The 123,704-nt window shown below is 31.5% G+C and overlaps 12 protein-coding genes, 1 long non-coding RNA gene and 2 pseudogenes across 28 annotated transcripts; 3 read left to right on the forward strand and 12 right to left on the reverse strand.

The window, feature by feature from the left end:
- Nucleotides 1–1,814: 1,814 nt before the first annotated feature.
- On the reverse strand, nt 1,815–5,321 carry LOC114380427 (ubiquitin-conjugating enzyme E2 36-like). 2 transcript variants are annotated; one of them, XM_028339477.1, is made up of 8 exons: nt 5,116–5,321; nt 4,727–4,754; nt 4,430–4,516; nt 3,105–3,163; nt 2,947–2,988; nt 2,802–2,875; nt 2,253–2,350; nt 1,815–2,140 (listed from the first exon to the last, which is right to left on the reverse strand). In XM_028339477.1, exons 1-8 carry the CDS (start codon nt 5,149–5,151, stop codon nt 2,103–2,105), a joined length of 462 nt encoding a protein of 153 aa, XP_028195278.1. In that variant the 5' UTR covers nt 5,152–5,321; the 3' UTR covers nt 1,815–2,102. The 2 variants fall into 2 exon arrangements, with proteins under 2 accessions (XP_028195278.1, XP_028195279.1); XM_028339478.1 differs by having other exon boundaries at nt 4,952–5,317.
- A 1,903-nt stretch (nt 5,322–7,224) lies between these two features.
- On the reverse strand, nt 7,225–8,578 carry LOC114380318 (annotated as a pseudogene).
- A 177-nt stretch (nt 8,579–8,755) lies between these two features.
- LOC114380317 (AAA-ATPase At3g50940-like) lies at nt 8,756–11,027 on the reverse strand. Its single transcript, XM_028339322.1, has 2 exons — nt 9,819–11,027; nt 8,756–9,405 (listed from the first exon to the last, which is right to left on the reverse strand). Exons 1-2 carry the CDS (start codon nt 10,794–10,796, stop codon nt 9,025–9,027), a joined length of 1,359 nt encoding a protein of 452 aa, XP_028195123.1. The 5' UTR covers nt 10,797–11,027; the 3' UTR covers nt 8,756–9,024.
- A 4,208-nt stretch (nt 11,028–15,235) lies between these two features.
- LOC114380524 (14-3-3-like protein D) lies at nt 15,236–19,367 on the reverse strand. 2 transcript variants are annotated; one of them, XM_028339624.1, is made up of 6 exons: nt 19,166–19,367; nt 18,137–18,443; nt 17,935–18,022; nt 16,347–16,456; nt 16,126–16,274; nt 15,236–15,546 (listed from the first exon to the last, which is right to left on the reverse strand). In XM_028339624.1, the coding sequence occupies exons 1-6, from the start codon at nt 19,254–19,256 to the stop codon at nt 15,494–15,496; spliced, it is 798 nt and encodes a 265-aa protein (XP_028195425.1). In that variant the 5' UTR covers nt 19,257–19,367; the 3' UTR covers nt 15,236–15,493. The 2 variants fall into 2 exon arrangements, with proteins under 2 accessions (XP_028195425.1, XP_028195426.1); XM_028339625.1 differs by having other exon boundaries at nt 18,137–18,472; nt 19,166–19,310.
- A 7,523-nt stretch (nt 19,368–26,890) lies between these two features.
- Nucleotides 26,891–32,659, reverse strand: LOC114378108 (dol-P-Man:Man(6)GlcNAc(2)-PP-Dol alpha-1,2-mannosyltransferase-like). Its single transcript, XM_028336652.1, has 10 exons — nt 32,209–32,659; nt 31,324–31,411; nt 31,072–31,231; nt 30,666–30,883; nt 30,220–30,515; nt 29,203–29,317; nt 28,972–29,107; nt 27,607–27,803; nt 27,411–27,500; nt 26,891–27,332 (listed from the first exon to the last, which is right to left on the reverse strand). Exons 1-10 carry the CDS (start codon nt 32,469–32,471, stop codon nt 27,201–27,203), a joined length of 1,695 nt encoding a protein of 564 aa, XP_028192453.1. The 5' UTR covers nt 32,472–32,659; the 3' UTR covers nt 26,891–27,200.
- Nucleotides 32,660–34,337: 1,678 nt separating this feature from the next.
- On the reverse strand, nt 34,338–40,553 carry LOC114380578 (phosphoenolpyruvate carboxylase). 2 transcript variants are annotated; one of them, XM_028339699.1, is made up of 11 exons: nt 40,444–40,553; nt 39,912–40,100; nt 38,519–38,910; nt 38,312–38,396; nt 37,881–38,103; nt 37,686–37,789; nt 37,498–37,591; nt 37,149–37,303; nt 35,957–36,955; nt 35,131–35,517; nt 34,338–34,655 (listed from the first exon to the last, which is right to left on the reverse strand). In XM_028339699.1, exons 2-11 carry the CDS (start codon nt 40,077–40,079, stop codon nt 34,359–34,361), a joined length of 2,904 nt encoding a protein of 967 aa, XP_028195500.1. In that variant the 5' UTR covers nt 40,080–40,100; nt 40,444–40,553; the 3' UTR covers nt 34,338–34,358. The 2 variants fall into 2 exon arrangements, with proteins under 2 accessions (XP_028195500.1, XP_028195501.1); XM_028339700.1 differs by lacking the exon at nt 40,444–40,553 and adding an exon at nt 40,193–40,336.
- Nucleotides 40,554–56,602: 16,049 nt separating this feature from the next.
- Nucleotides 56,603–59,068, reverse strand: LOC114379118 (protein LIGHT-DEPENDENT SHORT HYPOCOTYLS 10-like). Of its 2 annotated transcripts, none has more exons than XM_028337701.1 (2): nt 58,399–59,068; nt 56,603–56,894 (listed from the first exon to the last, which is right to left on the reverse strand). In XM_028337701.1, exon 1 carries the CDS (start codon nt 58,972–58,974, stop codon nt 58,417–58,419), a length of 558 nt encoding a protein of 185 aa, XP_028193502.1. In that variant the 5' UTR covers nt 58,975–59,068; the 3' UTR covers nt 56,603–56,894; nt 58,399–58,416. The 2 variants fall into 2 exon arrangements, with proteins under 2 accessions (XP_028193502.1, XP_028193503.1); XM_028337702.1 differs by lacking the exon at nt 56,603–56,894 and adding an exon at nt 57,389–57,935.
- A 10,679-nt stretch (nt 59,069–69,747) lies between these two features.
- Nucleotides 69,748–72,984, reverse strand: LOC114379427 (transcription factor bHLH130-like). 9 transcript variants are annotated; one of them, XR_003659488.1, is made up of 7 exons: nt 72,729–72,984; nt 72,441–72,609; nt 72,094–72,145; nt 71,821–71,895; nt 70,296–70,521; nt 70,033–70,209; nt 69,748–69,928 (listed from the first exon to the last, which is right to left on the reverse strand). XR_003659488.1 is itself a non-coding variant. In XM_028338078.1 (3 exons), exons 1-3 carry the CDS (start codon nt 70,365–70,367, stop codon nt 69,833–69,835), a joined length of 345 nt encoding a protein of 114 aa, XP_028193879.1. In that variant the 5' UTR covers nt 70,368–70,678; the 3' UTR covers nt 69,748–69,832. The 9 variants fall into 9 exon arrangements, 1 of the variants encoding a protein (XP_028193879.1); XR_003659489.1 differs by having other exon boundaries at nt 72,069–72,145; XR_003659487.1 differs by having other exon boundaries at nt 72,094–72,213.
- Nucleotides 72,985–75,798: 2,814 nt separating this feature from the next.
- On the forward strand, nt 75,799–76,909 carry LOC114379050 (annotated as a pseudogene).
- Nucleotides 76,910–80,120: 3,211 nt separating this feature from the next.
- On the forward strand, nt 80,121–83,690 carry LOC114379051 (GEM-like protein 2). The gene is made up of 5 exons (XM_028337604.1): nt 80,121–80,180; nt 81,138–81,306; nt 81,384–81,491; nt 82,407–82,684; nt 83,302–83,690. Exons 1-5 carry the CDS (start codon nt 80,121–80,123, stop codon nt 83,470–83,472), a joined length of 786 nt encoding a protein of 261 aa, XP_028193405.1. The 3' UTR covers nt 83,473–83,690.
- A 957-nt stretch (nt 83,691–84,647) lies between these two features.
- LOC114380514 (uroporphyrinogen decarboxylase 1, chloroplastic-like) lies at nt 84,648–88,239 on the reverse strand. 4 transcript variants are annotated; one of them, XM_028339609.1, is made up of 6 exons: nt 88,099–88,239; nt 87,875–88,014; nt 86,758–87,140; nt 86,392–86,676; nt 85,574–85,809; nt 84,648–85,068 (listed from the first exon to the last, which is right to left on the reverse strand). In XM_028339609.1, exons 1-6 carry the CDS (start codon nt 88,116–88,118, stop codon nt 84,900–84,902), a joined length of 1,233 nt encoding a protein of 410 aa, XP_028195410.1. In that variant the 5' UTR covers nt 88,119–88,239; the 3' UTR covers nt 84,648–84,899. The 4 variants fall into 4 exon arrangements, with proteins under 4 accessions (XP_028195410.1, XP_028195411.1, XP_028195409.1 ...); XM_028339610.1 differs by having other exon boundaries at nt 87,875–88,011; nt 88,099–88,221; XM_028339608.1 differs by having other exon boundaries at nt 87,875–88,017; nt 88,099–88,220.
- A 929-nt stretch (nt 88,240–89,168) lies between these two features.
- On the forward strand, nt 89,169–93,452 carry LOC114378579. Its single transcript, XM_028337213.1, has 7 exons — nt 89,169–89,249; nt 89,734–89,811; nt 90,480–91,085; nt 91,494–91,571; nt 92,247–92,888; nt 92,976–93,020; nt 93,122–93,452. Exons 1-7 carry the CDS (start codon nt 89,229–89,231, stop codon nt 93,149–93,151), a joined length of 1,500 nt encoding a protein of 499 aa, XP_028193014.1. The 5' UTR covers nt 89,169–89,228; the 3' UTR covers nt 93,152–93,452.
- Nucleotides 93,453–95,023: 1,571 nt separating this feature from the next.
- On the reverse strand, nt 95,024–97,227 carry LOC114378653 (cytochrome c oxidase assembly factor 5-like). Its single transcript, XM_028337299.1, has 3 exons — nt 97,055–97,227; nt 96,811–96,915; nt 95,024–95,443 (listed from the first exon to the last, which is right to left on the reverse strand). Exons 1-3 carry the CDS (start codon nt 97,121–97,123, stop codon nt 95,402–95,404), a joined length of 216 nt encoding a protein of 71 aa, XP_028193100.1. The 5' UTR covers nt 97,124–97,227; the 3' UTR covers nt 95,024–95,401.
- Nucleotides 97,228–108,319: 11,092 nt separating this feature from the next.
- On the reverse strand, nt 108,320–109,418 carry LOC114379332. The gene is made up of 3 exons (XR_003659457.1): nt 108,812–109,418; nt 108,496–108,647; nt 108,320–108,414 (listed from the first exon to the last, which is right to left on the reverse strand). It is a non-coding gene; the product is annotated as an uncharacterized LOC114379332 (long non-coding RNA).
- A 5,421-nt stretch (nt 109,419–114,839) lies between these two features.
- Nucleotides 114,840–119,614, reverse strand: LOC114379953 (tubby-like F-box protein 7). Its single transcript, XM_028338805.1, has 4 exons — nt 119,083–119,614; nt 117,886–117,973; nt 116,757–116,886; nt 114,840–115,617 (listed from the first exon to the last, which is right to left on the reverse strand). The coding sequence occupies exons 1-4, from the start codon at nt 119,407–119,409 to the stop codon at nt 115,026–115,028; spliced, it is 1,137 nt and encodes a 378-aa protein (XP_028194606.1). The 5' UTR covers nt 119,410–119,614; the 3' UTR covers nt 114,840–115,025.
- Between the last annotated feature and the right edge of the window lie 4,090 nt (nt 119,615–123,704).

The following is a 123,704-nucleotide window of genomic DNA, read 5'->3' on the forward strand; positions in this document are numbered from 1 at the left end:
AGTACGAGACGTAAAACCATGCTTGTTAAACACTAATCCAAAAAAGACAAGCAAACGATTCAAATACAATTTTGAAGAAAATAACATGTAACTGAACCAACGATTGGTAATCAAAGGGTTTAGAAGACTTGAATCAGTATATTAATTTGATACGTAACAGATCCTATAAAATCCTTTTTTTTTTCTATAATTGGACCAGAACTATAAATGAGTGTTTTTTAAGGCATAAATAAGTTTTTTTTTAACTCAGATTACTCCGATTTTAAATATAAGAAAAAAATTATATTTTCTTGATCTCAAATAAAAAAAAATTCAACTAATTTTATCTCATATGTTATCATCTCTAAAGTATTTTTCATTTAATTGAGATTTTAAATCCTATGACTTCTTTTTATTTCTAAACCAAATTTCAATGAATGGTAAGTTGGACAAAAAATTTAATTGAGATTGATATAATTAAATGTGATTAACTATTTTTTTTTGTTATTGTGAATAAGTTTTTTTCTTATATTTAAGACAAAAGCCGTATGAATGAAAAAACACAAACACAATGATATTTTTTGTGATTGGTAGAAATCAAAGACATATTATATTTATAATAACTCACATAGGTTACTTAATCAATTGGAATACACAAAATTACAATACTCATAATTTTTTATGCTCTTTTACGATCTACACCATAAATACTTTATTCTTTTAAGTTTTTATTCAATAAGCTAAGGCCGCTAATTAATCAGACCCACACTAAATAAGAATCTACCTACGTTTCTTGGAAACCCTTTTAACCAATTCATATTTTTTAAAAAAAAACTGAACATCAAATTTCTTTTTTAAAAAAATCAAATTTATACTATTTTTCTAAAAGTAGTCTTAAAACAATTAAAATTAGTGAAAATTTTATCATATTAATTTTATGACTAACCATCTTTCCAATCCTCACATGATAAAAGCAATTTCATCAAGTTAAATTTGTCACGTTGACTAAAAATTATAAGGCATTTAAAAATATTTTGATGAAAGAACAATTACTGCAAGGGACCAAATAAATTTCTGAAAACTTCCTAAGTGAAAGTTGTATCACTTAGAATAAGGTTTTATGTCGGAAAGATCCTAATTTTTTTCTGTATATTTATAATCAGGTCCCTAATCTAAAAAGATTTGTATTTGTTTAGGTGCTAAATCTACTACATTTTTATTACTAGTATTTACTTTATATTTTACTAGTTGAAAAAGAGATCCTTCCTGCCTCTATCTTTAGTTTTTTTTTTTAAAAAAAGTAATTAAATATAATAATAATAATTTTTTTAGAAGAAATGACAGTAATTATATCTTAAAAGTTCATGAAAGAAATAAAAATAATTATATTTATTAAAAAGTAATTTAAAAATAAGAAATATAAACACCAAAAGAGAATAATTTCCTTTATTAATAGTTATAGATTAATTTTTTTTATTACTATTATTAATTAGTTTCTTATGTCACAATTAAAAAAGGAGATGCTACGTCAGACTCAAAATAGAGTCCAAACAAATATAAATAAAAAGGTGAATACATAAAAAGACATTTGGGTCCATATGCTCAAGTCTACTAACCCTAACCTTTATTTACCAAACCCTAGGATATATCAAAACTTTGCAGTGACAAAGAGAGACCCCGACATACCTAACACTAATTAAACCCAAAACTAATGTATTTTTCTATTTTCATGAGAAGATCTATTCCTGGTTGGACAAATGCCTGCATTAAGCTCTTGATTTTACACAACCAAACATATCTATGGATTCATGGAAAAGGACACAAACCAACAGAGGCTTATTCGAAATTTTTTACTATTAAGTTTGAGGATCCCAAATTACTCAGGAGTTGGGAGATGAAGCATGTTTAAATTTGTCACAGAAAAGATCACATGTTTTTCATACAAGTTCCAAGATCAGGCTTCCAGGAGAAAGAAAGTAATTAACAGGTACCCCCGGAAGCTACGGGGAATATTTACTCCAAAATAGTTTAGACAATTCCTCCAAATTTCCATTTCAATTTGACAGTTATACAGCATACACTTCCACTATAGATATTTGAAGCCAAAAGTTTCCCCCAAAGCATCAAGCGCCACTAGCATATAACCGGGTCCATTCCTTGGCTGCAGGATTTCAACACCATTTTCACAAGAGTATGCATATGACATGTTTGATGCCATCATTAACAAATAACAACTAACATTTTATATTATCATACAAGCAAAAAAGACATACCTGTTTCAACAGCCTCGGCCTCATTAGATTTCCAATGCTTGGCAATGTTCTCAGAAAGTGGATCATCTGGGTTAGGTGCACTTAGAAGAGCTTGAATACTGGAAAAGGATCCACAAAAAAATCCCATTATAACAATAATCTTCACAGTCAAGAGCAGGTTAATATTTTTCACTGATTTACAATACAGCGTTGTGGCCACACCAGGGGGCAGGTAACTCTAGTAATCAAAATTAAGATCCAGATAGACTAGCATATACAGACTGAGTCAGCGTCCACAAATAATTTTCATGTTTATTCTCGGTAAAACATAATTACTTTCACTATTTGTGACCACTTGAACAACATCCTTTTCTCCAACCTTGCTAACAAAATATTCCAGCAAAGTGATTAAGATGCATAAAAATTAAATTTAAAAACTATTACATCTTATAGAAGCCATGCACGGGTTGATACTGGAAAGCTGATTGATGTTTACTACATTTCTTTAGGAAATGAATAGGTCTCTTTAAATATACATCCACTAGAGTAAAAGATGAAAGACAAATATACCTCAAAAGTACAGTGCGAATCCCAAGGGCAGGACTCCACTTATCTTTCAGAATGTCAAGACATATCCTGCCAAGCTGCAATAAACTTCATGTAAGATAAATCATTATAGAAGAAAAAATGAAAATATAAGGGGAGCAAAGTGTACCTTATCAATGTTCGGATGATATATTTTTGTCAGAAACCTAACCTGAAAGAAGCAATGCATGATTGAATTAGGAATAATTGGAGAATTATTTTCTTAAAAAAATGCACAGACGAAATCAATCAGTTTCAGTTATAGGTGTATTATCATCATTAAAGTACCTTTGGAGCAGCCATTGGATATTCTTCTGGCAAAAATAATTCCAACTTGAAAACTCCCCCTAGTAATACAAATAAGAAAGTCACATATTAGCAAAGACATGAGACACTTGATTCTGATATAGGAGCAATAAAAATAGTATCATCAAACTAGCCCATAGGATATCATCACACCCACAAGTAAGGAGGGCCAGGACTACAAACAGGAGTTTCAAATATCACCCAGCTGACACGAGAAGTCATGAAAGACTTCTGCATTATGTTCCAGCAGGGGATACTACTGTACTTTATAGTAAAGTGCAGAGTATCTATAACTATATATAAAGGTAATAGGATGTTTTGGTGTACACATTTTTATGCCCAATTTATCCCTATAACTACCTTCACAAACTACCCACCAACTTCAATTATCTTTCTTTTTTATTTAAAAAAATTAATTAGGCACAGAGCGACAGAGTGTCTGTTTTCCCTTAGTTAACTGATAATGGTATAATGAAAGTTGTCCTATCATAATGATTAGTTATACAAGTTTGTATTCTATAAGAAAAAAATACAAGCAGATGATTTTCAATTCCAGTATCTAATTGTAAGCATCCAAAGAAGTATCTAAGTATGTGACTATTATAGCAACCATAAAGCACTGCCAATAAAGTGAATGAAATTGAATTTAGTTTGGTCATCAAAAAATGTTTTTGTAAAAAGGTAACTGTTTTTAGTTATTCTAGCAGAAAGTGAACCTATGCAGGCAGCTAGTAATGAGACATAAAGAAGTTTCTAGATGAACAAGGGTGACAACCTATAGAAATTGATTATATATGTAAAATATAATGTCAATAGTTAAAAGAATTCTTAGGTCAGTGATAAACATAACGAAAAAACAGGGGACCAAGATAATGCACTTAATAGAAAATTGCCCGAGATTCAGGAGTAGAATGGGGCTTGAATTCATCATAACAAGACAATACAACTTCAAGAAGCTGAAATTTTTTACTTATTACCGATTATAACAATATGAATTAATATTTCAATTTCCACCTCATCATTCGGATTGCGACAAAGAAGTAACTAATAGGCCAACTTTTTATATAGCCAAGCCATATGTATGTAGTGTAAGATTGCTGGTATATCACGACAGGTAAAAATGGGATTTTCGTGGTAAAATAATGACAGTTATCCTTTCAGAAAGGTTCGCAAAATACATTCAATTGTCCAATTGTAACGCATAATTGTTTGGAGAAAACGTCAAAATTAATTCCTCATTTCTCGTGGATGCAACAAATCATCAAGCATTTCAAGATACAAAACCAAACAGTTAAGTTTGTTACTACCTTCATATGGCGACTGAGTCGGGCCAAGGATCATCACATTGAAATACCGCATATTGTCCTCCGAAGGGGACGCACTAATTCCAGGCGCTGCGTCATCAGATCATCACACAAGACACAAACAATTAACTCAGTACAACAAAACACAACAAGGATGGAATTCCCGCATAAATCCCCAAGGCAACACTCAAGGTATCTTACAAATTTTACAAAAAAAAAAAGGAGGCACGAAAAACACTACCCATTTAACTTAGCTTGAGCTTCTAAAGCACTAAACAATTGTTGGAAATTTCAACTTACCTGGCTCACTGAGCAAACGCTGCGTTTCCTGTTAAGATCAAACATAGCAGAGTCACCAAAATATTCATAACTATTAAATTCAAACACAGAACGAAGGAAATTCCAGAACTACAATTCGATGCCAAGAAAGATCAAAACCAAAAAATAGAGGGATTCGAAACCCCCGATTCAGCATCACTGAAATTAAAGAATGTAAAGTGAAAAAGAAACCGTTTTGGAATCGACCTTAAACGGAAATAGCAGTAATTTGTTCAGTCAAGCTCTTGGGTCACGCGATACTAAAAAAATCAACAAAGCAAGGCAGCACGAGCGGATTTCGAGTTCCTTTGGTTTTTGGCATCGATCAATGAAATTGAAATTGGGATCTTAACGAGGAAATGGGTACGAACCTTGATGATTCTTCGAGGGAGGTTACTGTTGGCCATAAGCGGGGTCGATTGCAAAGCACGCAATAGGGTTGTGAGTCAAAGAGAGAGAACTTTCTCTCACTAACACAAAAAGAAAGCTCAATGAAAATCCATTATCTCTCGCCGTTGTTTATATAATTTTTGCTTGCTGAAAAAAAATAAAATTAAGACTAAATATCACATAACTTGTGATACAACCACAAATCATACCAACAAGAATTTCTTTATATTTATATTGCCGCGAAAAAGGGTGAAACAAAATAAATTATTATTTTTTTGTTTTTAAGGTAATCTTATTATATTGCCGGCGATTTGACAATCGTCAGAGACAACTTGTCCTACCCCTCCAATCCTACAGAAGGTCATATATGATTTACATAAGTAAAATGGTAATAAATAAGAAATGAATATGATTTTCCTAAAAAGGATGTCAGACATTGTTTTTACTCATAGTCTATACTATGTTAGATAACAAAATATTGAATTAATTAATTATGTGAAAAGTAGATAGTAAGCAAGAACAATATATATTTTATTATTATAATAGTAAATTAAATATTAATTTAATCCAAATAATTAAGATTTTAACGTGGTTTCAATTAAGTTATTCGATTCTGTTAGTTAAACGTAAATTTGTCTACTTGATTTTGCCAAAGAAAAATGTCATTCTTCATTAATTTTATATTAGTAAATTTACAGGAAAATGTCATCGTATAAAAGAAACTTAAATTTATATAGACAAACAAAAATCAATAATAATTTACATAACTGAAAAGGGGAACAATGATTTACCTTAAAAATTGATTTTAGATATTAATTTTATTCATGCATACTTTCTATGTTGGATAAAATAACACATTCAATAAATTAGTTAAGTCACTTTATGATAAGCAATAAAAAAGCACATTTATATTAAACTTATAATAAAAATAAATTATATTTTATATTAATAAATATGCATATTTTATATTGATATTAATGTATAAAAGGAAAATTTAAATTTAAATTTGGTCACATAAAAGAAAAACAACCAATAATTTAGTTAAGTAAAAATATAATAAAAAAATATTAAATGATTTATTAAAAAATTGTGTGCTTTATTTTATTTGTGTTTTCTTATATTGTTTCATATTAATCAATTTAGGATGTATTAATGCGTAAAAATAGTAAATAAATAAATTTTTGTCTACAAACTTTTAAAATATCAAAATTTTAAATATAATGTAAAATGTTAAAGTAAACATTTGAATCGAATTTGATTTTCTATAATTTAGTTAAATCTATAATTAAAAGTACATACTTTAATAACACACTATTTGAATTGGTTAAAATTAAATTTATTAAAAGTTACTAAATCAAAAGAAAAAAAATCATTAAATATAATGTGAGATTTACAAAAATTTTGTCCAATAAATTTCAACCATGTTCTTGGCATTTCTCACTCATTTTATGGTTAGAGGTCTAAGAATTTATGGTATGTTGATCGGCTCATAAGTGTCATTTCTTGAATTGTAACTCATGAGTTCACGATGTTTCATGTTTGTGATACCCAATGTTATTCAAGTTCAGGTTATCTGCATTGTATGAATGTCAAGTTTTGTGCTTTTGCATTGAACATGGTTGTATCCTAGTTTGACTTATTTTTTCATTGCATAATCATTCAAATTATAAATATCAAAATAACAATAGTATGTAGATTAATACAATATATTGTGAGAACATTGAAGGTGAGACATAAAGGGTTCCTGAAATGAGTAATAAAACTTTCTAAGCTACTGGATTGCTTATTTCGGATATGAGAAAGCTGTTTTATTTGCTTTGGAGCCTTTTATTGACCGAGATGCCTATTTTTTCACATGGAGGGAATTATCTTGTTTCATCAGTTGAAGTGTCTTTGGTTTAGATTGTTTACTTCAAAGGGTTCTCCTCAATTGTTGAGCATAAGCCATTTCACCATCTCACGTTGCATTTTTAACTTCTCTATCAATGCCTTTGTTTTGTCTTTTCCTAGAAAAACTTGTTTGCTGCTTCTGACAATGATCCTCCAATTAGTCATCAGACATCTAATATTCCCGTACTAGACAATTGGTCTAATGTATAAACAAAAATGACTAATTTCACATTAATTAAGAAAGTTAATTGACATCATTTGACCTCATATATAAACAAAATCATTTACAGTACCAGGAAAAACATGCATAGCTGTTTCTTTCCACTCTATTGGAAAACTTTTATCTCTCATTTTGACAAACATTAGCTCACTCCCTAACGGATCAAATATGGTGCATCTCATGTCTTCAAATTTTAAGGTATAGTTTTTTTCAAGCATTTGTCCAACACTCAAAAGGCTTTGATTTATCTCAGGCACATATAAAACATCTGAAATATATTTTAGTACCTGAGGGAGTCTCTCAGCAACAATTCTTTAGACTTTCACATCATTGCCAATGGTGACTTTCGAGAAGTAGGACTGATTCAACTACTCGAAAATACTTGCATTATGAGTCATGTGATTTGTGCATCCACTATATACGAGCCATGCCTCTTTGCAGCTGCTTGTTGAATAACAAGAAGTAAGAAATAACTGCTGCTCTTTCTTTTTTTTTTTTTTTTTTTTCATGTTCAATAACTTGGGCATGTTGTCCTTGTTGCTTTGCTTTGTTTTTGCACATTTCTCCACATGACCAAGCTGGTTACAAGCTCTAAATTTGACTCCTGGTACAGTGTATGATTCTTCTTCTTACAGTGAGGACAAGGTGGATACTTGTCTTTCCAACCTCCTTCTTTGTTGCTTTCTTCTTCCTTCTTCCTTTCTTCCCACCAAATGACTTTTTTCTCATAGCTGATGCTGCCCTGAGCTTTGCCTTTTGTGTTAGCCACACAAGCACCTTCAACATTTTCTTGCATCCGCAAGGACCTTCTATGTTCAGTGGCTTGCAAAGCATTCACAAGCTCTGCAACTGTTATTTGAGAGAAATTCTTGTTTTCTTCAAGAGAGGAGATTTTTTACTCAAACCTCTCCGGAAGACACAAGAAGATTTTCTCCACAACCCGCTGATCACTAAGTTCTTCACCTAACAATCTGATATTTGTAACCACTTTAGATAGCCTATCAGCAAAATCCTTCACTGTTTCAGCTTCTTTCATTTTAATTGCTTCAAACTCTCTTCTTAGATTTAACACCTTCATCCTCTTTGTTCTTTCACTGCCTTGGAACGCTGCCTTGAGTTTGTCCCAAGCCTCTTTTGCAGTCTCAAGATTCACAATCTTGATAAAAACATCATCATGTAGTGCCGCTTGTATGATGGCAAGTGCTCTGCCCTCCTTAGCCACTTCTTCAATGTGAAATCTTACTTGATTTACTGTTGGGTTGTCGGGTAAAGGAGATGGATTCCACTGTTTCCCACAAACTTCGAGCTCTCAAATAAGTTCTCATCTTGGCAGCCCACAAATCATAATGTTATCCTGCAAACACTGGAGGTGGAGGTAAGGAACCATTGCTGGAACCCATTGGTTGAAGGTTTTTTGAGAGAGGTTTTCTTGCTGGTTTTCTCTCACACGCTTAAAGTGTTTTTCAGATTATCTTTCTCTCTCTGAATGAGTGAAGTGGGAGAAGAAAGAATAAGAGAAAGATCACCACCAACAGAAAATGGTGGAAGATAGAATTGTATTTTTGTTCTGGTTTTTCCAGCATACATAAGTGACTAGTAGTTGGTGAAAATACTAAGTTACAAGCAACACAACACACCCCATACTGACTTAGCTTAATCACTCCCTTAAAACAAGGTCTTTCATTCAATTTCACCTACTACATGTTGACTAATACTAACTTATATCAGAAACATAACAACAACATATTTTAATACCAAAATAACAAGAAAAGTCTCAATTCTAACATTGGTCAATTATAGTGTCGCTCTCCACCATTTTCTTGCTGTGGAGGAAATTGACGAGGTCTTGGAGGGGATCTCTAGTACCAGAGCTCTTTGTTAGCTCTCCCGCAACTTCTGCAGGTGTCACATTCACTTCTCCTAGAAGCCCCTCAATTTGTTCAAAGAGTTTGTGTTGTGAAATGCCAAGGTAGTTGAGGACCAATTGTTTGAAAGCAGAAAAGGTGCAGTATGACAAGTGGATGTGCATGTCCATCCTCCCTGGCCTCAGCAGAGCAGGATCCAGCCTTTCTTTGTGATTGGTTGTGAAAATAATAATCCGTTCCTCTCCACAGCATGACCAAAGGCCATCTATTACATTCAAGAGCCCTGAAAGTGTCACCTGTTGAAAAATTATAAAACAAACACAAGAAATATGTAAAAAGAAAAAAAATTAGTTTTGTTGAAAGTCGTGCTTGCCACAGTTCTTGACATGCAACTTCTATATATGCTGGATATCTTACTTAATATCAATTGATTTAAGACGAAATTTAACATGGTATTTGAATCTACAGCCCAACTCTGTGAATTGTCTGTTCTAGTAGGCATCGCCTGTTTTGACAGGCATACGTCGAATACCAAGTGACAACCTTAGAGTCATTGTTAATATGGACAAACATGGATAAGATGCATACATTGAAATATGTCAGATCTGCTAAATATTTTCTACTTTAGTGTATCCCTTGTCTGTTTGGCATGAAAATTGAGACTGAACTTCTAAGATGGATGATATATTTAAATAGAAATAATACATACCTTACTCTCTTTATTATTATCTCCTTTCTTTTGTTCTTCTTCTTCTTCTTCTCGGTTCTGCAGCTTTATGGAGCAGTCAATGTCCTCAAACACAAGTATGGAACGGTTGGACATGCCTAGGAGCAAATTCTTTAAGTCATTGTTATTAGTGACAATGGTGAGATCCAAATCATAGATATCATAGTTGAGATAATTGGCCATGGCTGCAATAAGACTAGACTTGCCAGTGCCTGGAGGGCCATACAAGAGGTAACCACGTTTCCAAGCTTTCCCAGTTCTTTTATAGAACTCTTTCCCTTTCACAAACTTGTCCAAATCACTCACCACTTCCCTCTTGAGCTCTGCATCAATTGCCAGAGTTTTGAAAGTCATGGGGTGGCTAAATTTGACACTATTTCCATTCCAATAGCAATCATATTCAATTGTGTGGAGCTTCACTTCCATGTTCTCCTGCTTGATATCCTTGGCTCTCTCCAACACATATGGCAAATATGAATTGAATATCTTCTCCTTGTGTTTCTTGTGAAAGCTTAGCTCATAGGATCTCACTTCTGACTTAAAATTGGCATTCCTATCATTAGAATGTCTACTGCCATAAGGCTCAAGAATCTCACAGCTAAGTTTCCACTTCACCTGAACTCCTTCATAATCATCACTAATGTCTTCATCTCTATCTACACTGAATGCAAGCTTTTTGTCATCCTCGGATTTGCTTGCTTTAACTCTTAGAGCTGAGAGAGTGGCTTTAGTGCCTAGATAGACTTCTGCAGCCTCATACACTTGATTTCTAGACACCCCTTGAAATTCTTCAATGATAATGGTAAGTTGGGAGGAAAATTGACGAGAAAGATAATAAATTTTGGAGTAAAAGAAGTCTAGGATTTCAAGAGGAATGAAATCGTTGGTAATGCTTCGGATTAGCATAGCTGAGGCTGCAAGAGATGCCACTGCAGATATAAGTGTAGTGCTATTTGACATGGTTTTTTTGATTAAATGGAAGATGGGATGGCACAAGAATATAGGCAAATTGTTTCACAAGTGTATCTTGATTGGAGGGTGCCTGAGAATAATGAGTATCTTATATCTACTTAGATTAGCTTAGTATTTATAATTACACTTTATAGCAAAAGAGCATGACCTATATTCACCTTTGTTGGGTTGGTGACATCTTACCAAGACATTTTTAGGAAACCTCGTTCCTTTTTCCTTGCCTACCGCGTATGATGACTTTTTGACTTCGGGAAATTCCAGATCTATTAGTTCCCTCAGTGCAAAGGTCGGCTTTATGAACAGAAAACCAAAGCAAGGGCTTTGATTAAAATATTTTGGAGTATCATTTAATTATATTAAAAATAGAAAAATATTATTATAAATTATTTTTTAAACTACATGCATTTTTCACAAAAACAATCTTATACGAACTGATGAGAACTACTTTGGATAATAAATCTTTTTCTTTTGAATTTAAGTAGTTGCATGCTTAGAACTTAATTAACTGATCCACATGCTTAGTAATATATTATTATTAACTTCATATTTTCATACTATTTCACTTTAAAATTAAGTATCTCCCTTTTTACATTTTTGTTAATTCTTTATTTTTCATTAAAAATATATAAAAACCAAGTTCTACAAATGAATGGGATTTCCTCACTTCTCTCATTGAGTATCTATTAGATCCTTATTTTCTATTACTTTCAATTTCCATTGATTCTCAATTATTTTTCCCCTTGGCCGTATGCTTGAGAGAGATCGATGTGTGTTGGAATCAAAGACATGTGAATTGGAATCAAAGACATGTGAAGCATTTGACTTCTAAGAATATTTTGATGATAATAAAGAGGATTAAATTTGTTAAGCATTAACGTTTGTTAGTTGTGCATATTTTATGTGTTTTTGGACTCTAAACGTCTACAAAACACATGCATATAGATTTGTGCTTATCTTAGATATCCTTCAAGCTATGTATGAAAGCTTTCAACATCAGAGTTAACAAAGTTGTCCAATATTATTTCTAGATAAGCGTCCAATTTAATTGAAATTGGGTTCTCCAGAAGATTAATTCCTCGTTAATAGCTGAGCCGTAGGTCATTTCATTTTGCGGGCACCATAGGGTCAAATCATAAATTTTCCTAAAACAAATGCACTATGATAGGTTAGTGATGTTCAATAATTTCAACACTTTATCATATCATAAATTATCTCTACCTAATTCATGAATATATTCCTGTAACTCCAATCAATTTACGGCACATTTTCTTGCTGTGGAGAAATTAATGTCTTGTATGCCTTCTCCAATCACTTTGACTTCTCTCAGAAGACCTTCAATCTGTTCAAAGAGTTTGTGCTGAGAAATGCCAAGGTAATTGAAGGCCAATTGCTCAAAAGCAGAAAAACTGCAATATGACAAGTGAATGTGCATGTCCATTCGACCAGGATCCAGCCTTTCTTTGTGATGGGTGGTTGAAAATAATAATGCGTTCCTCACCACAGCATGACCAAAGACCATCTATGACATTCAAAAGTCCTGAAAGTGTCACCTGTTGAAAAATGATAAATAATGTCATTTTTCACAAAGTCATGGCAACTAATTACCTTGTTTATTTTTAATGTAAATTTGACATAAATAAAATAATATGGAGTTGCAAGCATGTGGATATTGTTAACATGGATAGAGATAGACGCACACATTAATGTTCATATTTGTTATCATGTTATATTACTATCTATACTCATATTTGTTGGAAATCTCACAATATAATAAAAAATAATGTATATAATCCGCGACAACGTAAACTATCTCTTTGGGTTGAATTGAACCTAAATAGAAATTCTAAGAATATTTGTTATCATGTCATAAGTCTTTTATACCTTAATGCAGGGACGAAACTACTCATATTTAAACAGGGACAGTCACCCCCCTAGATTCATGAAATGTCATGAGCATATACACTAATATATTAATTTAGTATATTTTATTTCTTCTAAAGTTTTATCTACCCCCGCCCCCTGTTACTAACATATTAATATAATATACTTTCTTCTAAATTTTTTATCTAGCACCCTCAGCCCCGTTTTATTAATTGCAATTCTCTTCTAGATTTTAGTTGTATATGTATAGAAAAGTTGTCCATAGTATTTATATTTTTATATATTTCATATTTAATCAAAACTCAAAATGCATAAAATGTGTAACAAATTTCATCTACTAAAAATGTTTTCACATAAATAGGAAGCCATCTTAGTGTATCATATATGGTATTCTTTTTTTTTTTTTTCCTTCAATCTCAAGTCATGAATATTGGTTTTTTTTTTCTATCTTCAAAGACATTAGGAGGCCAAAAACAAATCAAGTTAATTAACATGTTTTTTTTTTTAGTTGGTATTTGTAATGAGTCTTTTTCTTCTTTTAAATATGTATTACATTATTTTTCTTATATTAATAGAAAGAACAAAAATATGTCTTTATTCTTTAGAAAAAAAAGGATTGATTTCGATCTATTTCATCTTATTCTTATGTCACACACTTTAAATATTTCATCACAGGCTTATAAACTTGATGAAGAACAATTTAAGAAAAAAGAAGTCAATTATTCTGATGTATTATTATATTTACTTTCATAAGATATATGATATTTATTTCTTATTGAACTGATTTTGGAAAATTATTAATAATAAAAACTAGTCATTATTAACTTTTTTTGAGTTAAATATTGGCCCCCCTAAAAAATATTCCTGGTTCCATCCCTGCCTCAATGATAGCCTTTTGTCATTCTCAAATTTGCTTGTTTTAACTCTTTGAGATGAGAGAGTGGCTTTGGTGCCCAAATACGCCTCTGCAGCTTCAAACACTTGGTTTTTGGACATCCCTTGAAATTCTTCAATGAATTCATTGGTAATGCTTCGGATCAGCATAGCTGAGGCTGCAAGAGAGGCCACAGCAGATAAAAGTGACTTGCTATTTGACATGGTTTTGGTCAATGGAAAACGGAATGACACAAAGGATAGGCAAATTCTTCAATGCTTCAACTCAAGATCAATTTCGGACCAGAATCAATTCCTCTAAGTGAAATTAAACTTGTGAATATTTACTTAAAATCATGTTAACTGGTATTTCAACGTGATCAAAGATGATCCAACATGAATCTAAAATGGCACTAAAACTCACTTTTGTTTGGACCCTTGTATGAGATGATCTTAAGATGCTTATCTAAGGATGGGAATTAATGTTCACTTTATGTAGTACTGAACAGGACCAATTTACTCTTGACTCTTCTGGGTTGTTGAAGGTGGACCTTGACGTGTTTACCACGCATATAAGTTTCCAGGTGAAGGGTAAACCACAGCTTCAATTGTCTCATTAGCAATTTTTTTGTGCTTTGAAAATTAAGAATGTGTGTATATACTTAATATATTTGGTCTAGTTTAGCCAAAATAAATTTACGTATGATAATTTGTTCATTCCAGTTCAAAGGTTGGTCAGACAAATTGTGTGGACAACGAGAGATGAAGATCTTCTTGAATGGGTCGCGTGCCAATTATGCAAATCCCCCACCCTTTAGGAAAATTCAGAGAAAAAGGAAGGTATGGGGAAACCAGCAATGTAACACGGAAACTGGGAATTTTCATACAGCATCAGGTATATCTTCTAAGGTGATTTACAGGGTGAGCCTTTCTGGTGGAATATTATAATGGACCATTCTGATGGTGTACTTTTACAATGAGAACTAGTTCCTTATAAACTAGCTTAAAGTCGTAATTTTTACTGCAATAATAGACCATTTTGAAGATAAATAGCATGATCATTGATCAAATGTCTTAGGGAAGGAAGAACATGTGGTTATAGAATTAGGGAAACAAAATTTTACAATAGTTTTTGTAATTGAGAATATGGATGAGTGGGGACCATTAGTGATCAACACTTAGTAGGCACTATCTACAAAAGAATAAATAAACTAAATATCACATTGAAATTCAAAATAATAAATGAATATGTGAAAAGTTAATAAAAAAAGAGATAAGCACAATAGCAAAAAAATAATAATAATCAGATAAATTTCCAAGGCGCGTATATTAAATATACTTCGAAATTGATAATTTTTATTAAATTGTAGAAGGGATATATTTTTAATGAGAAATCGACACATGTCATAGACTTTCCTTATAATGGCTTTTGCTTAATAAATTGTATAGATAAATTCCAGGAAAATGAAAGTAAAAAATGATTTTTTAAAATGATTTTATACTTAAAATTTCTTATATTATTCTTTTTATTATTAGTAGTAGACTATAGTAGTAGAGGATTAACCTAATTTGACTGTCTTAACAAAATGAGACTTAACAAAAGTCTAAATATTGCAATATTAGAGTTGGCTCATATATGATCAGTTCTTGAAATGCTAACCCACAAACTGATCTTAACCATAACAGGATACAAACAGTGAAATTATGCATTGCAAGCCAATGTTGTTTTTGTCACAAACACATGAATAAAACTACTCAACAATAACATAAAAATGAAGATGATTCAAATAGGCCATCACTCAAAAATAACAATGAGTCGAAGTTGACGAGGTGCAGTGCACCATTCAAATAGAGGTTTCACCACAATGGGGCAAATATACTTGTGAGAAAAATTAATGCATCAAATCTTAGATATACGACAAAACGATGGGCTAGCGGCCTAACTCATCTTCTCCCCTGGTTGTGCTTTCCATTTTTTGGTCCTCTGAAATGGAAAATTAGATCCTTAATCAGTTAAACCAAAGAGTATGGACATATATATGTGTGATCTGTGTGTTAACTAAAACCAAACTCATAAAAGTTTGAGCTACAATCCCCAACAAAGAGTTAACATTGGAACTGGATTTAGCTTCTTGAAAGTAAGCAAAGATAAAGTAAGTAACCCAGTTGTTGATAAGAAAATCAACAGTTGATATTCCAAACACATTCACGATTTATTATGAATGTGCATGTAATATCAACCATTGATTTTTTTAATCAACAACTGAGATTACTTTACCCTCTAAGATGAGTTGTTCACTTTAGAGAAGTGGATCCAATTGGAACCTCAACTAAAAACTAAGATATTTGGTTTGGGCAGCTTCACTCTATTTTGCTCCAACAAATATCATATACACATGAGGATCAAACTGAATCTTGGGAAAAGAGATGATGAAAACTGAAGGAAAGATTTCCAGATGTGAAGAGGAATAGGCATACAAGTCAGATACATCAGCTATTATTGGAATCTAAAGATTCTATGAATCTTAAATAGAAATTGTATTATGTGATCTCTATATCTTACCACCCTCTTCGGGGATATCAGAAGTCCATAAAGTAAGGTTATCCCTCAACAGCTGCATAATCAAGGTACTGTCCTTGTAAGAATCCTCATTCAGGGTATCCAGGTCTGAGACAGCATCATCAAAGGCTTGCTTTGCAAGATGGCAGGCCCTGAAAATAAGTTACACGAAGTAAGGATCTATCCCAACCCTTTCTCTCATTAGCACAAATATTTCCACATACCTTTCAGGTGAATTCATTATCTCATAATAAAACACAGAGAAATTTAGAGCCAGACCCAAACGAATAGGATGTGTAGGTTGTAGTTCACTCTCAGCAGTGGTAGAAGCTGTCTGTAAATAATCATAACAGTTTTAATCTAAGCTGGAAATTTGAGGTTTTCTCTATAGCACAAATAACTTAAAATACCACAATATTGAGGAATAACAAAATAAACAGTAGGAGAGCAACATAACATGAAAACATGGTGCAAACTCCAATGACATATTATTGGTCATAACTCATAAGGAACAGCCGTCTCCGTACTTTAAAAGCAAGAAAGGCAATTCCTTAAATTCAGAAAAACAAAAGGCAACAATGCAGAATTGGGCCATCTAATGGTATCCCTCTGATCATGTTGCCATTTGCCATGAAATTGAGATCATAATACTCAGCATACTGCAGAGGAAAAGGCCTTGTCACAGAAATTTAAGGATGAATACTCCCTTGTGCACATTACAGACATACTCACTCTTAGAAAAGCTTTTTCCTAACACAATAAGCTACAACATTTTCCAATTAATACAGATTTAACAACATGGACCCTATAACAGTTTAGAACTTTTAACTTCCAGTCCCCAAATAATGAACATATATTTTAAGTGTGCACTAAAAACTAAATATATGAGTGAACGTGAAACTGTGCGACTATCTAAGAATTTGGAAGTGCACCAATAATAATGTATACTAACTCCATATCCCAAATTATCCTATATATATTACTACTCTGCCATCCAGAAATCCTCTAATGGGTCTTCTCCTCACTTATATAGTGCTCAACTTTTTCACTTCTACTTGATGTGAGACTTCACCTCACACTTGTATTCCAACACTTTGTGCATTATGCTTATGCTTATTCCTATTCCAAGACACTAGATGTCAGCTGACCATCTAAGTTTTCATATTACAGAACGTAAGCATCTAATGAAGAATATTGCACTTCATGGAGCATAGAAGTATTTGTGCAGTTACAGTGTCCTCATAAAGCATAAAGAAAATTGAAAATTTCACATTCTCACAGAAGCCTTGGAATTCATCCAATTTGTGTTCTGTTGAACATATAAAATAGATATAAATCACTGGCCAAAAAAATAGTATAAAACCTGATTAAGTTCCCCTACGGAGGCAAGAATCATACACTAATAAAAGGTTCAACATAACTTCTAATGCAGTAATGTAGAGAAAAGGACTAACTCACAAGACAGTTTATTAACATAAGACCTAATCCTATAAAAAAAATACAATGTTTAGATAAACTTCTAAGGCCCTAATGAAAGTCACAGTGAAAATGTTATTCCTATGTAGCAGCATCCAAAATGGGCCAGAATTTGGATGAAAAGTGAAAGCTTCTCTACCTAACCTACCAACACATAGTTATTGAAGGATGACAATTATCCTGTTAAATTATTATTATTATTAGCAGGTGCTGTCCTTCAACTAATAAATATTATCTACACTTTCTGCTAACATTGAAAGCAGAAAGTCTGGCATATACATAATATAAGACAAACTTAATTATACAGAGGTAATCCTTGTTACCTCCAGCAAATACCTCATATGCTTTAAGTGACTGATCTGCCACCTCTTTCTTTTCATTACCAGCCTTGAATTCTGCCAAATACCGGTAATAGTCTCCTTTCCTGCATCCAAGTCAAAACTCAAAAAAAAAAAAAGGCTTAAAAAGCCAAAAAAGCATGCACATCACACACAAAAACACTTCAAACCCCCACAAAGAAGAAAACAACAAAGCATACATCTTATAATAAAACACCGTGGACTCCGCAATATTAGTGGATGGAATAAGATGCTCATCTAAAACTATCATAATGTCACTGCAAATGTTGGACAGCTCCAACTCCACCTTGTTCCTGTAATCCCTGATACGCTTAACATGCAACTCATTCCCTTTTGACTCCTCTTTCTGCTCTATCGATGACAAGATCCTCCATGAAGCTCTCCGTGACCCCACCACATTCTTGTACCCAACAGAGAACAGGTTCCTCTCTTCCACACTCAATTCAACGTCCAGCTTCGCCACCTTCTTCATGGCATCCACCATTTCTGCACACCGCACCACTCCACTCAACACTCTTGAATCAAATTCCAAAACACATAAAAAATAAACATAGAGTTTAGTTTTCGCACACTCATCCTCTCAGAAATCATGCCAGGTATGAATTTTAATGTAATTATTATATTATTATTATACTCCACCACTTAACACTCTTGAATCAAATTCCAAAACACATAACAAATAAACATAGAGTTTAATTTTCACAGCCTCATCTACTCAGAAATCATGTCATGTATGACTTTTAAAGTAATTATATATGATACTCCACAACTCAACACTCTTGAATCAAATTCCAAAACACATAACAAATAAATAGAGTTTAATTTTCACACTCTTGACAACACTAAAATCATGTCTGTATAACTTTTAAAGTAATTATTATAAAAATTAACAAACTTAGCATACAATGGCAATACACTACTACAAATCCAAATTTTACTGTTTTCTTTCCTGATAATTGAGATGGTGATTTGGGCATGTAAAATAAAGTAGCAGTTCCATGCAGAAGTGAAAGAGTAGTGGGCTTTTATGGAAAAATTGAAACTTTATCAGAACATATGCTGTTATAAGGAAAAAGAGAAAATGGGTTGCTGAAGAAGATGCTGGAACGTGATTGAAAGTGGAATACAGCTAAAATAAAGGAACCATAACGAGTGTTCACTTCACAGTTCACAGTGAAAATCAAGAGAGAGAGAGAGAGAGAGAGAACCATCATAGCGTTCAGCTTGTTCAGCTAACTTGGCAACATAGACAAAGTTCTCGCGTTCCTTGGAGAAGGTAGCCATGGCTGGTTGAGTCATTTGAGTGTTCCTTCCACTATCTCCCTCCTCAGTGTGGTGTGGTGAGAGACAGAGAGAGTGAAAAACCACAAGTGAAGTGAAAGGTAGATGCGGCTTTTTTTTGTTTTTTTTGGTAAGATTCGGAGAATTTATAGGTAACCTGGAATTGCCGGTGACAGGTTTTTCTTTTTTGGACAGTGATTGGGAAGTGGGACCCATGGGCGTAGTTGTGCCCGTGTGGACTCAACTGCCATCGTTAAGGAATAGACTATGCCATGCCATGCACCCATGCCTAGTTGCCTACTATCAATTAAATATCAGTTTAATGACCATAAATTAATAACGTAAAATATTTTTTATATTATGGTTTAATTTCATTATTAATATGATTTTTAAAATAATTATTATTATAAAAATTAATAAATTTATTATATGCAGTAAATTGTAGTTGGGCAATGCTATCAAACATAACAAACTACTAATTTTAGTAAATTACACGGATATTTTTAAAGATTCTTAAAATTACATAAATATTTTTTGCCTTTATAATACTTATAGTAACTTCTTTTATTAGGGAGTAAAATATAATATTTTTTAAATAATTAAGAAGGAAGAGTTTTGTTATTTACAATGATGTTACCTGACTCGAATAAAATAATATCAAGTGAAAAATACTTGTGGTTTAGATAATTTTTTTTTAAAATATAATATGTAAGAAATATCAACCTGTATTTTCCAAAAATTAAAAAAATTAGCTTAAAAGTAGATAAAAATAAGTAAAGTTTGTATAATTTTACAAAATTTTAAGATTAATTAGTGTAATTTACTCATTAATGATTGCTATTTTTTATTTTTATTTAATAGAAAAATATTTCTAATTAAATAAAGAATTAATATTAATTTACAAAAGCCCATTTCTCTTATTATTTTTTATTTTATAAAATATAATTGTTTTACATTAATTTAAAATTTTATTTCACTTATCTTTTCATAATTTTATATTAACTAATTTTTAAAATATTATATTATATTAAAATAGAATTATTAAGCATTCAAAACTAACATCGAATGTATTTTACTTAATTATTTAATCAGAATTCATCATTACCATAATTTTATTGACTTTTAAAATAAGAGAAAAAAGTTTATACTTATGCACTGATAGTATAAATTTTTTAAAATGGTCATTCAATCATAATTTATCATGCAAATTTATAGACTTTTAAAATAATTTTTTTAAAGTAATTTAAATGCTGATTTGTAATTAAATAATAATATAAAATTATTTTACAGTATTAATATATAAACATTAAATTCTTATTATCTTAAAATAATTTAAACGATTATTTATAATTAAATAATGATATAAAATATCATTACATAGTTATTAAACTGGTATTATAAAGTATAAACTAGTGTTTTGATAGCTATTCAGGATTTTGTTTTTATCTGCTAGTGTAAAACAAGTTACGCTCACTCCCTTTGAATTTTTTATAATTAATATTTCTTTCATTTCTTAACATTACTTTAATCTTCATTCATTTATAAGATTATACTATAATAAGAAATTAGAATAAGTTTGTATTAAACAAATTTTGATTCTTTTATTTTTAAAATTTTAGATTCTTTATTTTAATATAAAGACATTTTATTTTTATTTTTTTAAAATTCACAACTTTGATCCTCCTAAACAAAAACATTTAATATTTCACTGTAAAAGTTGTGATTTTGATTTCTTGAAGAGGTTAATATTAACTATAACATATGTTAAATAAATAATTTTATTTCACATCATTAAATTTAAGTCATATCAGATTAATTTTTTAATGATAATAAATTTTTGAATTTGATGAAAGAATTAAAATTATGAAGTTTATAAAATTAGGTGATTAAATTTTTCTATTTTAAAATAAGAGAACTAAAATTACATATTTAAAAAATAAGGAGATTAAATATTTTTATTTTAAATTAGGGATCAAAATTGTAGATTTTTTAAAAAAATTGGACCAAAATTGCAGTTAAGATATCAAGGAAAAGAATACAAATCTTAAAATGTTATATAAATTAATATAAAAGAATGTGTGGAACAAAAAAATAAAGAAGAATTTCTAATCAAATTTTATTATTTAAAAATATTAATTGAAACGTAAGGATGAAATCAAATTACATCATGGTTAAGCGTTGAACGGTAGTTAGATCAAGCCAATCAAGTAGAGCCACGCGGGGGATATCTATCTGTCTATTCAATGAGTGTGATATTTCTCGAGATATTTGGAGGTTGCAATTGGACTTATTTGGTTGGTATCAAAACTATTTTTTATTTTGAGGTAGTATTAAAACTATCCTTGAACTATTTATTTTTGTAAAGTCCCTTCCATAGTGTTTCTTTTTGGAGATTTTCTACCCAAACAATATAACTAAGTTAAATATTTATCAAAACTCAAAATCACCTTTTAATTGTTCGCTACAATTTTGTCATGGGTGTGTGTGTGTGACATCTATTGGCTGTGGGGTTTTTTTTTTCTTCTCAAAAAAGTGAAATTACGTCAACCGTGTAACATCACAATCCAATAAAATTCTCCTAATCATGTAACACATAATATCATTGCATTTGGTATATTTTGTCGTATAGTAATGAATAGATTAAGGTTGTTTTGTAGGAAAAAAAATTAAGGTATGTTTGGTAGAGAAAAAAAATAAGGAGGAGGAAATATAAGAGATAACAAGTGGAGTGTCCGGAAGAATGAAAATAGAAACAAACAAAAATTGTTTAGCTGAGGACATTTTTTTTTTACAGTTTTTAGCATTTTCTGCTATTTTAAAACTGCCAAAAATGAATATCACCAAAAAAAATTGATTGTTCATAGATTTTTTTTCTCCTACTTCACCCTTTCTTACATTTTTTTCCTATTTCATTCAAATTAAACATTCCTAAAATTTATTCAATTTCCGATCTATTTTGGTACTCCCTAATTTTCTCTTCTCTATTTTTGTCCACCCAATTTCTTTTTGTTAGTATTTGTTTTTTTGTAGTAAACAGTTTTTAAAGTTGCATTATTTGAATAAAAATCCCATCTTATTTTAATATTTTTGAACCAAAACCAGAAGTAAATTTGAAAGGATTAATGATCATGATTGATCCCCAAGATTCTTTCCCAAATAAAGGAGAAAAAGAGCAAAGTGGTTGGTATCATTTTTACTTTTTAGACGCCCTGTCACCATCATTATTTTTTTTTGGGGACATAAATCGGTTGTCCACCATGTCACTAAAATTGGTTGTCCAGACACTCTAGGGCACCTGTTAGTTAGTCATATAGTATCGGGTAAAGTTGAAAAGATATATATTTTTTCATATAATATTAAAATGCGTGGCTGATGAAGATTTAGCCTTAATTTTATAACACATTAATTAGAAAATTCCAGCCATCTTTTCTTATATGTTGTCTATGATAGCTCTGCAGTTCTTCTATTTGATGTTACTTTTTTTGAAAATCAGTTAAATGTTTATTAACCAACATTAACATGAAATTGACTTTGTAACTTGAAAGAAGAACAGCATATACGTACGGATAATTATATTTTAAAATTCACATATCAAATTAATCATTTCTAAGATTCAATATTCAATTTAAGTTCAGTTAATTATTGCTTATTGGAGAAGAAAATTAAATTTTGCAAGAAACCGCTATGATGCTATTTATTGTAGAATATTGTGACTTACCGGCGAGAAACTAAGAACTAGAAGGTGTTATTAAGAAAAGGTTATGCTTCTAAATCTAAAGAAGACCCGAATCTGAATTTACTTTGGAGTTGATGAGTCGACATGCAAGGCCCAATAGTGAAGCTGAATTCACTTCACAGACTCAAGACGTACATGTGAAGAACAATTTGCTTAATTTCATGGTGAAGCAAGAAAGAAATAGTTTTTTATTTTTATTTTTTGGAGAAAGAAAGAAATAGTTAGGATTTATACAAGTGGTTAATTTCATGAATCATATATAGCCAAAATAATGCAAATCATGGCGACAGAGGTTGATTGCGTTTTCGGCAAGGCAAACCAATTTGCACATTTTTTATGTTGATTGATCCAATTAATCGATTGATTTCTTATTCTTCTTGCTCAATTACAAATGTAGCGAAGTTACTGTTTATATACTACTACTATATTTTATGCATTTTGTTCCAACCTCAAGTTAGTTGCATTGTTAATACTTAATAGGCTTATTGCAATTTAGGTATGGTCTGTTTTAACTTGCATGTGCCTCACAGTTTATCTTTAAAAAGCTCATCGATGGGTTAAGAGAAGATAGTGTTTGTAAACTCTGCCAGCTTCAATTCTTAAGTAGCGTGCGTCTTTTTGGTGTACCAGAATATATTTCATGATGATTTTTCAAGGCTGATAAGCCTCAACTTGTAAGTGGATTCTATGATAAACATTTCAAGCGTCTCATGGTTTTGGATGTAATCGATGGAACTTTGATTTGTTACATTGATAATTTAACCTTCATTCTTTAATGATCTTAAGAATCCTCTCACAATATTAAATCTTAGTGCTCAGTAAAATTCATTTGATCAATGAAATAAAAAAGGTATTACATGAATGCAGTGTCAACTGCTCTCCAGATTAAATTGTATTTTTTTTTTTACTGTTTCGTAATATGCTTCAAACAACATAACTTTAATTTGGCAATCATAGATCTTATAGCACCAATTTCAGACAACAACTACACATCTGCTTTGTTTGTCTTAATTGCATAGGTGTATTGATGTACACAATGAGGCAGCTTATGCAAAATGGAATGTCTTAGAGTGGTGGTCTTTAATCATTGTTCGATATAAGAGGTGATGTTTCTACCTACCATATATTCCAAACATTTCACAATCAATAATATTGTACCTTTCTTTCTTCTTTTATCAGTAGTTTTTGAACAAAGGACGTGAGTTGGAGACAAAACGATCAAGTGAGATGTTAACTTGGGATCAAGCAATCCCCCAAAATCCTTGATAACACAAGAACAAAAACTCTCTTGGGTATGAACCTAAGTTTTCGCGTGAATGAAAATTTATTTCATATCACCTTTATTTTTACACTTCCTACTTACACTTTTATGACGAGTGATGAAATGATAGGTGATGTAAAAGAGAGAAAAAGAGTAAACAACAACGAAGAGGTCTTTTTCAAGGACTGTAAAGAAAGGTGTTAAAAAATGTAAAATAATCATGATTTATATTTTTGTGACTCTGATTATGGAAGACACATAGGATAGAATAATCAATCCAAGCTTTACTCAATATGGTAAAAGTGTAATCAGTACTAGTGTGTCCAAAATCAGAAGATGAGAGGGAGGTTTCCTGAAGCTTCAATTGAACAGAAGCCATACTTTACTTTATGCTCTTTGACAGTTCATTATTGAATGTTTGGACTAATGGCCAACCCAGTAATTTTTATCATAACCCAATAAATTTTGCATTAATACACTCTAGGTTATTAGTAGGAGTAAAAATAAGTTAAGTCGTTCCACAAACATTTATAACTCAACCTACATCAGTTTCTGGTTAGATTAAGCCTTTTTCAAAAAATAAATTAGGCCAAGGTTTTTAATAAAGTCTATTTAGTTAAGCAGGTTAAGCTTTAGGTTATTTAAAAAGCTTTTTAGACCTAACAAGATCATCTATTTAAAAAATCATAAATAAATATTCATTATTAGTGTTATTATTAAATTAAATTTGATATAATACATTAAAATCTTACATGTATTTATTTTTTAAAATGTTAATCATGTTGATCTATATAAAGCGGTAGACTAAAGCTTATAGTTAAGTTTATTAAAAAATAAGCTTATGTCTTATTTAAATGTATTATTTCAAAATATATTTTTAAATAGGTTATTATGAATATTATATCAAACCTTAAAAATATGTTTATATCATATAATGTTAGATTTCATTCTTATAAAATTTAACATGCATATATTTTAATCTTATAATGTTAAATTATCACAAACTACGTTTTGAAATAAATAAGCTTGTAAATTAAAATTTTATGTAAATCAAGCTTTAAGCTCCTAAAAAAATCTTTAATTAATAAACATATCAAACTCAAATTATATTAGTTCAGGCCCCACTTAAGCCTTAAAAATAAAATCTAGTTTAACTTGAACTATTTTTTCCTAGTGATGAGAATTAATTGCCATTTTTTATGGCATGTTTTGGTTCGTTTCACGAGAAGTGCTGCTTGGACGAGTATTTAAATAGTATAACAAATGACTTTACTTAAAAGAACAAAATTTAGAAAGTCTTTTTATTCTCTAATCAAAATTAGAGGTTCACCTAAGTAATATATGCTTACATTTGATGCAAACTTTTATCATGTAGGTTATAAAGTGAAATTTTAACTTTGATCGAAAAATAATATTTAAAAGCACCTAGGAAACTGTATCTAAATTTTGTCATTTCACAAATATATTTGTGTACTGCTGCTGATAGGCATAGACTGAAGTGGCAACATAATTGAAATTATAGCTAATGTTGTGACGCCTTAGCATGCCAACTTTTATCTATATATATATATTACAAGCTTTAAAAGGGTAGAAAATTAACATTAAAAAGCTCATATATATTAAACTGAAATCAAATATAATGTATATTTATCTTTCAAAAGTGGAGAGTTCATATTTTAAAACAAAATGAGAGGAACGTGTAATTTAACTATCTTTTAAGAAAGGAAAATGCCTGGTTCAGTATTTTTAACCACAGATCCACATTAATATATGCACTCTCATTTTGTTATAGATGCGGCCATTTTAAGATTCACATAATGGCTGCATGCACTTCCTGGTTAAATATAGATGCACACAATGCTCTTTTTAAGATTCATAGGATATGTGGAATGGTTGCATGCATGTCTGGTTCAGTACTTTTAACCACAGATCCACATTCAATTTGAAGCAAGCTTTTATGTTTTAATATGAATTTGATGTGAAAATTAAAAAATAAGCATGTTGAAAACTTGAATCCAAACACATTTTTCATCTACTTTGCTGGCCTAGGGATAGGCGTAGGAAATTGCAAACATTCATAACAAGTCTGTAGAAACACGTTTGCATAGTGCAAACGAGGGCTTGTAAATCAGCTGATTTGTATTTATCATGATGTTTCTAATTTTTTTTAAAATAATATAAAATTTATATATACTAGGAATGTTTAGAAACCCGTTTGCAATGAGAGAAGTTCATACTTTCCAAAGCATAAAAAGTGGAATTAAATTTGTATCTTTTCCATTGAACTTCCCTTTGCAAGTCCCTTTGTAGGTTTGTAATACAAACCAAACACACATTAATATTAATTTAAAATTGATTTTAACAATTGAAACATTACCCTTTTATAATACCAAACTTTTTACCAGAATCAATTTTACAAAATCAAGCTTATTCAAAATCAAGTTTTTAAACATCAATTTGCTGCAATTGCAGCACCTATACACACTTCTAGAAGCTCCATAAGGGTGTATTCGAGATATTTTCACATGTTTGGAAAATGTTAGGCCAATGTTTCACACAGGAGAAGTTTGTAAAATGTAATTCTATCAGAAGCAACTTTTATATAGCATTTGTTCTGGATTGAAAACTACACACTAAGCTTCACTACAAGTTTTCTTTTGAAATAAAAGTTTTTAAACATAAATCACTTCAAACTCAATTTTAACCAAAACAATTTTGCAAAATCAAGATTATCCAAATCCAGTTTGCAAATACTCACCCCAACACACACTTAATAGGTAGATGATTAATAAACTGAATGCTTCCGTGGACAAAAGACATCTGACAACACTCGAGGAACTAAATCAAATATTCAACAACAGATGAGGGATATCCTAAAAGCTTACTGTCTGACAAAAATGGTTTTGTTGTTAATCCACCATAATCTAGGACATTTTACTGCCCTGCCCCCCACCCAAATAGAAAATCAGGTGGTTCTTCTTTTAAGCAGCTTATACATGCCAAAAACATTCTTCTCTTGCCAAAGGTAAGGAATGAAAAAGGACCTATACAGTGCTGGCGAAAGCTCCCTGTCCAGATAAGGCAATGCAGCAATAGGCTGAAATACAAACAATATCCAAACAATTAAAAGCAAATATTAGAATTCAAATTGAGAAACTTCAAGCACTACTTTTACCTCCCATGTTGACAAGTCACTTCCACGAGTCAGGTAAGGCCGCTTTAGCTGCAGCTCGACAAGGAAAGTGCAAGCAACAACATCATGGAGCTGTCAAATCAATGTTAGTCACTAGTCAGTTGCCTTCCAACAAAAATTTGTAAGAGCAAAAGTACTAGCAGTCTAGCACCTATATATGTAATTAAAGAGGACATACATATTGCTTGTCTGATGCCATGTTTTTGTCGTTGAAATATGGTGGTGCTGCTGCAGTCCCCCCTAGGGTAGAATTAAATGGGAAGGGAAGAAGACCTCGGAATCCATCGTCAATCCATTGAACTTGTCCTACATAATCTGGGATGAAAAATGATGATGGAAAGCGATGCCATTCACTTCCAATGCAAAGTACAGAATCTGAAATACAAAGGAACAAAATGGTACATAATTCTGATGTTTTTATCTCAAAATACCAAATAAATCTGGCCAACGAAACTAGTTTCTCTGACTGCTGTCCTCCCCACCCCACAAAAAAAATAGAGGGAATATCATGGAAGTGCTATTTTGATGGATATTTGATACAGAAGCTTGCAATAAACAGCGAAAATTTAGTCCAGACTATAAGATAATGGCAAAATATAGCATCTAGAGAGAGAGAGAGAGAGAGAGAGAGATCAACAACAGAACCACACCGATTAGGAGGAATGTAAAGAAAGCTGTAGCAAAATTTTGCAAATAGAAAACTTCACTACAGAAAGTACAGGAAATGAGTTTGCTATAGTCCAAGTTAATTACAACACTTCAGTTTCATGAACATAATTTAACAACAATTCAGTTTCCAGACATATAAAAAATGTAAAATTCTCACAAAGGAATAAGCAAATTTAAGCAGCACAGCAGCCTTAGTTTCTTTAAGTACCTTATGACACATTGTCAGGAACCCAGAAACAGCATCTCAGTTTTCAGAGATAGTTGCAAAAAACAGAGAAAGAAAAGGAGAGCATGCTTTGGCAGTGTATACTAAGTTACAAATGAAGAAGTAGAACCTGAGGAGAGCATTCTCCTTTCTAGTGTTTCCCCTTTTACAACAGGTCTTTAACCTTTCTACAACAGAGAGAATGCTCAGTTTCCAAACAGAATGCTCACTCTTCTACCCCCATATCCTATTTAGGGCCTGCTTGGGTAAGCTTCTCTAGAAGCACTTCTAGGAGAAAGAAATAAGAAGAAAAATATGAAATGAGCTTCTCCATAAGCTAAAATGAGTCATCCATTAGCTAATTTGTAGATGTCCTCTCATCTTTTAGAGAAGCTGTACGAGAGACCTTCTACAAATTAGCTAATGGATAGCTCATTTTAACTTATGAAGAAGTCCGTCTCATTTTTTCTTATTTTTTTTTTTAATCTTAGAAATGCTTCTAAAGAAGCTTACCCAAACAGGCCCTTAACTATTCCAAATAATTAATAACTATCCTAACTAACTACTCTCTGGCTCTATCACACATGATCCAATTACTCCATTCAATCACATTTAGAAAAGGGGCCATTCATAAAATATAGAAACAAAGCCACCAGATGTTTGACTCACTGTTTTCTGCGTCATGGTGTTCCAAGATCTTGTAAACCTCCAAGGGAGCTGAGTAACCATTAATCAGAGAAAATGTACGGGCATGAGAGGCATATAGTATAAGGCTAAGAACCACTGGTCTCATAACTTTGGCAACCTGCATTTAGCACAAGTGGAATCCAGAATATATTTATTGCTTCCATATTGGATCTATAAAGATCTATCCAAATCTCAAGTAAATTGGTATCTTACCGTCACTATTATAGAACGATCGTATGGATTATATTTGCTACGGAAAAAATCAGGGAAGCTCTCAATGACAGCTGAAGCAGCTACACAAATAAGTGGATATATTGGATAAAGGAACCTGCATGCACAGATGGAGGAAAAACAAATTATCCATGTCAATGCAACTATAGATTTTATAGTAACACAATGAAAAACAAAAATCATAATTCACTCAACTGCACAAGCTGAAGGAATAATACTAAACAATTACCCCGTCCACTATTATTTATCTTCTGAAGCTCACAATTATCAATGTAGAGGATAACTAAATCACAATCATTAAATCCAATTTACAGTGTCTAGCTAAGACTTATCCAAAGGGGGAGCAAAAATCACATCCCTTCAGAAGTGAAGAACTGATTGTGAATTCACTTAATGAACAGCTAAATCCAGAGTTCCAGAAAATACACACATACAAAAGGGCTTAACTTAGAGAAACTGATTTTTAATTAATAGCAGGCCCAATAATATAATCAAGATCAACATGCTTTCAATAAATTGGAGATACAACTGATACTAAACTGAAGTTTTTCTTATTCCAAATTTCTTCCCTTAGTTGCTGAATGCACAAAAGAAAATTTGCAAAAGTGTAAATATTATGGAAATAAACTCCACCGCAACTTAAAAAAGAGTGCCTTGTTTACTACAAGCTAGCCCAATTAACAAGGTTCCATGTTCTTAACTATAGGTGAGTGCACCAATTCACAGGCAATACCTGACTTTCTAAATCTAAACAAAACCATCTAAGCACCCACTTATAAATACGAGCCTATATTGGAGATTACCAAAAATAGAAGGTCTGTAGACTTGTATAAACCAAAAGTGGAGCAAATAAGAGATTGATATCCATTTCAATCTCATAACATAAAACATAATAATGTACATTGTGTGTGCATTGTGCAAGTGAATAAAAGTGTTTGTCTCAAATAGCATCATATGATTAAATTTGTAACAGAAGACCAGGTAAAAATTTAGCCAGACCTTTCTTCTTTGTGTGGCTGCAAAGACATAAACCCCAGCCAAATATATATAGGAGATATCACAATCAGTAGGTCTGGTGCATATTTCTTCTTTGCAATAGGCAAAATCCCCAAGAACAGCAGAGCAAGAACAAAACAAAAGTTGAAATTGTTAAATCCATTCCTCAGATAATACAGAGGCCCTTCTGTCCCATACAGATGGCTTTCACCACCTCCAGCTACGTTGTATATCAAAAGATTCAAGACAGATGAAGTCCATTTTCCATAGTAGTAAAAGTCCGTAACTATTGACAATGCCTGTAAAAAAATTTAAATATGCTTCCATTGTAAAGAATATGAATATGAAATATGACACAGGAAATTTAATAACATAATAGGATGCAAGCAAAACTATATATTATATACAACATTAGATGGTATAAACATAATTTAGATGGTCTGACTTACAAGAAGAATAATCGATGTGACAGCCGCAGAAATAAATGCCTCTTTGAATTTTCTAGATAGAGAATATAGTGTCACTGGAAGGAAAGCCAAGATTGAGAATGGCCAGCCGAGTATTACACCAATAACAGCAACAGAAATTGACGCAGCAGGCTTATCCAGAAGAAATAAACCTGATGCCAGAGATATTGCATACATAGAAAACGAACTCGGCAAGAAACCTAGAGATAATAAAAGTTTGATAAAGAACATTAGCAAAACTGAGTCCCACGTCTTAGACTGGAATACAGAATCATGGAATACATAATACTTGGTCACCCATTATTATTCCTCAAAGGTAAGTATGCATAATGACAAGATGATGGCAAGAAATCATTTTGAAAAAATAAAAAGCCAAAGGATCACTTACTAGTGCTAGCAAAGAAACAGCCACTGGTTAAGCACAGCATAGCAAGTGCATACGTAGCAAGTCGTTTTCCATACTTTCTTGAAAGAGCTACCACAAGAACAGTATCAGTTAAAACAGAGAGAAGACCGAGAAAGAATCTCACAGCATAGAACACTCTCACCTACAACAGGAAAAGACAACAGTAACATGAAAAGCATAAACATTTTCATCTAATCTGTAACAATTCAAAAGTAAGCACAGCAGGAACCTTACTTTGTCCTCACTAAACAACCATGAAGCTGGTCGACCCACTATTTCGTGAAATAAAAGGTACAAATATGACCGAAGAGCAAACTGTGAACTGCAACCAAGCACGCACCACTTGTCATTTGTCAATACCATGACCTGAACTGAAACTAATGAATTTTTCTTCTTAGTTTTAATTCATTTCTTGCAAGCTATGAACCTAATAAAGGCATCATCAAAATAATCTTTTTTCCTCTCATCTACAAGCTATTAAAGGTGCATTTGGAAGAACTTCTTTACAACTAATTTGGGCTTATCTTACAACATAAATAAGCACTTACGTAAATATTTGAGAGCTTACCAGACTAACTTATGACATGTCTATAAAGTATAAACTGTTTTCAGCTTATTTCAATATATTTCCCGCCATAGCTTACAAAAACTTTTTAAAACTTAAATGAAAACAGTTTAACTCCATTTCCTCTAGAAACAATTTATACATTGGCTTTGTTGGGATAAACCTCTCCATAAGCACTTATATGAGGAAAAAAAAGGTAAAACGAATTTAACTTCTTTCATAAGTTAATATATCAACTTAAACATTTAACTTTTACAGATATTCTTTCATTTAACTTCTCCCATAACTGACCTGCATGAGTTGATTTTAGCTTATTAAAGAAGCTCAATTCATTTTACATACTTATTTTCTTTTCTTATAAGTGCTTATACAGAAGTTTATGCAAACATATAATAGTTAATAACTTATTCGATAAGCATTTAACTAAACTGTTTACTCAAACACACCCCAAATAATAAAAATCAAAACTTTTTCTCTTCTCCCTTGACCCATCTTCCCCAAACTGAACCCCAACAACAACAAAAAACAAAAAAGAGAGAAAAACAGAACAGAACCTGTATTCCCATGTCTGGAAGCCAGTTTTGTAGAGAAGGAAATGAAGGGGCTCCCAGTAATTGAAGACCTCGTCGCAATCGTGGATGATGTTGGAGGTGGCACTCATGTACCTCAATAATCCAAGAGCCACAAACGGAAAAACCCACCCCAAGCCTTCGTCTTTCTCCTCCGCTTGCTCGGGCTTGTCCAGCTTCGTGTACGGTTCTGATGGTGACGGATCCGACGGCTCCGAGCGCCGCTGCCTCACGGCGGAGAGCGCCATTGCGATCACGATCTTTCAAAATGAAAATGGATTGGCTTTAGAACGTTCTTCTTCTTCTCTTTCCAGGGATTGAAGAAATTTGAAAGTTCAGAGCATCTCCTACTTACTTCCTCGCAAAGCAAACTCTTCACTTTTGTCTCTGCTGCTGCTTCCTTCTTTTCTCTTTTCTCTCTTACTTTTATTAATTTAATTAATAATTTCATAACTATTAACTAATAATATCGTTTTTCCAACCTATGAACAATGGGCGTCTGAATCAAAGGTTTCATCTTCTAGTTGTGAGTATCCTTATTTCCTAGAATAGGATTTTTCCCTGTTAAAAATACATATAATTTAAACAAAAAAAACCCTATGAATAAAGGACATTCATCGATTAGATAGCAATTAAGGAATGTTTTAATTTGTTATTTTAAATTTTACTTTTTATGAATTTATTTATATATATTAGACTTGAATGACAAGTTTTCTAATTTGGTTTGGGTTCAACTAGTGTATAAGTTGTTCTAGAGTGTATGAATTGTTGTAAAATCTTATATTATTTTTAATTCTCACCAATAAAAAAACTGTATTAATATTAACTAATTAAAAACCATTCTAAATAAATAGGTGATCAAATAATGGTAGAGCTTAGAAAAAAATATGCAAAATATTATATAGTATTGGGAATAACGTAAGTCCTATAAGAAAATGAAGAAAAAAAAGGAATTAACTTTTTATGGGTTTATTTTAATAATTTTTTTATGAGTTTGATTATCTTTTGAACTCGTGTTTTTACAGTTTGATTTGAAGAAATTTTATTTCTATAAGATAAACTTTTATCAGTTTATGTGATGTAATTAATCATGAATTTTATTAAAATATAAGTTATAAGAGATGGAATAATTTTAAGGACAATATTATTATAATTTTGATTTCATGAAAATATTATTAACTTATGTGTTGCGAAGGTGACTTTATTTCACACTTAAAAAATGGAGCAGACAAAAACCAAGTAAAAATGTTAAAAGATGAAAGCAATAAGAAATTGTTTTCATATGAACATGAAAATTTGAGCAAGTTTTTTTTTTACCGCGCCACAAAACTAAATACTTTGTTGGTTAAGTATTTCTACAATTGATTTTGGATAAAAAAATTTATAAATTTTGTTAAAATTAATTTTTAAGTGATGTAAAAGTTAATAATAAATTTTAATATAATTTTTTATTCAGCACAAAAGTTAGGTGAGATTGTTACAACACAAAATCAATTATGAATTTACGATCAAATTATTAATATGAAGCAAAATATTTATTTGAAATTAGCTAATATTTCAACTTGATTCTAGATGGACCAAAGGTGTGTTTGATTCACCGTTTATCATGTTAAAAGCCAGTCATAAGAGGAGGATTGACATTCAATGTGCTTATGAGCATTGGAAGGTGGAATTTTATTTTTCCAAGCACGCTCTAAGTAAATTTAAACATGCATTAAGAGAAGAAAAAAGTTAAAGCGGAAGAAATTGATTTTAACTTTTAAAAGAAATTTAATTCATTTTACTTTATTGTTTTTTTCTCCTTATTATTTCTCCCCTCATGTCATGAGACTACAAACCCTCTATTAGTAATACATATAGATAGTACTAAACACATCCTTGATTTAATGATGTCAAACAAAACAAGACCTTATGGAACCAAGATACAAAGAAGTATAGAAGGGTGTAGTAACGGTACTAAGCATAAGAAACATAACAGATCAATGTCATTGATTCATTTGTGTGGTAGCTAGCTCTTCTGGAATTCTAGAGCAGCATACCAAATTGTACAGAAAGGTGGGGCAACATAATAACAAAACAAAAAAAGTGTATCTGAGAACAAAACTAGAGCACTCACTTTCAGTATTCAAACAAACTTAACCAGTGTTCTGCATGCCAGCAGCAATACCCTTCATAGTGAGAATGAGTGTGTCTTCCAAACCAGGGGCATATTCACTTGTTGGGTTCAATTTGACAAGTTCATCAGCTGATTTGCTTGCCTCTGCAGATTCCTTTGATATGCGGGGGCGCACCTTCACATTGTAGTTAGGATCACGGATACGTTTCAATGTGTAAGCTTGGACAATATTGAGGGTGGTAATGGGAGCATGACGAAGCCTGAGTCTTTGCTTCAAGTAAGGGTCCCCTTCAAGAATTTCCTTGTGTCCAGCCACCTACAAGTACACCAGAATACAAAAAATCATCTAGTGAAATAACCAATCATCAGTCTTGTTTTGGGGTGTTTAAAGTTCAATATTGGCCAAAGAAATTGACTGTAGGTTATGGACACATGTTAAGAAACATTAATAGTGTGTTTGGATTTCCGATCAGACAACCTAAATGCAGGGCCATGTTAGGTATTTGGGGGCCTAATGCCAATTTTTTAAAGAAATTAAAAATAATATTATCAATTTTATATTACTTTTCTAGATTTATAATCATGTTGTTCTAATATGTGCATATGCATGCATGTGCCTATGTGTTTGTGCAATCCATAGTCCTACTCCTACACCTTCCAATTATTTATTTCTCTCACCAGTTCATGGAGAAGATCAATGCATTTATCTTCTTATTGCCTTTAATGAAAGCCCTTTTGAAATGAGTTCAAAACTATAACATGTAATGTTTACATGGTTGAAGTGGCATTACCTGAAGTAGGAGTTTCCTAGTTTCTTCATATTTGTTCCTCAATTGATCCCCAAACGGCCACAGATCCTTTGAAACAAGGAGTCTATCATTCAGAGCGGCAATTTTCGGATCTCCTTTGGCAAACACCATTTCCACCAAATCAAGTGTGACCCTAAAGAAAGGCCATTGATTGTACATCTCTTGCAGCATATTGAGATTCTTAACATTTTCCTCAATGACTTTTTTAAATGCTGCTCCAAAGCCTAGCCACACTGGAAGATGAAACCTTGTCTGAGTCCATGCAAAAATCCAAGGTATTGCACGCAGTGTTTCAATGCCTCCACTAGGTCTTCTCTTTGCTGGTCGACTTCCAATATTCATCCTTCCATACTCCAACTCTGGTGTAGCCTACATGAAACAAAGTTGACAGTGATTGTCATCATTTAAATGTCATTTTACTTAAATGAGAAGTTGATGATAAAATTAGATCTTGGGACCTTTTAAGGACTTATTTGAGCTCATGCAGGTGGCTTACAAATTTTATTTAGAGTTTAATTTTTATGCAATGTTGGTGTAAAAAGTTTTACATTGTCGATGAATCAGAAATCATGGTAGGGTATGACTTTGAAAGTAGTTATTGTAAAAATTAATAAATTTATCATATTGTGTTAATTTGTGATTGGATGATAATATATAAACTCTTTACACTATAAATGCATGGACTATTCCTTCTATAACTTATTTCCGCATGTTTCACAATCAAGTTTATTAACAAGCTCATATGTCATCTGATAAGAACTCAATGAATAAGTACTTGATTAAGTTGTTTACTAAATGTGGTCCTTACCAGGCGGAAATACTCAACAAAGCGTGGTTCCTTGAATACAATGGAACGGTATTCCTCAGTAGCAATGACAGCCATCTGATCCATCAAAGCACGCCATTCTGGTTTTGGCGAAATTGGGGGGTGCATGCCATGTTCTAGAGTGGCGGCAGTGAAACGTTGTAGTGTTCTAAAGCACAAGTGTTGTTCTCCAAATGATTGCTCAATGACTTCACCTTGGACTGTCACACGAAGTGATCCATGGATTGTGTCTGGAGGTTGAGACAGAATAGCAAGATGAGTAGGTCCACCTCCTCTTCCAACAGTTCCACCACGACCATGGAACATGGTTAGCTTAACACCAAATTTCTTGGCAACATTTATAAGTTCCTCCTGAGCCTTATATAGCTGCCATGCTGCAGAGAACCTCCCAGCATCTTTCCCTGAATCTGAGTATCCAATCATCACTTCTTGCTTCCCATTGATCCTATTTCTGTACCAGTCTATCGAGAACAACCGTGCCAGAGCAGCAGGAGCAGCCTCTAGATCAGCTAGCTTCTCAAACAATGGCACAACTCTTAAGGGATGCTTGATGTGACATTCACGTTGTAGAAGCTCAACTGCAAGCACATCAGATGGTGCAGTTGCCATTGATATGATATAGGCTCCAAAGTTGTCTGGTGGTAGTTCTGCTATGACATGAAATGTGTCCAAAACATCTCTAATTTCTTCAGTTTGAGGAAGGTCAGGTCCAAATAGAGGCCTTTTGCCACTTAACTCAGACAACAACCATTCCTGTCTTTTCTCTTCAGACCATTCCTGGTACGAGCCAATTTCCAAGTGTTTGGTAATGGCATCCAGCACATCAGTGTGACGATCTGACTCTTGCCTGATATCAAGCCTCACTAGTGACAGTCCAAAAGTGGAGACTTGTCTCATGAAATCAAGAAGGCTTCCATCAGCAATTGCTCTATCACCACAAGCACATAGTGATCTGTAACATAGTTCAAGAGATTCCAGGAACTACACAAATTAACTTTAGTTAGTGTCTGTCAAATAAAGATATCCAAGGAAAACATAAATTCATCCATGATCCATCCAAAAACTAATATGTTAAATAACTAAAAGTTAACAAAAAAACATAGCTAGCAACAGTATAATAAAACCCCAACTGTGTTAATGGAAAAGTACACGAAAGCAAAAGCAATGGATGTACCTCCTCAACATTGGTGAAAGTGGCTTCCTCTGGAATGTCAGAGTACCCATTAGAAAGCAAATGGCGAGAACGCTCACGAGTCTGATAGAGCCTATCCCTTACTTCACCGAGTACCACACGATATGGTTCATTTGGGGGAACCTTTTTCCAAAATTCTGCATCATGAAGAAAGAAAAATATTATCACATGAGTAAACAATCCAACATATTTTCACCATTTAGATAATTGACACAAGTAAACAACAGCTTGTTCCATTGTGATGTGACCTTGTTTAGATATCATTGTTTACAGCTTCATACAAAATAAAGTAAAACACATATCCCCCGAGTTTAAAGAGTTTGGTAAACACCTATATAGTGTTTTGCAACTTCATCTTTCTTGGAAGACCTGTGAAGTTCTTCTGCACGAACGCGTAGTTCATCATTGCAGCGCCACATAGAGAGCTACAGAAACAAGAAGGGAAATCAGCAAAATGATTCAAGAGTAATAAACCATCCACAATGATCATTTTATGAACATGCCAGAGCTATGGATTACCTCAAACATAAGATCTTCTATCTGGGAATAATACAAATTAGCAGCCATCATTCTAGCCAATAAGCAAACATCCCTTGTCACTTCAGGAGTTACTCTTGGATTACCTGTACCATATTTAATTTGCATATCATTCCATATGTCCAGTGTACTATGATAATATACACTATTTTTTTTAATCACAAATAAGACTAATACCATCCCGATCACCCCCCATCCAAGAAGAAAATTGAATAAGGGGAGCATTATAAGGAACACGCTCTTTAATCCCGATATTGTTCAAAGCTGTGTCTACACGGCGCAGAAATCTGGGAACACCGTTCCAAATTGTTTCATGGAAGTAGCTCATCCCTGCTCTCATCTCATCTTGTGGTGTTGGAGGGGTCCTCCTGATTTCATCTGTACGGAAGGCAGCTTGAATCTACATATAAAAAAGCAACAAAAGAAAATTGTTAACGATTCCATTGACAAAATTGTGCATTGGTTTCTTTTCACACTTGAACAATTTTTCTTCTGCAGAATCAACTCCAAGCAAAGGCATTGATGTGATAAAAAAAAAAAAAAAGTAATGGTTACTTGTTGCAGTTTGGCAAAACATCAAACTAAATCCTAAAGGTTTTGATAATCACCTCCCTTTGTAGAGCCTCATCAAGCTCCTGCTTATCATCAGGAGTAATGTCTTTGGCATACAATTGAGATAAACAATTCCTTATCCTGCAATGCAGATGAAAACCATAAAGCTCAATTTTGTTAACTATGTGACTATGCAAAAACTTAAAAAAAGAAAATACAAAAGTGAATACTGAAGCTGAAAAATACTATATTTTGTAACAAACCTTCCATGCTTTTGAAGCAAAGATCTACGAATTGATTGAGTAGGATGAGCAGTAAGAACCAAATCAACAGTCTGGTTTTTCAGTGCATCAAAAACTTCCTGAGGAGACTTCTTCAAGTCAAATACAAGTTTCTTGAGAGTTTCTTCAATGTCTGATTCTGTAGTTGCATTGTTCTCATCTGCAAAATCCCCTTTCTTCAACTTGTTTCTTCGGCGGCGAGAAATCTGGACCTCTTCAGCCAAGTTGGCCAAATTAAGCATGTGGGAAAAGGACTTGGCAACAAGAATAGAGTCCCCAGCATCCAAACTGGTTATCAAATTTCCAAGTTCTTCCAGTTTCTTAGGGTCATGCTTTCCTTCATACTCAGCTGAAAGTTCATACACTTCTTGAACCTGCACAAGAACATTTAAGTTCTTAACCATCACTGCGAAACAGTTTTCCAGCTCATAAAAGTCAAAGAGAAATGCAAGAACACATAATATCCAGTATATTATTAAATCAAGGTAGAGTATAAAATCTGCCAAACTTAAGATTTAAGAATATATCCCATGATTGCTCCTTTTATTTTACTGATTACATATCTACCTTCTACATAGTACTTGACATTCAATCTGCAAGACATAAAGTGCAGCCGAGTCAAATTCTAGTAGGTCATGTTTTGTATTTTTGTATCCTTAGAGGTAAGTCAAATACATATTCAAACTTGTTGGAGATCTACATTCAAAAGTGATATGGCTAAATGAGTATATACTCATCAGATAGCCTTTAGGTTGAGTTAGAACCAAATTCAAATTTTAAGATAGTATCATAGTCTATCTTACGGGTTGTTGTTGGGACTATTGGACCACCCATTATCGGATCATTATCAAACCACTCCTAAATGTATAATCCTGCAAATTTTACACTCAAGATGTTCAGTCCCAGGGTGGGAGGGTGTATTAATGATCTTACATTGAATAGTAATATGTCTAAAAATGTTTATATAAGTGGGGACAACAACTCTCATTCTAAGAACTAACTTTTGATATTAAGTGAGCCCGATCCCAAATTCTAAGAAAACTATTTAAAATTTAAAATAGATAAACAAATATTGTTCACATGATTTGGATCAATCAATATCTCCCTTCTAGAATCCCATATGCAAAGGCCTTTGTCTTGCCTACAACCACATATCAAAAGTTATTTTCCCTTAAAACTCTCCAAACCCACACGGGCCACACCCCTGACCCAGTAATCAAAATCTGTCAATCCAAATCCCATGTTTTTTTCTCACCAAACCAGTATTAGACTTTCACAGCAAAATTGAGACATGAGAGACCAAACAATGAGTAACCAAATCAAAATCTAACAACAAAGACATCAAATTAGGAGAGCCAAAAAAAGAAAAACTCACTGTTTCCTTCAGATCCTCCCCATGTAAATCTTGAAGGATATCAAGGAACCGATCCAGCAGAAGAGCATCATACTCAATCAGTTTGTCATCCTCACTCACTTTGGCAGGAGCCAATTGCCTAAGCTGTGCATCAATGGATGCCATCTTTTCCAAGTTCCTGGTCGCCATTGCTACCTTTCAGTCCCTCACCTGTGATCAACCGATCATAGAAAAATAACCAATAACCCCACATGAACAAATAAAATAAATAAAAAGACACAAAATGAATGAAAACTATGAACCTAAAACAAAGGGGCCAAATCAAAACAGCATCCATAAATTATTTCTACAGCCCGCAAATATTGATGACATTGACTTCCATGATATGGTGAGTGGATGACACGTGCAGAGTGATATTAAAACAGCTTACAACAAGTGGAAAAAAGTGCCGATTGAAAACACGACACGTATGGAACCAAAAATCATGAAACATATGAGTTTTTGTTTTGCATGACCCATGAAATGAACTAGTTATTGGAATACAATATGGTACCTGTGTACGAGGAAGAGGAAGATCACAACGAATGAAAAATGGATCAAAAAGAGAGATGGTGTTGTGATCTTAAAGTGTGCATAAGGGTGTCTTTATATAGAAAAGTAGAGACATTTTTACTTGCCTAAAATTTTCTTTTTTTGTTACCTTGTATTGTTTTGGTCGAACCTAATTAATTACTGCACATGATGGAATATGCTTTTAATTTCCCAAGACTCTCCTTAAGTGCAGTTGGTATAGTGTATAGTACATTTTTCTGATCTCCAATGCGAACTAATTAGGGGCCAGATGGAATCTTCACTTTTTTCTTTTTATGTTAAGAGAAATTACACTAAGATATTCTCTAAATAAAGACCTTCAACATCTAACTATTATTGAAATAAACTTTATATCTTTTTAACATGATTCAACTACAGGCTTTTATCTGTATTGGACAAAACAAAATTATATGGACAACTTAAAGTACCAGGTTAATGTCATTAAAATCCTTTAAATTAATGTTTTCATCTTTGCTGGTGTATATTAATGAAATGTCGGTTGTTATTTTTTTAATAAATATTTGGATTTACACAACTACCACGGGTTCCCATAAAACGTATATTACCATATGTAAAAAAAAAAAAACTCATTTTATATAAGCTAAATTACAATTTTATTCCTTTAGTTTTCCCATGATTTTGGTCCATTTCTAATTTTATAAAATTAACAATTTTAATTCATCTGTTAAATTATTAACTCATCATTATGATTAATAAAGTTATTAAATTAATTATAAATTAAGTTTCTTAATTCATTTATAATTGATTTTTGTAAAAAAATTATAATTAACCTATTAACTCTATTAGGATAATTCTTTGATTTCTTGCTCTGACAAAAAATAAGTAATTTTCTGTTGTTGTAGTGTTCAACACACCAACAACAAATAGGAAGCTCTTTGCATGAAAAAGAATATGGCATTGCAAACAATAATACTCCAACGACACATTCAGACCAAGTGAAGAATTTTATCGGTCCTGAGATGATGCATGTGTTTTTGCGATGCACAAGAAAAACTATGCCTGGGAGTATAAGTTTCTATTATTTTACATTTAAAACTTTAAAAAATAATAAGAAATATATTTATATAAAAATTAGCATGACATTAATACATAAATTTATGAATAAATAATCATTTTTATTTTTAAATAAATTATTTTTGACAAGATAAAAATATAAAATTTAATTTAAAAAAATATATAAAATACTATAAATATATTCGAACGTTAAACAAACATTAATGGGCCTTACCCAATCAAAAGATAAAGTATGTTATTCATCAGAAATATTATGACAAACATAGTACATACTTAGTAAGAAGATACATTACACGAAGATATACAAGATCTCTGTCACAGATCTGAAAACATTCTAACTAAACGCAAAAGCTGCATGTTATCCAGCCAAATTCAAAAGTAATAAGCCATAGTAATAATATCACAAGCCCAAACTCCCAATTTTCTAGCCATATATGTTGTACCTGTTGTTGTCCTGTGGTCCAAGTAAAAGGGTCTGATCTCTTTATATCTATCTTGGGTATTTATGTGCAAATCTCTTTTTCAATTCTTTACTTGTTATTTAGAAAGAGATATTTTCAGCTACGATAAACCTCTATGGTCAAGTCTTTTTAATTGGATTGCAGCGTTTAATAGAATTAAAACCAAATGACATGTTACAGGTTCATTTCGAAGGCCATCAAAGGTGGTTTCCTTGATATGTGTGGTGCAAGCACTAAATCAGCTCCTCACTTGTACTTACATTGTTTAGTTGATCTTTCTTCACAGAATTCTTTGTTTGGCCTTTTGGAGAGTGTTTGATGTGACATAGGTCCTTGGACCAGATTTTGTGGAGTAGCCTTACTGAAAAGAAGCCAAATTTTTGTGGCAATATTATGGAGTTTTAACTCTCGGATCTTTAAGGAGATTTCTTATAGGCTTATAGGCTTCAATTGGGTGTTAAGCACATGACCTCTTCAAAGAGGTTTTCCCTTGCAGATATGTTGAGGGATCAAGCAGCTTTGCCTCATTGATGTTTTCTTTCTTTTTTGTTAATATTGTCATCTAATGAATCATGTAATTCAAACAAAGTCCACGAGAGGCTGAAGTAAATTACTCTGAAACTTAGGAAATTATCATGTGTGCTCCAAATGTTCACTCAATGCAGCACACTTGAGAGGAAAGAGAAGTTGTATAAGCTAAGGAGTGAGAGGGTACGTAACAGTGTGAAGCATGACTTGTTCCCAAGATGCGGACTTGAGAGGGCTGGCAGCTCCGTTGCCAACCACAGCCACCATCCTCACCGGCGGCGTAGCGGACTGCTCCGCTGTCAGGGCGGAGAAGACGGTTGTCGGAGGGCGAAAGCGAGTTTGTGGTAGTGAGGGAAGAGAGAGAGGCATGGGCATGATATTGATGGTGTTAGGATAAGTGAAAGAGAAAGCCTTATTATATGATAGTTATTATATGACAAATATGCTCTAATGTTACTAACTAGAAATTAATAATATGATATATTTGTTGAATTCTTTTACATAAAAATATTGACATTGATAAAATAATTCTTAATTTTGATTAGTTTTACAATTTTTTTGCACAAATTGTAATCCAATGTTATTCTTTTAAATTTTATCTTTAATATATTATTTATATTTATGTATGCTGCTTTATTATACTAAAAATATTGACATTGACAAAATAATTCTTAATTTTAATTAATTTTACAATTTCTTTCTATTAATATGATGGATTAAATTATCATCTAATTTAATCTTTGTAATTAATCAGACTTCATGATAAAACATTAGGAGTTTAATTCAATTAAGAAAACATATTGTTAAAAAAATTCAAATTCAAATCAATTACAAATATTAGTTATATTCTATATCAAAATGCCATCGAGTTTACAATTTTTCAAAATCCACATTTAAATTAATTTATATTTAACTGGCACAATTCAAAAAGAATATTTTATATACACAGGTCTTTAAGTAGATTTTAGGTGTCATATATTTGCCCGCAATTTGATTAGGGATTTTTTTTTTCATCAGTGTATATTACTCTAAAGTAATAAAGAATATATCACATCACATTTAATCATCAATTTTTTTTTTTATAAAAATTGATAATAGAAAAAGATATATCACATTTTATATAATTTTGATACAATTTCATGTAATACCTATCAACGTACGTATGATTAGAAAATTGACTTTCACAATAGGAAAAGAAGGTTGATGGAATAAAACACGTACTCATTCCATTACCACCGCAAATATGAAACCCTTTTTCCTAAAAACAAATATATCCATTCAAGAATCAAAATTGGAGATGCTTTTTTGGAGGTGCTAACGTTGTTTGATGATATATATTCGGATGTAAGCTAAAGGCATATTTATAGGGAGAGGTTAATGCGCTTTTCTAAGTCCTTTGCTGTTTGTTGATGTTATAGGGGTTATTACTACTCGTTTAATTTTCTTGTAATTCGTTTCTTTTGGACTTTAGCCTCCCATTAAATACCAATAACTAAATAAATTGGATGACCATTTATATTTTTTTATGCAATGACCATTTACACTTGATTTTTTCTTCATTCCCATTTCACACCATTCGCATGGAAAATGAAAACATTTATAATTTTGTATTGGTACTTATGAACAAAAGTAAAACAAAATAATTAAAGTTGTTGGCACAAATTATTTGATAATTGAATTTCTAAATCAAAGTTTGAGATTTGATTTTCGTCTTAGACTTAGACATAGAGTCAAATAAAAAGTCTCAGAACAAATACTTTCAATTACAAAAGAAGTAAAATAAAATAAAGTCACTCTATGTACTTGTATTATTTATAATTTTGTTTTTGTCTGTTTAAATTTTTACATTTAACGTTATGTATGGCAAAACAGAGGAAGGAAGCACACAGTTTCACAAATCATATAGACTAATATATAGGCACGGTGTGCATGTTTATGCATCATGAGTCAACATACATTAACCTGCATTGCGTTTTCTATTTTATTTTTAATTACTATGATTACGTTGGAACTGACAAGAACTAACTCACTATGAGTCACAAAGCATGTGAGGGCAGATTAAAAAACTTGATTAATCAATAATATGGTACCGATCGCGCTTGCTTTTATGACGATCACCCACTTGTAATTTAATGATGATCAGCAGCAAGGAGAGGAGCATGTTTCCATGCGATTTTGGTTAAAAAAAATGTTTTTTCGAAAACAGAAAATTCCCTTTTTTTACAAATGAGACTCAAGTTTGTTGCGAATTTTGTTTGAAATTTTATCTCCAAGACTAAAAGAAAGTGAATAATTTTAAGAATATATCTATAAAAAATTCCATTTTTTTTTCAAAGGGAAATCGAATTCAAACTTCAATTAAATCTTTTCCACAGTTCACATGGAACTGTCTATGTGTTCATGAATGAGTTGTGAAATTGATATATAATAGGCTTAATTGCTTAATTTTACTGGAGTAGACTTATTTCATTAGTAAAATCATTTCTATAGAAATAGAAAAAACAATACAAGTGGGAATTCAATGAGAAATATGGGGATTAGGTAAAGTACTAGTAGCTCGAATTAGCTTGTGAGCAACTACATTTCTTTGTTACTTTAGAAACTCAATTTTTAAGTTTGGCCAAGTATGAAGGAGTCCTTTAGGGTGAAAAATATTTAACTTTGAAAATACAATATCAAAGCATTAGGGTTAAAAATAAATTTTAAACTTTGTTTCACCATCATGGCTAATAAACCCTTGGCGGCTATGAAAGCACATACTTCTATGTTCTTTACTTACTTTTAGTTTTGTTGCATGATAGCCAATTTATTTCTCTTAACCCTACTCATTTAAAAAAAAAAAACTTTATATTTTGAATTGACATGTATTTTCAAAACTAGTTCAAGGACGGAGGATTCTCCCTCACTTGTATATTTTAGTGTGGGATTATTTTTAGTCGATGTAAAACTTGAATTATTTCCAATAAATAATGGAAACGGTAAACAAAATAAAGGAGAGATAAAAGCGTTGAGTGTTTGTATTGGTTCGCCTTAATCAAACACTGCTTTCAGTCCTTAGCACACGTCCAAGAATTTTATTAACATGTAAGTTACAAGTATTCTTTAATCCAAGCATTTGCACTCTTAACATGAGTATTCTTTGACTTACTTCTTCGAGCTTAACATGAGTATTCTTTGACTTACTTCTTCGAGCATCAATTCAAATATTGTTTGCACACAAGTCTCTCTAGGCCCAAGTTACAATATTCTTTGAATAGAAAACCTTTTCAGCCTCTAACCATTTTCACCGAGAAAATGTTAAGGGTAAAGGTCACTGACTATTTCGTCTTAGCAAGATGGAAATTTAGTTAGAGACTTTTCTTTTGATGCTCAATATTTTTAGTAAGCAAAACAAGACAAGAGATGAAGTGTTAAATAGCAATTTTTTGTGTGTGTAAAAGTTATCTTCTTGTTCTTTATTCTTTGATTCTCTAGTATTTATAGGCAAGCTGGAAGTGACCAAGTTTCTACTTTTATTTTTATTTTCTTATATTATTATTTCTTTAATAAACTAATTTCCTCGAATCTGACTCAAAGCTAAAGCATAAACCTTTTTCAATAACATTTTTGCTCATATATATAATCTGAAGCTATTGAAATCAGAATTGCATCTTCAGAAGAAAAAAAATCTAAGGAATCTAAATATAGAGTTTAGACAATTTTTTGCCTTTCTTGATTCATCGATCTCAACTAAACAAATCGCAAAAAAATCTTAACTGAAGAATGACTTCTTTTACTATTTTAGATAAAAGAAGTTTATTCTTAATCATCAACAGCTTTATCATTTTATTTAAAATAAAAGTCATTGTCATTGTTAATTAAAAAAAAAAGTGATTTATTTTGGTTTTATTGCTAGCTTGGCACTTGAAAAAAGTCTCGCACTCTAGGGGCCTTCACTCCCTAAAATTCTCTTTGCCCTTATATTCGGTTCACATCTAGACAAGTGAACTTCTCCACTTTGTTTTTATTTCACTCTTTCCATACTTCTATCCTTCTTAATTCATCCCAACTAAACCAAAAAATGACTCCTAATTGGAAAATAACATTTTTTTTCTTTCTATTTTCAATAAAAAAAAAAAGCTAATTATTTTACATAATCAACATCATGATCATTGTATACTTTGTATATTAATCAGGTCGACCCAACACTAAATACCTAAGTAAAATTTGAGAGCTAAACATTGTTTTTCCTTAAATAAAAAGATTATATATATGCGGGATCAATGGGAGTGTATGTGGTTTTGCAAGAAAAATTGGTAGAACCAACGCGGAATTGTGGGGGGGTGTATGAAGGTTTGTGGTTAGCTTTGCAAAATGGTTTTACTGAAGTAGAGCTCCAGGTACATTTTGAATCTGTGGTGAAGAATCTATCTGGCAACAAACAAGGTTGTGCTGCCAGGTGGGCTCTTATTAGAGAAATTTGTGCTCTTCTTAGTGATAATTGGAGAGTGCCGATTTCTAATACATATGGGGAAGGAAATATTTGTGCTAATGTTTTAGCCAGTTTAGCATGTAGCATAGAGTCTGAGTTTTTGATGTTCTGAGGTTGCTTTAGTTAATTAGCTGATTTTGTCAAGGTTGTTTCAACCCATCAACCCGTCTAATCTTGCTGTAATCTTTTTTTTCGGGCTTTTAGCCTCGTTCAATGATAAAAAAAAAAGATTATATGCGAGACTTTTTTAGTTACATATGTGATTTTTTTCACTTAAAAAATGAATATCAAATATTGTTTTTTTATTGGCCTAATAAAATTTGAACTTTTATTACTTTACCTTTGAGCCCGCCTTAATATTTATTATCTGGTTATATTTCAAATAAGTTTGTCTTCAAATAAAGACATTCGTGAAAAATATCTAAAAACTTCCTTATCATTGTTTTCAGAAAAGAAAAAAAAAATAAAGAGATCATTGTCAATCTTAATTAAAAAGGGTGGCATGTTTTGATGTGCTCGTCTTGCTCGAATGAAGCTTGAAGCTGTTGACTTTCTGACATGTATACTTTTTTAAGGTTTCAAACTTGTTAGCAACTCTTGTGATTATTCAAATCTCAATAATGATGCTCTTTTTTTTTTCAACAGGCATGGCGCACGGTTGATAAGCCAAAATAGTTATAACTTATAAGATAATAGCCTTGTCAATTATGTGAATATGTACATTATTTCAATAGCTTATCAGACCAGATATATAATCAATTGGTGTCCTATCATGTGGGGCGCTTTATTTTCAACGCATAATTAGAGGAGCCCCACCGCCACATGGGAGCATGTTGCATAACAAGTTCACAATTTTTATATATATAATAAAAAACAAGTCCATAATTGTGAACCAATATTTTTGTTATTTATTATTCTCTCCCCACACCCTCCCCTCAAATACGATTCTATTGAATACATGCATATAAAAAAGGAATTTGTTATTATGTGTACATTGATGCAATAGTATAAGTGCGTCAAAGACATTATATTATAGGTGATGATTATGGTGAGTTACGTTTGCATATGGTGTATATATCAGTAAAATGACCGATAATAGAAAGTTTCTAGAAATGAATTTTTGAGGAATTAATTGAAAGTGCATGTCGTATTAAAAAATGAGCTCCTGTTCTTAATTTAGATTGTATTTTTAACCTCATTTCTTTATTTTCCCTATAAAAAATCCAACGACTTTTTTTTTACTAATTTAATATAATTTGTTTTTAAAATTATTAAACTAGTGTAATTTTTTTTTTTTAAAAAAATAGTTCTATAATACAGAACTTAAATGAAATGGTCTCATAGTGAAAATAGTGTCTTCCAATTATCAATTATCAATTATCATATATATAAAAATTGTTTATTCATGTAAATCATTTTTTAAAGTCATGTTTAAAATAAGTTTTAATTATTTGATAATATAGAAATTATTATATAAATACTATATAGCCAAATTAAAATTATTAAGTAAATCCTTATAAAAACAAGTTATAACAAAGTAAATCATACTCATAGACTAGGACTTGTTTTTTTTTTTTAATGTAAACAATTATTGCCATAAACATTTTGAGGCATTTAAAAACTGTCAAAAATAACTCTTGTTAACAGTAAAAAAATTCCTATATAAAAAAATAATGAGATAATTCGTGTTTATCAGCAGTTTTTTAAAACACTAGTAAGTTCTTTAAAATGTAATAAAACATAATATTTCAATAGCTTATAGACCAGATATATAATCAGCATGTGCCCTATCATGTGGGGGGCACTTATTATAGTTTTCAAAGCATAATCAAATAGAACCCCCACCACATTTGAAGCATGATGTAAAACATGTTCCAAAAATTATACATCATATATTGAAATCATACTTTTACTATATAGGTGGGAGTGTAAAAAATAAAATTACAGAGTAAAAATACGATCTCGTTATATATTATACAACAGAATGATACTTTTGTTATACAATTTTTTCACACAAAAAAATAAAATAAAAACAATTTTGTTTTGTTGAATATTAAATCAGAATCATATTTTCGTTAAGAACCTGTGTCACCTCGACCTAAACAATACCGCACACCAACAACACCTCTGCAACACCCCGAAGGCGATGCACCACCACCACCACCGTGCCGCTGTACGGGGGGGGGGGAACGTGCGGGATTCCATGGCCTCATCGAAAAGAAGAAGTGCCGCCAATGTTGTAGCATCAAACTCATTGAGAAGGAGAAGCATCACTCAACAAAACCTCTGAGACGCGACAAAGCTTTGTTGTGAGTGGAATGGGCGTAGCAGATTTGGTCGTGGGTGGGGTGTGTGCACGACAAATCTATACATAGATGGGGTGTGCAGGGCCTGGTGATGCTCGGACAGCATGGAAAGTGAAGCGACAATGGTGGGGTGAGAAGAAGGTGAAGGGTAAAATAATCTTTTGTCATATTTGTAGGGGTCAATAGCAATGAGGTGGTGGGAGCTAGCCAAAATCAACTCCCCTTTGCTCCAGATTAATTCGTCAACAACTAGGTCCTTGTGGACTATCCAACATTTTTGGGTCATTACTTTCTGTACTTCAGAAATGCTTCTTGCACCTCCATAATTTTTAATATTTCCAAATTACCCTTCCTTTTTTATAATTTCCTCCCTCGCCTCCTTTCCCCTAAGTGGAGCCACTCCTTCACCAGTGCATATCTTTAGACTCCAATTCGTGATTCCTCAAAAGAGTCCATTAAAACCACAAATGCAATGCACCAACAACACTGCATCAACAATTTGAGGTATCAGCAACCAGCATAAGAAAGCTAGATAAGTACACCTAGACTAACCAATGTATGGTATAAGATTGAAGGTAGGATAGTTAAACTAATTGATAATCCAACACTTGTTATGCTTCACTAACTGACCACCATCATTATTTTTGCTTCAAATTGGAATTGCCTAATAAGAAAGTGTTATTTGCAATTATTCCAAATTAGGTGATCCAGGACGTATATATTTTCTATACTCCGGATTGACAATTTAGGAATAAAAAATAAGTTAAATTGTAATCCTATAATTTTCGTGATATAATCCTCTATTTTTAAATAAAAATATTTAGTCTCTTTTATTTTTAAAAATAAACAATTTTAATTTTTTTAATGTGACATATTAATATTAATGTGACATTTAAACAAACCTTTGATATGATGTTTATGTAACAAAAATTTAAATAAAATAAAAAATAAAAAAAATTGATTAGAATTGAACTCATGATTTCTTATTTAAATATAAACAATAAATCATATTTTGAATATTTTACATATTTTTATTTTTATTTTATTAATTTATAATTAAATTTCATAAATTATTTACATAAATCATTTTTTACTCTAATTATACAAATTAATATAACTGTATCAATTAGTATGTAAATTATATAAATTTATTTTTAATGTGTAAACCAATTTTATTCTAATTATATAAATTAGTAACATTTTAATATTTAATTTTTTTTAGGAAACGTAAATGTAAATATTTTCATTTTAACTATAAAAAATTATTTAGTACATAATTTTTAATATTAATTATATGAATCAATAAAATTACATAAATTAATATGCAAATCATTTTATGTAATTTATCAAAATTATGTACGTTTATTTTTATATACAAATAATAATTTTTTATTTTAATTATAAAAAAATAATAAGTTTTTAATTTTAATTTTTTAGATCATTTAAATATTATTTTAAATTTACATAATTTGTACAAGTTACATAAAATAATTTTTTAAATAATATGTATATCAGTTTGTGTATTTTTTTAAAATTATACTAAAATAAGAGCAATTTCTCATCAATTTGTATTAAAATAAAAATAAATACATGTAAAATTAAATATTAAATATATTTAAATATTAAATATTTTATTTTAATTTTAAAAAATTTATAATCCCAAATAAATTAATAGCTCTTGACTAATAACACATATAAAATAATATTAATAATATTAACTAAACAAAATAAATATTTTAGGTGTTTATTATTTTGTCTAGAAATAAAAAATCATAAGTCTTACTCTTACTAATATTCTTTTGACTTTCACTTTCTTTAATCATTTGCTACATAGAAGCTATGATGTTAACATCATACATAAATTTAAGTATTAAAATGTTTTAAATGTTATATGTTAACGGTTGATTTTAGATGGTCAATAGATAAAAATATCAAAATTACTTATTCTAAAAAACATGAGGATCAAAATCATGAATTAAAAATTATAAGAGACTAAAATTGTAATTTTAAAAAAATGTTTTCAACTGGTTCAAGACCATTAAAAAGCACTTATGCATTAAACAATCCAAATTGTGCTATGAGATTCCATAAATCATTTTGATCCCCTAATCCGGAATATTATCAACAACAGTTAAGAATAAGACAATTCAGAATTGTCAAAAAACAAAACACATCGCAGATTAAGCAATCTGTAACTCAAATTCGACTGTAGAATAACCAAATTCAAAAACAAATATTCAACAGAAAAAGAAAATGCAAAGCAAACTTGTGCTTCAAATGTTAATGTTTGTTGTTGGTCGTCGACGTGTGTGGTATCACAAATGTCATCGTACGTGTGTCCTAGTGGTTGTCGTCGAAGAGCTCTTCTCTGTTATAGCAGTAATCGTTGAATGGGAGGAGGCGCACAAGAAGACCAAACAAATTTAGGGTAACCAATGAGGTGGAAGAGAGGAAAAAGGGCACAGTGGGGTATTTTTGGGAATTCAATTTTGTTTTAAAATGATATGGGTTGCAGGAGGCAATTCGTGGGATCCAGGAAGCAATGACCCTTTTTGGTTGATTGTTGAAGGATTGACAAGTGTACAAATTTGTCCCAAGTAGTAAAGTTAACGAAAGTTTGAGTATCTTATCCACAAGGATTTTATTTATACTTAAATAGATGAATATTTGATTAAGAAAAAGATTTGAAAAGTTGTAGAAAAACATTAATTTAAATTGACAGAAAATTAAATCAAGCAAGAAAAAGAATTAAACATGAATTTAAAATAATTAATTAAAGACATAAAAGATGAGAAAATACAATAGTATTGTAGAAGAAAATTCATAAGATAAGAATGTTGGAAACTTAGCCTACCAAAGCTATTTCTTGATGTAATGTTAATGATTTTTCTCTATTTATAATTATTCTAATTTATACCTGCATCTACTAGTATACTCTAACTTTAGTCCCCCGCACGAAAGCACCTAATTTATCTATTTTCTCTCCTAAATCCCTTTGTAGAGCTAAAATAGTAAATTGCATTAAGAATAGAAATGTATAATAGGCTAAACAAATATCAACATATCCATAGTGATGACTTTATTTAGATACAATTTCCTAGTTTTATTAAAAAATAATATTTCCCAACGCTACCTCTAAAACTTACCATGCAAATGGGTGATCAAGTCACAAGCAATAATATTAAGCACAAGAAAGGATAATGCAAAAGTAATATTTATAAATAGATAGGAAGATAAATTATATCAAGAGTAGTTGGTTGTCAAGTTTAATTCATGTTTGAGCTGGAGATTAGTGAGCTTCTGAATTAGTACTCTTCTCTTTTCTTCTTTTATAGTTGGAGATTAGTGAGTTTCTGAATTAGTTTGATGTCCTTAATTAGTCTTTTTTTTTTTAATTATTCTGCTTTCCTCAATTAGTCTTCTTTTCTTAATTAGCCTTACTTTTCTCAATTACCTTGCTTTTCTTAATTAGTCATTCTTTTCTCAATTAGCTTGTTTTTCTTAATTATTCATGTATTAGGTTTTATTTTACCCACTAAACTTCATAAATCCATCATTTTTAATATTTTTTACACAAAAACTTAAATGATGTTAATTTAATAATTATTTACTCAAAAATAAAAAATTAAAATAGAAAAATTACACATTCCTCTATAATTTAACCTCAAATATACTCATAATTAGCAATTATCACTAATCCATATCCTACATAGGCCATGCACCCTTTAGGCCCAACATGTTGCCACCTATTTGAAGCATCGTTAGCAACACTTTTTTTTAATATCATTTGTCTAACATTCTTATTCATTGAAATTTGTTAAAATTATAAAATTTGGTATATTTCACTTTTCATTTAACCAGTTAGATGGAGTGTTGCTGACACATATGATATAGTTTTCTCAATTTTACTTTTTTTTATTAAATATGATATTGATAATGATATATAATAAGTTTATGTAATTTTTTTGGATACTTTATAAATAAAACTTTACAAGAGTTAGAAATTAATTTAATATTAAAATTATAAATACTACAAAATATATCGTTATCAAGAAAGTCAAATTAAAATTTGCATAAAAGTATTACATAAATATATCCATTTACGTAATTTTATATTTTTTGGTTACTTCAACAAATAATTTTATTAAATACTCATGATCTAATAAGATAACTTTTAGCTACTAGTTAACTTATTAATTTTTAACTAACTTTTCAACTAATTTTATAAAACATAATCTAAGTCTAACACAAATTGACAAAATCTTTATAATATATAAGCAAGTATTAATATCCTTAATAATTCATTGACAAAAAGTTATATCACTATTATGTATCATATGTGATTGTTTCTTAATAAGTTAGGCCAATCAAGTTGGTTGATCTCTAATGTATATTAGAAAAGTCATCTAAATTATAGTCACCCTAGTCATCCCTTGATAAAAAAATATTTTGAAAGTCTTGTAGCAGTGAACAAAAAAAGAACATATTAAAGTTTTACATAGACTAAAGTCTTCTTTTTCCCTTTTTCTCAAAATCCTTACTGCCAAACATATCCTAAAGCAACAAAAATCTCATTAACAAAAAAAACAACAAAAATCTAATTTCTGACACGATTGTAATATAGAAGTAGAAAAATCTGAACACGTGTGAGGGCTTTGCACGTAAACAAGAGCATTGGATGCATGATATAAGTAATTAAACTCCTTGTTTTGTATAATATGGAGGCATTCTCCTAAAGAAATATTTTGTTTCAAATATCAAATTAAATTATTATAGAGTACTTGTGCCTAAGAGCAACTGATCTGAAATCACGAAGAGAAAGCTTGAGTTCTTGCTGCATCGATCTTAAGAGCAATCTAACTCATGGCTTTTTTTTAAGCTTACTTTGGTTAATAGAGGTTCATACAGTAAGCTTCTAATTGTAGACGTATTTACTTGCATTTTTTTTTTTTTGTAATTTTTAACTTTTAAAAAATCTTTTCAACTGTTATTAATTTTAAATCTTGATCATCAACTACATATATTGCAGTTGTTTTTTTTATATATATATAAATCGCGATGCATATATAACCTAGCTAATTGGCCCATTAACCTATATGAATGTAATATAATTTGAAATTAAGCTCTCTAAGGATGAAGGCTGATTTCTCTAAAACTCTTCTCTTCTATAAACAGATTTGTAAAAGCTGCAATCAGGACAAATTGTTTAGCAATTACTACATAAGGAGACAGCTAGATCACCATTTTGATCAACCCCTAGTGATGAGGACCAGCATTTCTTTCTATTTTTAATATAAACATACAACATTGTCTTGCATTTGCTATAAAAGAACTATATATTAAAAGTAAAACATCTCAATAAACCAAGGGGCGTTTTTTTTCTATAATTCTTTTTTGATTTTTTTGTGGTTCTATCGGCCAAGGTTTTTAATTAAGTAAATATTGTGGTTTTAGGACCCACTCTAACTGCATTTTTCGAAATTGCCGAACCACAACGGCACAACACCTAATGGACCTACTTTAATATTATTAGAATTCCAAATAATGCAGTAAATCATGGATCAAATCTTCCAACAGAAACTCAAGCTTAAGGTCCCATCAACAACTAATTCGCTGGTGCCAATTGTAAAATTCTTATCCTCACAAATTAGCTTTCTATTATTATATGAATAAATTGCTCCTAAGTAGCCTTACTGTTCATCCAACATATAGAAAATCCTAATTAATTAACTCAACCACAGAAATAAAGGTTATTGGAAATTAAACTTTTTCTAAAATTTTAGATTCTCGATATTTAATATCTTCCAAATTCCCAATATAATATAAATATCATTCACGTACCTTTAAGTAAAGGTTTAAGTTTTTAGGATAATATCAAAGTCTTTATAACCAAATGATCTAGAGTTTATTTTTTACTATCTCTATTTTTCTAATAAATTTTTTTTAATTTCACCATAAGGTAAGTGAGTCCATTATTCATACTTAAATATTTAATTTAAGTCCAAAAACTCTTTTTAAGTTTTAAAAATATAATATGTAAACAATATGCATCTTCGTTTAATAGCTTAAACTTTTGAAATACATAACCATCAATAAGCTGATGTGTATTTAAGTGTAACACTAAAATGTCAACTATAAATAAAACCCTCACTCAAAGATTACAAATAAATAGCAAGAGATTAGAAATCGTGACGCATTTAGAAATTTTAAATTATGAGAGTAATATTTCTTGGTATAAATTAGTGAGGATAATATTTATATTATACATTGTTTTTCCAATTATATTTCAAATTATAAGAACAATTTATAACTATGCATATATTTTATACTAAGAAGAAACAAAATTACTCCAAAAACTCATAAGCTAGATTCGTTTCTGAGTAGAAACCATAGAAATGGCAAAGCGAAACAACTAATTACAGTCATATCACAATTCTAGCTCTCCTATCATTGCAACACAATGCATAATATGTCATACATACTAAATCTAGATATAATGTGCGTAAGGATTGAGCTAGCCTAATGCCTCATATCCCCACCATTAAAGCTACATGTCATATAGCAATATTTCAATATCGAAAATATAATGGTAAGATAAATAATCAAGCATATTTAGGATGTATATATTTAATTCTTCATGACTAGATCCCATTTATATAGCATATTGATGTATAGTTTTCTAGGGAGTATTTAGTTTAGTTCCAATCTAGCTAGTTCTAATGAGAGTTGAGACCTATAGATAGGATCCTTATTAATTGGACATATTTCCTCATAACATTCAAGGGATGGTAATAGTCATTTTAAAGTATAATTAATTGGTGATTTCCATCGGATGGAATACCAAGAGATATGCCTAATATAGATATTAGGAGCATAACAATATTTAGTATCAAATAGATCTACATGATTAATCATTCACTGAAAATGAAAGGAAAAAAAAAAAAGGTGAGGGATATCAAGTCAAAGATATCGATTAAACTGAGGACTGCAGAGGTATCCGATGTTTTTCAAGGGTTAATTGACTTTCATTATATCTATGTATATGTGGGACATCATCTTACATATTTGTGGGGATAGCATCATGGATTGTGCGAAAAAGATTAGTCTCTATCTTCTCGATTTCCTTTTACTATCAATGTTTGTGTCACTTCTAACTAACTTATTGGAGGTCTATCTCATTATTCAAATATATATCTTCTATGCGTACATGTCAGTTGTATATATATATAAGAATAATGTATGCATGTGGTCATGTATATGTATGAAAAGTAAAAACAAAAAAATTGTTAGAAATTAAAAAAGGATAACTAATCCTTCACATTTTAATCAGTCTTTCTTGTAGTTGCATATATATATATATATAAGTAAATATCATACAGGGACTTAACCCCAATGTTAATTAAACTCTTCGCCAACTTCATTCTAAACTCTCATTCAAAATAACAAAATTAATACACTCCTTGACACATAAAGACCACGCGGAAAGGGTTAAAGTTGACCCAGGGATATGTCTAGCATAGTCGATTGTAACTAGAATTCCAAGACTCCAGCTGAAGTTATAATATCCAAGGCCTAGCAACAGATTCATGACTTTGAAACAATTTAGGGATATCTGAAATCAATTAAATAGTAAACCCAAAATTAAATTAATGCAAAGGAGATATATTATGTACTATAATGCCAAATATGTATAGATCAATTACACATTGTGATTGTGGTGCCAACCCGTTGTTGGGATACAATGTATATATATCCAAGACACAATATATTTCCCTTAATTATCATTACCGAAGATAAAAAAGAAAAATGTAGAAATGCTAGAAGATCATATAGTACGGTCATGCTGATTATATTGTCAAATGAGTTTGTAGTGTGGAAAGATAATAGAATAATAGTGTATACAAATTATTATTTATTTTAAATATTCTATTAATATTTTTATTTTTTATTTTTTTTCTTATCATATCATAAATCTTATTATATATATTTTTATATTTCCTCTTTAAGTATATGATAACTAAGTATATGATAACATATCAAGTATTTATCAAATATTTTTCAAGAAAATATATGTAAGTTATGTCCGAATGTCAGATATACTTATATAATAACAGCACGAAAGAAAAGGACATTCATATGATGGGAAATGTGAAAAAAAAAAACATAATTCGTTAGAATAAGACAAAACTTTATGAAAGCAAGAGATCATTTTTGGTTCTAGCAAGCTATTGTACACCAATGAAATTTATAAACCCCAAGAAACCATGAGCAGACAAGACTCTAGAAACAGCATCTAATTTTCCCACAACCATGGATCTTGAACCTTTTCCCCCCCGATATTTTTTATAATATAGTTAACAACATAATCTATTCATAACTCTAATTTTAAATTCTCAAATTTTATATCATTGCAGTGGTTACATCGTTTGTGGAAGCCACAGCAAGGGAGTACCAATAACACTAAATAAGAAGCAAGATATTGTGCGGAAAAGCAAACTATATATAGGCAAAATATATATTATATTATATTATATAGGCACAAAAGACATAAATACGAAATGTAGAAACCATGATAACATTGTCTTCTTGCATGCGACTTGTGAGAATGACAGGTAGACAATGGATGAGAGTGCATTTACCCAATATCCCTCTACTGTATATCCTCATTCAGTGCAATGTTAAAAAGAAACAAGAAACTGATCAGTAAAGTACGTATTTACTATTAGTACACCATTTGTATCATGTATAACTACATGTAAAATACATATAATTTAGGGTTTTGAAGTCCATGAATTAGGGTTTTATTATAGAATGAAATGCAAAAGAACTTATTATATATGCTTGAAATAGTACTGTCTGCTGATGGGATATATATGACTGATGATGAATTTTCATTTCTCAGTGCTGAAAATTCAACCAGCAAACATTCAACTACAGAGTATATAATTGTCCAAAAACTATAGCAACCAATTACTTGTTCAATATGTCATTATTTATAAAACACTGTCAAAGCTTCAAATAGAATAATCATCCTTAATTTCCCATGTCAAAATTAAACAGCAGCAAGCAAAATCCACAAATTAAACAGTAGTACTAATTATGAAAGAAAATTTTACCACATGAATACTTCATTATTACTGCATAGGCAAGTTTGAGTAGGAGGTGTCTCCGTTGGGCTTGATAACATTCCTCTTCTTCTTTTTCTTCTTATAAGGGATTCCTCTAGCCTTAGATTGAGAATCTCTCACCTCTCTAAGATAGACTCTTATGGCGCCACTTGCAAAGGGATTGGTCTCAGGAAGGCCTCCATTTTCTTCATATGCAGCTCTCAACCTTCCAATGAGAGCATCAAGGCTCCCCCAAGCTTGTCTGAGAGGGCAAGTGCAGGGTCCTGGTGGCTCAGTTTGCCCAAAGAACAAACACCCTTGTGAGTGCACTTTGGTCTTCCCAAACTGGTCCAAGTAGCGAAGGAACTCAAGAACATGGTTGGAGCTGCACTGTGAGAGTGCCACTGGAGGCCTTTGGTTCCTCAGGTACTGTCCAAAAGTGTTCCAATCTCTTCTCTTCTGAGACTCATATCGACTCAGTGGTAACTGTTGTTGTTGATTGTGATGATGATCATCATCACCACCATGAGAGGGTCTTGTTGTTGTTGATGATCCTTCTGCTACCTCCTTTCCCTTGCTGGACATGTTTGCTACTACTGACAAATCATTTAGTATTTCTTTTTTGTGAAGTGTGAAAGGGAAATTTTGGTGGTGGAAGGAAGAGATAGACAAATAGACAAAATATACAATAGCAGTGGAAGAAGTTATATATATATATATAATAACCGATGGATTTGTCCGGTGTTATAAGATTCTTCTTATGTGTATGAAAAAATAATTTAGATTTCATTACATTGTATTGTATGAAAAAACAATTTATTTAATAGAAAAATAGTATTTTATTCTCATTATGTATAAAAAAAATTCATATAAAAAAATTTCATGTAAACGATTATTACATATCACTAGTAAAAATCTTTGATTTAATGGTTGAAAAACATTCTTAATTTTTTACCTAGAATAAAAAAACAAATTATTAGACATAAAAGAAAATTTGGAGATCACATCAAAGGGGAAGTGAGGGGACATGGGATGGGACCAATGAAAGTGCTTTAGCCCTTCTTTTTCTTCGTTGCCTACATTATTTCTTGCTTTAATGGTGTACTATTAGTATTAATCATGCTTTATTTTATATATATTTTTTATTATTTGTGCTTCCATCATCAAAGCAATTATTATTGGGTGATTTTAGCGTAATCAGCATTACGGTTAATAACTTGGTGTGACCATTTAGTAACACGCTAGGTCGTCTACACTTAGGGCCTTGTTTGCCACGCATTAGCAATTTTTGGAGATAAAAAGTTAAACTTGATACATGGCTTCCGTAACCTATTCTATAACACTTTGACATGCTAGGGAGCAGTATGGTATCACATCTCTTTCACATTCACACGGTCACAAAATGCGTACAATTTTTTTTTTTTTTTATCAGATTTGCCTCGTGCATTTTACTAATATAAGGAAATTAATGGAGCTGATTCAAGAGTAAACTAAAGGATATTAAGTATTTTATTAGGATATAATTTACAGAATCGAATTTTTGTTAGACTGTGTATAGGGGTGTACTTTATCCTATCATTTCCCCCCTACAATAATAATCTAATAGCTTTTTCTATATTAAAAAAGAGCAGAAATTAGAATCAGAAAAATTAAAGAGAAAATTTAAAACTTTTTCATTCTATTTTTATATATGGCTTTCTTTATAAGAATAAAACTTGCATGTTTCTCCAACTGATAGCTTGGGGGGGAGTAAACAATCGTTTTAAGTGGAAGAATGGGAGTAACTTGCACAATTGTTCATAGTAATCCACTAATCCCCAACCACGCGCTGGCACTTAATTACGTGCACGCGTAGTAAGAAGAATTTGTATACTATTTTTCACTTTTTTAATTAGAAAGAGGCTAATTTTGGAATTATCAAAATATTTTTAAAAAATGTATGTTACTAAAATACTTTTAAAAATGACGTAAAAATTACTCTTAAAAGCAAATGAGAGTACTTTGATATTTAAGATTATTTCAGTATGTTATATTTTAATTTATAATTGGTTTTTATCCAAAGTACCACATATATATCTTGTTTAAGAAAATAAAAATATTTTTTTAAAAATACTTCTTATATATAATGAACTCAAAAGTCAATGTTAAATGCACTTAAGAGCCATCTTGTTGTTCTGTAAAAAAAAGAGCCATATTGTTGTATTTCAACAATTAATGCATGATATAATCTTAAGTCCGGAGATTAATTTGCTTAAAATGAAACTATAATATTGTTGATTAAAAAATTAATGGTCAAGATTGTAACAAAATTTATACACATATATAACAAGATACAAATTAAGTTGTTAAAAATAAAATATTAATCCTGGAATTTTTTAACCAACAGTTATAATTATATATTTTTTCTTTTTGAAGTGCCTCCTAAAATATCAATTGTTAAAATTAGTTTTCCTATATTAAGTTTACAAAACTTTATATCATAAAAAAATTGTTGCTATTTTGTCAATTAACTTTATTTAATGTGTTTTTCATTATATCAAAAGTAATTTAACTCAATTAATTAAGCTAGGTGTATGAGTTATTGTAAACTCTTTAATATTTTTTTTATGGATAAAAAATTAATGTATATTTATTTGTTATAATATAAGTAAATATTTGTTGTAGGATTACAATCTTATAAATGTTTTATTTATCTAAAATTTAATATTCATATAATTATTAAGATACTATTATATAATTCAATACTCAAATTCATATTTATACTTTCATTTATTTTTTTATAAAATTCAATAAAGTAAAATGAATTTAGCAACACTTATAAGACTTCATTTACCTTTCTACTTTCAACATAACATAAATAACTAATATGTTGAAGTTAAGGTTAAATAATTTAAATAATATTCGAGTTTGATCTTTGACGAAAATAATTCTAATTATTGATAAGATTTTATTTACCTTTCTGACAAACTTTAGATTATTCAAAATTTGTTTTTCCTTATGACTGGAGGGGTAAAAAAAAGAGTAATTAGCAACTCCCCATACCTATACATTTCATATTTATTTTAATTGCATGTCTTGTTTTAAGTTTTTAATAATTAATTCACTTTTTAGTTTGATTAATGGTAAGTCATTTTTGTAACAAAAAATAAAAGGCAAGTCATTGATGTTGGGATTAAAATATTTACAAAAATAATCCTTGCAGTTTGCCAAATAATGGTTTCAGACAATGCAGTTAAGGATTTATTTTTTCCTTTACTAAGTTCGGTGTGTTACTGCCTTTATTTACTAATTAATCTTCACATGTTAAATCAGAAGTTATTATTTTGAAATTAACATATAACCCCTTTATTATCCTTTAAAAACGATAATATTATTGTTAACCTTTAGTTAATTGTCAATTTAATTAAGTTAAAATCCTTTTAAACAAATTATATATTTATATTTTCTTTTGAATATAATTTATTATAATTTATTTAAGCTTATATATATGTTTGGTTCAGTTTATTTTTAGAGAAATAATCACTTATTTCTTTCAGCTTCTTGAAAGAATTTTTGAAAAAAAAATAGTTTTTAAAAAAATTAACTTGAATTTAGCATGCTAGTAATGATTTATATTAGATAATTTATTTTATAAATAATTGTAAGATTTAATCTACCATGAGCGAAATATTTTCGAAATGCAAGGTTTCAAATTATCAACCAATGCAAGCAACTAATATTATTGAGTAATTACTTGGGCTTCAACTTCATTACCACAAAATTATTTAATTTTGACTATTATAGGAGAGAGGATGTCGACATATAATATTTTTAAATTACTCAGCTGACCCAAAAGCATTTTTCACAAGAATAAGCTAGCCAACAATAATTAATTAAAAAGTTGGTGGAAGTTAAGAATTCTAATGCCCACTAACAACTGCTAGAGATTAATCTAATATCCTAATATAAATTATATCTGTTTCCACCAGCATCACCAAATTGTCCGTTTTGTGTCTTAACGATAGCTCCTCTACTGAGGAATTTTATTGCTATATGATTTGTCGCACTTCACTAGCACTACGACCCAACATAGCTAATTCACCTCTCTAATAAATCTCCCCAATACTAAATAATATCCATAAGATTGGATGGTGCTTTTGTTGTTTCCCTCAAGTTTCCAGCATCTTTCCTATACTTGGACTTTACATGGAAACGTGTAAACCAACCATAGCGTTTTGGAAATACACTTTTGCAACTTGTTTCCATAATTCTAGCAACAAGTCAAATTGTCCAGAGTCTAGTATATATGGTACATACAAGTCCAGCTTGCCTGTGACCATCAGGAACCTTCAAGTTTATAAATATTTATTCCTTTCCTTTTTTTAATTTCCTTTATATATATATATGAACTTAGTAATTAGATAAAATTCCCTTTCATTAGGACGGGAGAAAATATCAATAGGAGAAAAATGTTTGGTTAATTAGTGTGTAGCCATATCTATTTAATAAGGTTGTTAAGAAAGAGGATAAAACGTATTTATATGGTGTAATGTGATGAAGTGCTAAACAAGTTCACCTGACAAGCTAGTTTTTTTTTTTTTTTTTTAAGGAACTAGCTAGTTAGTAATTAGGTCCAATGATATACACACATATGGGGAGAGTTTAATCTAATAGCTAGTTTATTTAATAATTTCATATAAAACTCACTATTAGATTAAAAAAGTTTCCTTTCATATAAATTATACATGTTTACAAAATGTTATATTAATATAAAATTATTTAATTCCTCGTTTACAAAATTTTGTATTAATATAAATTATATAAAAATATTAACTATTTGATGGTCTTTTTTATTATTGATATTTAATTTTGACAGAATTTAGCCCAAGAAATAATATAACATTCAATTTTTGCTAGTTATTCTTCAGTAATTAATCATTTATAAATATTATTAATTATTATCCTTTACAGAGAATTGTAATATATATTCCTTAGTAATAAAAGGCTTAAACATTATGGAAAAAAAAGAGGCTAGATTAAACATTTTTTTATGTAGTCGTTTTGTAAATATAATTAAATTTTGTGGTGAAGAGGCATGCACTTAGATAAATATTATGTCTGCAACTATGTTGGGGTGATACATTTAAATATATGTCACGTAACAATAAATGATAAAAAAGAGATTGTTTTCAAAAGTTTTAAATTTTACAAAAACTAAATTTAACTAAAAAAATTGAAATGCTAAACCTAGATTTAACTATATCTAAAGATTAGAAATATATTTTAACCATAATAAAACATGACAATATTCTTTATTTTCATAATTAAAAAAAAGCAACTACAATATAAATTGTGCTAATTAACAATGTTGATTTAAGTGATACAAGAAAATTAATTAGCTAAAATTTTTCAGATTTGACTTTTGTATATGGAAAGATATACATTAAAAAAACCTTAATTTACTTTCTTAGCTTGATCTATTCGAGTTGATTCATTTCACATTAGTCAAATCCTAAATTGACTTTCAGATACTATTTTTTTTTCAAAAAAATCTTCATTACAAAGGAACTATTCCTTTTTTTTTATCAACTAACCAAAATATATAAAATAAAAGGGATGTTTCAAATGAAAAAAAAAAACTCAAAATGAGAACTATGAATTTGGATCACAGTTAATAAAAACCAAACGGATGAGACGGAAAATCCAATGAAAATAAGTCATGTATGTGCTCTTCTTTTCAATTTGACGATCACGCCAACGCACAAGCAGCAACCCTTGTTCTGGTTTACGAGGATCTTCCATGGGAAGAGCACGAAGTTTGGCCGCACGCGCGAGACTACGATGAAGATACCACCATGGATGCTCAATGATCTGAAATCAAATATGATCTTCAATGGATTGTGTCGTAGGTTGTCACCGTTACAGAGCAAGATAAAAGAGACTCATCTATCACTCATTCAGTCGCTAATAAGACACCAATTTTTATTTACTATTTTATCGATTGATTTAATTATAGCGTGCTTGTGGATTTGATTTGGCTTCCTACTTTTCACAATATGCAATTTGAAGATTGAAAATTTTGATTTTGACTCTTCAATTGCATTTGCTATCTCCGTTTTGTAATTTAGTTGTCAAGACATGTGCTTCTGATTGACGTGTAGTTTTCAAACGTGAATGGGTTCAGAACGAGTGTACGTGAAGGAGAAGGGGGAAGAAAGCAAGAGCACGTGACTTTTTTTCTCTTTAGTAATTAAATATAGGAATGCAATTCTATTTTATCTATTTTATTCTCATTATAATTTTCATCACTTTATTTTAAAATTAAAACATTTTGTTTTCTTATTTTAAAAAATTTAAAAATTTAGATTTTCTATTTCAGAAAACAAATACTTGATTTTATATTTTAAAAAATATGTAATTTTTTTCCGTATTTTAGAAAATCCATAATTTTAGTTTAATATTTAATTTTATCTATTTAATTTTTTTATTTTTTACTTTGAAATTAAGTAAATCATTTTCTTGAGAATATATTAAATAAATATGTTAGGTTTAAGGATCAATTAGAATAAAATAAAAGAATTAAAATATGATCAAAATTAAAATAGGAAAATTAAAGATCTCTATTTTAAAATATAAGAATCAAAATCATAATTTTTTTAAATAATGTTTTAATTTTAAAATAGAGAGAGTACATATTAAACAAAATAGAAGAATTATAAATACATTTAAGCCTAAAATATACACATATGTTATAAATCTAAATTAATAGTCAAAATGAGTATTACGAGTCAAAATATATTTTAACATAATAAATTGACAAAAGAATAAAAAAGAAAATATACAAAATAAGGTATGCAATATTCTAACTGATTAATGTGTCCAGGATATTAATCCCATTAATTTTGGATTTTAACAAGGTTGGAAATATTCAAACTAATTAATGTTGAAGTCAAAATGAATAATGAAGAATGTAATGTAATAAAATAAATAAATAAAAATGAAATTCTCAGTTATTCATCATTGGATAATTTTACAAAAGATTGAAATAAAATAAATTTATCATTATATTTTTTATGCAAAGATCATAATTTTTTTTCACACCTGACCATCCTACTCTAACAAAGCAAGACATAAATAATTAATGCATGCAAACTAGATTTATCTTCTTAAAAAAAATTGCATCAATCTCTTCCAATATTTTGTGTCATTGTCAAATTAATTAATTTTCTTTTAATAATATATATATATATATATATATATATATATATATATATATATATATATATATATATATATATATATATATATATATATTATTAGTAATGACAACCGCATGACTATTAATTCACACGCTCTCAATGATAATTTATCATCATAATAATTTAAATAAATTAAATTTATCTCATAAAACAAGTAATTACAAAAATAGATAACTGAATAAATAAAAACGCTGACAATGATAAAAACATAAAAATAAATATGAATTGATTGCTTACAAACCAATAAAGTTAAACAAAAATATAATATTTACATGTCATGAAAAATTTAATAAATATAAAGAATTAATTTATTATATTTACAAGTTCGATATTGTATAGAATAATGTTTCCCTTTTGGTTCTTTATTTATGATTTTTTTAATTTGATTCTTTTTCTTTTAAAAGTTTAATGAAAAATATTAGTGACATTGTCTCTAATATTTTTTCTCAAAGACTCTTTCTATAATTGGTTAGAATTTATTAAAAATAATCAATTTTGACAATTTTTGTTTCTCATTTAATACAAATTATGTTTTCCAATAAATGAGACCAAAACCTAAAAAAAATTATATTTTTCAATAAATTCTAACCAATCATAAAAAAGTATTAAAAAGAGAGTGTCAGAGAAAATGTCAATAGCATTTCTCAAGTTGAATTTAGTCTTTTAGGTCTTGTGAAAAATTTTAGATCTTTGGTTAACACTCTATTCAAATCTCTTTCTAGTGTGTTCTTTGATATTTCAAGTGGTAGTCTCGATGATAATAATGGTATCGATAGCATTGGCGTTGGTTGTGGTGCCAACAATGATGACATTGGTGGTGTTGATGGTTTTGGTGGTGGCAACAAAGATGGTGGTAGTGGTGGTGGCATTGGCGACGACGAGGATTGTGATGGCGATGACAATAACAATGGTGGAAGTGGTATTAGTGGTGGTGGTTATAACAGTGCGGTTGCAATGATAATAATAATGATAGTAATGGTGGTGGTGGTGGCGGAAATGACCATTATCAAATATGAGGAATTTGTATTTTTTTAAAACTAAAAATTAAATTCACTAAACTTTTTTCTTGATTTTAAAAATTAATGTAAAAATATTTTTAAAATGAGTTAAGAACCTTTTCAACTTAATTTTTGTCAAACAAGTTTTTCTTTGGAAAAATGCATTAATTTGAAAACTAAAAACTCACAACCACCTCAAATAGACCGTTATGTTTTAAAGTGATTCAAAATGATCATTTCATCAAGCTAAAGTTAGTTATGGTGATAATAATAAGAACAATAGTAGTGGTGATGGTAGTAATGATCTTAAGTAAATTTTTTAATGTTTGTCTTCCATTTAATTTTATTAGTTTACATTAATCATTTTCAATATTATTTGTCATACTCATATGATACATCCCTATTTTATATATATATATATATATATATATATATATATATATATATATAATACAACTCATTTGAGAATAATTAATAACAATCATTAAATCATGATTAAAAATAATAGATGATTGGAATTAAAATATTTAACAAATCAAATTAAAATCTGATATAACCATTAAATCTCTAAAAGATTCACAAAACAAATTATATCCTAAAATGTCTTATTTATTGTTTATCCATCATCACTACCTCCACTGTCATGATGATCATCATCATTGTTGCTATTACTATTATCGTTGCTTTGGTGACAACAACGATGACAATGATGGTCATGATGATAATTGACAACAGTGGTGGTAACAACAATAATTATGATAATGATCTTAGCGGTGGAATGACAGTCATAGTAATGATGATGATGATGAGTTATCTAAGATATGTTAAGAAGTAATAATTGAGATTTTTATAAATTTGTTTTTACTTTGATTATTTTTAGAGATTTAATAATACATTAGATTTTAATTTAAAATTTTAAATATTTTAATTTGAACTATTTATTATTTCTAATGTTGATTTGATGGTTATTATTATTATAATCTTGTTTTTTATATAAGAATATTCTCACACAAGTTAATATATATATATATATATATATATATATATAGACACTGTAGTAAAGGCCAAAGGCCCAAAACTGTACAGTAAAGGTAAATCGTGCAAATCACACTTATTTGGAATTACTTTTTACAGGTTGGAAAAGTAAGAAACACCCACAACCACAAACTTATCTATACGATACCGACTGAATCAGATAGACTAAGGGGAGATTGGCCAAAGCAACACCTGAAAACTGTAGGAGTTGTATTCAAGATAACATATGAGGAATGGCTACTCTCATTTTCTTAATTAATATACAGTTTTTCCCTGCTTTTCACTAATGTCTTTGAGGTCTTTTTGAGGAGAGACTAGCTAGCCATCCCAATAATTGAGAGAAAACGATGACACCTCTCAACTTATTGGCCTTTTTGGCTATTTGATTATTGTAGTGCAAGTGTTGCAAAATGTTTTAGAATATATGAACAAAGAGATATTATCAACATCATGATCCAGTAGACTTAATTAATCACACTGATTATAAATTATTATTCCATTTAACATGGTGAAATCTTTGTTTCACATCTGCTCCTAGTCAGGGAGGGTAATCAAGGTTTACCCTTATCACCCATATCTTGGAGAGATTGTGTAATTGTAATGGGCCAAAATAATAATAAATGTACCAAAAGTTTGAAACAAGAAAATATTTGGGATTTGCAAACTAGCTGGGACAATTATCATCTTTAGCAAGTAATGGGAGAGACAATCTTAAATGGCTTCCAACTCGTAAATTTGCCTATGTTCTATTCCTTTATTTTATTTACATTATGAACTTTTATTCTCGTACTTTTTGCTTTGTTATAATGATGCAAGATCATGCATCAACATCAGTATCTTTTTTATTTTGGGCCATTAAGAATCAATTAATTAAACATTGATAAGGAAAGGGCACTCTTTTCCTTGGTGTTTTAATTTACGTTAATCTTTTTTCCCTTTAGGCCTACAAGAATCAAGGTTATTTATCTTCTTTAATTTACCTTGGAATAAGTTGTTTCAAATGATGCCTCTCTTATGCCATTTGTCTTAATTGAATGCTTTCCGCGAAAGATTATGAAGAACTATTTATGCCAATCATCATATCAATGAAATATTTCTCCAAAGGACAAAAGTCATCATTATCTATCTTTTCTTTAAGAATAAAATATTTAGGGGAGAAGATGTCGTCCCTTAATTTTGTCAAAGCAATTCCACAAACTCTCAACAAATACTTGCATCTTTTTTATTACTAAAACAAATACTAAGAATCTTTTGATTAATGCTGTTTGATCTTATTAAATAATTATTTAAGCAACTCTTATTGGCTGGCTTAATTACCCACTACTAGAAAAGGCAGTTTCAACATCGGTGGAAAAGCACATTTTACATCGGTGGTCAACCGATGTTGAATAAGATGTTGTTGAAAGTTAAAAATTTCAACATCGATTCTCCTACCACTGTTGTAGAAAGACAACATTTTTCCACATCGGTGCTTACTTAAGAAACGATGTAGAAGTTAGACCTTCTACATCGGTGTTATCATTGAAAACGATGTAAAATAGTGTTTTTCCACATCGGTGCTGAGTTAAGAAACGATGTAGAAGTTAGACCTTCTACATCGGTGGTCAGTTAAGAAATGATGTAGAAGTTAGACCTTCTACATCAGTGTTATCATAAGAAACGATGTAAAATAGCGATTTTCACATCGGTGCTCAGTTAAGAAACGATGTTAATTTACAATAGGCCTATGGAGTGCATAGTGACCTACACCACCTAATGTAACATTGATCAAAATGTTTTTCTTAGCAACAGCAAACTCGACCAATCCTCCACCACTCTACCATATTAAAATTTCACACGTCATTAAGTAGTTTTATTTCAAAAGAGAAGAGAAAAACATGTATTTTTTATATAAAAAAGTAGGTGAAGATTTTAAGAAAATTATCTCTCTTCTTTGTCTACTCACTCTCTTTTTTCTCTTTTGGGTCATATCTTTTGAGATTAAAAATATTTAAAAAGAGTATAAGGAATATAATCTTTCTAACACATTTTTCTATTCGATAAAATTTATTAAAAATAAAAAATAATTAGAGCTTATAAAAGCAAAATGATACTATTGCCGCTCCAACTATACTCCAATGAACCTTTTATGTACAAAATTGAATATATTGCATATGTCTGAATGTTTCGAGCTTATAAAAGCTTAGAAAGGTATCTTACAGTGCAAACAATAGAGATTAATGAAATATTTGGTCCTACTTTCCAAGCATGTGCCAGCAATGACCCAATCTGCATCCCCAGAGAAATAATAGTTTTTTTTTTTTAAAATAAGCAATAATATCTCCAAAAACAATCCCAATGAAACATGCATAACATGAGAGAACAAATCATACCCTCTCTGCAATGCTTCTAGGGTGAGTGGCACAGCCCCGCTTGGCACGAATTTTGCTAGGAACAAAATCCGAGAGTTGAAGAAACTTCTCAATGGCTGTCATTTCTGTAGAAGTGTTTGGCAAACTCAATTGATGAGCCAAAGCAGAAGAAGAAGGTTGTTGGCCTCTAATTTCATTCTGAACAATGCAACAAAAGCATGTCACTGACATTGCAGTTCAAAATTACACACCAAATATATTACCTTGGTCCAGTGGTACTCTACCTGACTTTCAGGTGCATTTAAACCAGAAAATGGTTTCACATCTTCATCTCTAAATCTCTTCAGACCTGTCATATATTGTCAGATATGATTGCAGAATCATCCCACGGACCAACGGGGAAACCTGCAGGGATAACTTCATTGCCCTGGCTTTCAGCAAACCCTTCATTTTCTGCATTGTTCTGTGTTTTGCTCTTGTTTCCAATTTCAGGCCTTGATGACATTAGTCCTGAAGAAAAGTTTGGTTAAAACTACATGAAATTTAGTTAAAACTACATGATCCTGAGAGAATGTGTCTTGGGCTACCTATGAGAAAATTGTCATCACAATGGCATTTAGGAAATATAAAATGAATTAAAGTATAAGGCATCTTATTTAAATTAATTTAAATTAAAAAAAGAGATGAAGAAATCAAGAAAGATCTAAATAAATTTAAAATTATAAGGAATGAGTATAGTTGGATGTAACAAAAATAATATTTGTGGTATATAATGATCATTTTTCTCTTTAAATTTAATCTTGAATGCAGAATAATTTATCAACAACAATATTTGTCTTTCTAAGTTATAGATATAAGTTAATTTTTTTAAAAAACTAATTCCATTAATAGTAATACAAATCATATATTTTAAAATTAAAATTAAATTAATTAAGATACAATTTACCTTTTAATGGTAATATCATATAATTACATTTTTAAATTAAATTTACCGTATGAATTATCTTTATTAATAATAATCAAATTAATTTGGTTACAATTAAAAAGAATAACTTGTGTTGTCATTAATTTAAATTCAAAAGATAATTCTATCACAATTAATTCTATTACTATTAAAAAGGTAATGTGTGTGTCATTAAGATGATGATTTTTATAATAATTAATTTAAGAATAATTTAAAAGGTAACTTTTTAAAATTAATAACAATTTTTTTCAAAAAATTTAATAAAATGAAAACGTATATATTTTCATTGAATACAAGAGGAAGTGAAAAAGAAATAAAAATAATAGTAGTTTCCCACTCCCTTCAATTTTCTCCAACTCTGCATCATATATGCGTGTCACCACACCACACAAAACAAGTTGTTGACTGCAATAAAACCAGTAGTCTGATTTTGAACCCGTGGCTTCCCTAGAATCAACATAAATTTTCACTGCCAAGCCTCAAGAAAGATCTAAATAAATTTAAAATTATAAGGAATGAGTATAGTTGGATGTAACAAAAATAATATTTGTGGTATATAATGATCATTTTTCTCTTTAAATTTAATCCTGAATGCAGAATAATTTATCAACAACAATATTTGCCTTTCTAAGTTATATATTTATAGTATATTATCAAAAGATAAGGGCGCATTTTCTCACAAACTAAGCATTCCAGAACAATAAATAAAAATCAATGCTACAAGAAAAATGAAAATGGAACTACTACTATAATAAAAAAGAGAATGCTTTCTGAATTGTATGTGAATAAAAGATCACCAGATTCTTGTTTTATGCAAGCATCATAAGACTAAGTTCACAACAAACCTGAACCAGATATTTTCTCCTAAACCCAAGCTCTTTGATATCCTTGGTTACACAACTTGCTGCAGTGAGCCAAACCTGCAAAAGCTGTGTAATCAGATAATTTCTCCTAAACCCCAAGTTCCTAATTTCTCAAAAATAAAAACAGTACAACAACAACCAAATATATAGTAGTGAAGTAGTGTTGGCTAATCAATGTTTAGTCCAGAAAGCAAAGAATTCCAGAGAGGTTAACTTGTAAGATTCAATACCTTCATAGTGCTATAGATTCAATACCTTCATAGTGCAGCAAACGCAGAGTTGCTATGGGCTCTCCAAGCATTTCTAGCTGATAAAAAAAATAGCATCCAAATCAAGTGCAAGGTGGATGTAGTTGAGGGCAGAGAATTGTGTGCTCTGTTTTCCCATGTTTTCAAGAGCACCGAAGGAGAGCCTCAGGTAAGGTTCGTGAACCACTTTAATTTGCAAAATGAATATCTTATTGAAAGAAAATGAATGAATATTTTACCCAATGCTGAGTACAAAAACTTCTAAAAGTTATAATTAATATACAAAAGGTATGTTGCGGAATGAATAATATCCATATGAATGTCGCAATTGAGTAGAGAGAAAGAACTACTTACATGGCCTCCATAGTAAGTAGTGACCCAATGACGGCGAGGTGAGACAAATCGAAAAGAGATTAAAATGCAAGATCGAACCATTGGCTTACTGTGATGTTGACAAATCGAAGAAGAGGAGACAAACCAAATAGGAACGCTCACAGGATACTACGATTAGGGTTCACCATCACTAAATTCACAAAATATGGAATAAATCAACAATTTCAGTTAAAACATGAGACTACAAACGAAAGAAAGAAAAAAAAACATAAAATAAGAATGGAACTTGATTGAGGACGAGGAACAAACCTTGATCGAAGACGAGGAGTGAAGACGGTAGTCAACCACGCGCGAGAACCACAGAGGTGCTGGAAAGCCCTCACGATGATCGATTATGACGAAGAGGGAGAAAAGGTAGTACAAAGAGGTGCTGGAAAGCCTATGGAGACAATCGACTAAGACGAAGAGGGACAAAGGAAGCAACTCAGACGAGGGCTAGGGTATACGACTTCATGAGGGAAAAAGAAATTAATTAAATTGCTTCAATTTCAAAGACGGTGTTTATAACCACTGTCTTTGAATAATAGAATACAACGACGTGCCTATTGACCCGTTTTTGTAAAGCGAATTCAACATCGTTTTTAACCAAAACGTTGTTGAAATAAAAGTTATATTTACTAAAATGCCATTGCCTTGTAAACTAAGACGTTTTCTGCACCACCGATGTTAAAAACGTGTTGTAGAATATCAATTTTGTAGCAGTGACCTATCGTGTCCTTGGAGAAAAATAAAATTATGCATATCCCTTTTTCCAAATTCGTAGTAAGATTTCCAAATATGATGGATACTATCATGTACATCACTGTATATTTTAAGCAACACCAACTGAGTTTTTTTATTTTCTTCTAAAAAGTAAAAGCATACCAAAATAAAGTTTATGCTTTGACAATTGTACATTGTAATGAGCTAGTAACTAATTAAGGACATTGCCTATATATAGTTTTTACTTTTGTTTGAAGTTGTATTTGACTCAGTCCTTATTAATCACGTTTCCTTCATTTACTACAAAATTAGTAAGATATCCTATATAATGAAAATCAAACAGAAAAAAAGGCAAACTAAGATACGCCTATGAAACAATTTTTTGCATATAAATTGAGAAAATAAAATGAAGTGTGCAAACGAGAAAGTAAGATAATGTTTATAATAAATAATTTAAAATAAATTAAACTTATATGTAAGCTATTATACCAAGAAAATTTAACTCAATTGATTCAACAAAGTGTGTGAATCATTATAAATTTTTTAGTCTTCTATTCCTATTCATAAAAAACACTTATAAACTATTAATTCAAATCAATAGTTACTGATGCACCTTTGTTTTCTTACCAACATTTTTTTTTTCATTTTAGAAGAGTTCAAATCAATTTAGATAGATGATCTGCATTGATTTAATTATTCTTATAACTCAAATGCATTTCCGTTCCTACAATAGAGGATATCCACAAACACAACCTTCTTCCAATTTAGAAGTTTTGGCTGCATGCAGGTCGGTTTGTTTGTTTGTGTTTGGGGATATGCTATAATTTGCTGGTTTATGTTATGCTTTAATTTGTCTTTTGCGTCGGTTTAGATCAAGTGGTTTGTGTAAAGCAGTGATCATCATTTTGTTGTTTGTGTTCTGTATGAACATCAATATGTTACCTAGGAAATGTTTCTTTTTCGTTTCTAATAATAATTGACTGGTAGGTTTGCTTATTTGTTCTATAAATATTGCGTGTACGTGAGCTCGGTAGTTGACACAACGGAGACCAATAAACTATGGTTCTGAGAATATGAAGTCTTTATATTATATGATTTTCTTTTTATTGAAAACAAACCATGCATAAATATTTGGAGGAAGAATACCGCTATTGTCATCTGTTTTAAATAATTGATAATGTTAAATTTGTTAATGAAGAATTAAAAAATATAGCTTATCAAAAAATCAAACAAAAAATAGATAAATAACTCATTTTGATCTCTGAAAATGAAACAATAACAATTTAATCCCTGAAATTAAAGATAGAAAATTAAAATTGAATATCCAAATATATAATAAGTGCAATAAATTCATTCTACCATTAAGTCTCATTTTTTAACCCGAACATCTATACCTAGAGACACTTGTAAACTCAAATGTTAAGGGAAAAAAGTCACATGTATTGCTTACTGAAGGGAACTAATTTGTCAATACATTGTGGATAGACTAAGTTCAAAATCTAAATTAAAGAAAAATAATTTCTATATCAGTTCATTAACAAATTTCAAACAATATCTCAAGCAAAAAAAAACAAAAACAAAAACAAATATCCCAAACTCATTGAGTGATGTACTGCACATAGGAACATCAATGCAACAAGACTTTTGGACGTGGCAATCCATTTGCACATACACATGGACGTTTGGGTTAACAAAGTAACCTTAATAATATGATGAATTTGTGGCACATTTTATACATTTAAAAATTAAATTTTAATTTTCTATTTTTAGAAAATAAACTCTCATTGTCTCACACTTCATAGACCAAAAAATATTTAGTCAAAAATAATTATACATGACTATCATTTCTTAACACTGTGACTTAACATTAATGGGAACTAAAAATAAATAAATATAGAGACTAAAACAAGATTATAAAAAAATCTTTAAAATAGACTAAAAAAACATACCCTATTTTATAGGGACCAACGGTTATTTAATCCATAAAACAAATTTAGTAGCTCCACAATGTCACAACATATACTTAAGCAACTCATGCATAAATTTTGCTCCAACAATTAAAAAAAGTTAAACAATTTACATATTTATATTTTTTTATTTCTACTTGTTTCAAATTAAAATAATTATTTGGGGCTCAAATATTATTTTTATTATCCTTAAGAAACCTTGAAACAATGAATCTTATCATATATCTTATATAAGAGCAAATCTTAATTTAAAGAAAATTATTGGTGCCACAGGCATGATCCAATAAAAAAACAAAAATAAGCATAGAGTTTCTATGATATCCTACTAATTTTAGGGTTTTGATATTATTGATATATTAGCCAATAATTATCAAGTTAGATAGTGATCTCATTATTTTAATATTTAGTGATAATTTTATTATATATTTCAATTTAATTCTTGTTTAATAAAATCTATATTTTTTTAAAATGAACTTTCTAACCCCCCCAAAGTTAAATCTCAACAAACAAACATTGCAATTCGAACAAAATCCTCAGCAAACACGTCTAGCAAACAGATCCAGCAATCACTATTGATGAGCAAGCTATGAAAAATTGTGTAGCCCAGTAGTATAGCAGCCAAATAAGTGAAAAAGGATGGCAGCTCCAGTATGCGATGTGTAACGGATGTTATATTCACAACACTGATCACAAATCAGCTTTTTCTCCAAGAGGTCATATGCGCAACCGTTAGAGTTGCAGTTACTGACTTACTGGATGTAGTTTTGGGTTTCAACACATTCACAATAGTGTTTTCGGGTTTTAGGAGAAAGAGAACAGAGACGATTATTGTGCTTGTTAAGGTTAATTTGAGTCTGTGATGTTTTAATTTGGTATGTTTGCTGAAGATTTTGTTGAATCGGAATTTTTGTTTGTTGAGATTTGATTTTGTGGGATTAAAAAGTTCATTTAAAAAAATATTTTATTTAAAAATGATTAAATTGAAATATATAATGAAGTTATTATCAAATATATCAAAATAATGAGATAACAATGTAATTTGATAACTATTGATAAACAAACTCACAGTACCATAACCCTCAAAATCAGTTTGGGTACCATAAAAACTCTCAAATAAGCAATTATATTTTAGAACTAGAGTATTGTGATCCGTGTAATATATGGGTTAATTTATTTTTAGAATATTTTTAAACCAATTCTCTATTGGTATAGGCTCTTCACTCAACAAGGCTCTGATCTGTGGAAAGCATCACCCTCATATCTGATCCAGACACTTTTGAAAATGAATTTGATTCCTATGTTGTGGCCAGTTCTTCTTCCAGCAATGGCTTTAGAACCATGGCGACTGTATTCAGCAACATTCCCGTTGGAGTGATGGGAATGCCAGTGAACAACAGCACCTTGACATACCTCAGACTTGGAATTGATGGCAACATTAGGCTGCACACTTACTTCCTAGGTGTGCCTCTCATGACGAGTTTTAGTGTCAATGGCCTGAGAAGTGTGGAAAATTGGGGCTATGTGAAAAATGTGTGGCTTGCCCTTTGGAAAATGGACTATTTGGTTGGAGCAACAATTGCACTGCCAAGCCTGTGAAATATAAAGTGATTTCCCCTACTACAAAGTTGAAGGTGTTAGGCATTACATGAGCAGATACACTTGGGGGGGGGGCGTAAAGTGTGTTGGATAGCTTTTGATCTACAAACACTAACTAGAGTGGCTAATTCCAAACAAGTGGGATACATTAAGGTGCCTAATTAGTATATAATAAAGCCTTGGTTTTGTAGTTTGTACTTTGTATACTTCAATTAACTCCTAATTAATTGGAGTATCTGATTGCAATGAGGTTTGGTTTGTTTATGTCCTCAGTGTAGAGGAGAATATCGCTGTATAATGAATTCAGAAGTTTGCAATAAATTTATGATTGGTTTGGCTTATAGTACAATTCATATTCTTCTCCTCCAGTCTCCTTTGCAAATTGTTTAACTTGGTAAAGGGGTAGCTAAAAATTATTTTTTACAATTTGTTCCAAGTAGGACTCATGAATTCTATTCAAATAATATATCTTTCATGGTTTGAACTTTGAACTTTATCTGTGATTATAATACTGGTGAGGGTCTGAGGGAAAACTATGTAGTACACATATAGCAGATGATCGAATGGCAGAATATTTATGTTTCTAGGTTAAGATGGTTTCACAGATCGAGAAGGAGCTAGCAACTTCTTCATCGGATTTTTGCAAAGATTACAATTTTTTCATAGAATTTCTGTTTCAGAACTAGCTTGCAACGTGATACAGCAATACCACGAAAAGAAAAGAAAAATAGAAATGTCAATTTCATTTAGGGAGGGAGCATAATATCATTATGTATATATTTTTCATTAAATTAATTTATTGTCTTTTTCTCTTATAATATAACATTATATTTGTCGATAACAGAACAGCATCTTTTCTGTTGAGGTCGTCACCATTCGCTTAGCAGTAATAATAATAATAATAATAATAAAACAACGTTTTACTAAAATTTAACCCCCAAAGTTTTTTTTAGATGCATAATGTAATGTAACAAGTTTTTTATACGTCTTATTTTTTGTTAGAAGGAGGGTCTGAGGCCCATCTTTTTTTATACGTACGTTTATGGACTAGATATGGCATATAAAAATCTTCCATGTATTATGAAGTGTGAGTTGGACGTATAACCTTGATTCAAGTTGTCAATTTATGCTATCTTGTCCTTCATACATGATACTAAATAACCTAGAAAACGGTTCGTTTTTATTTAATATTTAGCCAACCAATAAATAACGTTAATTTCAACTAATTAATATTTTACGCATTTATTATAAATAGATGAAAATAATGGTTGAAATTATATTAAAAAAATTAAATATAAATAAGAAAAATCATTATATTTTAAATCTTTATATATTATCTTTCAAAGTGAAAAAAATAAATAAAAATTGGAAAAATATCTTGAAATAATTCCAAGTCAAAAGCGACAACTGAGACGACATAGGCGAATGCATTATAAAATTACTGCCTTTGCTGTATTGAAACATTGAAACCAAGGTGTATATGGCCATTACAGTATAAACAGCCATTGTTGAGTCATTGGTTTCATTTGAGTAAATCTAGCGACACAAACAAAAGGCAACCATAGCAGCTGGCTGTCACCACCCAAATGTTCGTGTTCTTTTTTTGGTGGATAATAATAACACTAAGATTTGAATCTATCACGTCATGAATATTATTCTAAACCTCATTACTAGGCTGATCTTAGTGGTTCAAAATGTTCATGTTCTAATGTCCCCGTGTGTTGGCTAGCTATAATTTTATATGCAGAAATAAAATTGAATTATTTAAACTAGATTGCGGTTCTTCTTTCTGGTCTAAAGAGACAGGTCCTTTTTTTCTCAGGAAATAATAAACTCAAAAGGTTTAATTGTTTGTTCCATCATAAACGGTGATCGAACCATGCCAACATGCTTAAAGATTCCAATTAGTAACTTTCAATATGATCCATCATAAATGGTGATCGGAACGTTGCTCTTATTTATTTATTTATTTTTTGCTGGATGATATTGTTCTTTATTATAGGCGTCAATTAGATCAAAAAATTATAGGTGTGTATTTTTGGCTAAATTATTTCATTGGTCCCTTATTCTTACTTTAGGTCTTGGTCTCTTAGTTTTGAGAAATTATAAAATGATTCCTTATTTATTAAAAGTCATAAAATGGTTCTTGAGTAATTTTTTTTATAGCATGTTGATACATGAAGTAATGTCTTTTTCAGTTTTTCTTTGGACTAACATGCTATAAAAAATTACTTAAATAAGGAATATTTTGTAACTTTTAAAAAATAAGCTGAACAAAAATAAAACTTAAAATAAAGATAAAGGATCAACCGAATAATTTAGTCTCTATTTTTTAAACAAATAGCGAAGCCACAAAGGGTTAAAAGCTCTGATACATGAAGAACTGCGGATATTTAGAGTTCCTAAAGAACAAAATGGTTTTTTGACTGAAGAATGGCCCATTCAACAGGATACTAACTAAAACCATGAGCTACTGTTATAGGGTAACACAATTGCAGTACTGATCAGCGGAATACCTCGTTGTCATACACTAATATTTTGAATTCTAACAGTTCATTTCAACCTTTTCTCATGTTAAGAATTTAAGTTGTCCATATATTATGTGGGTTTATATTATTATTTAGTATAGTTTCTATTTTCTATCACCATATTTTATTCATCTAGCAAATCTCCACAAAATTTCAAGTTGCATGACTGTTGCAATTTAATTTAGATATAGTATAAAAAATTTTAAAATGATATTTAATCATAAACTATTATGCATGGTAAGATGTTATTTTAAAAGTCACACTTAAAGTGATTTTTAATTGGTTGTAAGGGCAAAAATCTACATATATGCTTTATAATTTTGTTTTCAAACTGCTTTTTAGCATCATATTCTGAAGAGGCAGCATCTCTCTTTTGGCGTTGTTCCTTTATATCTTGAATCTATTCGCCATCACATTTCTAGCAATACTTAATTCCCAGTTACTCAAAACCACTCACATACCATTTCGAATATAGTTCAGAATATTTTCTTTTGTAGAATACACATAGTTCAACATTCATAAAATCAAACAGAGGCTTGCACATAAATTCTTTCAAGCTTTGACATTATTCTTGCAGACACTGCAAACCAACAGCATATGAAATCATTTTTGTACACCATGGGCAACAAATTTGAACTTAGCTCTTAAATGAAACCCAACTCCAACTTCATAAACATGATGAATTGAAATATTACTCAACATCTGCATTGCCGTGTTTCACAAGTGTAACTCGTCTGATTGGTTCACTTTTACACTATAATTACTTTTTTATGAAAAAAGAAAGAAAGAAATGGTACTATTGGATATTTTGTTTTTGGGTAAATCCACAATAATCATGGTTATTGATGATGACTGATGAGTCATTGATTCCAATTGATCCGATAAACATATACCCAACCATGCAAGCAGTAAGTCACTACTATTTATTCAGGTGCAATAGAAATGGTTTGTTATTCAGAATTTGGCAACAAAGGTTTCACTTAACTAGGAGGAAGATAGAGCATTGCAATTTTAGGAAGAGACGAGAGTAACATGTCTTGATCTAAAATAGATATGACATACCACAGTTTAGAAGTTTAAATATTTGGGATTAGTAATATAAAATGATGAGAAAATTAATGAGAATGTCACATAAGATAGATTGCAAGATACTAAAATAGAAAAAGGCATCGGGAGATAACAAAGTATCTAACGAACTCTAAGATAATTTTTGTCGTATTACATTGTATATTATATGGTAGTGAATCAAAAAGAAAAACACAAAAATATTAAGATAAATGTGAGGCCGCATAAAAAAGTATAGGATACAAAAATGATTGTATGGAAGGAGAAGGCCGCCAATTAAAGAAAAGATGACAAAAGATCAATTAAAATGATTTTGAACATATAAAAAGAAGGTCACTAGAAGAATAGATCTCATGATTTTTATCATATGAAAAAGAGATAAGTGGAGATCAAGAAAGAAATTGAAGGAAGTCATAAAAAAAAACTCATAAATAATATCCGTGAAGCCTTGATCTTAAGTTAAATGAAATTGTGCAATCCATGTAGTTGATCACACTTAGAGAGACGAGGCTTTGCTGTTAGTATATACTCATTAATGTCGTGGCATGCAAATGAGTGCATACAATAAGTTACTTAAATCATTCTATTCTTTTTCTGCAACATTTTCTTAATATTCATTTATTCTCTTTATCTCTCATTCATATCACTAGTGTGATCTCATATTTTTCTCTCTTCTTTTTCAATTTTTCTCCAAATCTGCATTCAAATTCACATAAGTATATTGGCCCTACATTCTTCTCTAGCTACTCTCCCTACGTCCCCACCCTCCTCTCCTCTCTTCTATCTTTTCTTTTCTCTAGCTACCATCTTGTGCTTATTCCTTTCCTATCTCTCTCTTCCCTCCTCCATCAAACTTTGTACCTAGCAGTGTCAAGCTCTCTTGGTTCTCTAAACAAGAGAATGATGAGTTATCACACAGAGATTACTGTTACATTTTCCCTGCTCCCGTTTCCCCTGCAGAATCAAAACGTGAGTGATTTCCAAGAGATTGTGTTCTTATAACTAAGTTTATTCGTGTTTTGCTTATGTTCCAGTTATGGTTTCAGGTCCCAATCCAATGGATAAAATATATGGTGCAATAAATCATTATGGCAAGAAGGTTGAAGAAGCAACCAAACAAGCCGAGACCATGGTTGGCAATATACGGAATCACGGTGAGTTCTCTTCTGCTTTTTCTTTTTCAGTCCTTTTGGTAATATTTGCTTCTTCATGAAATATTCATAAGCTTGTCCAGCTTCACTTGGAAGTTGAATATATGATATTTTTTCTTTTACCAAATCATACACACACAAAATAAATAATAGAGGGTTGCCCCATGTTTTTTGCATGCTAAACCAATCACCAATTTAACTTATACCAAATAAATAATAAAGGGTTGCTCCATGTGCACCCTCCCAAGTAGTCATAGTCCTGATGATGTAACTCTATAAAAAACACCTTACCCAAATTCTCATAGTGAAGTGCAATTTTAAAGATGGTATAGATCTTGAGTAACTCTTATTCAAAACACAGAAAAGTTCCCTTGCTCTTTGATATTAAATTTAGTGTGTATAAACTTCTCAACAAAACAAGAGAAGAAAATAAAATAAATCCAAGAACTAAAATCAATTAAACTTCTCTCTTTTTCTATGGATAAAAGATCTAATTGAAAAAGAAGCACAATAAGAATAAATTAACAAGGTTGAGTTTATACAATAAAAATTATTTACTTAACTCATGATAAAAAAGTCAAGAATCCACTTATGTAATAAAGTAGATCTCCAAATATTTTGAACATATTGTGTAGTATCAAATTCCAAAGATAAAAAGACTTTACAAAAAAGAAAAGACTTTTTTCAAGATTCTCTAAAAAAAAGTCACTAGGTTAAAATTAACTTATACTCTCTAACTTTCTCGAAAACTTGTACTCCTATAACTTTTCTTATAGTTAAGAATAAAAAACTTGACTAAAAGCTTACATAAGCTAGAAGCTAATCCAAGTTGGACCATAGTTATTTACTTATATGGAATCCATTTAAGTGCTTGACATCCTGATTCAATTCTAATGGAAATCTATTTTGTGTATTCAGTAAGAGTTAGTTCTAGGCCAGCTGATGCTGCAATTGCTAGACTTATTCAAGGAACAAAGGTGCTTACATCAGGAGGACCCGATAAGCTATTTCAACAAACATTTGGGGTTTTTCCAGGAGAGAAGCTCTTACAGCCATGTGCTTGCTACATATCAACAAACTCTGGACCTCTAATTGGAACACTTTATATATCCACCAAAAGATTAGCATTTTGCAGTGACTCTCCATTGTGCCATCATCCATTCTCCCTGCAGCAGCATGAATGCGTTTATTATAAGGTACCTTTTCACCTCATTGCCTAGTTATATTTTTATGCAGTTCACATGAATTAGTTTTAGGGATGATATTCACACACTATTTATTAAGTTACAGGAAAACAGACACCATCTAAACTTGAAAATTCATACCAAAGGTTAAGCAATCAATTTTTTAGGAGTTTTGTCCTACATTACATCTAAATTTGATTGATAATAAAAGAGTAAATATTCACCATTTTGATGACATATGTTGTGTTGAAGAGATATTTATATGAAAAGACAATTTATTCGTATTGTATTAGTATTTTTTATTAGTATTAAATTCGTTTTAGTTAGTTATCTCAGCTTAGCTAGTCCTTTCTTTGGTGATGAATTATTTGCCATGCTAATTTTTGAATGGTGAATTATATAGGTTGTGTTAAATACTAAGATTCAATGACAATGAAAAATTACTTAAAATATATCATATAAGTAAGATAGTGTTTATTGTAATAATTTAAACTAGACAAGTGCTAATTGAGTTGTATAATTTGAGAATTGAGACCATAAAACTCTGGATTTTCTAATTTAGCATCATTGCAATGATAATAAGAGGAACTTTGTGGGATGGAGTACTGATTTTTGTGTGGAACATCTAGGTGATAGTGCTGCTGGATCAGTTGAGCAAAGTCAGTTCTGTCAGAAATGGATTGAATCCATCAGAAAAACGCATGCAGGTTATCACAACAGATGGCTATGAGTTCCATTTCATGGGTTTTTTCTCATATGACAAGGCTCTCAAGGCTGTAAACGAGGCTCTAAAGCATTAAGGCAATCATTCCAGTGTTCTTGTAGTAACACTTCCACCTGTGTGCTTAATTAGATTCTCTTCAATGTACATATACTTTTCTTTTTCTTTTTTTAAGTTGAAGGCTCAAACAGACCTTAACATAATGAGATAACTCTTCAATGTACCTTCACCACCGAGTTAAACCCAAAAAATAAAAATTAAAGGATTAAATATAATTTTATTCTTCCAAATATAAAATATTGACCCCATATTGATTTTTGTCCTCCATATATAATAATTTCATTGTATTTGGCCTCTCAAATTTTTAAAATTAAATCCTTTTTTTTTACTTTGTTTAAATGGCATGTTTAGGACACTCCGGTCAGAATCCAAATTACCCACAATTAATTTGACATGGAATTTGATTTTTTTAAAATTAAAAACAGTTAAATATTTTCTCTTAGGATTAGATATTAGGGTTAAAGAGATTCCAATCAGCATTCAAATTACTCATAATTAATTTGATATGGAATTTGATTTTTTTAATTAAAAAACAGTTAAATATTTTCTCTAGGGATTACGTATTTGGGTAAAAGAATTCAGGTCTTCAAATAACATGGGGAACATTTGTTTCAATTTCTTTATTTTTGTTACTTATTAATTTGACTAGAAAAAATGTGACATGGAAGCCACATCACATTAAAAATTATGTAGGGAAGAAATGATAACGTGGTAAACTTCTCACAGAGAAAATTAAAAGGGCTTAAAAGAGAAATTTTAAAAATTCTAGAGACCAAATGCAATAAAATTATATTTGGAGAACCAAAATCAATGAGTCAAGAGGAACAAAATCATATTTAATCCCAAATAAAATAATGCATGCTATAGTTTTTCACTAGTGTTTTTTATTTAAGAAAGTCGTTGTTCGAATTTCTTTGAAAACCAATCACAAAGACTTTAATGTTTATTTGGGCATGTTTGGGAAATTTTTAGAAAATAATTTTCTCTATGATATTTTTAAAAAAATATTAAAATTAGAAAAATAACTATCTTTTAGATTATTATTATTATTGTTTTATAAATTTAAAAAGAATGTGAAATGTGTAGGTCATATACAATTTGAACAGACAGGCCATAACAAAGTATAAATTAAATAATTCTTTGAAATAAAATAAAATATTAGTACAAACTACAAAGACAGGGTGCCACCCCAAGTTAAGAAGATTTTACCAAAATGGAAGGAAGCCTCCAATTAATTTATCATAATCAATTATAAATACAGCAGAATGTAAAATCACAACTTCATCTAAGCCGGTACAGCAATGTGCATCCTCAGACTTTTGATCATTTCATAGAAGCATAAGAATAAAGGACTAAGCCTACACTCTTCCTTTCGAGAAGGGCTTGAACTAACTCCAAGACAAAGTAAAACAAGAAGCAAGTAAGCAACACTAATGACATTTGTTCTTAAGTTACAAGATTAGGGTCTTTTGCAGTATTGTTTTGAAAAAGTGTGTCAAACTGCAAGCTCCTAGCTACTTCAAAGAAATGTGCAACAGCTTCTTCAGGTGTGCCAACAAGAACACCATGTCCGAGATTAAGGATATGCCGTCTAGGTCCCGCACACCTCACAACCCTGACAAATAATTATCATATTAAGTCAAGATAATTCATTGGTACAACTCATTTTCCATTCTCAGTTATGATGACTATGAAGGGTTCAGTTGGACACAACACCAGTAGCATAACATGCAGTGACTGTAGCCTTTCTCAAATACAGAAGTCTGATTGAACTAATTCATTATTTTGGAACTTATAATATAAATAACATATAGCTACAATTCTGTAAGGAATGTTTCTCTCCTTTTTTGTTAGTTGTCCTTGCCCATTTAATTAATTTCAATTATGCAGTTAATTAAGCAATTAGCAGGTGGTTCAACTACACAATACAGCTTAGACACTGGATCATCAACAGAAAATATGCAGCCTAGACATTTGCTTGCAAAAAATAAATTTGATGACTAAAGTGAATGATGCTTATATGGACAACAGGACAAGTAATGGTTGTCTAGTTCTATAAGCCAAAAACCATATGGAATGACTTCATGAATACTGAGGCACAGAGATATTATGTCACCAACCTCTGAATTTCTTCAGTCAGGGCATCAAGAGGGGAGAATAAGTAGGCAGGGTCCACATTTCCCTGAACACCTATCCCACTACCCAATCTTCTTCTTCCATCTGCCATATCCACTGTCCAGTCTAGCCCTATAACATCAACTCCGGTGTCTTTCATACGCTCAAGAAGGCCACCATTTCCGTTTATATAAAGAACAATTGGTACGCCAGGGCATTTTTTCTTGACCAAATTTACAATCTGGAAATTCAGCAAGCAGTACATCATGGCAAAAAGGGAGGAAAAAAAAAGGAGGCAATATAGTACCCACAACCCAACCTTGAGTTTATGTATTGCAAAAAGATACTGACAACAATATTAATCTCAATAAAATATATAAAAATAAAGTAGCCTCTGATTTGGATTTTTCTCCCCAAAGTCAAGAGCAGTAGAGCACAACAATATCAACATCCAGTGAGCTTATTTATTAATCAAGGTTCACATGTTACAAGTTTTTTTTTTTTTATTTTCCCACAAAAATTACAAATTAAAAGCTTTAAACTGATCATCTAATCATATGTTTACCAAGTCAACCAACCAAGAAAAATCATCGAAGCTTGGAAGTTAGGAACAATATAACTTTAGCTTGACACAATTGGTTAATTGTTGCAAAACTCAGCAAGCTACATTCTTTTTCCTTTTTCAACTAATGAACTTGGTTAAAGCCAAAGCATTTATACTTATAACATAAGTGAAGGCTTAATAACAAGAATTCCAAATTGCGAAGTTTAAAAAATTAAAAAACAATTTCATCAGGCAAATGGAGATTTTTTTTTCTGTTACCTCTTTGATATAAGGCTTTGACCAGCGTTCCCACATTTCAGGTGGTAGTTGTCCACCCCATGAATCAAATATTTGTATGCAATGAGCCCCAGACTCCACTTGGAAAATAACGTAATCAGCTATTGCCTGCGTCAAATGAGAAAGCAAAGTCCTCAATACATGTGGGGCAGTGTGGCACATGCTCTTAATGGTTGTATATGTGCGTGTTGTACCCCCTTCCACTATATATGTTGCTATTGTCCAAGGTGCTCCCACAAAACCCAAAACAGCTGCACGACCACCAACCTAAATAAAAAAAGAATTAGAAAGGGAAACAGGTTAGAAGAATGGCCGGGACATAAATGAGGAGATGCAACTAAATTTTACCTCTTGGCGCAGTATCTTAAGTGAATCTCCAACAAATTTAAGCCTGTCCAGGTCAATTGGATGTAAAACCTTTAATCCTTCCTCAGAACGAATGGGCGAATGTATAACAGGTCCCCTTACTTCTTCTATGTCAAAATCAACTCCAAACGCAGGAAGTGGTGTAAGGATGTCCGAGAAGATAATTACTCCATCAGGCCTGAAAGCATTCCAAGGCTGCAAAGAAATTTCCACAATGAGATCAGTTGTCTCTGACCTCTCTCGGAAGGATGGATATTTCTCAGCAAGCTTTTTGTAAACAGCCATGTACCTTCCGGCCTGGCGCATCATCCATGCCGGAGGACGACTAACAGGATCCCCCCTAGCAGCCTTAACCAATAGTGGATCTGAATAAAATTAAAATAAAAACCAACACAGCACCCAAGTCAATTTCTGTATATTTGTAGCGACATGTCTGCATGTGAGACAAAAAAAGGCAGCAGATAAATTCTCACAACACTCTTCAATGGAAACGTTTGAACATTGAACAACACAAGTTTCTCCTCCCTTTTGTCGCAAATTTGTGAAACTAAGTTAAATGTACCTTCTGAGACCATATAAAAAAAAAACGGTTTGCAAACTCGATTCTAATTGCATCGCAATGTCAAGGTTTAGGGGAGGTCTCCGCAACTTCAATTGCAGCCGCATCAGCTGCATTTAACCATAATTTTCTACAATATCAAGGATTGCAATGAAACCACAACTGTAACTGACCAACCGCAATTTAAACCTCGGGCACAAATGGCAGCTAAGTTTACTCTTCAAAAAACATTATTTTCTTTTCCCCTTCATTCATTCAATTTCAATCAAAATCAAGTATTCAACAATCCCTATACATACTTCATTTGATATCCGAATTACCCTTTTTCTAGCATCATAAATGAACCGTGCTAACAAGCAACATCTAAATTATTGGAATTTCACAGTGCATCGCATATAGATAAAGCAACTAAATTTCCACTGCAAAACAACCACCCCAAATGAACCCAAGTCAAAATTGAGCAAAATTAACAAAAAACACAGATACACAGTTCCTTAATAGAGTTGAAAAAGCAAAAGGGAAGGAAGAAATGGAAGGTACCAGAAGAAGAGGAAGCGGCAGAGCAAGTGAGAGAAAACTTGGAGGAGCGTGGCGGTTTATGTTTGAAAGGAGGCGAAGCCACGTTAAAGCCATTATTAGATTGTACGAACAAGGAGGAATGTTTCCACCCCAGAGCACTGCTGCTTCAAACGAGAAAATTCACAAAGTTAAATTGAATTTCATGAGAGAAAGTGTGTGTGAGAGAGAGAGAGATGGGGGAAAACCTGTTAATGGAAGTAGCCATTGGGTTGGGAAAGAGCAAAGAAAGCGATTCCTATGTTTCGTTTCCTTATCTGAGGCTGATCTTCTCCAGTGGGGACAGACACACCAGATGAGAACCACGCGCCAACATGCAATTCTGTTCTATATATCATTCACTAGAACATATTTCTGAGTTTTCATGAATTTTAAATATATATTTTTTTCTCAAAATTTTATGTTAGGAATTATTTATTATTAAAAATTAATCTATTTTAACCACACACACATACATATACTGTAAATTATGTGTTAGGTGAGCAGTAAGTTAAATGATTATATTTCAACAAATCTAAAGTGAGAGTTCTTACTTATAATAAAAAAAATGAAACAAAATAATTTTATGAAATTAAATTTTTATTTATAAACATATATTCAAGAGACACATGTCATGCATATCGTAAATGTTTGCCTTTTTAACAATGCTATAAATTATTTTAAATTTTAACACATATATAAGAATTTGTAAAATTTGAATTAGGAATTGTGATTTCTTAATTATTAATTATTATCATATTAATTATATAGAAATAACGGTTGACACTTTCTGTAAATATTGTTACATGCATAAAATTACAATCATCCTAATAATGGACCGTTTCGGTGGATTTGAAGGAAAATCAATTTTTTAATTAAAATGCTATCTATAAGAAAAGTCAACAATTTTTTTTGTTTATTTCCATTCAAATAAAATAAAAGTGTACATTTAGGTTTAAATTAATTATTGATTCAAATTAATCGTATAACTTTAATTTTAGCACATATATAAGAATTTGTAAAATTTTAGCACACATGTAAGAATTTGTAAAATTTGATCAATATTTTACTCTATCGATTTATATTTTTTTACTTTTACATAATATTTTCTTGTTATTTCATTAAAAAATAATTTTAATACTTTTTATACACAAATTTTCTATTAATTACTTTCGCAATTATATATTGGCATGAATAATATTAACACTAAAATAGTGTTCACTTAAAATAAAATAATTTGATGATAAGTTATATAGCTCTATTCTCATTTCTCAGTTTTTACCATGAAGATCGTTTTCACTTTCACAGTACCCTAACAACACTCACTCTCCAAGTGGGGATGGAGCCAACTGGGCCAGAGGTAAGCAATGCTACTTTTGAGTTCGATTAAAGAATATTTGTTGCATATTTTTGTGATTGCATGAGTTGGTTTTGTGTGGCTTTTGCTTTTGAATGGTAATGCTGATGGTTCAAAAGATGTTTATAAACTTGCTGAGCTTGAGGAACAACATATAAAAGGGTTTCATCAGAATGTTAGCAAGGTTACTTATTTCTTATAAAGGTTTTAAATTCTGGTCGAGGTCGTGGTTTCGTCGCGATCCTTGATGTTGCTGGAAATTATGGACAAATGCTGCCACAACTGTGGTTTCAGAGATTCCAGAAACCTTGATGTTATAGCTGGAATGGCGGTCACGACCATGTTTTAGAACTTTGTTTTTTATGAATCCATTCCAGCTTATTCAAGGGAGAGAAAAAGAAGCTAGAAAGAAACTGTGGGGTACATAGTGATGTGAATAGGTTAAATTATCTTGGCTTGGTTTCTGATGCTAACCTTCTTTCTGCAGAGTTTTGTGAAGGAAGGTGAGAATCCAGCTGAAAAGGTCTCCGAACTGAGTTTCGAAAAGGGGGAAGAAATAGCTAAGGTGAGATAGTCGCTGTCCATATCAAATTATGAATGCTGAATAGAAGAATGCACCTTTACACTTTTTGTTTATCTTTTCCATTTTGAATTCCTCCTATGTGTATCGTTCTAGGTTATATGTTCAGGGTTATAATGTTATTTAGGGAAAATTTGCTGCTTTAATGCTGTCAGCTAACTGATGTATTTTGAGAATAAATTTTTTATATATAATCTATGGAAAAGCTATGGTCTTTCTTCTTCTGGTTGAAATTATAAAAGCATTTATGTGATAGTAGAGAAATAGTTACAAGATTCACAGTAGAGGATTGGTACCCTGTAGCAAAGCTATGAGCAATGTAACTTGCTGTTTCTTCAAAATCTGTAACACGATGTTCCTTCAAAATCTATGAGGTTTATTTCATCATTCACTACGATAAACATAGTATGAAATTTTCTTGACCATGCACATTAAACACTTTAGTGGATCAAATACAAAGAGCTTTTTAAAATTGAAAACAATGAAAGTTATTTATATTTCATGGCTATCATTACTACCTGTGGTAGGCTGCACTTTCTTCAACTTTGTGAAAATTGGAATTGCAAAAGAATACTAATTTTGGGTGCACTAGCAAAATCCCAACTCCCACAAATGTTTACTTGTAGGTTGTTACTAATGAAAATTAAATGTAGGCATCTCATGAATCTCTGGTTTCTGATGCTGAATGGGTATGTAAAAGCCCCAAAGCTGGCGTCTCTTCAACAGCTTCAGGATGGCCTTCCTTTGATGACATCAAAGCATCTCCTCTCACTTATTCTCTATCAGCAGAAGAGAAAGCAACTGTGGCAGTGCTGCAATTGCAGCACAAAGCATTAGAAGCTTGCCAGAAGTTCTTAGTCGGGGATGCTGGTTCTGACAGTGACGAAGATGACAAAGATGATGAGGATGAAGACGAATTGGTAGATGATTATGATTCTAAAGAATGTGAGGAGTACAAGTTCTTTGAAAAAGTGTTTGCAGAAGATGGTGACTTGAGGAGATATTATGAGAGCAATCATAAGGAAGGGGATTTTTATTGTTTGGTTTGTGGAGGTATAGGGAAGAAGGTATGGAAGAGGTTTAAGAATTGTAAGACACTAATTCATCACTCCACTGCTATACTAAGGACAAAAAGGAAGAGAGCTCACAGGGCCTATGCTCAGGTCATCTGCAAAGTTTTTGGTTGGGACATTGATCAATTGCCAGCTATTGTGTTAAAGGATTTGGATTCCTCCTTGGCATGTTCAAGGAAGCTTTTGGTGAGCAATCCTTATTGATATATCTGTATTTTTTATTGAGTGTATAAATACATTGTTAATGCCTACTAGGCTGAGTTTATTTTTACAGGTTGAACCCAAATATCCTGCTTAATGCTTTTGGGTTCAAATAAAGTATATTTGTTGCATATTTTCGATTTCTGTTTACAAAAGTTGGTTTTCTGTGGTTTTAACTTTTAATAAAAGATGTTTGTAAACTTGATGATCCTGGGGAGCATGTAATAGGGTTTCATCAGAATGTTAGCAAGATTAATTATTTTTATGTATCAGGTCCACCTTTTTAAGGAAGAGAAAAAGAAGCCTGAAAGAAATTATGGGTACATAGTGATGTGAATAGGTTAAATATTTTATCATGGTTCTTATGCAGTTATGCTAACTCTATTTCTGCAGGGTTTTGAGAAGGAAAGTGAGAATCTAGAAGGAAAGGTCTTGGAACTGAGTTCAGAAAATGGAGGAGAAATAGTTAAGGTGAGACAACTGCGGTGTATCTCAAAATTATGAATGCTGAATAGAAGCATGCACCTTTACTCTTTTTATTTTTCTCCATTTTGAATTCCTCCTATGTGTATCTTTCTAGGTTATATATTCAGGGTTATAATGTTATTTAGGGAAAATTCGTTGCTTTAATGCTGTCAACTAATTTATGTAAAAAACTTCGTACCCCATTGCCCAGAGGCTCTTCGCTATGCGAAGGTATGGGGGAGGGATGTTGTACGCAGTCTTACCCTTGCATATGCAAAGAGGCTGTTTCCGGATTCGAACCCATGACCAACAAGTCACCAAGGCACAACTTTACCGCTGCACCAGGGCTCGCCCTCTGTCAACTAATTTATGTATTGAGAATAAATTTTTGATATATGATAATGACCTAATCACTACTATAATGTGAAATTGTCTTGACCTTGCACATTAAACACATTACTAGATCAAATACAAAGAGCTAGCTTTTAAGGGATAGCATTTTAAATTTAAAAGATGAAAGTTATACCTCATTATTGGCTAACATTGCTAGCTGTGGTAGGCTACACTTCAATTATGTGAAAATCGGAATAGCAAAGGAATACTAATATTGGCTGCTAGCAAATCCCAACTCCCATATATGTTTACTTCTTGTTGGTTGTTACTAATGAAAATTGAATGTAGGAATCTCATGAATCTCTGGTTTCTGGTGCTGGGTGGGTAAGTGAAAGCCCCAATGCTGGTTTCTCTTCTACAGCTTCAGGATGGCCTTCTTTTGATGACATCAAATCATGTTCTCTCACTTATTGTCTGTCAGCCGAAGAGAAAGCAACTGTGGCAGTGCTCCAATTGCAGCACAAAGCATTAGAAGCTTGCCGGAAGTTCTTAGTTGGCGATGCTGGTTCTGACGGTGATGAAGATATCAATGATTATGCTGGTTCTGACAGGGACGATGATGATGATGAGGAGGAGGAGGAGGAGGATGAGCTGGTAGATAATGATTCTAAAGAATGTGAGGAGTATAAGTTCTTTGAAAAACTGTTTGCAGAAGATGGTGACTTGAGGAGATATTATGAGAGCAATCATAAAGAAGGGGATTTTTATTGTTTGGTTTGTGGAGGTATTGGGAAGAAGGTATGGAAGAGGTTTAAGGATTGTGTTGGATTAATTCACCACTCCACTGCCATACTCAAGACAAAAAGGAAGCGAGCTCACAGGGCCTATGCACGGGTCATCTGCAAAATTGTAGGTTGGGGCATTGATCAATTGCCAACTATTGTGTTAAAGGATTTTGATTCCTCCTTGGCAGGTTCAAGGAAGCTTTTGGTGAGCAATCTTAATTGATATATCTGTATTTTTATTGAGTGTATAAATACATTGTTAATACTTACTAGGCTGAGTTTATTTTTACAGGTTGAACACAAAATTCCTGTTGTGGGTTGCATTAATTATTCAAATGTAAGTATCATAAGTGAGATGCTTATATGCCCTATGCTATTTGGTTTGATGTTTATGTTTTCTTTAATAATAGACTGACATGGTGAAGTTTTTTTTCACAGGGTGAACCTGATAATTCCACTGATAAATGATAATCATACTGGTGATTAGGATGTTCTTCAGGAAAGTGTAGGTAATGTGATTGGCACTTTGTTAATATGGTTTGTTGGGAGGCTCATGTACTTGTTGATGACGTGGAGCCTTGTGATAGGTTTTTACTTTTGTCCTGTGAATTTCTCTCCTGCACTAGCGGATAATTTTGTAAATCCTTCAGTTGCAAATCTTACGCATTCGATATGATGGCTAACTTGCAAGTAGTTGATTCACATTTGGAAGTAAACCTTTTATAATTGTATGTTCTGTCTACTGAAATTTCGTTGAATATGTAGCATGCAATGAGTTGTGTCGTGTGTCTAAACTATTTACTTGAGAATTATGAAAATCAATTATAAATTATTGGCCTTTTTGTTTAAACCTAAAAAGGTGATTTTAGGAAGATAGATGTTAGGAATATATTTTATAACACTTCAATGTATTCTTTATTATTGGTCGAAATATATTAGAAATTAAAAAAAAAAACAAAAATTAGTCTCGCTAAATAAGACTTGTAATTTTTGCAATTCTTAATAAATTTTATTCAATAATTGAGTGTTAGAGAGTGTGTGACTATTTATTTTTAGGAAAAAAGTAATTTTTACGTGAAGTATAAACTATGTTAGAGTGTGTTTGACATTAAATAAATCAATTTATAACTTATTTAATTAGCTTATAAGTTTACTTAGTGTTTAGTCTAACTTTCTGGGTTCGTCTTTTTAAAATCAAGAGTCAATTTTTTTAATACTTATAAAAATAAGAAAAAAATAGTTTTTGAAAATTTGGGTGAATGAACTTGAAAAAATAAAAAAGAATAGTTTTTCTTCTCTAAGTTGTAAGCATAAGCAATAGCATTTATAAGCACTTCCATTATTGATTGAAAATAATTGTTTTCACTGCCTCCTACCATAGTTGGTTAGGAGGCCTAGATCCTTTGCAATGAAACCCACATTGGTAATTTCCAGTAGATGCACAATATTGTATGTAAGGCTCAAAATATTAGCTCCAAACTTGTTGCTGTAGAAGCCTCGAAGAAAAAAGTTCTATGAATCCATTTAACATTTTATCTACCAATTGTAAAAACTTGTGCTCATTTTCTTTTTCTAGAATATTTTCTCTACAGCCAAACATTTCAATTGCTCTTGCATAAAGAATCACGAGCAACTATGTCATCCGCTTAACATGAATCCATCAAATGGAAACCTCAAGCAAAACTTCTATTAACATAGTTTTGTGAAAAGGTTTAAAATGTTAATACATGTCAAGAATAGCGATGAAACTATGAAAGCAATTTTAATTCACACAACTAGGTTTCAAGGGTATTATGATGACATTTCCTTGATGGTAGATCAAAAGACTAATGCAAAATTAATTGACAAGAAGAACCAAGATGCAGTGAAGGAAAAAACCGTCGTTTTTCTGCCAATGTTTAGGTCATTTTTGTCCATGTGAAATTGTCTGTGCCTAGTTGGCTGGTAGCTACTTAACAATGTTAGATGACATTAATGGAGGGACTAAATGGATAGATGGTCTACACTTTCGAGGACCATTTTGTTAATTTCAAAGACTAAGTTAGTGATTTACTCATTAAAAATTAATCAAATAAAGACACCATAATTAAAAATATTTTTATTTAATATAAAATTAATTAAATATTTTATTTTACTTTGTTTAGAACTACTGCATATAACATATAAAGTAAACTTAAATAAATATTAATTTTGTTTTAAAAGATTAAGAACAAATTGGAAAGTTGAGAAAAATCTAAAGTGTCAATACTAGAGAGCCAATACTCCACAACCCCTTTTTAATGCTCTTTATCTTGAGAAAGGAAGTGTTCAGGAATTATGGAGAGGTAAGTAGAGGGACCATACTGTATAAAAAATGGAGATGCATGAATTATGACAAACAAATCTTGAAACTATCACTTAGAGCATCCTACAAGCCTCACCCTTAGAGGAACTATCATAAGAGGAAGTGGAAAGTGTCATTCAAGAATGTAGGTGAATGTACATGCACTACTATGTTAATACTAAATAGAGTATATATTAATGATCTCTCTAAAAGCAAAATTGTTGCCATGAGCATGTGTAGCTTACAATGCCATCAAATCAAACAACTAACAAGGCCTCCCATTTCTCTGATTCACCCTCATCTCTTACTTTTGTTGACTTCGTCTTGAGCTAAAAATTGAAAGAACCTCAACTGGACAGAACAACTTCAGAGTTTTCAAATGTATGATGAGATCATTAATAGCCCTTGTTTCCACGAATCCTAGCTCTCATGTCAACCTGATAAGAATGCCAAAAGAAAAAAGAACTGTTTAATTTTTAATATCACATCTTACATATGAACTTAATTTTATTCATCATCTTCTTCAACTACATACATTTTTACCATTGGTTTTCCCAGCCTTACTACTTATACTATTTGCAATGAAGATGGCTAAATGGATCGTTAAAGAAATCTTAGTCACTTTGTTATGATTTATTGCAGACCACTTTTATTAGAAATGCTCATCATGAAGGCCTAATAATACAAAATGAGCTTGCAACATGTGAGCATTGCTACTAACAGATACAATTGTTCATGAACAAACTTGTTGAATTCAATTCTGAACTAGAACAATACCTGGTTGGTTGTTACTTGTTAGTTTCAACGCTAATCATGCACAATCATCAGATGTAAAATTGAGAATTCTTACCGAGTTTTAAAATCCTCAGGTATCATAAAGAACATGTTAACATTTCAAGATCATCCATGAAGACGAGCAAGAGATCATAAAAAGACACAAGACAGATCATATTCTATAGACTGACTTTACAAGCTTAACCATCAAACCTTTTCAACACTTGCACAGTCAAGTAAAAAGCTCCTTGCTCAAAACTCTTTTACTCAAGGCCACACATCATGAATATAACAACCAGTTTTAAAGAGGATTTCAGAAAATTCCCTTGCCCGCCAGAAAAAAGAACCATCACCCTTCAGTAATCATAACGCCGTCTTCCTCTACTTTTGAAAGTTAAAGCAAGAAGGTAACTAAAAAAAACAATAAAAAATTAACTGCGGTCACTTGTCCCCAAGTATAATGTTATTTGATTTCATTTCATTCTACCTAGTGGACCCCAAATGCTAGCTCACTCCTATTTTCTCCAAAAAGACCTGGGACCTAGATTAATTTGCCTTACCAACTTTTCAATTCCATACTTACAACCATATATCAGTTACCGACACCTCTGTAATATTCTGTGGTGCAATAGTTTAAAAATTAGCAGCCAGATAATTTGGTGGAAGTCCATTTACATGCTATAAAGATACATTTCATCACACACACAAAAAGAAAAAAAGAGATGATAATAGCAATACCCCATCAGGCCATCACGAAACATTCAGCATTCATTCATTTGTCAGCTTCAAGCTTAAAGTAAACTATTTAATTGAAATACATTGCCCTACTATACTGAATACTGAATTGTAATATAATTGAAAATTGCTGGTTTTAATTAATTGACAATGCAAAATTTACTGGGTGTTAAAATTAAACTCTAAAGTAAATGCTAGCATTAGCTGCAAGACAATTTCATATAAAATGGATATCCCAAAACACTTGAAATCACATAGAAGGTACCATGATCAAGTTAAAAAAGTAAACACTTGCCTGGCCTCTCTTGCAATTGAAATAGGTTTCCCTGAGTCCAACACACTCACTTGGTATACATGGACTCTTCTCTCCAACACATTCCTTATATGATCTCTTCTCAACCTATTCTCCAACACACACACACACACACACAAAGCCAACGTCATCACAACATTCAAGATTAATCATTTCTGCACAAATCACACAAAAAAATCATTTATTTTTAAATCCAACAAAGCCATACAAATCACCAAAACCGAACCTTAACACAATCAGATTCACTGAGACACTTGACTAGCTCCATGGCCAACCCTTTGCAAGACTTGGACATTGAGGATTTAAAGGCACAAAGGTTTTACCTTGCACCACCTTTTGTTCACGGAAAGGAACGAACTTTCCTCCATCTTCATTTCTAATGAGAAATTCCCAAAAAAAGGTTTTTTTTTTGGGTTTAGGGATTAACACTTACAAAAAGGGCTCCTTGCAAATTTCAACCCGGCCCGGATTGCAGTCACGAGCAGTTTAGGAAATAATATTTTGATCCGAATTCAATTTTTAATTTAATTAATTAATTAGTTTTGTAATTTCTAAGAATTAATTATTTTTCTATAACTTTAAGTTGAGTTTAATGGTTGTCCGTGTAAAAAAATTAACAATTACACTATAATCCAATCACATGTTTATTAATATGACTTTTAAAATAATTAATGTAAACAATTTTTTTATTAATATGACTTTTAAAATAATTAATATAAACAATTTTTTTGTCAGATGATAATGTAAAATTATTTTATATTAATATATAACATTTTTTTCTTTAAATTTTTATATATTATATATTATACTTTATTCATTTTTCAAGGTTAATGTTAACATTATAATAACAATAATGTTTTACCAATTTATCAAATAAGCAGATTTATAGGATAGCATATTTGAGTTAACTAAAATATAAATAATGAATTCAATTAATAGTATTTAAGCATCTGACAAATAAGAATATGGGTGATAAGATTGCTACCTACAAGTATTTTATAACGTACAATTACAAATATAAAAATGAATAGAGTTGTGTTATTTATACAAGATTTTATGTCTCTCCATCACAATTTTTTTCTTATATGCATGTTTTCGGTAGTAGTGCGTTAAGCCAAAATTGTGTTCATTCCCAAGCTGAAAATAAAGTAACATGTAGTTGTTTCTAGTTTTCATGGTGATCATGTGATTTTAATATGAGGAATTGATGCTGAATATATTTCAAACATAATATGCATTATATATTTTTTTCTTATATAATTTGTTGCATGAGTTATCGTATAAACATTTCTCAGACGAATATACCTAATTCTCTTGTATTATTATTATTCCTAACTCACATCTTTCAGCAACGAGGATATGAAGTTGTCGCTCTAGTGTCGAGAGGTTGAATTTAAAACTAATCTCAATTCTCAATTAACTAAAGGACGCAAAGTTGGTAATTTGGTTCTTTAATTTTATCTTTTCAGTTTGGTTTTTTTTTAGTTAATATACTCTATATTACGATTCAAAAATAAATAAAATTGAAAAAGAATAAAAAAAGTATACTCTATATCATGATTGTTAAAATCGTGCTTTAACTCGTGAAATCGTACGATTTTATGATTCCACCAAGGATCGGCGAGTTGAATCGGAAATATAATCGAAATCGGAGTAGACTCGTCCGATTTAGCGCAGACTCGGGCGAGTTTAGGTAGACTCATGAGTCTGCGACGAATCCGTGGGTTTACAAAATTTTCAAAACAACGTCGTTTTGAAGCTGAGCTACTCACCGCTGTTATGCTTTGAAAGCCCTTGCCCCTCACTCGCATCATCATCGCTGGCCCTCAGTCGCAATCCTCGTCGTCGTTGGTCCTCTATCATCGTCATTGCCTCGCTGGTCCTCACTCGCGTTCCAAGCTTTGCTTCACGTCATGACGTTAAGGTAATTTCTCCTCTGAGTCCTCTCCTTTCATGACCTAACTCGCATCATGGTGTTCCCTTCCCCTACAACTACAAGGCTTCTCATGAGCTGTTAGATGCCTTTAGTTGATTGTGCATCTTCCAGTGTGAGGTCTTGGGTTTTTAGTTTTTTTACTGTTGACCTAACAGTGAGCATTTTAGTGATTTTTGTGTGATTCGATTTTAATTGTGCATCTTCCACTACTTAGATGCATTCGATTTTAATGATTTTTGTGTGATTATCTTTGTTCATAATCAAATACATATGTGAATTCTTTAATCGTCGGTATTAGTCCACCATAATCTTTGTTCGTAATCAAATACATATGTGATTATCTTTTGTTTAGCTAAAAAGCATTGATATGGCAGTCAGCCCACCATATATCATATGGAAAACTAAATTGTCAAAATCTTGCAAACTTTTTCCTGCCTAGAATTTTCTAAGATAAGTTGAACATAAAAATCACGTAGTCTGATTTAGTTGTAGCTTTCATTTGAACAACTCTGGTTACATCAAATTGTTTGCATTCACACAAACTGAAAGAAAATTTTTGTTTTCTTGTTATTTGCATGTGATGTTTTGGGACCATTCCTTCTTGGTTTCCTAAACATGGTTGCATTAAAAGGAATGATTTACATAGTTCACTTATTGTGGTTCTAGTAATATATAAGGGATATGTATAGAAAGGGAACTTCATTCTGTAACCATAATCAGCTTGTTTGTTCCAGTACTAGTACACTGTACACACGCTACACATAGTGAAACATACATGTTTGATGTTGCACTTTTATTTTTTAATAAAATCAATACAAGCTGGAACACACCACAATGCAGGGCAGTTCAACTCTTTTACTTTGGCAATTTTGAAGTATGCAAAACATCTCTAGTTTCAGCTCACTTGTATTTTTATTAATATATTTTTTTTATTTGAGTAAATTCTTACAATTCTACGATTTGATTCTACGAGTCGAGTTTACGGAGTCTTCACGATTCTATGTACAATCACGAGTTTGACAACCTTCCTCTATATTGTTATCAATATAATTTTTTTATTAAATGAAAATTACGTGAATTTATTCTAAATTAATTTTTATTATTTAATTTATGAGTTTTTATTATTATTAGGTGAAATTTTTATTATCAATAGTAGAATTCATTAAATAAGAACTACAATTTATGTCGTTTAATAAAAACTCATAAATTTAATCTTACTAATATAATAATAATGTAAATAAAAATCACAAGGGAAATCGACATCTTATCTAAAATTGTTAATTCATATTGCTTGCAAATTCATATAGCCAATATGTCCTCCTATTACTTCCAAAACCAATTCGACTAAAGAAAAAAAACTCGAACTACATAATTGTCAATTGATAACAAAAATATCTTACTAACCAAAAAAAGGTTAGGTCATACACATGAATATATAGAAAGCAGATTCTAAAAAATGTCGAAGATCACCTGCTCCTATTATTCTTGCTCTAGAGTCTTGTAATATAATGCCAATGCTATGGGAAGAAAAAGTGAACTTATGTAGAGAATGCAATGGCCAACATTCAAGACCATTTTAGTCACATAGAGTAATTTCATGCTAGCATATTTAGTTTCACGTTTTGGATTTGATTTTGTTTCGGATGTGATTTTCAAAAGCTAATAGTTATAGCCTAGCTCATCCATCAACCGTAGGATAAAAACCTGACATGAACGGCCTTCTGCTTCCATTGGAATCTATCTGACTTTGGGTACTTCGGAGAAGCTGCATAATAGTCGTCTCCATCATTACTTGTAGAGTACATGGATGGTGTTGGTAATCCGTGAATAACAGGCACACAAGTTGTTTCAGGCAAATTGTATCCATTTTCAACTGTTTCAGCTTCCAGAGGCAGTTCCTCCAATTCCCACCAAGACAAAATATAGTTATAAGAGAGTGGCTATATATTATATTATGTTACAGGTGTTATTGGGCGGAAAAGCTAGACCAAATAAATAAATCTTGGACCATATACATCTGGAAGTAATGAGAAGAAAATCGACTCAGCATTGGTGACAACTCAAAAGCATGCATGTAGAAAAGAAGCATCCTTGTCCCTTGCAATTCGCAGAAAAGCAATGTTTCAAAGAGAATGTATACGGGTGAGTACTGACTACAGTACCTGAGAACCAAATATAGTAAGAAATCACCAATTAGAATCAAGAATCAAATTACAGCAGTTGTTTTCTGGGAAAGTGAGGAATGCATCTCGACGACTATTCAATGTTACATGGATTATTAAGATTAAAACATAAAGTCAGATAACTTTCTCAACTGGTCACGTAACTTTTAATTTTGATCATTCGTGCATGGTTAGGGTTAGGGCTTAGGATTTATGTTTCTTACCTCTTACAATAATAACCTACTCTAACTAGAGGAGCAACAAAGATTTCAAACATATCCACCGTGATAAAGCAACTAATTTAAATAAAGTGAACCAGAAATGCCATGTAAAGTAACACAGAAATTTGGTATAAGTCATTGCCAATTAAAAGTATTAGGCCCGTCAACCCTAAAAGCCTAGTGATAAGTTTGGAGAAGTTCTTGACAGCACTTCTTTTTCATGGCTATCTCATCTTGTTTTTGTAACTGTTGGAAGTGCACGTTCACCTCCACGTTCTTTTAATTAATTAATTTTATTATTTTTGAAAAAATTAGTTATTCTGAATTTGGTCCATTTTCCATCCACATTCATCTCATATCTTTGCAAAATATATTTGCAACCACCTTCAGTAACAAATCACGTACCCATCATCTCACGTACTGATAACTTCTTATCTCACGTCTGATAACTTCCTATCTCACGTTCTGATAACAAGTTGAGAGCTCTGTGATGGACAGACTCTATAAATAGGATGGGGTGCTCTCAGTTTTGTATCACCAAACCCACTTCTCTATTCAGAAAAAAATACACCATCTATTCAGAGTGGGTAAGGGTCTGGAAGAACAAAACTGTCTTTCAGGTTCGTGTGTGAGCCGCTTCCCGTTCGATTTGCAATGGCTGGAGGTACGCTTGTAATTCCTTTTAATTTCCGCTGTTTGATCTAAATATGCTATTTAAATTTATTTGCATGTTTAGATCAGTGTATGTATATTTTTACATTTGGTATCAGAGCTTATTTGTACCTCTGTCTTGCTTATTGGGTCGTTCCTATGTGGAGTTTATTTTCTGAGTATATGGGTGTTATGTTTTAAGCCTCCTTAATTCAAAATAACAACAAAATTAGTAATGATGTGAGTTTTCTAATTTTTCTATGATTTAAAACGTATTTTTGGGTGTCTAAAATGCATATAATGTGTGGGTTTTTCGAAATTGAGGTAATAATATTTTTTTTTTTTTACCACTGCTGGAGGTTGAAGACGAAGTCTTGTGGGTTTTGTTTACTGTGTTGGAATTGTTAATATACATTTTAAATTAACAATATTAAACAAAGCATGACTTGGTCTAGTGGTAGATGTGATGTGTATTACCTCATTGTTCTGGGTTCGAATCTCGTTGCTGCCTTTTGTTGTTTGTTTTCGTTTTAATTAATTAAAAGGAAGTATAAATGAAACGAAAACGCCTTATGCTGGTTTCAAACCCTCACCCTACAAGCATGAAAGGACTCCCTTTGCCGCTAAGCTACTGCAATTTAATTGTTTATTAATTGCAGTTCACGTGTATTTATAACTTCTGAAGGATAAATCATTTATGCACAAACTGTTTAAAAATTGTTTGTCTCTTAAGTTATGTTGAACATGCAATATTATGTTAAATACTTGTATGCATTGGATTTAATCCTTTAAAGTTTATTACATGTTTAATGAATATACGTGCAATGTTATTTTGAATTGGTATACATGTAATTTTTTATGATTCAATATTGAGCACATTTGCATTATTAAGTATGTTTATGCAAGGATTATTTTTAATGTTAAGTGATTAATATAATTTTATTAAATTAGAGAATAGCCACAACATCTTTAATTGAGTAAAATTATATACTAAATTTATAATCACATTAGAAATATTAATTGTGATTAATCATATGTAATGTGATGAAATCTACCCACAGGAATTTTGTTATATTTGTATGATTAATTAGGATAAAATATTAAATTATATTTCTTAATTTACCCACATGAATTAAGGAAAAGAACATGATTTAATAGTTTTATCATAAAGTTGCATGATGAATCTAATTGAGTAGGACTTTAGCCCACAGGCAAGTTTTGTGTCACTAGATTCATATATTGAGACATGATTTGCATTGGCAAAACATGACATTTGTTTAGTCTCAAATTTTCTTAATGAGCATGTGTGTTTGTTTGCAATTTCACAATCTATGAATATTTCTTGTGACCTTCCCATTTTGAAAGGTGATAATTATAAGGTTTGGAAGGAAAGAGTTCTCCTTCATTTGGGCTGGATGGATATTGACTATGCTATAAGGAAGGATGAGCCACCGGCTATTACTGAAACTAGCGAACCTGATGCTGTTGATCTTTATGAAAAGTGGGAGAGATCTAATCGTCTCTCCGTTATGTTCATAAAAACCAACATATCTGCTAGTATCCGGGGTTCAGTTGACCAGTATGATAAGGTCAGAGATCTGTTGAAAGCCATTGATGAACAGTTTACAACCTCTGAGAAGTCACTTGCTAGCACACTCATTATGCAATTCTCTTCCATTAAGCTTACTGGAACGAGAGGTGTGCGTGAACATATCATGCGCTTAAGGGACATAGTGGCTCAGTTGAAAACCTTGGAAGTTACCATGTCTGAATCCTTCCTGGTACATTTCATTTTGTGCACCCTACCTCAACAGTATACACCCTTCAAAATCTCCTACAACACACATAAGGATAAATGGTCTATTAATGAATTGATGACCATGTGTGTTCAAGAAGAGGAGAGATTGATAATGGAAGAGGGTGAGAAGGTAAATTTGACTACTTCTAATTCTGGAAAGGATAGGAAGAAGTCTGTAGGCACCAATAAAGGAAAGATTCCGACTCAACCAACAATTAAAAAGGAGTCAAAGTGTTTCTTCTGTAAAAAGAAAGGACACATGAAGAAGGACTGCCCCAAATTTAAAAGTTGGTTTGAGAAGAAAGGTACACCATTTGCCTTTGTTTGTTATGAATCTAATATGATTAATGTGAATCATAATACATGGTGGATTGACTTTGGTTCTACAATCCATGTTTCTAATACCTTGCAGGGTATGGAAAGCCTAAGGAAGCCAGTGGGAAGTGAACAGTGCATCTACTCAGGGAGTAGGATGAGCTCACATGTAGAGGCCATTGGAACGTGCGTCTTAGTCTTAAGTAGTGGCTTTAAATTACATTTGGAGAAAGTTTTTTATGTTCCTAGTTTCTGTAAAAACTTAATTTCTGTTTCTAAACTTGCACCTTTGGGATTTTATTTTAATTTTACAGACTTTGGTTTTAATTTACTAAATAAATCTGAAATTATTGGTTGTGGTCAATTGGTTGATGGTCTTTATTCGATTGAATTGCAAAATGACGCTACTTCTATGCACGTTTCTGTTGGGTTAAAACGATGTATTGTGAATGAAGAATCCTCTATGTTGTGGCACCGGAGATTAGGACATATCTCTATTGAAAGAATCAAGCGATTAGTAAATGAAGGAGTACTTAGTACTTTGGATTTCGCTGATTTTGAGACTTGTGTAGATTGCATTAAGGGTAAGCAAACTAACAAGTCTAAAAAGGGTGCAAAGAGGAGTTCTAATTTATTAGAAATCATACATACAGACATATGTTGTCCAGACATGGATGCAAATAGTCCGAAATACTTCATAACCTTTATAGATGATTATTCACGATATATGTATCTCTACTTACTTCATTCTAAGAATGAAGCTTTAGATGCCTTTAAAGTTTTTAAGGCTGAAGTTGAGAAACAATGTAGAAAACAAATTAAGATCGTGAGATCAGATAGAGGTGTGGAGTACTATGGTAGATACACAGAGGATGGACAAGCACCAGGTTCATTTGCGAAATTTCTTCAAGAACATGGGATTGTTGCCCAATACACTATGCCTGGTTCTCCGGATCAGAATGGTGTGGCAGAACCAAGAAATCGAACCTTATTAGACATGGTGAGAAGCATGAGGAGTAATGTAAAGCTTCCTCAATTTTTGTGGATTGATGCTCTTAAGACGGCTGCGTATATATTAAACCGAGTTCCAACCAAGGCTGTCGCAAAGACACCTTTTGAATTATTCAAGGGTTGGAAACCAAGTTTGCGACATATACGCGTTTGGGGATGCCCGTCTGAAGTAAGAATCTATAATCCACAAGAGAAGAAACTAGACCCTAAGACTATTACTGGGTATTTCATTGGATATGCTGAAAGGTCTAAAGGGTATAGGTTCTATTGTCCATCCCACAACACTAGGATTGTGGAATCAAGGAATGCAAAGTTTCTTGAAAATGACTTGATCAGTGGGAGTGATCAATTTCAGAACATTTCTTCTGAAAGGGATCACTGTGAAGCTGAACCTTCTGGGACAAGTAATAGGTTGGTAGTCATTCCCACCCCTCAAGTTAAAATGGGTGTTAGACAACTAGTGATTGAAGTTCCACAAGCTGTTGAAAGTGATCATGTAGATCGAGTTGTTTGTGAGGAACAACATGATGATATTGAACAAACTGGTGAAGAACCAGTTGAACAAGTTCCTCAGCAAGATGACAAAACAACATTAAGAAGATCTACTAGAATAAAAAAGACAGCAATTCCTAGTGATTATGTAGTGTACCTACAAGAATCAGACTACAACATTGGAGCCGAAAATGATCCTGAGACGTTTTCACAAGCCATGAGTTCTAAGGAATCAAATTTGTGGTATAATGCTATGAGGGATGAGATGGATTCTATGGCATCTAACCAAGTTTGGGATCTCGTTGAGTTGTCTGTTGGTGTAAAAGCCATCGGATGTAGATGGGTCTTCAAAACAAAGAAAGACTCAGAAGGCAACATTGAGAGACATAAGGCAAGACTTGTTGCTAAAGGATTCACTCAAAGAGAAGGAATCGATTACAGAGAGACCTTTTCCCCTGTATCTAAGAAAGACTCTCTTCGAGTAATTCTGGCATTAGTAGCTCATTTTGATCTTGAGCTGCATCAAATGGATGTGAAAACGGCGTTCCTGAATGGTGATCTAGAAGAAGAGGTTTACATGAAACAACCTGAGGGATTCTTATCTAGTGTTGGTGAGCACTTAGTCTGCAAGCTTAATAAGTCCGTCTATGGATTGAAACAAGCCTCCCGCCAATGGTATTTAAAATTTCATGAGGTCATTTCTTCATTTAGCTTTGAAGAGAATGTCATGGATCACTGTATATACCAGAAGGTCAGTGGGAGTAAGATTTGTTTCCTTGTATTATACGTAGATGACATTCTGCTTGCGACTAATGATAAGGGTATGCTATATGAGGTGAAACAATTTCTCTCAAAGAACTTTGATATGAAGGATATGGGAGAGGCATCTTATGTCATAGGCATAAAGATCCATAGAGAAAGATCTCGAGGCATTTTAGGCTTGTCTCAAGAAACCTATATCAACAAAGTTTTAGAGAGATTTAATATGAAAGATTGTTCACCAAGTGTAGCTCCCATTGTGAAGGGTGACAAACTTGCTTTGAGTCAATGCCCCAAAAATGATTTTGAGCGGGAACACATGAAAAATATTCCATATGCTTCAGCAGTCGGAAGCCTTATGTATGCTCAGGTTTGCACTAGACCTGATATTGCATTCGCTGTTGGAGTTTTGGGAAGATATCAAAGTAATCCAGGTATTGACCACTGGAAAGCTGCAAAGAAAGTGATGAGATATCTTCAAGGAACAAAGGATTACATGCTCATGTACAGATAAACTGATTGTCTGGAAGTGATTGGCTACTCCGACTCAGACTTTGCTGGTTGTGTTGATTCACGAAGATCAACATCTAGTTATATTTTTATGTTAGCCAGTGGAGCTGTATCTTGGAGAAGTGCCAAACAAACCTTGACTGCTACTTCCACTATGGAGGCTGAGTTCGTTTCTTGTTTTGAGGCTACCTCGCATGGTGTATGGTTGAAGAGTTTCATATCTGGCCTTAGAGTTGTGGACTCTATTTCTAGGCCATTAAAGTTGTATTGTGACAACTTTGCTGCGGTGTTTATGGCTAAAAATAACAAAAGTGGAAGTCGAAGTAAGCACATCGACATCAAGTACTTAGCCATAAGAGAACGTGTTAAAGAAAAGAAAGTGGTCATTGAACACGTCAACACTGAGTTAATGATTGCTGATCCTTTAACTAAAGGCATGCCACCAAAGAATTTTAAGGATCATGTAGTACGAATGGGACTTGGTTCCATGATGTAATTTCATTGTACGTACATTTGTTATTTTCAATGAAACTCTTATTCAGTTAGATATTTTCTCATATCGTTTTGTGCACATATTTATTTATTTCGAGAAAAATCATTCGGTTTAGATATAGAATAAACATATGGTTTATTCATTAAGTTGAGAGCTAGTGTTGAGAGACTCGATATATTGTGGTATATGGAAGATACTACTCATCATCAGAGGACCTATCGCCATGACTCATATATTATGTTTCTTGTTACGGTTGATGTTGGGTTAAATGGACCAAGTGGGAGAATGTTGGAAGTGCACGTTCACCTCCACGTTCTTTTAATTAATTAATTTTATTATTTTTGAAAAAATTAGTTATTCTGAATCTGGTCCATTTTTCATCCACATTCATCTCATATCTTTGCAAAATATATTTGCAACCACCTTCAGTAACAAATCACGTACCCATCATCTCACGTATTGATAACTTCTTATCTCACGTCTGATAACTTCCTATCTCACGTTCTGATAACAAGTTGAGAGCTCTGTGATGGACAGACTCTATAAATAGGATGGGGTGCTCTCAGTTTTGTATCACCAAACCCACTTCTCTATTCAGAAAAAAATACACCATCTATTCAGAGTGAGTAAGGGTCTGGAAGAACAAAACTGTCTTTCAGGTTCGTGTGTGAGCCGCTTCCCGTTCGATTTGCAATGGCGGGAGGTACGCTTGTAATTCCTTTTAATTTCCGCTGTTTGATCTAAATATGCTATTTAAATTTATTTGCATGTTTAGATCAGTGTATGTATATTTTTACAGTAACAACTCTTCAAACAGTTTGTCTCGATCTGGTTTGAATTTTAACATACAAAACACAATCAGCAATGAACATCAGAGAAATATACATCAGAATGAATTAACACGTCACTGCCACAACCACTATATGTTACCTCCTTTAAAAAAAACAACTATATGTTAGTCAATGACAGTCACCGGTATTTATTAAATGCATGTTAGCAAAAGAATAAAGACAGCAAGAGATTACTACTTTTAATTAATTTATGATGCAACACTTTGCAAATCCTACAAGAAGGATGAGGCAGTAAAGCACCAAGGAATACATAATTTCTTTGGGTATAGTATCCTCAACATTTTTTCTGACAATGTCGTAGTATGATCTCAGAAGCAACTTATTTGCTGTTATTTTAACAACATCTGTCTCTGAATTGCTCTCAGACGGCCTCAAGATAGGAGGTGGCTACAAAAACCAAAGCACAATATGAAATTTATACCTAAGGAACATGATAAAGCTGATGATATACATGTCACATATATATACCTCTCTCAAATGGATCGTAGAGAATGATTGCTCCTTGCTGTGAACTGGTTGTTCAGTATGTGGTTTACTAGCTATATTCTCCTTCACAGTCATACGGCTATCATCTCCACCAAAAAGGGATGAGATACCCCAACTTGATCCACCATTGTTTCCTAAAAAACACCAAGCACTAAAAGTAAATATCTCAAAACAATAATAAATTGCAGTGATCATGAAAATCACTTGACTAAGATGAGAGAAACAAAAGAAAATCTTAATAAGCATAAATAAAATAAATGCAAATGAATCAAAGCATTAAATAGAACATACAACTTACCAGAGGGTACAACTCTTTCAACATCTGATGCAGCACGGACACCCTATTTGTCATTTATAGAGTAATAACAGTGAGGTGCTAAATTTAGCCCTTACCTTGATTCCCACTAAGATATAAGGAAATATTTTATCAATTAAACAGTATACAATTGCAAACCGAATCAGTAACTACTCCATTAGCTCGTCTAGCAAGAATAACCCAAGACTTAACACTTCTTTCAGAGGCTGATCCCTTCTCAGACTCCAGAGCATGCTATAGAAGATTATTAAGAAAGTTGAAAGCAAAGAAAGGCTGGCAATGACATAAATTAGAATACATATCTCAAATGAAAAACATGGGGCATATTTGGAGTAAGATCTCATAATAAGTATACCTTCTGCCTAGAAACTGGTAGAGCAACCTAGAAGACTGGGTCTGCTGCACTGCAACTTCGAATGCCTTTCTTCCACCAATAAAATTTGGGTTGAAAGTGTTTTTGTAGTACATCTGCACAATTGAGTAGCATAAATAAGAAATCAAGGACATGTAAATTCATGATTCAGTTATAGATAGATTGACCATCGCAATTGACACGAATAAGCTGACCGGCTGACTTATGGCACACCAATGGTTTCTATTAGACACCAAAATCTTATGAATATCCTTAAATTTGAGATGCTTTTTCCATTTTATTCGAAGAGATAGAACAACATTCACTAATGTTCTAACACATCATCCAAAGCCCGATCAGTCAATTAAACAAGAATAACGTAAACTCACTTCAGTGCTGATGAAATTTAAGAAATCCCAACCCCATCAGTTAAAAGGGAGATACATTCTAAGAAATGAAGCCTCGACATACCCACCAACAACATCACTTCATAACAACTTCATTGTAAATAATTTTCTCATTCTGTTACGTGGAATAATATTAAGGAAATGGTTAAATTATTTATTTGATCTTTATAATTTTATGATTCTTACGTTTTTAGTTCTTATAGTTTGAATTTAATCTTTTTAGTCGGTATAATTTATATTTTAATTTTCTTTTAGTTCATGTAGTATAAAAATATTATTTTTAGTCCTTATAATTTGTATTTTAATTCTTTTTTACTTCCTATAATTTGAAAATTATAGAGATTAAAAAAATAAATATCATGAAAGAACTAAAAAGATCACTTTCAAAATTACAGGACTAAAAAAGAATTAAAATGTAAATTATAGGAACTAAAAAGATCACTTTCAAGCTATAGAAACTAAAAAAATAAAAATCATGAAATTATAAGGATCAAATAAGTAATTTAACCTGACAAAATCAAGGAATTGAGTACAAGATTACAATTAAAAACTGAGCAATATCAAGAATGAAACTTCTATCAGTTTCAGACTAGCTAGAAATTCGGATATGACTTAAAACACAATTCGGGTATGAGTTAAGAGAAACCAAATTTTGACCCAACAACCAAATTTTGATCAGCTCTTTTGATGCAATAGAAGATAGGTAGAGGATGGAGAAAGTATACATTTATACTTCAAACAAGTTAAATTTCAGCATACTTGAATTTCTATGAAGTGTGCAATATTGCTCTCCAAGGGTTTAAGGTCTTCTCTTAAAAATTTTCTTACAACTTCATCCATGCGCTTTCACAAGAAAGGGAATCGCTGCAGTTCAGTCACCATACAGCAACGGCTGGTCTGTAAAGAAGGGAATTTATTTAAGCACATACTTGATATAGCAAGACAACTGAGATGACAAGCTTTAAGCTGTTCCAACCTTTATTAATTCATTGTATATAAACCTGGCACATTGAAGACTTGAATCTAATAGACGGGATATTTGCCTTTGCACAAGGACTTCAAATGGCACCTGATTACAAGCAAATAAATTGATAAACATGTTATGGAGTAGAATTTTATAAACATATTCTATATGAATTTGGATTTACAAAGTATAGCAAAACATTTACAAAGACATACATCTTGAACAAATGCTCTTGATTTAGGTCCAGTAGCATATGAGAGTAAGGATGTCATCATCGGTCAGGTCTTCACACGGATCCACCTTCTTCATGATAGCATTAAGTTACGTGGAACATGCATTTTTGACAGGTTGAATAGGGTCGGTCTGTAAAGTAAATTATTTTTTTAGGGTCTATATTCGGTCCATAAAAGTCTATGGATAAAGCACAATTCCACGGGTCCAAATACTAATTTGAAAAAATATTTTTTATAAAATAAATATTTTTTAAAAAGTGAAAATATATAACATTAGAAGGAAAAAATTGAATTCATTTTTTAAGCAAATATCTATCACCCTAATAAATATCAACATTTTTTGTCTTAATTTTCTAGTTTATCAGAAGAAAGAAATCCTGATTAATCCAGAATTCGGTCAGGAGGTAACTAAAGCATGATCAAGAATTATTTTCGTTAAAGATCGAACTCGAGTACTACCTGAACGATTTAACCTTAACTTCACCACATTAACTACTTGTGTCCAAATACTTGGTTAATATATCAACATTTTAAACATAACAAATTAACAATAATAACCTAAATTAAAGATAAAAAATTTAACATAACAAATTAACAATACTTGCACATTGGACTTGGACGGATTAAAGAAATAGTCCACGAATAAAGTTCGCTAGGTCTGTGGGTTTAATAAGTCAAACTCAGAAACTTGATATAACTATGTGGGCTTTAAAAAAAGAGGCCAATTATTCGTAAGGTCCGCAGGCTTAACAGGTTAATCCACGTATTTGGATCTGAATTCGTATACCCACCCCTAAGAAAATAGTATAAATATTTACGAAATACATAATTTCATGACAAAAATTTCTAAAATGCCTAAGTTTGTATAAATTATAACTACCTTCTACACATATTAATTTATGAGTTTAATGTCTATTCACCAATAATGTAAATCAGTTTTACACTATCATCCAATCACAAATCATCATTTGAATTATTTTAAAATAATTATTTTAAAAATTAACAAACTTATCATACATGATAGATTATGATTGAATAATTATATAAAACTTTTTACTTTGTTAGTACATAACATTTTTTTCTTAATTTATTCTCTCTTTTATCTCTTATAACTTTTTACCTTCATTTAAAAAAAATTATCTTATGGGGGCAATAATTATTTTTTTGTGGAGGCAAATTTATTTTTATTGAAAATCTTTAAGTAAAAAAAATTACTTGTGGTCCCCATAAGACTATTAGTGCATCCGCCAGTGAGTGTATCACTATATTTGCATGCAAACTTAAGTTCAAACTCGCTCCATTTAATTATTTTAAAGTTTAATATTTATTGCTGACACTATAAAACAATTTTATACTACTATTTATATTCATTCATAAATCATAATTTAAATTACTTTAAGATAATTATTTTAAAATTTAATAAATTTATTATAAATGATATATTATAATTATAAGTAACTGTGTAAAAAAAATTATATTATGAATACATAACTCATTTTCTCATTAGTTTATATGTGTATTTGTTGTTTGTAATTACACATACTCTTCAACTGAAGAATATTTAGAGCATCTCAGGTACCATGTGATAGATGAATCGTAGAAATTCAATTTTATTTCTTGGTTCCATCCATGGCCGCAGCACCTGATTCCTTGATTTTTGAGGGAATTTTCAGGTACCATTTTTATTTGGAATCTAAAAACATATGGACTTTGTGAAGGCTTTTTTCTCTCTTAATTAAGTTTATGCAACAATGTGAAGTGACAATGTGCTAGCTAGTAGTGGAGTCCTTTGCATAAGCAAGGACTTAAGGAATGAGGATTGAATCTTAAGTCAAAATTCAAAAGATTTTCAAACTAGTTATAACAAAAAGTAAGAAAAATAAATAAATTGTGATGATGGCAGAAACAGAAGCTCAAGCCATATCATTGAATCATGGGACTAAACTGGACTTATCTATTTGGCCCATGTTAACATGCGTCTAGTTGGCTAATTTGTAGCCTGTTGTTTTTTGAATTAAAAATATTTTGAAAGGTTTGATTACAATAAATATTTTGAGAAGTATATTAGTCATTAACCAATGAAGCTATTATTGTAAAAAAAAAAAAAAAAAAACAATGATGCTATTGATTCAAGATTGGATTTGTTCAATCAATTAATTTAGAAAAGAATTCGCTATTATTATTTCCAGAAAACATACATACCTACAAATGAAGGATAATCATTTTAATTATGATTCGACACAAAAGTTGAAACATGAAACCATGGCCATCATACTACCTTAAGGAAAAGGAATGATGTGACAACAAACGTAAAATTTAATTTACCAAATTCGCAAAGCAAATATTATCAATTTAAGAAAATGTGTTAACCATATATGTTTGTTAATCAACATTAAGGATAAGGAAAAACAAGATTTATTTATTTTAAAAAACTTATCTTGTTTCAAAATCTAGTATATTCAACCAAAAATATATAAATCTTGAAGCAAATTTTTTTAGCAGCTCTTAGCCGATTGTTAAAAAAAAACATTATGATCGAAACCTGTTTACTTAAAATTTAGTAAAATCTCCTTTCGATTTTTTTAAATAAAATCACTAAAGCACATTTTTTAAGGGTTTTAATCACACTTTATTAACTGGTATATATGGAAACGCGAATATATAAAGAGAATCATTCGAAATGATAGAACATTATGTGATGATAAATACTAATTATTAATGACAAAAGATGAACTACCTAATGAAATAAGGTGACCAGCCGTGACAGTACAATTACAATAGAATCACCTTGCAATCAAATCAGAAGACAGCAAATCTCCGAGTAGCTACCTAAGAAATTGAATCCGACAAAATATCTACCTGTAAATGTCACTCTTCATCTCTTGTATGTGAAACATTTTGCTAAACCGATTTGGTTCATTAATTGGATTCACCTTCAAATTTAAATGGTGGGACCTAACCTTTCAATTACTTTTCACTTAAGCAAGGTAATGGCCCCAATCAAAAGAAGAAAAAAAAGTTACTAGAAGAGAATAAACAGGACATGGACGATTTACACATCATTTATGCCACAACTAATCCATTATCCATTGTCATTCATAAAGCAGCTGATGTAGCTTCAGCTTCAATCATTAGAAATCTTTGCACAAAGTTATCCATGTTGTATAATGTATAATTGTATACAGTATTAAAAGTTAACATTTTTTTGAAAAAAAAAATTACCAACTCCTTAGTTTTTTGAAGAAAAAAAATCTCAAATTATCTAAATTAGAATGCACTAAGAAACAATATAAATAACACATTTTTTTAAGTAAATCCAAAACATCCCTAAGTCAGAAACTAATGACTAATCTTTAAAATATTGAAATTCTTTTAGACCTCTACAAATATATTTTTTGCTTCATGCATATGTGAACCTCAAAATCATACCCCTGATCTTTTTAGATATTAAAATCCATTTAATCATTTCTCCACAAATATTATTCGATACAAATAAATTATGAACTTAAAAACCAAATCTCCCATCTCATACTCAAAGGATAAAGTTGTCTGTAAAATCATACCACATCATAATGGTATAGATTTTTAATTATTTTTTTTTTTTGACAGAATCCTAGTGCTATTTATAACACATTATTAATTGATACAAAACTTTCTACAACTAATTAAATATAAAGTAGTTATTGTTTACTAGTTTAGACTACACAACTTAGATATGCTTAATAAAATGTCTTTTCTGGTCGAGAACAATCCACATGCAATTCAACCTTCGAACTTTATTGCTGGTCCATCATAATCCACACCAAAGCACAAGGTGCCGGATACCAAGAAGAAAAAAAGCTTGATAATTAATAAACGTTTATTTCATTGGTGTGACGATTTATATGTCAACAACGGAAATTAAATATTGATATGCCATCCTCCCTAGTCTAATCTGTTTCACCAGAAAAATAGAATCACAAACTAAATACGTGGTGTTTAGCCAATCACAAGAAACCGAGCTTAGAAAACTGCCATAACATGTGTACACCAACGTGAATTGAAATAAAATCAATGGACCAAAGCTTGAATAAGGCAATATATTTGATTTATGGAAGATGTCATGTCCTATTGATGATATAACATTTACAACAAGCTTCCTGCAATCAAATTGTAGACTCAAAGCCGAGTAAAAAAGAAAACAACTATTCACTTAAAACATCCATCCACGGAATAAATAAGCAGTGACACCAAAATTATATTACTCACAAGCAAGTTTAGTGCCAAAGCTAGTTAAGCAAATGGCAAAAGCCTGGAAAGCAGATAGGGGCTGTCTATAATCCATGGTAAAAGTATCATCCCCTACTTTACCAAACTGGAGGAGAACTGTTTCCTCATCTCCTTTCCCTCCTGGTTGGCTTTGGTCCACTGTTGCAACCAGCTGAAAGTTCTTCACCGAGGCCACCGTCACGCGGCCGTGGAAATTCAAGCACCAACATTGCAAATGCTCATGCCACCTTGGAGCTTTATTCTTCAAGATTGTGTAGCCAGATGCAGCTTGTTCTTTATCGTGCATCTTATGGCCATTGACAGGCGTGCTATCTGAACTTCCACTCGTTGGTGAGACAGGAGTTACAGGACACTTCAATGAGCAAACCATTCTCCTTGGCCCTCTTGATTTCAAAAGGTTGAACTTGTAGGAGACCTGCCCCACCTCAAAATTACCTGCAGGAACTTGCGGGCTTATCTGCTTGCTGGCAAACCGACGGCTGGCCCTGCCACTTGATGGTTTTGCACCACTATGGGGTGGCTGGCTGTCATAAATTGTGAAGTTGGTGCCAAGAAAATCCGAGCTGTGGAGATTTCAGCAACAAAGTTGTCATTGGTAGATACTCAAGAAAAGCAGCAAAAGATTGACTATGTATTCACATGCATAGTTTTTCTTTAAAAAAAGAATATATATATATATGTGTGTGTGTGTGTGAAGAGACTAACAATCTCCAAGCTATTAACAGTTTTTCAACATAGGTGTCAATACAAGCAGCAAAAGAATTGACCAACACTAACATTAAATGCTTTTTCTTTGTATGAGACTAAGAGGGTTTAAAGGATTAGTATAGCAATCCTTTAATTCAGCATAAGATATAAATAAGGGAGATAATTCACGGTAGTTTTACATAAGACAAATAAACAAACTGTAAACCAACATCAATTATAATAGTTTCAAATTTTTAAAATCAGTTGCTTAATTTAAGAGCAGCAGTCATCAAATATTTTTATTTATTTCGAATGTTTATGGGTATTTTCTATTTCTTTATTTAGTAGAAGATGGAGTTGGCAAGAGATGGGAGGATGCAAGTCGGACAGGCTATTCTAGAACTTTTTTAGTGCGGTTTTGATCTTAAAACAGCACCACAGTCAACCTATTCGGACCCCTGCTGCTTATACCATAAATGGCATTGAATGACTCTTGCACATAAGCAAATGGGACGTTTTCCCTTTCTGCCACAAGCAAAGGTTTAATTTAGAGCAGCAGTCTTCATATATTTTTATTTCCTTCAAATGTTTATGGGTATTTTCTTTTTCTTTTTTAGTTGAAGAGGGGTTTGGTAAGAGACAGGAGGATGCAATTCAGACAGGCCATTCAGATGCTCATTGCTCAACCAAATAAAAGGCAACATAAGCTCATATTATAAATTTTTCTTATACTTGTAGTCACAGCTTGGTAAAGGGTAAACACAAACTATAACTCATTTAATAGTTTCGTGATTGAGTAGAAACAAAGTTATAGTTCTCACTAATTCAATCGCAAAAGAGAAAACAAAAGGTTACGTTTCACTGGAAAGGTAATTCCAAGCTAACGCATTTTGAAAACACTAAATGTGTGTGTCCGTAAAAAAGGGGCAAATAATGGCATTATCTTACAAATACTAGATGTCTATACCTCACCATAACCAGAATTTTTTTTCTATCTATGGGAAGAAAGCTTTACCTTAGCTTTCCAACATAAGCATTGCTTCCTTGGGATAAGTCATCAGCATCAAGTGAAATTATATACTCAGTATGGGTACCACACCTATATCTCCTAGCTGCTAGCAGAAACTTCCCTTTATCTGTGAATGCTGGCAATGGGTGGGGGAGAAAAGAGTAACAATAAAGAGGCATAAATTTCAAGCACATCCGAGAAAACTTAAAAGAGAAACCAAAATATGTGCATTATGATCAAGATTATGTTTCTTATAGTATTGAGACAATCATCATTTGAAAGTCCACACATTGCTATAATCAACTACTTTACAAATTACATTGATTTATTACAAGACCTCTAAGAAATTTAAGATGCTGGAATACCAAGGTGAAAGAATTATGCAACTCTAGACACCATGCTTTACTGCAAAACTAATATATCTAATTCCTAAAATATCAGAATCTGTATCCAAGCTGCTTTAAATAGTTCCTTCTCTTTTATTACTACCGATCCCTTCCTGAAAAAGGAAACTTCTCAAGCTGCTTTAAATAATGTATATTTCTTACATTATATTTCCACAAGCACACCACAAGTCATAGATCCTTCTTCCACTTCTATCTCTGAAAAAAACCTCCAGTTATTGTTCATAAACTTAAGTCTAACTCTTGTTTGCTTCTCTCATTTCTTATTTTTGGGTAATCAAACTACTTGAGATGAATAAATTGCACAATGAAAGTTCCATAAATTGGCTAAATCTAATCATATTGGACTTAGTCCGGTCAACAAAGTGGTTAGAGTCATGCAGTTTCACAAATATTTTCCATGTACATTTATAAATACAAATAGAAGTCAATTGGCATGTTAACAAACTAAAAAGCCATTTAAACTTGTGGGGCTTTGAAGCACAAAAGAAAAGCATGTCCAGTCAAACAAGAAAGGCCTGGTGTTATGCTTGACCGATAATAAGACAGTGCCCCGTGCCCAGATCTAGTCTATACAAACATATCATTAGACTTTGCATTGTCAACGCTCTACTCCATAGGACAAGCCAAAGAGCACAGGAGATCATTCAACTCCGCCATAATTCATATTCATCCATCTCCAGAACAGACAAGAAAAATTAAAACCTTTTACCAATACAATACTTACTTACATGGTGTAAGGGCAAGATATAAATAAAACGTTGAGGTCTTCTGGTTCCGCTTTATAAGACATTGGTGTGGAACGTCACGTGGTCCTGGCTGCAGGTCATCAAAACACAACCAAATTGTCAAATTCCAACCCTCCCAAATTCCCTTATTCAATACGAAATAAACAATTAGTACTAAAAAAACAAAACAAAGTGCTCGTCAAAATTTCAATGAAGTCATTACAAGAATAACAAGAATAAAAAAACATCTTCAATGAAAAATTACTCGATTTTTATTTCTTCAAAATGATCAATTTTATATAAGATTGAATCGACTAAAAATGAAATTAATCATTTCATATTGATAGTATTGCTATGCTTAGTGTGTAACTCGTTAGTTTTTTTAGAACAGTTCAAATTTCCAAACCGGTTACAAAATCCCCTATAAATTACTATCCTTTATTGAGCAAAGCAATACAGAGAGAAAACATCACGCACTTCAGCAAGTGGTAGGCAGTGACGAAAGTGCTGAAACACACCATGCAAAGGAATAATTCTTATCTACTAAAAGTTAGGTGAAATTCCATCCACCCCATTTCTGCACAGCAAACATGACCAATACTGCGAATCTGAAAATTTCCCCCTACAAATGGTTCCCTATTCCCAATTCTTCCATCTTTACTACTAAAAACTGTCACAAACTAATAATAAGTTAATAATCCCACTTTAGTTAATTCTGAATGATAAAAAAAGTCCACTTTAACATTATTTTCTATCAAACAACTGCAGTTTCTCTTGCAGCAATAGGGCACCAATCCAAATTTCATGCACTATCCAATTGCTTCTATATCATATGTTACACAAACATAGTTCCCAAATCACTGCTGATCCCTATAACAACATGAAAATCCACCGTCAAAAGCATTCACTACCCAAAACTGAACCACCCAATGATCTCACAAACAAACAAATTCCAATTCCACATATACTTAAAAAAATCTCAAGAGGTTAACAGGTAAAAAATCCCCAACAAAATAAAACCAATTTCGTGAGAAAAAAAAAAAAAACAAAAAAGCATTAGGCTTTTTTCTTCTGGGGCACATATATCAATAAAAAAGCTAATGAATTTAAAAAATTAAAAAGAGAATAAGAAAATGATTCGCTCCCAGAAACTCAAACATAAAAAAGAACCAATTTATTTTGAAGGGGGAAACCTCAAACCTGTTTAAGGCACGAAGGGAAAGTGATTTTCCCGGTATGCGAGGGCACACGCACGACCTCGCGTGTGATGTCACGCCACCTCTTGCAGACGCACGCGCACGCAACGACGTTTTGGCGGTTCGGCCACTGCTCCTCGGCGGCGTCCACGCGCCGCACGATCTCACCGAGGATCTCCGGCAGCATGCTAGACCACCCATTATTATTCCCATTCGCCGCCTCCTCGACGGCGCCGGCGACCCCGCCCTCGACGGCGGCGCCCTCCGCCGGCAGCACCTCTTTGAACGATTTGGAGAACTTGCGGGAGCGGAAGACCTTCCTCAGCGACATGGCTAGCTAGCAGCGACGACTATGGGGCCCCGAGTTAGAGCTCATAAAGAAGAAGAAGAAAGAAAATCTAGAGAGAGAAAGAGAAAAAAAAAAAGACAGACGAGAGAGGAAGGAGGGTGTGTTTGGTTTACAGAGACGAGTGAGAAAAAAGGGAGAGGGTGATGGGGGTGATGGTAATGTGACCCGCAGGTGAGGAGGAGGGTGTGAGAGAGGGTTGCGGTGCACCGAATGACGGGCGGGTGAGGGTAGGAGAATGGGTTGAAAAGTGTTTGGGATGATTTTGATGGAATTAAATGGGGTTGTGATTTGACTCGGTCTACGCTGTATTTACCCTTTTTCTTTTGTCGAAATCTTTACTGTGTTATTGACTGGGGATACAACTTGTCTTCGTGCTGTAATTGCGAATTACAGTCTTTTTTCTTTTGCTTTTCGGTTTTTAACTTCTTTGCCTCTCTTTTCCAAACACCATGGATTCTGTTTTGTTCACTTGGTTGAATCTTGCGTGTTTCAAGAGGATCTTTTAAATGAATTCATGTATTTTCGTTGGAATAATCATATAAATTAACACCAATTTATCTTCTTTTCTAGTTTTTGTTACCTTTTTTTTTTCTCTTCACTCTTCCTTATATTTTTCGTAATATTTATTCTATTTTTTCTTTTTCTTTATATTTTCTTCCTTCTTTCACTTTTAATCCAAAATAAAATTCGTGTAATTCATCCCAAACTATTTCATTGAGATAGTTTAGAATGAATTTTTCTTTAATTTTATCCAATTTAAAATTTTGATTTATTAGAATTTAAATATGATTCAATGAAAACTTAATAATATGTAGAAGATCCGACAAATCAAATTTACCAAGACACTGTATCAATCTTAATATTATGTATGGTTGACTCATTTTGCGGTCAAATGAACAACACCATTTATAAAAATAAAAAAGAGAAAGAAAATTACTGATGTGTATCAATATTAATAAAAAAATAAAAACATTAGGAAAAAGAGGTAAACAGAAGAAAAATAAATGAGAGGTGATTATAATGTTGAAAACTAATGAGAGTCGATCATAATGTTTTAAAGTACATGAGATCTATCACACAATCTAATATTGATTAACATGATTTTATCATAGTTATTTATTTATTTAATTATAGATATATAAGACATTTTATTTCACATCTAATTAATCTTTTCCAATCAAATCAACTAATTTTAAAATAAAGTATTATCTTTAGCTGCGATTGTCCAAAGTCTTGGACCTGACCCAAACATTGCTTAAAGGACTAATTAAGTGTCAAACTTTTAATATACTTAAACCAAGCCATATAACTATATATATACTAGTTTTGTTTCTGTAGTGAAACTTGTCACCATTTCTTTTTAGGGGAAGTTTTCGACTTTATACATAAATAGAAGAGTAATGTTAGTGACACTGTTTTGAGACTTTCCTTTAAAGATTTTTTTATAATCAATTAGAATTTATTAAAAATCATTAGTGTCTCAAAACAGGTAATGTTTTGATATATACGACACAAAGAATATCTCAACCTATGTACAAGTATTGGTCATCATACACCAATTCTAGACCAAGGTTACAAAATGTTAACGTGTAGGTGTAAATACTAAGTAAACAAAGAGACAATTAACAAGAAAAAATTCACTTCCCCTTCTATTCCATCAAGACAATTGTAAATATAAATTCTCACACACATATATATATATATATATATATATATATATGGGTCACACACGAAGCAAAACATGACGAACACAAGCACATACACATACACCAGGCTTTTCTTACAAATACTACTACACCTCTTCTTCGGGCGGCTGCATTTCTATAATTGGCATCTCATGATCAGCAAAGATGTTAAGAATATCATTGAAGAACCCACATGAGTACCTCACATCCAACTCCTCCTGACAGGTGGAATATTATGAGTGGACCTTGCAAGTTCGTGTCTGCAGCCATGGCAAGTGATAGAGAGCGACGAAAAGGGACATGGTTGGAGTTGATAGGAAGGGATTGGTCTCTGGCTCTCTATACTTAATTTGAACCGAACCTAACAGCAAAGTAAACAGAAAAACGTACAAGGCTTTGCCATTTTCCATTGTGTATGTTGAAGAGAAGGATGGATAGAAGAAAATAATGTCTTGATAATTGAGAGGAGAAAAAATTATTTATTCTCTTTTTGAAGGGATTTTGTTTTGGTACTAAGGAAGTAAGTAGTAGATATTATTTATAGGGGAAGCTGGGTGGGGCGGCGGCGTTTACACAACCCTCCGAATGCCAAGTCCAAAGATAAAGACACACCACAGCAGCAACTTCCTTTAAGCAAATATGTTGACTTTAACTTGTGCTGCCTCAATATAAAGACACACCAGCAACGTCCTTGTTTTTTATTCTCGGTATCGTTTTCTATGCCTCAATATTCGTTTTCTTTTATTTTTAAGAAGCCCCTTTGTTCATTCCAATGTTGCACTTGAGTGTGTAACCACTAACCCTCAAGCAAACATGACAGATCTTTTATCTCTAATTTTATTTATTTTAATTTCACCCATGGCTTTCATTGGTTTTTGTGATGTTTTTGGTCCACACGCTCTACGTTTTCTTTTTTTGTACATTTGGGTATAGATTTGTTATGTGAAATAAATAGTTAAACAATTTTGGGTCTTTATTGTCGGATCTGCTAAATATATGACCAAGGATGGCCCAAAAAATAAATACGGCCAAGAGCCCAAGTTTTGCAAAAAGAACAAGAAAACTTTTTTTTTTTTTTTTTGAGAAACCACATGAACACTTGTTTAGAATGCTAATCTAGTTACTCTCGAGTTAATTTAATTTTCCTTAGGAATTGAAATTGAAATTTTTATTTTAATAATTCTCAATTACTAATTAAAATATTATATACTATGGTTTAAGAGTTTTCAATCAAGTCTCTAATTATAAAAAGAATAGATAAATTCCCGCAATTTTCCTGCTAAATTTTTAATCAGGTCGATGACGATACCTATACAATTATATAATTAGATTACTGAAATGTATTAAAGTTTTCAGAAATACGTAATAAATTGTGTTTGTGCATCACTTGAATCAACAAATTATTTTTTGATGACAAAAGCAATTGTATTTTTTGGTACATGTAATGTAAAGCCAGATCATAGTTAAATTTAAGGAGGAAATATAATTGAAAATACTACTTTTACTTGTCTTTGTTTTAATATTATAAAAAGCCAACTCACTATTCTAATAATTTATTTTCTCTCTGGTCCGCCTAAGAGAATTTCTTCAATTCTCCTCATAATTCCATTATTTAAACATAAAATAATCAACACTGTATATCTCTGTTTAGTTCTCACTTTTTTCATATATGCAAATTTAAAAAAAAAAATACTCTTTAAAATTAAAAGAGACAAGAAAAGCAATCGCAATTTTATATTTTTAGAAAAAACGTCTGCTCCTGATTAATGCATTATACCCAAAATTATTTTCGTTGACTTTTTATAATTCAAATTTCAAAATGAAACTAATTACTCCTTTAGTTTTATTATAATTGTTAAGAGAAAAATAATTATAATTTTAATGTTATATATATATTCAAATAGTTTTACATTATAAGTGTTTTATTAAAAAATTTCTACAAAAGAAAAAAAAAATATGAAATTCTGCATAAGAATGACAAGACGAACATAAGTAATAATCGCCCTTTATTCGTCGTGTCAAATAAGTACTTATCACGTGCTCGTTTGGTATCCCACACAGTACCCATTAACACAAGTATCGGTGGATTTGTTCAATATACGGGGATATTTGCGACTACCTATGGATATTTCTACTAAAAACAAAAATAATTGAAAAAAAAATATTTGTTCAAATATTTACTTTAATACTTTCTTGTGACCCATAATCTCACTAGGACTTCAAAAATTTATATGCTCCTAAAAAAAACATATTTTAGTCAAATTAACTTATAATTTCATCAAAAGAATTTATATGCTCCTAAAAAACGTTACTAAACTCATTGTATCCTGCATTTTATCACGAGAGGAACAAATAATAAAGAACTTTATATGCGTCTTGCATATATATTTTGTATTTATTTTTAGGGTGATTGAGTCATATTGAATTTAGTGTCTTTAATTATCATTGGTCTCATGAGTCATAATGCGTGGGACATTAACAAATGCAGTCATGATTATGGGAAATGATTAGAATTGCGCCCATTTTGTGTGCAAAAGCAGAGTGAATAGCTCATGCATGTGTCGTTTTCCTTTGGAGAGGTTATAAACTAAC

Source organism: Glycine soja, chromosome 12 (assembly GCF_004193775.1).
Source record: "Glycine soja cultivar W05 chromosome 12, ASM419377v2, whole genome shotgun sequence".
Lineage (NCBI taxonomy): Eukaryota > Viridiplantae > Streptophyta > Magnoliopsida > Fabales > Fabaceae > Glycine > Glycine soja.

Coding starts and splice junctions, on each gene's coding strand:
- LOC114379051 (XM_028337604.1), top strand. CDS start 80,121: ATGACTGATGAGTCATTGATTCCAATTGATCCGATAAACATATACCCA. Junction 80,181..81,137: donor TATACCCAACCATGCAAGCA/GTAAGTCACTAC, acceptor TCTTTTCTCTAG/CTACCATCTTGTGCTTATTC. Junction 81,492..82,406: donor TGGCAATATACGGAATCACG/GTGAGTTCTCTT, acceptor TTGTGTATTCAG/TAAGAGTTAGTTCTAGGCCA.
- LOC114380524 (XM_028339624.1), bottom strand. CDS start 19,256: ATGACTCAACCAGCCATGGCTACCTTCTCCAAGGAACGCGAGAACTTT. Junction 16,457..17,934: donor AGTCACTTAAAGCATATGAG/GTATTTGCTGGA, acceptor GATTATTTACAG/ACAGCTTCTACCACTGCTGA. Junction 16,275..16,346: donor ATAATGAATTCACCTGAAAG/GTATGTGGAAAT, acceptor ACTTATTTTCAG/GGCCTGCCATCTTGCAAAGC.
- LOC114380514 (XM_028339608.1), bottom strand. CDS start 88,118: ATGGCTACTTCCATTAACAG. Junction 87,141..87,874: donor TGCCGCTTCCTCTTCTTCTG/GTACCTTCCATT, acceptor AATTTTATTCAG/ATCCACTATTGGTTAAGGCT. Junction 86,677..86,757: donor TTAAGATACTGCGCCAAGAG/GTAAAATTTAGT, acceptor TTTTTTATTTAG/GTTGGTGGTCGTGCAGCTGT.
- LOC114378653 (XM_028337299.1), bottom strand. CDS start 97,123: ATGTCCAAGTCTTGCAAAGGGTTGGCCATGGAGCTAGTCAAGTGTCTC. Junction 96,916..97,054: donor GTGAATCTGATTGTGTTAAG/GTTCGGTTTTGG, acceptor GTTGGAGAATAG/GTTGAGAAGAGATCATATAA. Junction 95,444..96,810: donor TCAATTGCAAGAGAGGCCAG/GCAAGTGTTTAC, acceptor CATTCTTATCAG/GTTGACATGAGAGCTAGGAT.
- LOC114380427 (XM_028339477.1), bottom strand. CDS start 5,151: ATGGCCAACAGTAACCTCCCTCGAAGAATCATCAAG. Junction 2,989..3,104: donor ATCCAATGGCTGCTCCAAAG/GTACTTTAATGA, acceptor TGCTTCTTTCAG/GTTAGGTTTCTGACAAAAAT. Junction 2,351..2,801: donor ATTCGCACTGTACTTTTGAG/GTATATTTGTCT, acceptor ATCCTTTTCCAG/TATTCAAGCTCTTCTAAGTG.
- LOC114378579 (XM_028337213.1), top strand. CDS start 89,229: ATGGAGCCAACTGGGCCAGAG. Junction 89,812..90,479: donor AGGGGGAAGAAATAGCTAAG/GTGAGATAGTCG, acceptor AATTAAATGTAG/GCATCTCATGAATCTCTGGT. Junction 93,021..93,121: donor GTTGCATTAATTATTCAAAT/GTAAGTATCATA, acceptor TTTTTTTCACAG/GGTGAACCTGATAATTCCAC.
- LOC114379118 (XM_028337701.1), bottom strand. CDS start 58,974: ATGTCCAGCAAGGGAAAGGAGGTAGCAGAAGGATCATCAACAACAACA.
- LOC114379427 (XM_028338078.1), bottom strand. CDS start 70,367: ATGACAGGTCTGAAGAGATTTAGAGATGAAGATGTGAAACCATTTTCT. Junction 70,210..70,295: donor TAAATGCACCTGAAAGTCAG/GTAGAGTACCAC, acceptor TGCATTGTTCAG/AATGAAATTAGAGGCCAACA. Junction 69,929..70,032: donor CTAGAAGCATTGCAGAGAGG/GTATGATTTGTT, acceptor CTGGGGATGCAG/ATTGGGTCATTGCTGGCACA.
- LOC114379953 (XM_028338805.1), bottom strand. CDS start 119,409: ATGTCGCTGAGGAAGGTCTTCCGCTCCCGCAAGTTCTCCAAATCGTTC. Junction 116,887..117,885: donor ATATCTTGCCCTTACACCAT/GTAAGTAAGTAT, acceptor ACCCATTGCCAG/CATTCACAGATAAAGGGAAG. Junction 115,618..116,756: donor GCTTATGTTGGAAAGCTAAG/GTAAAGCTTTCT, acceptor AAATCTCCACAG/CTCGGATTTTCTTGGCACCA.
- LOC114380578 (XM_028339699.1), bottom strand. CDS start 40,079: ATGGCGACCAGGAACTTGGAAAAGATGGCATCCATTGATGCACAGCTT. Junction 38,911..39,911: donor GGGAGGATCTGAAGGAAACA/GTGAGTTTTTCT, acceptor GTTCTTGTGCAG/GTTCAAGAAGTGTATGAACT. Junction 36,956..37,148: donor CTTTCACCAATGTTGAGGAG/GTACATCCATTG, acceptor TAATTTGTGTAG/TTCCTGGAATCTCTTGAACT.
- LOC114378108 (XM_028336652.1), bottom strand. CDS start 32,471: ATGGCGCTCTCCGCCGTGAGGCAGCGGCGCTCGGAGCCGTCGGATCCG. Junction 31,412..32,208: donor TTCCAGACATGGGAATACAG/GTTCTGTTCTGT, acceptor GCTTGGTTGCAG/TTCACAGTTTGCTCTTCGGT. Junction 27,501..27,606: donor TGGCATCAGACAAGCAATAT/GTATGTCCTCTT, acceptor TTGATTTGACAG/CTCCATGATGTTGTTGCTTG.
- LOC114380317 (XM_028339322.1), bottom strand. CDS start 10,796: ATGTCAAATAGCACTACACTTATATCTGCAGTGGCATCTCTTGCAGCC. Junction 9,406..9,818: donor ATAATAATAAAGAGAGTAAG/GTATGTATTATT, acceptor ATTTTTCAACAG/GTGACACTTTCAGGGCTCTT.